Raw genomic sequence first — 141156 nt, 5'->3', positions numbered from 1 at the left:
GCAGCAGCCAGATATAGCGAGCTAGACGGACGCGGAGAAAGGATCGGAGAAACGGCATGAATAGAGAAACAGCATGCGATAAAAAGGAAACCAGAGAAGAGATAGGAACATAAATGTAAGACACGGAGACGGTAAGGAACCAGCAAGAGTAGTGAAGACGGTGAGAAGAGAATGGAAAGGGGAAAGGTAAAGAGACAGAAATGTAGAATCTGACGGCAGATAAGAAACATTCAGCTCAATCTAGTCTGCCCTGATGTAGTGTTAAACTACCCGAGGTGAATAGTTCAGCCATCAAACTATACAGAGTAAGAGTGTTTTTATTTGGAGATCAAGGATGAAAATGCTTGAATGGCAGTAGAACATTTGTCCTAAACATGGGTTCTATCAGAGAGATAAAGCAGGGTTCAGCGGAAAAGGTACGGAGAACGACGGCTTTCATACAGACTCACCCTTCTGTTACGGACGGATACAGCAGCGACCGCGGCTAATCCCGAAACCAGGAGCAGAGACAGCAGGAGGATGACGTACGTCTGCCAAGACGAGAGTTCACCAAAACCTCCTGAATAAGCGGCTGGAAGAGTGCAGAGAAACGTGAGATTATAGGAAAGGTGACCAAATCCTAAACAAGTAGGAAGAGGATGGAACGGAACAAGATACTCGGCTTCAGTAAATATCTAAAGACGCCCCAATACTCCCACCAGCTGCTCTAAAGATCAACAAACAGTCCTGCCATCCACTCTAAAGATTGAGGACCTCTTCCATCTTTGGTTGGTTGCAGATGTTATCTGCTCTGAACATGATTTCCTAAGATCTGTTCTAAGGCTCTGGATCTGTCCCATCATTTGGTCTGCATACCCATGGACTCTTCCCCAGCTGTGTATTTATAAAATGTATAAAGTTTATAAAGCTATTTCCCTGTTATTTCTTAAGGGCTGTAGAACACTGCAAGACCCTCATACCCAACCCTCATATTCCATCCCAGCTCCTAGAAAAGAGGGGCATTAGGGGAAGAAAGAGGGGCATCAGGGGAAGAAAGAGGGGCATAGGGATATGGGGCCCAATAGGATGACCTGCCTTTAGTAAAATGGATCAGGGGCTACGACCACCTTGGACCTGTCTCCTGCAAGATATCCCGCAGCACCCCAAACAGCAACCCTGCTCTAAATACTAAAGAAGTGACATCATCAGCTGCAAATTCCCTCATCTCCTCTAAAAACTCAAGAACGCAAATATTAGGTTGTTTTTTAGTGAATTGTGATTTATATTTAAGAATAATTACCCTGCACGTAGAGCGTATACTCCACTTTCCCCACAATACTATTTTCTCCGTACACAGAGCAGTTCCAAAGTCCAGCATCTTCTGTTCTCAGGTTTGGCAGATCCAACACCGATCCACGCTTTACCTCTCTGCCCTCGATGCGCGTGGAAGGTCCTGTCCATTCATACCGTTCTCCACGGTCCGATCCTAGGACACGACATTTCAGCCTCAGACGAGAGCCTTCCGTAACAAATCCAGGACCAGAAGGTAGCACTAAGGGGGAGAAAGGACAAGATAAACAATAAACAGTTATTCACGGAGCTTTATAAAGCAAAACCTTGTAGTTTTTATCATCAGATAATGTATGAGCTCTGAGAACGTTATGACAAAATGTATCTCCACGTTCTTCTGCTTTGGTCCTAATTAAGCGTATCTACTGTTTAAATCACTTTTCACTCTTTGTGGTCTCATTTCAGAATGGAGGCGGTCATTGAGTTTGTAGAACTTTTGCACTGACCTTGGATGACCTTCAGATCAATATCTCTGCTCATGCGGTGGTTTCCATAGGTGACATCACATCTATATTTTCCAGCATCCCCAGCGCCAACGTGATAGAGGACGTACGCCTGCCCATTGGCATCTAACTTGTTTTGGTCCGTGCTTTTTTGCCAGCGCACGATCAGCGGCCATTCTGTCGGTGTGTGGGTCACGGCACAGGGTAGCTCTGCACGGGAGCCAACGGCAGTGTAGACAGAGAGAGACGGAGGACCTGAGATTGCTGGAGGACAAAGAAATATGTGGTTCAAGAAAAATGTCACCAGCCATGTCAACATCCACTGGGGACAAGTGAGGACTGTGAGTGGGAGGCTGTAGACCTCGCTTACCCAACACTTTCAGAGTCCGAGTGGCTTTCACACCATTCTCCTGGCAGCTCCAGTCACCTTCATCGTCTACACCGACGTCTTTCAGGTGAAGTTCGTCTCCCTGAATCAAATACTTGGCGTTGGAATAGACAGGGACCTCGCGGTGGAACCAGCGGAGAGGATCCGCGGACAGCTTCGGACCGGCCCTGGAACACGTCAGCTTGGCCGAGCCATGCTGAGGAATAAGACCCCGAGGTGACTGAGTCACTGCGAGAGACAGAGGGGAGGTAAGTGGAGGGAGGCGCAGGGCATCCTCGATCAAGAAAAAGGTCAGGAAAGCCCACGAATAAGGGTCTCAATAGGCGGACCGAGTGGTTGTTATCTGACATCATGTTCTATGTTTCAAGGGGATTTTTACGATTCGGGTTGTTTGATGGAAACTGTGAACCAGAAACGCCACCGGAGGGACCCCCCATACCTATATCTCCCCTCTGTGATCTGCTTTGTGAGTCAAAGAAGCCCCCCTACACCCTAGACTGAAAACAGGATGTGTGTAGGGGGCACGAAAACACCCGGGCACTGACACACGCACACTCTACCATCACCATCAAACGCAACGCTTTCCGTTATTTTTCTTTTAAAAAACAGAATTATTATTTAAAAATAACATTCATCACGTAGACGTGTTACGAGGGATTGACTACGCAGATTGTTCTCTTTACGGACACATATCTGCCAATTAAAGCAAATTAATCTGGGGGGGAAAAATTATGTAATTGTTTTAGAAGAGAATATTCTACAAAATTCAAAAAAAAAATAAAAAAATCCGCAGCCTTGGACTACGACATGATGGAAATGCACCCTAAAATCATCAGATTATCGAATAAGCGGAAGGGAAAAAGGTGGAGAAACGCTGTATTTAGACGCGCATTAGTAGGTTTAAGGCGATGATATTAGCAGAAATATAAGATCTTGAAAGAGAATCAGTTGCCATAGTTACAGTGTCCACATGGCAGATACTTAATCAAAGAAGTGTCATTAAAATGTACATTTTTTCCTCATCGCTGCGATCCGTAAAATACGCCTCGCTTCGCGGTAAATTCAGGCATTCAGGCAATTTATTCCATTTAATTACCGTTCCCATCGATGACTTTGTAAGGTTTGTAGTTGCGTTTAATAAATGTTAGAAGGACCAGGCTGGCCCCCGGCACTTTAAGGCCAGCGGACGTCTGATGATGTAACCGTGGGCGACGGCCGGATATGTTTTTATAGAGTTCCCACAATGCCATCAAAAAATAATACTGGCCATGGCATGAGTTGATGGTGGGGGCCACGGAAGGGTGGGGCCACGGAAGGGTGGGGCCACAGAAGGGGCAGGGCCAAGGAAGGGGGCAGGGCCACTGAAGGGGCAGATTCACTGAATGCCACATCCAGCAGCACCGGCCGCCATGTCTGGAGACTGAATCCCGCACCTGGAGATTACAGATCAACCCCCAAATATGTCCGCCCGGCGTCCGGGGCCACAGCTTTTCCGGTTTAGTGGCGCTCAGCACATGTGATTAACCCTCGCCGGTCTCTTAATTTGACATTTAATTTATTAACTCTTTGTTTCCGGTTTGCTTCAGGCCCTCCCTTCTTAGAAAGAACTGTCTTGGACTCCAACCCCGGAACCAGTTTGAAACAAAGCGTTCCCATAGTTACTACTTCCCAGAATCTCTTTATGCTGTCGCCATGCCTGCAGAGCAGTCGCATGCACTGTATATAATGTACAGTTCCCCGTATCCTCCACCCATCGTATACCTTGTATAACAGCCAGGGTCACCGTACAGGTTTGCTTGACATCTCCATATTGCGCTTGGCACTCGTACACCCCGGCATCCCGTTCCCCGACGCGCTTCAGGTGCAGCGAGAAGTCTCCCAAACCGAACAGGGGCTTACGGAGTGAGGTCCGCGCGGCCAGGAACTGCGCGGTGTAGGTGACCCCGCTGGGGCGTGCCACGACCACTGTCCTGCGGTCTCTAAAGGGAAAGGAGATGGAAGAGGCTATCGTGAGAGACAGCCATGCAGTGAGATTTATACAGGTGCGCAGTGACAGGTAGCCATGCAGTGAGATTTATACAGGTGCGCGGTGACAGGTAGCCATGCAGTGAGATTTATACAGGTGCACGGTGACAGGTAGCCATGCAGTGAGATTTATACAGGTGCGCAGTGACAGGTAGCCATGCAGTGAGATTTATACAGGTGCGCGGTGACAGGTAGCCATGCAGTGAGATTTATACAGGTGCGCGGTGACAGGTAGCCATGCAGTGAGATTTATACAGGTGCGCGGTGACAGGTAGCCATGCAGTGAGATTTATACAGGTGCGCGGTGACAGGTAGCCATGCAGTGAGATTTATACAGGTGCGCAGTGACAGGTAGCCATGCAGTGAGATTTATACAGGTGCGCAGTGACAGGTAGCCATGCAGTTAGATTTATACAGGTGCGCAGTGACAGGTAGCCATGCAGTGAGATTTATACAGGTGCGCGGTGACAGGTAGCCATGCAGTGAGATTTATACAGGTGCGCAGTGACAGGTAGCCATGCAGTGAGATTTATACAGGTGCGCAGTGACAGGTAGCCATGCAGTGAGATTTATACAGGTGCGCAGTGACAGGTAGCCATGCAGTGAGATTTATACAGGTGCGCAGTGACAGGTAGCCATGCAGTTAGATTTATACAGGTGCGCAGTGACAGGTAGCCATGCAGTGAGATTTATACAGGTGCGCGGTGACAGGTAGCCATGCAGTGAGATTTATACAGGTGCGCAGTGACAGGTAGCCATGCAGTGAGATTTATACAGGTGCGCAGTGACAGGTAGCCATGCAGTGAGATTTATACAGGTGCGCAGTGACAGGTAGCCATGCAGTGAGATTTATACAGGTGCGCAGTGACAGGTAGCCATGCAGTGAGATTTATACAGGTGCGCGGTGACAGGTAGCCATGCAGTGAGATTTATACAGGTGCGCAGTGACAGGTAGCCATGCAGTGAGATTTATACAGGTGCGCGGTGACAGGTAGCCATGCAGTGAGATTTATACAGGTGCGCAGTGACAGGTAGCCATGCAGTGAGATTTATACAGGTGCGCGGTGACAGGTAGCCATGCAGTGAGTATTGTTTATCTCACCGGTGCCAATGCACAGATGCGGCAGGATATTTTGATCGCCGCACCGTGTCCAGCTGTGTTGTGTTCATGTGACACGGCAGGATAACACCGTTACCAGTGACCCCGGTCACCTCCATCACCGAACCTTAACGGGAAGAAGACACGGGAGACGCGGAAAGCAGGAGAACACGAGAGAAACCTTTTATTTATTATTATTTTCACTTTACGCAAAAACACAAAATGTTAATAAAACACACAGCACTGGCAGAGATATATACACCGCACTGGCAGAGCTATATACACAGCACTGGCAGAGCTATATACACCGCACTGGCAGAGCTATATACACCGCACTGGCAGAGCTATATACACCGCACTGGCAGAGCTATATACACCGCACTGGCAGAGCTATATACACACTGCACTGGCAGAGCTATATACACAGCACTGGCAGAGCTATATACACAGCACTGGCAGAGCTATATACACAGCACTGGCAGAGATATATACACCGCACTGGCAGAGATATATACACAGCACTGGCAGAGCTATATACACAGCACTGGCAGAGCTATATACACAGCACTGGCAGAGCTATATACACACCGCACTGGCAGAGATATATACACCGCACTGGCAGAGCTATATACACCGCACTGGCAGAGATATATACACCGCACTGGCAGAGCTATATACACAGCACTGGCAGAGCTATATACACAGCACTGGCAGAGCTATATACGCAGCACTGGCAGAGATATATATACACAGCACTGGCAGAGATATATATACACAGCACTGGCAGAGATATATATACACTGCACTGGCAGAGATATATACACCGCACTGTCTGAAATATATGCTCTGTAGTTACTCACCTGCGCAGAGAGCTGGGAGGCAGAGGATGTAGAAGAGGTTCAGATGCATTCCTGTTCAAATCCTTCTGTATTACACGCCGGGTCTCTCTCTGTATTACACTTCAGTATTACAGTGTGTCTCCCTCTGTATTACACTTCAGTATTACAGTGTCCCCCTGTATTACACTGTCTCTCCCTCTGTATTACAGTATCTCTCTGTATTACACTCTCTCCCTCTGTATTACAGTCTCCCTCTGTATTACAGTCTCTCTCCCTCTGTATTACAGTGTGTCTCTCTCTGTATTACAGTCTCTCTCCCTCTGTATTACAGTCTCTCTCCCTCTGTATTACAGTGTGTCTCTCTCTGTATTACAGTCTCTCTCCCTCTGTATTACAGTCTCTCTCCCTCTGTATTACAGTGTGTCTCTCTCTGTATTACAGTCTCTCTCCCTCTGTATTACAGTGTGTCTCCCCTATATGTGTGTGTCTGTCATACGTCACCTGCAGAATGTGCTGAGTGTCTTCCCACTTGCGAGAGCTGCAGATGAGAAGTGGCAGTCTCTGTGAGATGCTGGGAAGTGTCTCGAGGGCTCACACTCTGCGTGGAAAAAGTGAACGGTCTGATCTCTGTTTGTGAGCTGTCACCGAGTATTACTCCGAGAGCGCTCGGTGTCAGCCGGGACTGGTACTGGGGTTACTCTAGACATACTTGTTAGGGGCCCTTAAAGTTCCTGTCCCCGTGATACCCGGGAACGCGTGACCTTTCTATATGTTTTAAACATCTATATGGAATCTTGCAGGGATCTGGAGTTTGCAGGAAAGCTGCAGCTTCGTCTCCCTGAGTTCACTTTACATTAAGAGATTCCAACCTCAGTGACCTTCTGCTCAAAGAAGAGCTTGGATGGCCCTGCATCATGCATATTTAAATCAGTGGCATGTCCGGAGAGTCACATCACTGATTGAGCTATACATTATACAGGGCCAGACAAGCCCTCCTTATGGGGAGACTCGCCAGGGACGGTCCTTTCTATTGCCCAGAGAATTCAGGGAGTCAAAACCATAACTTCCCTGCAAACTTCGGCTTTAATGCAGAAAACCCAACGTTTCCTAAAAATATGTATCCAGCAGCATCTTAGTACGCGATGGATGCGTAATTTGTCATAAACCTTTTCCAACTGCCCCAAGGAGCCCCTCCTTCTCACCCCTTCCATACTCTGAACCTATAAATCATTCATGGCTCCATACACCCTCAATATATCTCCAATTAACCCCATCCACTGATCAGCCATAACATTCTATATACCATTATATATTATATATATATAACCTTATATACACACGGATCAGCCATAACATTCTATATATTTATACGCGGATCAGCCGTAACATTCTGACAGGTGACGTGAATAACACGGATAATGTTGTTATCGTGGCGTGTCGGGGGGGGGGTTATATTATTAGGCAGCGAGTGAACATTTCGTCCTCAAAGTTGATGTTAGAAGCAGGAAAACGGGCAGCGAAAGGATCTGAGCGACTCTGATGAGGGGCGAATTGTAAGAGCGCGACAACTGGGTCAGAGCAGCTCCAAAACCGCAGCTCTTGTGTGTGTGTGGGGGGGGGGTCCGGGCTGGAGGGGTCCGTATCAAAAGCGGTCCAAGGAAGGAAAAGCGGGGAACGGGCAACAGGCGCGTCCATGGGGGCCGCACCTCTCAGCTTACAGGACCTGCTGCTAACGTCTCGGTGCCGGATCCCACAGCGCAGCTTCAGGGGCACAGCGGGGTCCGTGCCTCGACAGGTCAGAGGGGGGCCGACGCGATATTACGCAGGAGGTCATAATGTTACGGCTCATCGCTGTATATAACCCTCGCTGTAACTCTTCCGTGTCTCCATACACTTTCTCTTTCCATTCCCTCCTATAACAAATGCAGGAATCCCTCTCATTGCTCCATATATTCTCTCCATATAACTCCTATTATAAACCTCCATTATATATTGTCACTGTACAGCACCATATCATTCCCTCCTATAAGGCACATAGCGCATGCCCTCCGCGTGATTCATACGACCCGAGGTGGGCATTAGAGGTCGGAACATACAGTATATATCGTTTGTTTTGAATGACATCGATGCTGTGAGTCACCATTCTGTAGATCTTATCTGCTGTTTGTGACTCACATGGAGAGGGCTTTGTATGTAATATATACATTTATTATACATTAGATCTGCACGAAATACAAATGACAGATCTGTTTACATATAAACATCAAAACATTATTTCTACAATATGTCATTACAGAAAAAAATGTGCAAAACGTGTCATTTTGTGTTCTGCTAAATCAAGAAACAAGGATAACTGTGTGATATATAAGCACTGCTCCGGAGTTCCTTCATAGGCCTTCATTAGAGTCCGGCTAGGAGATTAAGACTGAGCCATTCTATTGTTTCCCACGGGCAGTAAGATAAGGAGTCGGGGTGCTTGTTTAAGAAATTGGGGCTCAGATAACAGAGCGAGAACCTCATACAAATGGCTGATATGCAGCTGCCTGAAAACATATTTTTAAAACACATTTTAAAGTAATATCTGTAATAAAAAAAATAAATAGCCTCCAAAGGTTTGAGTCTTAATCACCCAGCCGGACTCGCTGACTAATAAAGTCTGTAATGAAGTCTGCGGAGGAACGGACTTCATTACCATTGCCATAAAGCATCAGCTCAGTGTGGTGTTTAAGAAGGGAACAACAGTTCCCAATAGAGAGAGTTTAGGACAAAATTAGATAAAACCAGGTTTTTGTCACCAACCGAAATTACTGTATACAGCGCTGGGGGTTATATTACTGTATACAGCACTGGGGGTTATATTACTGTATACAGCGCTGGGGGTTATTACTGTATACAGCGCTGGGGGGTTATATTACTGTATACAGTGCAGGGGGTTATATTACTGTATACAGCGCTGGGGGGTTATATTACTGTATACAGCGCTGGGGGGTATATTACTGTATACAGCGCTGGGGGTTATATTACTGTGTACAGCGCTGGGGGTTATATTACTGTGTACAGCGCTGGGGGGTTATATTACTGTATACAGCACTGGGGGTTATATTACTGTGTACAGCGCTGGGGGGTATATTACTGTATACAGCGCTGGGGGTTATATTACTGTGTACAGCGCTGGGGGTTATATTACTGTATACAGCGCTGGGGGGTTATATTACTGTATACAGCACTGGGGATTATATTACTGTATACAGCGCTGGGGGTTATATTACTGTATACAGCGCTGGGGGGTATATTACTGTATACAGCGCTGGGGGGTATATTACTGTATACAGCGCTGGGGGGTTATATTACTGTATACAGCGCTAGGGGTTATATTACTGTGTACAGCACTGGGGGTTATATTACTGTATACAGCGCTGGGGGTTATATTACTGTGTACAGCGCTGGGGGTTATATTACTGTATACAGCGCTGGGGGTTATATTACTGTATACAGCGCTGGGGGTTATATTACTGTATACAGAGCTTGGGCTTATGTTTAAGGAGCAAAATATACTTCACCTTGAAAGTGAGAAAGCGTTATATATTAGGCAGATTCCTTGGGGTCTCAGGATGCCCCGGTTGCCTTAGCTTTGGCTACTTGACTCAATAATTTGTTAGCGCTGGTGAATTAATGAGTCTGAAGGTAATTGATGCAGGAAGATATCAGGTCCGTGTATCTGCACTTTAATTATATCAGAAAACCCGCTGTAACCAGACCTGGCAGAATCGATGAATAAGGCAGGTGCTTCTTAACTCTGCGCTGGATACTATGTACATAGAGACGCCCAAACTGGATCCATGAATGTGAATCCACAAAAAGCTGAGTTGTGCCGACCCATCAGACCATAAAGAGCGAGTCTGAGAACGTTAAACAATCTGCACGAAATCTCCATTTGTTTAATTACATTCTGTAACTCTGTTACGAGGGTTTTGCTCTTGTGGGCTTACAATCTATTAGCTCCTGAAGGGGAAGTGAAACAGAGGAAGAGGACTGCCTGGGCGAGGATGAGATGATTGTAGTGACTGATATTGAGAACTCTACGTCGAGGTTGGTTGAGATGGCGCATGGCTTCTTTAGCGTCTCAGTAACGGCTCATACGGCAAATGGCTCCTGAATCTAAGACGAGGCCGACGACTGATTAAGGTTCAGGTCTTTACAGACGTAAAAACGGGCGACTAGACGGGGGCCGGATGGGTCTGATCCGCAGGTACATTCTGTTTCTTTCAGGCGTTCCGGTCTCTTGGCACAAACCTTGGTTTTCTGAATTGGTGTCCCTATACGTATAGCATTGTATGTAAGTTCTTTCCTATACGTGGTTGCGGGTTGCTTCCATCCAGTATATTAGCGGCACCGCTGTCCCCTAGTGTGTGCCACGGACATGCCCCATATGTCTGCAGCATTATTCAAACTGGGGGTCCCCAACATTTATAGCTCTGCGTACATTCAGTGACACCTTCCTATCCCAAAGTATCTCCAGCATCATCTTATTTCTACTATTATCTATCATCCTGACCTCTCAAATGCTACGGCACTCCATCTGGTTTGGGCTTCTGCTCGTGACCCTGACCACCGCTTGTCTTGGTGACCCCTGACCATGCGCAGCTTCAGAGGTGAAATCTTGAGACAACTCTCCTGCAGTTGGAGACCCCGGCAGTGGTGACTACCATATCTGGGCTTATAAAAAGACGTTATTGGCTTTGATCTGGAAATCTGTAATGAAGGTTATAATCATACCTGGAATCTCCGTCTCTGGCTACCTGGAGCCCTCCGTTTTTTAAAGCGATTGGCGTTGTGGGGGCATGGTTAGCCAAAATGTGGGCATGGCTTGCCACAAACACATTCAATCTGCATGGGGGTGGGGAGGGTAATAGGGCAGGGAGAGGGCATAAATGTTGACCGGAAGGGGATCTTCACCCGGACAGTTCCAAGGCATGGTTATAATCCTAATCGGAATGTTCCTCAACTCACAAGCCATCTTAGATGACCATTGACCGGTACCTAAGGCTTGGCTATGCGTTGATGATTTCGGACTCGTTATTTTGATTAGATGTAGAGATATGTTCCATAAGTTATGTTTTGGGTCAGACTCTTCGCTAGCGAGGGGATAAATGACTATTAAGTTTCAGTGCTAAAAAACATCAACCAACAGCCTAGCGATCGCGTCTCCACATCCTTTCAGTTCAATGTTTCCGTGACCACATAAAACAACAAATGTATCGCTGTGGCTTTTCTTTATGTTGCCTGTTCAATAAATGGCCAATTATCACAAAATCAACCAGATTTGTTTTGAACTATTACATTTGTGGTGGCATCAGCAAGTTCAGGGCTGGAGCTTATTCTTTTTTTTTTTTTTATATCATTTTTCAGGTGCTCCTCAGAGTAAAAGATCAATATAAAGGAATCTGATTTAGTACGGAATTCCCAGTCATCGGGTCCGAGTTGAACAATACGAAGGGTACGGTGACAATGTAAAAAAAAAAGACAAAAAGTCCACCAAGTTTAACCCTTCCATTGATCCAGAAGAAGGCAAGAAAACACAAAAACTGATTGTGAATTGTGCCTCAAAAAAGGCGTCCCTGCGTCGCGGGAGCGCCGTTGTGACGCCCCCCATCCATTTTATTTTCCTAAAATGCATATCTTTTGCATTTGTCATTAAATCTCGTCTGCCTCCTAGATGCCCAAGTGGAACTGTGGGGAACCCCAAGAACTAGAAGAGGACTAAGATTGGCCATACCTGGGATCTTCTGAGATCCAGCTACCCGGAGCCTTCCCTTGCCGGTGAACACCCCGCGGGGAACATGTCAAGACCCCGCTCCCACAACCTGGAAGATTCAGGGTGTTGAACCGGAGAACTGGAGAAGCAGCGCTTCACCCGGAGATCTCCAGGTCAAACCCGGAGAGATCCCAGTGGGGATGGCTCTGCGGATTGGTGGGATGGGACCTTGCGGACTCCTGGGGTCCTTAACAGCTTGGGCTTGGTTGCACCCATCTTTAAAAGGACACATGGTTAACCTCTGGAAAAGCTACATCAGCAATGCAAAGTCTGCACGGTACCCAATGAAGATGTAAAGGAAGTTGGGGGTCAGGGAAGGCAGCAGTCAAGTGATTGTAGCAGTCAAAGATCGAGGAAGTAGTTGTAATAATAACGTTAAGAGGATTTATAGAACGGAAACAAGATGGCGGGAGGTACCAGGATGGAGGTTAATCTTGAGCGGTAGAATTTAAAATCATGGATTAGGATGTTAAAAATAAGAAACAAAAGAGGCCATTGTTGCACAGAATTATCCCACAGATAACATCATCATGGCAATGTCCCGAAGATTTGGGCCGTCCCATGAAAAACAGGACACTTGGGAGGTATGAAGAATCTGTCGAAGGTATGGGAGCTTCACAGTTTTCTAGGAGATAAAACTTGAGCCTAACAACTCACCAAAGTGTTCTGTAAACAAATTACCAAATTACCAATTATTAATCCATCCCCATTATTGCCAGGAAGACGAACCCCTTGTTTGAGAAGAAGATTTTGGGCCGGTAGGAATTAGATTGTAAGCTTGTTGGATCAGGCCCCCCCCCCACCTGTTGTTTCTGTAAGTCAATTTGTTATGTGATATACTACTTGTTACGTCCTGTCCACCCATTGTACAGCGCTACAGAATATGATGGCGCTATATAAAATAAATAGAAAGAAGTCATTCCAAGAACGTAGCTGTGAAATAAACCAAATTCTATGCAAATTGGTAATTCTGAGAAACAAAAATCATGTTCTTTCATGTAACCCAATTTTGATGACATTGAGTTTCGCACGTGCCGAGGCGTCCGACAGTAATAACTGGCCTGCCAAGTGACTGCGACCCGCGGTACATTTCCAAAGCGGGTTCCTATTCTTTTTGCTACTTTTTTTTGGGGGGGGGGGCTCAAAGCGTTTATTATATTTGATGGCGCTATATAAAACAATTAATAATAATTTATTATTTACAGAGCAGCGAGAGACGATCTATCTGTCTGTTCCCATCACAGATACACCCCGTTTTCGGAGAATCAGAAATGGAAATAAAATTAGATCAGAGGAAGCCGGGGGTAAAACCTCCCCAATCCTCAACGATGAGCATAATATCTGCACCTATTTTCACCCCATACCTCCCAAGTGTCCATGTTTAGGAAAGCCAGTCTCTCTTTGGGTCCTTTTTTTTTTTTTCCTGATGCCCCTTTTTTTCTAGGCGCTCAGAATGTCGCAGACCTGAAAGCCACAATAATAATGAAATCATCATCATATTCATAGAAACATTAGGAAAATGTTATGCACATTATAAAAATAATAATAATAATAATATATTACATCATTTAATAAATTAGAATAAATTATTCTCCTAAATGTTTCCTAAATTATTATGAAAAGGTGAAATATGAAGCCTTGAGGAGAGCCGCTTCTCCTCGGCCATCTGAAAGATTCGCAGGTTACGCGACCAGCAGACTCTCTACATGGGCGGCCGCCAAGTCGCTTGAAATATTAACCCTTTAATAGCCCATTGTCAATATACCTGGAAACTTTGTGGCGCCGGCTACCCGGAGCCCCCCTTGTGGGATACAGGTAGGTGGTCCTGCAGACCGTGAGCGGTCGCGACGCTGTGGGACCCACGCTATTTTAAATTGATAAGTGGTGGGGAGTGGGGTGTGTTGCAACCCCACTCCTGCATTAACCTGGAGAGTTCCTGGGTATGAATAACGGTACTCATGGAAGCGTTGACTAGATACACTTAACTGAGTCACCTGCTTTCAAGGAGGGATATCAACCATAACATACTAGCACCAGTTGGGAGTCTTATGTATAATTACAACAGCCTCTAAGAAAGGACAAAGTTCCAGACTGTGTGACCCTGAGAATCTGCCCCTTCACCTTGAGATTGAGGCAAAAACCCCAAGAGTTCCTGGCTAACTATGTTGACCCGCAGTGACTGATTGTTATGCACCTGTCTCCATCAAAATGGCTCCTGTAATAGAGACACGGAGATGACGCGGTCGTGACTCGTGCATTTAGAACTCGTAGTCTCAGAGTTCTAAATACGTAGAAAATATGAGCAACACATCCTGACGGGGGCCACGGTCCTGCGCCTCATTCCGGGAACACCACCATCTCTAGTGGTTAGAACTCGGCCGCAATATTTTCCCCTATAGCAAGAGTGATATTAATTCATTTCCGGCGTGACGTTTATACGAAGCAACTCGGGTAAGAGGAGAAAGAGCGCATCCCCCCCCCACAGATAATGGAAGAGACCGTTGCATGACGTCACTTCCTGCGCTGGGTTGTGTTATTGTTATGTTATGATTATTGTGGGAATTAAATAGACGGATTTACTGGTAGAGTGATGTGCGGGAGTAGTTGGGAGGGTACAGAGCCTGGACTGGGGGTCCGGGGATAGCAGGTAGGGTGCAAATCCAGATTGGGGGTGCGGGGGATAGTGGACAGGTGGGGGGGGGATTTATCACTGGGGCAGAATAAACGGAGGATGGTGCAGGAATAGCAGGGAGGGTACAAAGCCTGGTGTAAAGGTGCAGGAAAAGCAATCTAATACCTAACGGGGAAGGGGCAGAATCAGGCCTGAGGTGCAGAAGGAAGAGGTTGTGGCTGGAGCGGTGAGGTGCATGCGCGCCAGCAAAGGTCTAAAGCCGTGTTTGTGTGTAAATGTGTATATGTACGTGTATGTATGTATATGTGTTAACATGCTGCGTAATGCTTATAAACATGTCTTTTTGTCACCTGCAGGCCACAACAGCAAACAAAGTAAAGCGGAGGACCGACAACATCATGTTTCGATTTATGAGAGACACCGAGCCCCAAGATCCGGCCATGTTCATGATGTAAGCAGAGATCGAAGTCCCCCTGTGTTCCTTTCTACCCCGTTTAGTGCGTTGTGTCAGTCGCCGATACTTTCCTCTCTCTCGGCAGGGACCCCTTCGCGTTGCACCGCCACCATATGAGGAGCATGTTTTCGGGTAACTTTGGAATGTCGCCGTTCCTGGGCATCACGGATGGGAGCGTCGCCAGTCTTCCGCGTGCTGCTTCGCACCGTAACGTACAGGTACTTTCCTCATGCTGCGTTCCTTGTGTCCCGTTATTAGGCCTTCTGATCGTCAGACAGAAGCAGATTCCCACACCTCAGATGTTTGTAATCGTATGTATTCTGTATGTCACGATATCTTTATTCTGTTTCCATATCTTCCCGTGATCCTGGCGGTATCAGCCCGGCGCGGTGACGCCTTTTGGCATGATGGGGATGGTGAGTGTTTGGCATTAAATAATTTGTCCTTTAATCTTTAGGCTCATGCTGGAGATCATTTATTGCGGTCCGGCACGGCTCTTAGGTTTTTGTTTTTTCTTTGTGTTTCATGCTCATGATGTCGTTTCGATACCTGTTAGGGAGGAGGCGGCTTCATGGACATGTTTGGAATGATGAACGACCTCATGAGTGGCATAGTGAGTATTTCTCTCTCGCTTAGTATGCAGTTTTTCGCTATCTCCCCCCCATTTTACATATAAAATATAACGTGAAAAAATAGCAATGTCTTGTAACTGATGCTGTGGTGGTCATCTAACCCAGAATATGACAGATGAAGGCATCAATAATGCATGGTCTGTATGCTACGAAAAGGCAAAATAAGTTCACATACTGGGATTCTCATTCTTCTTAGTGGGAATTTACTTGCTTGTAAAGATAAGAGTGTAAAAAAAAAAAAAACAAAAAAAAAAAAAACTTTTCAGTTCCATGAACATTTATCGTCTGCCGTATCTTTGCAGGTTTGCACCCTCTCTTTGTTCTCTGCTTGGTCAGGTCTCCCCCTGTAACCCAAAACCCTTCCGTTTCTCCCCTCCTTAGGATCAGATGTCTTCTGGGTCAAACTGTCAGACGTATTCCTCTTCCACTGTTATCTCCTACTCCAATATGGGCGGAAGCGGCACCCCGAAAGTTTATCAGGAGACTTCACAGACGCGTACAGCACCGGGTGGGGTAGGTATTCTGCGTGTGATTAGTGTTATACGGGTGAGAGACGAGTATGGATGGATCCGACGATGTGTTTAGATTGCATGCTCTGTAGGATATCTGTGCTTTCAGTGCAAGGTGCAGTTTATGGTTTAAAATTCGTTTCTAGAATAACCTCTCACAGTGGAGGGAGGGCTCCGGGTAGCCTGCCTTCAGACGTTCCCGGGTATGGTCGTGAGACCAAAGTCTGTACGTCAGACCAGGTGCCACTTACTTGTTTCCCCCACCAGATTCGCGAGACACGACGCACTATGAGGGATTCAGACAGTGGTGTGGAGCAAATGAGCATCGGGCACCACATACGCGACCGGGCGCACATCATGCAGCGCTGCCACAACCGCCGCACGGGCGACCGAGAAGAGAGACAGGAATTCATCAACATGGATGAAAGTGAGTCGCATGGCTTTCATCCATCCGCTGCCCTTTAATTTCCTCTCGTCCCTCCCCCCCGGGACTTTTTCCGGCGCCCCTGTTTTTTATCCCGAGCTCCTCTCATTCTGCTCTGTAATTGCTTGTCCTTTTCTTTCCACCGTTCGCCTCTCTGTTGACCCGTGACTCTGTCCTGGATTTCAGATGATGCTGCTGGTTTTGATGAAGAGTGGCAGAGAGAGACCTACCGCTACAGAGGGCAGAGAGGAGTTGGGTATCGCAGACGAGGAGAGCCAGAAGAGAGACTCGCCATACAAGCGCCAGAGGACAACACCGCCAGACCGTCCCGCCGCTATGACTGGTGATCAGGTGCGTTAACCACCTAGGGAGAGACATTTGACCTGATTATTTCGGTTAGAAACTAAATTCCCTCAGCCCCCTTGACACAGTGCGGTGTCGTGAAGACTGTGTAGCATTGATGGGTTACCGTTGGGTTGTGAACCTGGGCTGTTTGAGGAGAAGGCATTGGTGATGAAGCTGTCAGGTGGCAGCCGCAGGAAAGCAAACGGTGCTTGCGGTACCCGAGGACAGTGGAGCAAACTGGCTTACTGGTTCTAAAAGGGAGAGCTCAGGGGGGTCTCTTTACTGCTTTACGTCTGCTAAATAGTCGGAATTCAGTGGATCGTTAGACAGATCTGAAAACTGTTGTTTACAGCATCGTAGTCCGTTTGAATGGCTTTTTTTTTAGCAGGATAAAAGATTGGATTCCCAACAGTTTGTAAAGAAAGCATTCAGTAAGCTGCAACTTTATGTAAACCGACGTTGGCAATGATCTGTTAACTAGGTTACTGCGAAACATTTTACCTGGTTCCTGCGTGGCAGAATTGTTGGAAGGAAGAAAAAAAAAAAAACTGAATGCCCCCGAGTCTCTAGGCTGGTGTGTGAGTCAGGAGAGTCTGTAGGACACCAGCGATCGATGCACCAAGGACATCGATTGCTCTCGTTCAGTGTCCTCCTCCGCTGAACCATGTGTAGGTCACGGACGTTTAATAAGTTGAGACTGTGTAACCGCGGAGCTGTATTCACCCACCAGCTGATGGAGACAACATTCATTCATTAATTATAAACCCTCCTCATAAATCATCAACCTTTATTTCCACCCCTCCCCGTCATGATCTTCCATGTCTGCTGTTTCTTTGCAGCTCAGCGGTTGGACCCAACAAGCGGAACAAGGACCCCTGGAACATTGTGAAAATTCTCAAAACGGGACCACCTCATCATATCGCCTGTTCATCCACGGAACCTGACTTTCTCCACCCTCCTGCCCCTCCTTTATTTATCCTCTATTTTGTCATTTAAGTACTCGATGTTTGCATATTTTACCATCATTTTACCTCAAGTTAAATATTCTTAACAAAACTGTATTTCTACAGAGACGGGGAGGCGGTGGAGATTTTGGGGGTGGGGGGGTAAATATTGTGCACTGCATAAAGGGAGGGATAGAAAGGGCCCACAAAGGATATTAGAGTAGCGGGGATAGCTATAATAGATAGATATTTAGGAAGGGGACAGCGAGGGGCAGATTTTAAAGGGGGATGTAGGACAGAGAACGTCTCCGGCAACCGGCTGATGAAGAAAAGTTTTTTTTTTCCCGGGAAAGATCCTGTGTATTCCTATTACTTCGAGGCGTGAGTAAATACCTTGAATTCAGGATAAATATCTTGTTCGGATTGGTATGTAATGTTTGTGCTGGTGGGTTTAGGGATTAGATTAAGTGATGCTTTATCTTGTAGGGATTGTAGTAACTTTTATTTTTTCCCCCACAATGTTAAATTTAATTATACACTTAAATTAATAAAAGGAGAAGGTGTTCATCCAGCGTCTGCCTGGCTGCCTTTTAAATCACTTGATGATAAACTGAGCCGTGTCCCATCTAGATTGTCAGCTCCCTGGGTGAGTAACATTACTTAGGCTTTTACATGGGATACGTGGAGGCTCTTGTGCAGGCTCCACGTGTCCTGGAGCAGCTTTAGAAGTCGTACAGGTGGAAAGAATGGTGTAAGAAAAACAAAAAACTATTCCCAGTTATTGTACCCGGGCCAAAGGCTGCACCGGTGACACTAACCCCACAAGCCTCATTTCTGAACCACCTTGGTGTACACTTTGCAGTCTTGTTGTATAAAGTGGATGTCGCCACACTCCGTAGGACAAGTTGGTGCAACACCAATGAACCCAAATAATAGTAATAATCCTCAAATTCACAAAATATGATGACTTAAATGTTTTGGGGGTGCACAGAGACTCCCGTAACTGGGACATCATCATGTCTGAGGACTCCCAAAACATTGAAATGATCCCATTAAACATTTTGTGTTAAAATCCAGGGACGCTGTGGATTTTTACCTTCAATAGAGACCTGGACTGACAACAACCAGCCCTATTTGGACCTGTATGTGTTGTTGGTACACACACAAGAACCCTACAGAGATACACAATTTATTGTGCAGGAATCCGTGACATGCCGCTTAGTTAATGTGCGCCACGTGTTTTCACTAGTGCAGGTTTGGCGTGAGCACGTTTGAACCCTGCTGACTGCCATCCACGCTGAGCATGCCATCAATGCAAAAGGGTCGGCGGAGCTAGAAGAGTATGTTTTATTTATATAGCGCCAACCATTCCTGCAGCGCATTATACAGTCCCTACATTCAACGGGTCTGACAAAACTTCAGACTAAGAGAACCCGATACATTAGGTAAAGAGGGCTCGGAGCTTACAATCTAGAGAAGAAATCGCATGGCTGTTCCTTTGAAAGTGCTTGAATCTCCGTTCTATGCATAGAAACCGGACGGCTTCTGAATCAGAACTCCAGGAGAGGGTTCTAGACTCCTGTCTTAAATTCGACTGTTTAATTACCTTCGCAATTAGCGATAACAGGATTTCCTTGAATCGTTTGCTATTGATGCTTTAGTGTAAATGGGCACAGGAGCACCGATAACATTTTATACGTATTTTTTATTTTATTTTATGTTTTCTGGATGATAGCCTTTTTCCCACTCCTAACAAAATCATATTTTTATTTAATTGGCAATAGAGGTCTAAAAATTAACCTTGAAAATATCTCTTCCAAGACGTTAAATGCTGCCAAGTTCATCAAATATTTTTATATGCTACACGGTTCCAAGACGTCTGAAAGCCGGGCACATAATTCATGGTGTTCGGAACTTTAAAGGGAAGGAACCAGAGGTGTCTGAAGATGTGAAAGTTATTTCTTAGTAAGTTGTTATTATTGGCATCAATAAAAGATAAAACTCGAAAATCTGTAGGTCTTAAATTGAAATCTAATTTGTATTTTTCGGTTCATTTCACTTTTATACGTTCAAAAACAGATGCTCTGGACTTTTTTTTTAATGACATTATGATTAAAATTCTTTGACGGCACATAAAGTGCTGCTCGCTTTACACCAAATGTTAATTGAGCATTAAACCTGAGCAGATGTCATTTTATTATTTTCGCTGTAGGTTAAATCACTTAAAAACAACACAAGCTTTTTTTTGTTTGTTTCTATGGCAACAACCTATCAGCCATTGCGTACTGGGTAAAAAAATATGAATGACGGTAAATTTTATGTATTTTTGATCATTTTGGGCAGTACTAGAAATGATGCCAGCCAGGAGGAGACGGCGGGGGTGGTAGATAAATTTTTCAATGCATCGTACTGGTGATGACGGGGGCGCTTTAAGGCCAGCGGCCGCCTGACGAAGTAGGTCAGCGGGACCCCCTATCCACGTCCCAGCAGGGGCACCAGGTAGCCGCATACCTGGAAACTCTCCGGGAGAAGTGTTGCTTTTCCGGTTCTTCGGTCCGATACCCGAATCCTCCGATGCCCACCGACGTCTACAGGAAATCCCGGGTGGTCCGGGTAGTCGGACCCTAAAAGCTCCCGGATATGCCCATTGTTTCCCTCAAAAAAAACTATGTTAGACCGCAAACTGTACACGTCACTAAAGTCTCTTTGCCACCCTGATTAAAAATGCATGTAGCATTTGGCCTTTTGTGTGTTCTCCTCTGATAAATAGGTTTAATTATTAACGGTACACGCTGTTCTTTCTTTAATGCGGGATTTTTTTATTTTATTTGTTCACTTGGCCGCAGATAAACAAAATTATATTTCTGTCGAAAAGGGGATTTTTTTTTGATTTTTTTTTTTAGCACAGATGCCGGTCAATATTAACAAAGAAAAATAAGAAAAATATCCAAGAACATTTTAAGCCGCTAATAAAAATGGCTCTTTTTCCAAAAAAAAAAAAAAAAAAAAGTCAAACTTGGCCAAGAAGCTTTATACCCAACCTCTATATTTTATTGCCTCTCCCGGGGGTAAAAATCCACATTGATTTCCGGCTCTCTTTATAATTAAAAAAAGTACATTATCTGGTTTCCATTCAGCCGGTCTCCATAACTTTTCTATGTACGGACGCACTCGGAGGAATTCCTTGTTACTTTGTCAGCTCTTAACTTAAAAATTAATTTCCTTCTTCGGTGCCGGAATACTTTTATTTTTTTTTAAAGTTTTTAGGGGTTTTTTTTCATTATTTTTAAAAGACATTTATGAGCAATAGCTCTGGATTGTGTAATAAAAAAAAAAAAAAAAAAAAAAAGAATACCGACATGATTCAGTTTATCCTGAGGCTGTAAAAAAAAAACACTTCCCTACTAATCAAATTAACCTATTCCGATGCATCATTAATGGTTGTAGAATTGAAGTTCTTTTCATTAAGATACCAGCTTGGGACCACGAATCACATAGATTACGGGAATGACTTTTGATCTGGTATAACTTGTCGTTGGGGAAATAAAACAGCCAGGGACCGTAGTGGTTACCGCTAGAAAATCGCACATTAAATTGATTCCTCTTCAAAAGCGTGTTCTTGCTAATTATCTTGACGAAAAGATATAAGACTTAAAGGGGAAGTATTGCCCCGTCTCCCCCTCTTAGCTTCACGAGGTAGAGGCAGAAGTATAGTCCAGGGCAGGACCTGACTTGCGATGATATGGTGGCACCGGCGCTTTAAGGCCATTGGCCATGTCCAGCCGCAGGTGACATTTTTATGCCTTTGGCATATCCAGCCGGTGGCCACTTGCAGCAGATCGGGTGGGTATGGGACACGTTGGCCAGCTACATTTGCCCAGGGTGCCAGATGGCCAATCTGGGCTTGGCATAGGATAATCCAGACTGGGGGTGTATTCACTAACGGTCAATAAGGGGCAATGCAGTCCCTCTCTTTGTGGAAACTCACCGGGCTCCATTGCTATCTTAGATGCCAGCAACCAATGTGCCCAGCTGGATCACGGAAGGCTTACAGGGGCAGATCAATGATCAGGCCCCTGAGCTCTAGGGGCTCTCTTGACAGGGGTCAGCTTCAGAAGAAGCTAATTGTTATGTCCTGGCTACCCTTTGTACAGCACTGCGGAATCTGATGGCGATAGATAAAACAATAAATAATAATAATGTGTGTATGTGTTAGAATGAGTGTGTATAAGTGCATGTTAAAGAGTGTGTGTTAGCATGAATGTGTATGTGCCTCTATTAAAATGGGGCTGTGTATATAAGTATGTGTTAGCGTGGATATGTATGTGTAAGCGTGTGTTAGAGGAAGTGTGTGCCAGCATTAATGTGTATGTGTAAGTGTGTTAGAGTGGGTGTGTTAGCGTGAGCATGTGAATACGTGTTACATACATGTGCCCAAACTGAGCAAGTGTTCCCAATGTGCGCGGGAAAACTAATGTATGCAGAGAAGGAGGAAATTCAGTGCTTCGGCTGTAAGTATATCATTAATTTATTATCCTATTCATTTTTGTGTTGATTTTAATTACTGTATTATATTATTTGTGATATTATCGTGTTTATTATTTTATTGATGTATTATTTTTATTATATTATCAGATTCCGTATTTTGATGTTATCATTTTGATTATATTTTGGGGTAGAGACATCGTGAGCTGCATGGATAACGCGAAAGGATGTGTTTTGTGTATGTGTAGTATTACTCGCGTGTATGGTGTTGGATAGTGTGTGTATTTGTGTATGTGTAGTATTACTCGCGTGTATGGTGTTGGATAGTGTGTGTATTTGTGTATGTGTAGTATTACTGGGGTGTATGGTGTTGGATAGTGTGTGTATTTGTGTATGTGTAGTATTACTCGTGTGTATGGTGTTGGATAGTGTGTGTATTTGTGTATGTGTAGTATTACTCGTGTGTATGGTATTGGATAGTGTGTGTATTTGTGTATGTGTAGTATTACTCGCGTGTATGGTGTTGGATAGTGTGTGTATTTGTGTATGTGTAGTATTACTCGTGTGTATGGTATTGGATAGTGTGTGTATTTGTGTATGTGTAGTATTACTCGTGTGTATGGTGTTGGATAGTGTGTGTGTATTTGTGTATGTGTAGTATTACTCGTGTGTATGGTGTTGGATAGTGTGTGTATTTGTGTAAGTATATGGAGTTTGAGTGTGTGCATGTTTATTAGGATATGGTATTGTGTGAGTTACTGTATGACGTTAGTGTGTATGTGTGTCAGCATACAGTGTAAGCGTGAGTGTATGCTGTCAGCGTGTGTGAGCATATGATGTATTAGTATGTGAGTCAGCGGATGTGTAAGTCTATGTTAGTGTATGGTGTTAGCATTTGTGTGTGTGTTCGTCAGTATTCGGTGTGAACACGTGGGTGTCAGCCTATGATGTAAGTGTGAGTGTTCGTGTCAGCTTATTGTGTTGAAGTGCCAAGGGTGAGCCTTTGCTTAATTGTGCCTGGGAAAGAGGAAGGGGTGGGGGGGGGGTATATGTGTAAGGGTATTAGAGTGTTTGCATGTGGGTTGGCTACAGGGGGCACTAGCCCTGGGCTCACTGGTGGCTGGAATTAAATGGTGTATTAGATCAGCGCCTCTACTCACTCTCATTCAAGTTTACACTAAGCTTTTGCTAGCGCCTAATAGACTAGAAGGAGCTGGAGAATAGATGGAGCTGGACAGAGAGCGGAGGGACATCCACACCCCCAAAAGATCAAGGATGAAGCATTACATGATAGGCCTGCTGTGTGTTATATTTGCATATCATAGCTGCCAAGAGTCCTGAATTGATGTCCTAATGATGCCGCCCAGTGGGCAGACCAGCACTTACCATCATGGTGTCCCACGCTGAGATATTTTAAAGTCGGTAAGCAGGCCCAGAGTGCCCAGTGGGCCGCTGGCCGACAGCGACGCTCACTCATCCGCGTCATCCATAAAAAGTAGTGCGCAGCCGTGTGTATCCAGCCGTCGGCCGCACTTACATTATCAGACAGCCGCTGGCCTTAAAGTGCCGGAAACGCCCGTCATTGCCAGTCCGGCCCTGTGGGTTAATATGGCATAGGTATACCTGGGAACTCTCTGGGTTTGACCTGAAGTCTTGGGGTCACTTTCCTCTTTTTCCCTACTCCCAACCCCCCTGCCTACCATGCGCCGACAAGACCCCAAGATGCCCGCAGGAGCCCCCGCAGCCGATTACACAATAGAGACACCGACGCCAGGAACAGTTTATTCATGACTTCTTTTAATTTCCTCCAAGTTCATTAATAATAATAATAGTAATAATAATACGTTAGTAATTTAAACAATGGAACAACCTGGTGCTGAAAGCCAGCGTGAAGAGGAACGATTACTTGCGTTGGGTATGAAATTTAATTTGGTCGCTTCACGGCCGGCTGCGCGTTCAGCAGAAGAACAAACTGATGGCGGATTCCGGGCAGCGGCTCCCGACAAGAACACGATACAAGCACCAGATAATTAGAACGAGCTCTGCTTTATTCCTTTAACAAACCATTACTTCTAGAAATGCTTCAGCACCGAACCTGCGCAAGATCCGGCCCGATAGATAATGACTGGAAATCACCTGTAAACTGTATGGATCCGGGATCATCCTGATTGATAACGTGCGCCCCGAGCATGCGCAAAAATTCTATATATATACTGTATATATACACTGCTGCTCAAAGGTTTGGGGTCACTCAGCTGTTTTGGTGGAAAATTCTGGCTGTAAAATAATGACAAAAAGGGTTTCTAACCATTAATTAGCCTTTTAACTTTAACTTCAACTTGGATCAGCGAACACAACGTGCCTTTGGAACCCAGGAGTGATGGGAGTGATAAAGGGCCTTTGGAACCCAGGAGTGATGGGAGTGATAAAGGGCCATTGGAGAACAGGAGTGATGGGAGTGATAAAGGGCCATTGGAACACAGGAGTGATGGGAGTGATAAAGGGCCATTGGAACACAGGAGTGATGAGAGTGATAAAGGGCCATTGGAACACAGAAGTGATGGGAGTGATAAAGGGCCATTAGAGAACAGGAGTGATGGGAGTGATAAAGGGCCATTGGAACACAGGAGTGATGGGAGTGATAAAGGGCCATTGGAACACAGGAGTGATGGGAGTGATAAAGGGCCATTGGAACACAGGAGTGATGGGAGTGATAAAGGGCCATTAGAGAACAGGAGTGATGGGAGTGATAAAGGGCCATTGGAACACAGGAGTGATGGGGGTGATAAAGGGCCATTGGAACACAGGAGTGATGGGAGTGATAAAGGGCCATTGGAACACGGGAGTGATGGGAGTGATAAAGGGCCCCCCAGCAGGGGGACAGAAATGTTACAAATCCCTGATGATCCAATAAAACTTTCGCCTATGTCCCAAAAATAGCAGAAAGGAGCGCTTTCCATCTCAGGGAAACAAAGCTACATCTCTGAGGCCTCTAACGGCACGCGGGTCACCATATCCACTCCACAATTCCTGCATTGTGTGTTTACTACATACTGTGCGTTCCAGAGGAGGAGAAATGTTAGGACAGGAGGCCATCATCTAAAACTAGAGGGTCGGAGGCTTGGATGGAATGTAAGGAAGTTTAACGTTACTGAGAGAGGTAGATAAGTGGGAAAGCCTCCCAGCGGAAGTGGTAGAGGGTAATACAGTGAGGGTATTAAACATGCATAGGATAGACATACGGCTCCTGAATCTAAGACGAGACCAACGACTGATTAAGGTTTGAGTCTTTACAGCAGGAGAAACGAGCAGATTAGACGGGGGCCGAATGGGGCCGATCTTGCGGCGGATTCTATGTTTCTTTTTGTAAACAGCTGACAATTTTGACATAACTCTGGTCTACTGACTACAGAGACAGATAGAGTGCTGATACACAGAGAGAGAGCGAGAGAGAGAGGCATTCAGAGAGGGAGCATCGGACATGTGGGAGTGATGCAGAGACAGCTGGTACCAGTCCCAGGCTCTCCTCTGTTTCCATGGTAACCTCTGGGCATCCTAGAGGATACAGGATGCAGACAGTGTGAGAATCTTAAATGGACCACTTAACCTCTGCCTCACCACAGCCACATAATAACATCCTCGCTGTGTTAACTCCTTAACTGACAGGACAGCGTTAACTCGTTCTTTGCCAGAACACAGAAATGCTCTCTGTTTAGTAACGGCCGGTCAGAAGCCACATTAAGGGAATGTCTGCAGGATATCACTTCCTCAGACCATTATGCTTCCTGCCACTTGTTAGTCCAGTGAGTGGAGAACAGAATGTTATTTGAGTGGAGGGTGGGGGGGCAGTATGCTATGTGAGTGGGAGGTGGGGGGACAGTATGCTATGTGAGTGGGAGATGGAGGGACATAATGCTATGTGAGTGGAGGGTGGGGGGACAGAATGGTATGTGAGTGGGAAGTGGGGGGACAGAATGGTATGTGAGTGGGAAGTGGGGGGACAGAATGTTATGTGAGTGGGAAGTGGGGGGACAGAATGGTATGTGAGTGGGAAGTGGGGGGACAGAATGTTATGTGAGTGGGAGGTGGGGGGACAGGAAGTTGTGAGGGTGGGGGGCAGAATGGTATGTGAGTGGGAGGTGGGGGGCAGCATGTTATGAGCTTGGAGGGTGGGGGGACAGAATGTTATGAGTGTGGAGGGTGGGGAGACAGAATGTTATGTGAGTGGGAGGTGGGGGCAGAATGTTATGTGAGTGGGAGGTAGGGGCAGTGTGAGATAGACAGTATGTTATGTCAGTGGAGAGAGGGGGCATTATATTGTGTATGTGGAATGGAGACAGTTGTTAGGTAAGTGGGGTAGGGAGTAGGGAGGATAACTGTGTTATGGGAGTGGAGAGAGCAGACAGTATGTAGTGTGTGTGGAGGGTGTGTTGTGTATGATGTGAGTGGAGGGTAGGGAACAGTGTGTGTTGTGAGTGTGTGTGTGGGGGGGTGCAGTCCATGATGTGAGTGGATATTATACGATCTGAGTGGAGGGAGAGGGACACTATATAATGCAAGTGGAGACAAAGAGAGGACAGAATGTTATGTGATTGGAGAGAGAAAGGGAGACAGTATATGATATAGGTGGAGAGAGGGAGGGGACAGTACATGACATATGTGGAGAAGAGGGGACAGTATATGATATAGGGGGAGAGGGAGGGGACAGTATATGTATAGGTAGAGAGAGGGGGCGGTATATGGTATAGGTGGAGAGAGGGACAGGACAGTATATGACATATGTGGAGAAGAGGGGACAGTATATAATATAGGTGGAGAGAAGGAGGGGCAGTATATGATATACAGTAAGTGGAGGGGGCACTATATGATGTGAGTGGAGGGAGGGGGAGAGTATATGACTTGAGTGGAGAGAGGGAGGGGGACAGAATGTTATGTGAGTGGAGGAGGGAGGGAGCTCAGTGAACCTGCCAGACAGAGGAAGAGAGAGAGAGGGGAGAATCAGGCTCGCAGCTGCCCTATCATCACTCCAGAAATACCCCGCACCCCTCACTGAGGTTAGCGCTCCTTCTCTTACATGCGCACCAGTTGCTTGTCTGTAAAGCAGTTGGGGCAGATAGGTGTGATGGGTGTCACTGGTGACCCGTGTCCGTCTAACGCTGTGTGTGTGACATGACACTGTGTGTGTGTGTGCGTTCTGTGCTGTGTGTGTTGTGTGTATGTCTGTGCTGTGTGTGTTGTGTGTGTTGTGTGTGTTGTGTGTGTCTCTGTTTAAAGTGCTCAGTTATCACTTGCAGAGAGACAGAGCTCAGGCTGCGCAGACAGAAGGACCAGTTGCTCTGACCGTCTCAGGTATGGGCTGCTCCTTGTGTTAATCTGCCTGCTCCTTGTGTTGTTGTGTTAATCTGTGTGTATCTGTATGTGTGTTGTTGTTGTTCCCCTGTCCGTAAGCAGCAGCTGTTTATCCGTGCTGTGTTTGTGAATGAATGAGCTGCTTGCAGTATTGGAGTAATAATGCCTGTGGATGTGATGCTGCATGAAACGCACTGTGAGTATCAGACAGTCCATGAATGCCACAGGTGCTGGGGCAAAACTGGGCATTGGGGGTGTTTTAATCAGGGATCTGGGGCAGAATGTCAGCCAGGGTTAGGGATGATGAATTAAATGTGCAGTTTAGGTCACCAAAATCTGCTATTAAATACCCCTCTCTCCTGATTTAATGCCCCTTGTGTGGCAAGGGTAGAATTAAAGACCTGGGGCAGTATTCTGTTATTGGGGTGTTGGGCTCAGTTACCAGATAGGCTTTTGTTTTTTTAACCTATTGTTAGGGCGTGGGGGCAAAATTCTAGGGTATTTTGTAATATATGCTGTATTATGGGTAAGTAGAATCTGAGGGGGGCTGATATTGGGGGACAGACACACCATGATGTAATATATGATCCATGCGGATTGTGGAGCAGTATTAGTAGGAGATGGGGGTATTGGGCAAATAATGGGGGATGTGGGGTGCTGGAGCCGTAATGACATTGGGGTATTATTAGGGGCTAGAACAATGCTGGGGTTATTAGGATTTGGGGTGGTAACTGTATACAAGATGTTTAAGGGTTACTCGGTTGTCTTTTAGTAACCGTATGACCGTCCCGCAGGACATGACTATTTCATCGTGCGATTAACCCTGCGCTTCCCAAGATGGAGTGGTACGTAAAATTGCCTTTCAATGATAGCATCACCATCAATCAGGTGTGAAGGAGTAGTGTAAGAGGGGTGGGCCGAGGGCTGGTAAAGGGGGGCAATCAGGTCACTTCTGTGAAGTTGCAGTTGAAAGGACGGGAGTTGAAAGCCCCCATGAAGCCGGATTACCCTTTAGGCACTCCTGGTGGACGGCTAGTAGAGATGGGCAAAAAAGTTGCATCCGTGGTAACCTTGTGTTTTTGCCTCTCGCGGGGCAAAAACGAGTTTAAAAGCTGGCGGAAACAACAATTTTATTTCCAGTGATGTCATGTCACATGAAGCATCATGATGTCATGAGCAGTCACGGAACATAAATTACGCAACAAATTCAGCAACGCAGCCATGAAACATGATTTTTTTCCCCCACTAGGTGGAAAGTGCTATTTTCTGCTGTTTGGATGATATAGGCAAAACTTTTTGTCCAGCTTTACTGCCCATGGGCATAGATGGGGGCCAGAGGAGGGACCACAAAACATCGAGACCCTGAGCAAAGAGATGAGAACAGGAAGAGCGGAGTAAGATAGGTGGGGCAGAAGGGGCAGTTTGGCAGGGTAGAAAGTATATTGGGTGGGATGTGGGGTCTTTGGCAGGTGGACTGTAATTGTAATCTACATATAAAATACCGTATTGGCTCAGATATAGGCCACCCCCGTGTATAGGCCGCACCCTAAAAGTTTGGTGCTTTTTTAAAGAAAAAATGTTTTTAATAGACATGCTGCCACTCTGTCTCCCCACCCCCCGAGATATGCTGCCACTCTCCCCCACCCGAGATATGCTGCCACTCTCCCCCACCCGAGATATGCTGCTACTGTCCTCCCCCCCGAGATATGCTGCCACTGTCCCCCCCCGAGATATGCTGCTACTGTCCTCCCCCCCGAGATATGCTGCCACTCTCCCCCACCCGAGATATGCTGCTACTGTCCTCCCCCCCGAGATATGCTGCCACTGTCCCCCCCCGAGATATGCTGCTACTGTCCTCCCCCCCGAGATATGCTGCCACTATCCTCCTCCTCCTCCTCCCCCCGCAAGACACCCGGGAGTCTGCTCTGGTAAGTCTTGGGGGCAGAGGTAAAACGCATCGTGCGGATGTTCACCGCTGCCGGTGAACGTCTGCACGATGCGCTTAGACAACCTCCTGTACCGGCCCCCCCCCCCCCCCCCGTGGGAAGTGCTGGCAGGGGAGGCTGTCTGAGCGTATCAGAGAGTAGGATGCAGGTCCCCTGCACCGCTGCGGGGGATCTGTATCCTAACCCTGCTGCCTGCCTGGCGCCCGGAACTGCATGTCCCGGGCGTCGGGCGCTAGACCCCGAATATAGGCCGCACCCCCACTTTAAAGACTTAAAGTGGGGGGAAAAAGTGCGGCCTATATTCGAGCCAATACGGTAATTAATGGAGAAATTCTGACTTTATGTTAATGAGACGAATTTGATAGTTCGTCACTAACCACCACCCTTTCTCTCAGGTCGGGCTCTACAACCATCGCCTGGATGTTTTATTGTTGTCTCCTGACCGGATCTTGTTCTTGGCTTCCTTCAGCCGTACAAACCTCCGCCTTGCCCCAGTCCGGTTCCGTTCACCCTCATATGCCGGACACTTACACACGTTCTCAAACAGCCCTCCATTTTGCTCCCTCACATTCTCCATCGCATACCCCCTTCCCAGCCGCACGGTCGCAGGACTTGCCTCCGAGGGTTGCATCCTTCCACCACACGACCACCCAATCTACCCACCACCATTTGGTAGCCACAAGGATCAAGCGTCAGTCCTCCGCTGCTAGTTTGCTGCTTCCGGCTGCCCTTGAAGGTGCAGTTCCTCCTTCTCAACATCCCTGGGTCATTTTGTGGGGGCCCACGGTATCAGATGAAGATGGAGTGGCCCTGAGCTCCGACTCTTCAACCTCTCGCCCTGGCTCTTATCGCGAGGGAGATCCTCAGCTACACGAGGAGCCTGCGAGAGGGCTGGACCTGAGAGGAGCTCCCACAACTCTGAGACCTCCCATGTTCCCACCGACTGATGAAGGTGAGTGGCTGTCTGGATTACCCCTATGCATTTATCTATCTCACCTGTCAATCGCAGCCTCCTCTGATCCTCTTATTTTTGCCAGGGACGGACCCTCAGCTGTACGTGACAATAGTCATCTCTGTGCTCATCGTTTTGGTGGCCACCGGCATAATCATCAAATTCTGGTACGTCCACAATCCATTAAAGTATATGTTTTTTTGCAAACAGGTGGACCTAGTGTATCCTGGATAATAGATGGGGCAGGGTGTTTAGAAGAAGGGAACCTAGTTTAAGGCATGATGGCGCACTGAGTAAAGAAAAGAGACGAGAGTATGCCAAGATGGTGAGGAGACCTGTCCAGAATAATGTGGTGGAGGGACGATGGAGACGGATATTTCAGTTGTGGGAAAGTGGTGTGACGCCCAGGCGCAGCACACCGTCTATTGGCTTTGGGTTAGTAACACTATACCGTAACAGTTGTTCCTGGTCACGTTGTAGTTGCGAGCGGAGGGACAGGAGGCGGCGCCACCGGACAGAAAGATGTCCTCTGCCAGAAGAAGGAAGCCTCCAGCCCCTCACGGACCTCTCACCAGATACAGATATCCCAGCATTTCAGTCTCTGAAACTTGGTGACCTCAAGAGTGTGAGCGACAAGAAAGGAGGTCTTTACAGGACAAGCAAGTGAGGAAACCCCATAGCCCCTGTGCCACTACCTCAAGACGCGTCTTGTCAGCCTCCATGTGGCCGACAGCATCTCTCCATCTGCCTGGCATTGCTCCGCTGTCTGCTTTTCGTTGTTACTTGTGTTCTTGGAGCCCTCACGCCATCTGCCCATTATCACTCTCTGTGCTTGGCATCAATCCCTCTACCCACTGTCGCTTCCCTGCGTGTTCACGGGCACTTTCTGTCTATCACTCCCTGACGTGACTCCATCTGTTACCCTATGTAGAACTCTTCACTGTTCGCATCATCCCTAATCCTACACGTTTCTTGACCATAGGATCCCCGTGGTGACCATGTGATAGGAACGGTAATCCGAAGAGCTCACCTAGGGCGATGAGCGAAGGAACGTACGCTAGCAAATAGGCAAAACCCTGGTCTGAAAAACGTGAAAGCCAGATTTTTTGTGCGTTGAAGCATATATTATGCGGAGCTGGAAGAATAGAAGAGGAGTTTGAGATGGAAGCAGACAAGCCAAGGAGATCCAGAGACCTTTGGGTGAATCCTTCAGAGGAACCCCAATAAATGAATAACTTTATACAGTACTGTGCAAAAGCTTTAGGCCGGTGTGAAAACAATGCTTTAAAGACAAATGCTTTCAAAAATAGACATATTTATAGTTTATTTTTATCATTTAACAAAATGCAAAGTGAGAGAAAAAAATCTAATCAATATTTGGTGTCACCTCCCTTTGCCATCAACAGATGTTCTTCTAAATCTGTGGATTTAGACAGCCTCAGTTGCTTCTCTCTCTTCATGTAACTCGGTGATGTTGAGATCAGGGCTCTATGGAGCCACCATAGGACTCCTTGTTCTTCTTTACGCTGAAGACCTTGGCTGCATGTTTAAGGGCCGCTGCTATGCTGCAGAATAAATCCGATGCCTCCCTGATGGTTTTGCGTGATGGATAAGTATCTGTCTGTACTTCTAAGCAATGAGGAGAACATTAATTCTGACCAAATCCCCAACTCCATTTGCAGAAATGCAGCCCCATCTTGTAAGGAACGTCCGCCATGCTTCACTGTTGCCTCCAAACACTCATTCTTGTCCCGCTCTCCAGCCCTTCGTCAAACGGCCGTCTTTTACAGCCAAATCATTCTCGTTTTGACTCATCAGTCCGGAGCACCAGCTGCCATTTTTCTGCACCCCAGCTTCTGTGTTTTTGCGAATAGTTGAGTCGCTTGGCCATGTTTCCACGTCAATGGCATGGCTTTCTGGCTGCAAGTCTTCAATGAAGACCACCTCCGACCAGACTTCTCCAGACAGTAGACGGATGGACGAGGGCCCTCTATTTTCTGCCAATGCTTGACATATTCTGATTGTGAAGGGAAGTAAGCATGACTTGTCTTTCATCTGCTCCACTAACGTTCCTTGGCCGACCACTGCGTCTACGGTCCTCATTGCCCGTTTCTTTGTCCTTCTTTAAACAAGCTTGAACAGAACATCTGGAAACCCCTGTCTTCCTCACGTTTTGCCTGGGAGGTACCGTCCTGATGCGGTATAGCTACCTTGTGTCTTGTTGCTGTGCTTGGGCATTTAATTACTGTTTCAACTTACATATTAAATTGATGATCAGCAGCACCTGTTTAGTATACTTATTAATTCATAAACCTAACTATATGCCTATAAAATACATTGGTGCGAGTGTACCTAGAAGAACTGATGCTGTTTTGAAGGCAAAGGGCGGTCGCACCACATACTGATTTCATTTAGATTGTTCTTCTGTTCGCTTACTCTGCATTTTGTTAAATGATCATTTTTTCACATATGCCTAAAACTTTTGCACAGCACTGCGTGTGTGTATATAAATATATATATATATATATATATATATATATATATACACACACACACACACACACACACACACACACACACACACACACACACATATACAGAAAGTCTCCGGCTTATGTGAGTGGTTTGTTCGGGAAATCTGTGCAAGTTGAGTTTTACGTAACTCTAAGACATGTTTTATTATATACCGTACTTTATATGACCAGTTTGTTCTGTAAATTCCATATACTGTTTGCATCCAAATTATTTTATGCAAGTCCGGATCTATATCTGTATGAACTATGTACTGTAAGTCGGGGTCTGGCTTTGTGTGTGCATATATGTGCGTGTGTATATATATTATATATATATATATATAGACACACACACACATAACTATATACACACTATGTGAAAGAAAACACATATTGTATATAAATGTACATAACTATACTTGCATATATGTATGCAATGTACTAATGTTCTATATCTCAGTATTACGAGCGTGTGTCTGTGAATACATGAGAAACGTGTGCCACCTGATAAAGGGCTTATGTAAAGAAGTATTGTCTGTCTGTATCAACAGGAATCCTCAGCTCTTTGTGCACGATATACTGATGTTTTAACATTTTTATTTTTAATAAAATAAACTCTGAGTGGTAAATTTAAAGGCGCGACCGGGGATTAATAATCATTACACCAGCACGCACCACTGCCATCTCTGTGCGTCGCTTTGTACATTTACTGGCTCCACGTCCGTCTCCCATAGATCCGAATCTACAAAAGAAAGTCGTGTTACATAGTGTGGGGTCTTTAGGCTTTTTATCTTCTCTATGCTGAACGCTAAACACATTTGGTGGCAGATCAGAGTCATACGGTCCGTCTAACCCACTCCTTGGTCTCGTCTTAGATTCAGGAGCCTTATGTCTATCCCATGCATGTTTAATCCCCTCACTGTATTACCCTCCTCTACCACATCTGCTGGGAGGCTGTGCCACTTATCGACCCTCTCGGGAAAGTAAGCAAAACCCTTGCGGTTTGCATAAAAGCTTAGTGAGGAATCAAAGACATATTTCAAAACGAAGACAGTCAACCAAAGAGTTAATAAATTAAATCTCAAATTAAAAGACGGCAAATTTAATAAACACTGACTCTGCTGACAAAATAAGGTGTGGTGAGACAGGTGAGGGTTAATCTCATGTACTGAGCGCCACTAAACAGAAAAGCTGTGGCCCCAGCCATATTTTGGGGTCGATTTGTAAGTTTTAGGAGCCATATCAGTTTATTTTTATATACAGAACAATACAAGGTGCCGGAGCGCTGGGGCTCTTCAGGCCGTTCCCATTCTCTCTATTAAATTATTGCTTCAATTTAAAATGATGCACTTGGAACATAAACCCCCAAAGGCAGAATACGGTAGTAGAGGTGAGAGCGGCCACCCAGTAAAGGGATTTAGGAGCGACTGACGGCTACTTCAGATCACTGGTCCCGGAGAGGCCCTCTCTAGAAGGGTCCACGTATATATATATATATATATATATATATATATATATATATATATACACAGGGTCTACGTATTCAGGGTAAGCATTATAGAAATATTTATGGGATCTCACCAGACACAGCGTGAAGAAAAATAAAAGACGGAGTGCAGTAGAAGCATTTTAAACAGGTAAAATAAAGTTACAAGATGGCGGTCTACAACTAGGGGGTCAATGGTTGCCCAACTAGTCCATGAGGGCCACAGACAATTTCTGGATATCCCAGCTGGAGGACGGGCATCTCAATTAAAAATCCAGCAAACTACTTGCTTTCAGGCAAAGGATACACAGAATTCCTGGGCTGTAATTTTTCAACGGAGTGGTGGATAGGTGGAACAGTCATCCAGCAGAGCAACTAGAAGTTAATACAGCCCTATCTTGAACAAAATAGGCCACAGTTGGACCATTATTTAGAACATTTTAGAGCAGATTATTCTGCTGGTAGGTACGACTGAATTCTTATAGCAGTAATGATGATGTTTGTGTCTCCGGTTAAAACGGTACAGCGCTGCGGACTATGGTGGTGCTGTATAAATCAATAAATATGTTTTCCCAGTAAATAAAGGATGATATTTGTGGTGGGATTTAGTGACTTCTGACTGTGGGGTCTACAAACAGATGAATGTTTGATGTCCTTGACATGCACACCGTCTACAACTCCCAACACTGACTGCCAAAAATACCGTCCTCAACCACAAAAACAAAGCGATGAACCTGCAGGTTTTTTTGGCAGTTACAGAAACAGATGGGAGTTTTTGAGGATGATTAACAAGAAAAAGAAAAAAAAAATCCTCACCTTCCTCGTCTTCTGATTCAGTTTCTGGAGGCGAACTGAGGAAACCAGAGCAGAACTGAAACCGAACAGCATCCCTGGAGCGAGACACCCCGAAACACAAAGTATATGATTACAGAGACACCATGGAGGGGCCGCAATATATACAAACATACACGGGGCAGATGGAGGGCAAAAGGGCGTTATGATTAAACACTCACCCATCCAGCACCCGCTTCTTTGGCTGTTCCTGCCACAAAAGGAGTTCTTTTCCACCAGTCACCCACAAAGCGAGACCCTCCGGGCCGTGCGAGACGGTGAGACACAGAATCCTCGGAGCATCGGGATGGGAGAGAGTGCCCAGGTAACGGCCTGTCTGAGTGCTGCGAACTGAAACAGCGAGAGAGTGTGAGTGAGTGAGTGAGTGAGCAGTGTGACAGCCTCACCCCCATACCAACGGAGCAAATAGACATCAGGGATAGCAGAGAAATCTCCAGGCAGGCGGACAAAATATAATAAGAACCAGAATGAAATCCACGGCCGCAGCACTCTCACCGTTCAGGAATCCGTGTCCGCGGTCAACGTTAAACCCGGAAGCAACCAGGAGACCGTCTGACGTGACAGCTGTGGCGTCTACAAACCCAGCGCCAGACGTGTGATTGGTCAGACGCGTGAGACGGTCTAGCGGAGATGACACGAGAGAAAAAGATTAAACCATCACACGGAAGCAGCGATACAAAAACATATCTACTGGGATATTATTACATCGAAGACGCGAGATACCGGCTGAATAACAGAAAGAAAATGTACGATTCCAAAGAGACCAATAAAAGTATTCAGAAATTGGGCAGACGAGATGGGCCGAACGGTTCTGATCTGCCGTCATGTTCTATGTTATTTATATTATCACTTATTATTTTATAAAGAGCCATCAGATTCCGCAGCGCCGTTTCTTCAAACCCAACCCTTTAAACCAGTCACTCACCTTGCTTCCAGCAAACAGCCTTTACACACACTCCCTGACAGGCGACGTATACTTGTCCCTCTGTGACACAAAGCGAGCGAAGGCCACACAGCGAGACTGTCAGGGGATCACAGGAGTGCAGGAGTATTAGGGAACCAGGAGAAGACACCCTCCAAACTTTCAGACAGCCATCCGAAGACCCGGAGAACAGCAGCCCGGCGTGAATCTGAAACGAGAGCCAAAGGAGACTGGAGCCTCATCCCTGCCTGGCCATTTTCACCCCCACGCAAGGCTTAGTCCTTTCACTCACCTGCAAGGCGGTCACTCTGTCTTCGTGAACTCTTTTCGACTGCACATTCTCTTTGGTTTCAAGATCCCAAACATCGACTTTGCCCCCATCTAAAAACATGCAAGAGGTGACATTACACACACAAAACATACGCATACACCGAGCACACAAAACACGCGGTATAGAAAAGAGGAGAAAGTACAAAACACAAGTGGTGACGTACGAACTCAAGAAAACCGCGTGTCAAAACATATCATCCACGTGAAAGCGGCACAAGTGCTGACACGGAACAGTTTGGGGATTGCTGTGTGGCAGGAAGACGCCATTATAGAACATGAGTACCAGAGCTCGGTGCTCGATATTCTGCTTTCACCGGGTAATTTGTATATGAGATGTTTTGAGCATTTCTCATGTCGTCGAAGAACCCATTACAAATAAAGTTAGCCACGTGCATCGGCCCGCACCGGCCCGGGTGACATTAGTCTCTTTGCAGCACATCTGTCAGCAGCATGAAGTCCCTTACCTGATCCAGAAACCAAGCGTTTCGAATCGGGGATGTGAACCAGCGAAGACACCTCTGAATAAGTGTAAATGCTGAACGCGGGGCGACCTGTGTGACGTAAACAGCATAGTGAAGAGAATCTGCACTCGGCTTTCATATTAACATCCCTTAAGGTGCTTCCATACCTACCCTGTGGAGTTTAACACTTTTGTAACAAAAAGCAAATTAACATATAGCCATTAAACATATGCAGAGATCTAAGCGAGCCCCCCCCACACCTTAATGTACGGTTCCAGTCCATCTGTGAGATTTCACACATTTATAAAGCATCATTAGAAACATCGTTTCTACAACTACTGAGCGCGCAAACGCTCCCCGGAAATAATTATTTGATCATGTAAAATTCCAATTAATTGTGTTTTAAAGAATAATATAACAGATTTGTTAAGGTTAAAGTTCAACTGATGTTCTGTCTAAAGGGGAAAAGACCTTCATCCTTCATCTATTTCCATGACCGTTAGCTCCATACCCCACATCCACTCAACTCCAGCCACTGCCAACGTCACCCTCTAGTGTCATTTACTGATCAAATCGCTCACACTTCAGCATCCCTGTCACCCGCCACATCTTCATCGCTAGCATCCATATATTCTCACCTATAGCCAAACTCCACACTATGATTCTGCAGTCTGAGGAGCCACTGGCCACAAACTCCTCATTCGGTGAACAGTCCGATAAACCTGGAGAATGATAAAATGACGATATTACAGCCTTTTTTGACCACTCAAAATCAGGAAACGCCAACCCAATTACATCCCACACTCTGGCAGGAATAATTTATCATTTACCTAATGACTCCGCTCCCACAGAGAGAAATGCCAGACAGGTGACCGCTCCAGAGTGACCACACAGCGTCTTCTGCTCAGAGCGCGTGTGGACATCCCAAACACGGACGGTCGTGTCCCAGCTAGCAGAAAAAGAAGGGAGAGACAAGCGGTGAGGGAGAATTTAAACAACAACAAAGGGAGATAATATGGCGTAAGAAACACAGCAAACAGCAGCATGAATCAGTAAAGAGAAATAAGGGAGGCAGACATGGAAGCTGGCGTGGGGAGCGGCTAAAACAAACCCAAAGGGCTTTCTTCGTGGCTAAGGGGTAAATACAGGGAATGCTTTCCTTCAGAAGGTTAAAGAAAGCGAGAGCCCACCACAAAGTGAGAGGAGTAAAAACTCAGTGGGATTTTAATACAGAAGTGACTTACCTCCCGGAGATAACGGATGAGCCGTGGATGAGGACGCACGTCACCAGGTCACTGTGTCCTTCCAAACGGTGAACCAGAAACGCAGAGCTTTGTAATGGGAAGGGGTCTGCGTGGAGGAGAAATTAAACATTCGAGTCGTGGGGTCATGAGGAATACGCAGCAGTTGCATCATGGCGTAAAAAAAGGGAAATTGGGCAAAAAAGAGAGAAAGCATTAGAATGAAGGGGGGACTGTAGTTTGATGGGGATAGGATAGGGTATCAAAACAGATTAGTAAGAAACACAGTCTTTAGTGAATTCAGTTGTAAATCTAGATAAAAATTAATTGGAAATTATTATTATTATTATTGGAAACTCAGACACCAACTGGTGTACCTTTGCACCTTTTAAAAACTAAACGCTAAGAGGTGTGCCCATCACAACCTTCATTTTTTCTTGTGTTGTAATTACAGGATCTTAAAGAATAACAATTATGCCAATAAAACCACAAATTTATCAAATAAAAGGCATTTTGCTTTGAATCATTCAATTTCCATTTCCCTGTACTGTATAACAAGGAATGATAAACTCCTACCTGGAGCTTTCTGTGAGCTCTTTGCAGCAGCTTTCAACGGAGGGGGCTCGGGATTCTGTGATTCCGGGTGTCTGGAAATACATCACAAAGCAAATAAACCCCAATACACAGAAACACACAAAGCGAGAACCATGTTATAGAACATTATGCCTCTCCTGATCTGTCAGATTCTTTCAATTTCTTATTTTCCTGGAAGATTTTACCAAAAACATCTGTTCAAAAACAAATCCAGACACTAATCCTTCACACTGACGTATTCCTGGGACTTACTTGTCATTCATATCACAATTGCAATAAAGAAACCAATATATATATATACACCGCACCACGTTTTTAAAGTGGGAGGGTGGCTTATAATCGGGGTTTAGCACAGGGATTTTTTTTCTGCAGGGGACTTGGATCCTCCTCTATAGCAGCCAGAGGACGTCTGCGAGATGCAGACATCCCCCACTGCTGCTGGCACTTCAGCCCGGGCTTCTATGATGCAGCGCCGGTGTTACATGACCTTCCGGTGCTCCACCATAGAAGCCACAGTGGAAGTACCAGGCAGCAGCAGGGGTTGTCTGAGCACATCGTGCAGACATTCACCGACTGCCAGGGGACCTGGATCCTCCTCTCTGGCAGCCGGTGAACGTCTGTGCGATGCGCGCAGACAACTCTATGACGGACTGCCTGCATTGAAGCCTCGGCGGAAGTGGCGAGCAGTGGCAGAGGTTGCCTTTAAAATAGCACCAAAATATAAGGGTGCAGCCTACAATAGAGCCTATTCCTCTCTCTTTCTTTATCTATCTCTCTCTATATATATATATACACACACACATTATATATATAAACACATTACTCGATCTTGCCATCGTCTTTTGGTTTCACGGCTGCATTTTGCGGATTTGCTGCAACGTTGCTTGATAACAGCCGCTCCAAGAGACTTCGCAGCTCCAACTTCTGCGATACCTGCACACAGACACGTAAAACACAAAGGAGTGCGTCAGAATGCAGCGTCTCTCATCCTTATTACGATAATGAATGAAATCACGTCTGACCTTCGCGACCTCGCTTTGGGTGAGCGCTCTGGGAAGATGCTCGAGGTTCTCGATTTGTCTCAGCTTCTTCCTCAGTTTTCGGAGATGGGCGGCATCCATTATAGAGACACGTGCCCTTAGACATCGAGAGGGGGCGAAAGAAGATGTTAGCAGCGCGTTCGGCTACGTACAGAGGGAACCGGAAAAAAGTGACGCAGATGCGTTATGCGATATACTACTTGTTATGTCCCGTCTACCCATTGTACAGCGCTACGGAATATGATGGTGCTATATAAAACAATCAATAATAATATAACAAGTATATATACAAATTAGTAGCGCCTTATCTTATGAAAAAGCGAACAGCACTCTGGTTTTAATAAATAAAAAATTACCACCCAAAAAATCAGGATTACTATAAAAAGCTTTTATTATACCAAAAAAAAAAAACAACCATTAAATAAATAATTCATATAAAAATACATACAAATATATTGGCAGGAAACTGCACAATCATATAGCAATTTATGACATATACATTAAAAAAGGGGTTTCCTGCCATTTATTTACTGCCAGTATATTTGTATGTATTTTTATATGAATTATTTATTTATGGTTGTTTTTACTGTATTTATTTTTTTGGGTATAATAAAAGATTTTTATATTATTCACGGGTATAAAGCGATATAAAAGGGGGTAGACTGGCAGGGGGTATCGGGATGACGGATGGGTCACCAGGAGAATGGGCAGCAGATGGTAAGGAGGGCAGGCAGAGGAGGCATTTAGAATGAAACAGATATAAGAGGGGGTTAGGAGGCGGGGCGTTGGATAAAACTATTACTTTTTCATAATAAGTGTTAGTTATAAAGCTATAATAAATAACCCTACCAGGTTTTTTTGCTGCGCCCCGGAAGGAAAATAAATCCACTAGCCGGAAGTTTACAAAATTGCCGGCGTGGACACTGCGAAACCGGAAATAGAGGACTCGGAAGGCGCCATTTTGGCTTTATAGCTCTGCGTTTCCGCTCCTGGGGTGTTTGGGTACAGAGGCAGTGACACGGTGGCGGTTATGGGTTCTGTTAGATACCGGTACCTGTTACTATGGTAACGGTTTCAAACAAGAAGTACTGTAATAACAATAGTAAGCCCCCTCTTTTTAGAAGCGTTCAGAGGGGCGCCGTAAAGTGTCTGAGGGCGGCAATAGATGCCCTCTATTAAAATGGCCCATTGAATTTCTCTTTTCTATAACATATTAGGCGCTTCTTTAATGTTTGTTTTTTTACATTTGTAATATATAAGAAATAATCTATGTGTGGGTGACGTTTGAAATGTGTGATCGCCGGGTGTAATCAGCTTTATATACGTGTGCTATTTAAAAGTTCACCGGGAATGAATGGTGAACGTGAGAAAATAATTTAAGGGCTCCTTCATTTCACGACGTGCAACATTCTGCCGGCGTGATTTGTGAACGTGTAGTCCGCGCACGTTGACGCATAGACGTTCGGCCCCATCTAGCCTGCTTTTCCTACTTTAAAGACCCAAACTTTAACCGGTCATGCGTTCTTAAATCCCAATGCTGTGTTAACTTCTACCACTTGTGCTGGGGGGCTGTTACCCTTATCTACCACCAGCGCGCGATCACTTCGGAGGTGATTGGTCAATGATTTTGTCTTATTTTTAAGAATATAATAACACATTTTAAGTGTTACAGCTGGTATTTGTGTAATATGAGCATAATTTACAGGGTGGAGGAATACCCATTCACTAGTGAGTCTTCACGATAGAGAGGATAGGAGGCTGGAGGAGGACAAACTGACAATTATTATTATAATTTATTCTTTTATATATCGGCATCATATTCCGTAGCGCTGTACAATGGGTAGACCGGAATTAACAAGCACTATGTAACATAACAATTTGACTTACAGAAGCTACAGGTGAGAAGGGCCCTGATCCAACGAGCTTACAATCTACAGACTACTGGCATGTAAGCTTGTGCCAAGTAAAGCTCCCTACATTCAGTTCATTTTTCTCCAAATTCCTAGCAACTGGTTATTTGTCATGGCAACACATAATTCGAAAAGGTTATTGCGTTTTCTTTTTTTTCCTAGCGATATTATTACTATGTAGTAATTAGAAGTGGTGTTGAGTCGTAAAAGGGTTAAACACACCTGTCTGTGTATCTAGAAGCAGTGAAGAGCATTGCAGGGGCAACGCGGTGGGCGAGGGTCTAATCTCCTCTACATTTAAGTATCATTTTCTTATTTATTTATTTATTTTTGTTGCTATAAACAATGCATTGTAATGTATTTTATCATTATTTTTTTTTGTTACATAATTTAATTTAGTGAGAATGGATTTATCTTCTACACAGACCCGGAGTCCGTCGTGTCATATTTGTAGAGTCTCTGCTCAAACCCCGCAATGAGCGGATACTTTATGGCAATGCTAATGAAGTCCTCGTGTAATCAAAACCAAAAAAAAAATGTTTTGTATAGACTTGTATTAGTCTGAGGGACCATTTAATGGTGATTAAGATTGAGGCATTCCTTGAGGCAGTATAATAAGGTGTTTGTCTAGAACACGTACACATGACGAACATGCACGTGGAATTGTTTTGGCGCAGAAAACAATATACATTTTTAAAACTTTAATAAAATGCAACACCCCCCTCCCTTATACAAATAGTAGGAACTATACTATGCTGTAAGTAAAAATCACTAAGAGTGGAGCTGGTCTGATAATACTCCAGAGCTCCAAGTCTTCATTCTCTTGAGTGTTTCGAGGGCCTACTCGGCTCTTTCCGCATTAAGTTCATGGTCAGCGGCTCGGCACCCGACAACACCTATTGATCTGCTTTACAAAATTATTGTGCAACTCATATATTTGTTATGTTTGAGTTCAGTCCCTTGTTCTATGTAATATTGGAGGTAATGCCAGGAAGTTTTACTTTACTGAGAGGGGGTTAGATAAGTGGATCAGTCTCCCATCAGAAGTGGTAGAGGGTAATACAGGGAGGGGATTAAACATGCATGGCATAAGCATACGGCTCCTGAATCTAAGACGAGATCGACGAATGATTAAGGTTTGAGTCTTTACAGCAGGCGAAACGGGCGACTAGACGGGGGCCGAATGAATCTGATCTGCCAGCAAATTCTATGTATCTTTGTATAAGTTATGGACAACAACAAGGCAGATGTGACATCGCTCCGTACTCCAGCGTCAGATCAGAAGCCAGCTAACCGTTCGCACGCAGCGTGAGCATAAACACCTGACGAGCGTCTTCTCTCATCCAGTCGTCGGCTGCAGTTACGGCCTTAAAGTGCCAGGGCTGCCTCATCACCCCCAGTCCAACCCTGGTTCTGGGTATCTACGACACTGTAAAAATCCCGTGTAAAGTTAATATTTGACTGCTGGTGTTACCCTCAGACCTGCCTATCTGTCTGTTCAACGGATAAAAGCTCAAGGAGTCCAAGGGCCCTATGTAAGAAACTATTGCAGACTCCACATTGGAGGGACATTGCGGAGCGAGCCTCCAATATTATCAGTCGGAGAATTGGTTAACATCCGAAGTAGTTCTATGTCACTGTATCAACACAGATAAAATAGCTGAAAAATTCTTAAGATTCGTCTTTGTAGTAAATCTGATGCACAATATAATCCTTTTAATAAGGAAAAAAAAAACTGTTTCTGGGTTTTAATAAAAAAGATACCAACTTTTTTTTTCTGTGTTAATGTGTAAAGGAAACATGATGGGCAAAATGCCTAAAAATCACAATTGCGACATATATGTATAAAAAGAACTGCATGCCTTCAACGTGCGGATACAATGCTGCCATTTAGAATTGTGGTTACATAGTTACGTCATTTGGTTGAGAAATGACATAAAGTCCACCAAGTTCAACCATTCCACCAACCCGTATTAGTTCATCCAGAAGTTAAAACCCCACTGAGACATTTATATCATCTCAAAAGAGAAAAAAAAATCAATTTGGGGAAGACCCTTTTCTGTTCCAGCGTGACTGTGGCCCCGGCGCACAAAGCAAGCTCAATAAAGACATGGCTGGATGAGTTTGGGGTGGAAGAACTTGACCGACCGCACAGAGCCCTGACCTCAACCCCATCGAACACCTTTGGGATGAACCGGAATGGAGATTGCAAGCCGGGCGTCTCGTCCAACATCAGCGCCTGACCTCACAAACGCTCTACTGGATGAACGGGCGAAATTTCCCACAGAAACTCCCCAAAATCTTATGGAAATCCTTCCCAGAAGAGCGGAAGCCGTTATAACTGCAAAGGGGGGACCGACATCATATTAATGTATTTAGAATGTGATGTCATCAAAGTCCCTGTTGGTGTAATGGTCAGGTGTCCCAATACTTTTGTCCATTTAGTGTATGTTAAAAGGTTTATCAAATCCCTGTGAAAACGTCTTTTCTCCAGAGAAACCAATCCTATTTTGCGCAGCCTTTCTTCGTAGCTGAATTTTTTCCGTTTAATCCTTTGTGTAGCCTTTCTCTGAACTCTTTCTATTTCCAGTATGTCTTTTTTTGTAGTGGTGCTTATTGTAAATGAGGTATTACCAGTAAAATATTCATCCGAATGATGCGCCAAATATTTTGGAGTGATTTTGCATGTTTTTTATTTACAAATCTATTTTTGGTGTCACTTTTCTAAACTATGACATTTTTCAACAAAACACGTAGTTTGGTGGAATTTCAATTAATCTCTATAGAGTAACATTGATTATTAAATTGTGTGTTGCTAAAATAAGGGAACAAAGGTTTTTCCTTTATCTGGATGGTTTTCCCTTTATTGGGGTGTTTCTACCCAGTATTGAGGTACTTGATAGCACTTCCCACTAGATGCATTGACTGCACTCATAATCCATCACTTTACAATAAACTGTTTGTTTTACTTTGTCAATAAAGATAATTTGCTGTAAAAAAAAAAATGGCGGATAAAAAAACCCGCTCTCATCTAGGAATGACTGGGCGTGGCTTGCGTGCAGGTGAGGACACACAGAAAACATCAATACGCATGAGGGAGTGTCCGCCATGTTGGAAGTTGGCAGCTTGCTGTGTTACAGGGCTAATCCGGGATCGTCACCGTTTCCCGACTCCCGTACTGGCTTTGCATGATGCTAGGAACGTTTAAGGCCACACCGGCCAGCAGATTATAACGCCCGGGGTGGTTAATCACTGCCATTAGTTAAAATGGCGTCGAGAAGGCCGTGGCTCGCGCGGTGACGCGCGAACGGAAGTATCGAGTGCGAGCGAGATGTGAGCGCGCTTCCCCCGCGGGGACCGGAAGCGGAAGCGGCGCGAAGAGCTGGGGGAACCGGAGTCTGTGAGGGAGCGAGGTAATAACGCGTGAGGTGAGTGCACCCTAAATTACACTGTTGTTTTGAGTTTGAGCGGGTGTATGTGTTTTCCTGGTAGAGAAGAAGACGACAAATATTTCCCTCGCCTGTTTTACATTCTATATATTGGGGCTTTATACCCATAAACTCTCTGTAACCGCGATCTCCCCTGAACCCGGTTTACATTATGCATAGGATATCTTTGTACAAAGTAACCTATATGTTCATAAATATTAATGCTATACATATACATTATCCATATTACATATCGCTGATTTGTGTGAGGTATAAACCCATAAACTGCAGCAATATATATGTGTATATTATATATACACGCTCTCATTAGCTTTACCTCCTCCCCCCATCATAATTGGTGTGAATATTGTAGAAATAGTTCATCTTTACATTATATGGAATTATTCTGGTATTATTTATCTCTGCACACAGTGAATTGCAGCTCTGAATCCTACCTATTTATACTGAGGAATGTATCGTAACCTGTGATGTCATCGATGACTCGCAAAGTTTATTCATCAACTTTTGAGATCATTGTAGAAAGATGGATAGTCATCAGAGCTCCTTTAATATCATTAATGTTATGTTTATTACCATTGTATTCCGCAACACTGTACCTAAACATTCTGTAACGTGTTGTCTACTTTAGGAAACGTTTTTATTTAACATTTTTATATAATGTAACGTTTTCTCAACCGCTTGCTATGTTTATGTACATGCAGAAATCACCCTGTATTTACTTCATATCAGCTGCTTTTACTAAAATAGGCCCACCCAGGGGGCAGTAGGGGTATATAGTGGTGTGTGTATATATATATATATATATATAATATGTAATAACTCAGAGATGAGACCTCAACCCTTAGATCTATATCTGTCCGTAAAAACATATTTAATTTTTCTCATATAAATGTATTTTTAATAAAGCTGCATAAATTGTTGGCAGTATATAAATAACTGTGTTTAATCAATACTGTCAAAATCAATTATTACGTTCCTCCCAGTTCTTGCCCCATAAGAGCAAAAAGCTCTTGACTTTTACATTTTTATTTTTATTTTTTAATCCTTGCCTCTGCTAAAAGTTCCAGGAGAAATCTTTGGGGGGCATCACTTCTATTTCGGGCCCCAGATATTAATTCTATGGGTATTGGCAGAGAATCGCATTGTTAAAATGTCCCGGTTCTTAGCATAAGCAGAAGTTGGAGAAGCTGCATTTTCTTGTCTCCCTTGCCGACCTGTGGTTTTGCGCTATACCTCTCCTTCCGCCACTGCTGTGGTATTTATCTAAATCTAGCCGCTAGCTAGACCACTGCTTATGAGCCCTTGTAAAGTACACTTGGTAGAGGGAAGAGCGTTACCGCTAAGAAGGCAGAAGCATACTATTCCTAGAGTAAGAGGCCTTTGCCGGCCCAGATGATGTTCTCCCCAGATGCAGACCGACCGTCTATTCCTCACATGATGAGAGAAGGGACAGAGAATGATAGTGTTAAAAGAAATGCCCTTTGGCATACAAGTTCATCCTGTTTGCCCTGGGTGGGGGAAATATTCAGTACGCTTGATGCCATGTATGAGGTCCTTGCAATTTAGGATTGTCCCCCCCCCCCCCCGTGATAACACATGAACGCCCCGGAGTGCTGCCTTTGGCTGGAAACCTGCAATGTCAACACAGAAGTTGTACGGAATACCGGGAATTATTTTTGTACGATGTGAAATCAGGCAAAGGTTTCGAAGCACTGATTTTGACACGCTTTGTCACCGATGCCACCGATTGCATACATAGCAATACAAACGCATTCATCGGGATCTTATACATCTGGCCACGTAACCTTTCCGGGATCCGTACTGATGAAATAGTTAAGGAACGCAACATTTTAATGGAAATTATGAATAAGCAGCTAATTCATACGTTATTCAGGGTAAAAGCAGCTTAAACCGTGACGTGGAATAATACAAAAGTAAAGTTTTTAAGCAGCTCTGGTGTTAGTTTAGTGCAGTCCGTTTTAGGCTTTGTGTGCGATGTGTAATAAACGGTCACGTTGGGCATGAGATACAATATCTGGTTCTCCCGTATTTTTGTGACATATAGAATAGTTTGATTGGAAGATACCTTCTATCTGTAGCAGACGTTTAACGCTCCGGGAGTCGGGGAGCTCTGGCTCTTGGGGGTCCTCCTTGATGTAGCCGAGGGTTTTATTGCAGTCTTTGGGGATCAGGTTCCTTCTGCTCATCGCTGGGGCCGCAGCACCTTTATTACTTGGTACCTTCATGCAAGTTCACTTTTATTATTAATTTCAGTATGTTTGCCAAACTGAAATTAACCATAAATAATTTTTTCCCTTAACTTATAATGATGACTTCACACCTTATTCATAGTTCATGAAACTGATTGACCTGAAAGAAGAGAGTCCCCTCCATTTTTATCATGTTTTTTTATTTTTCTGTGTATAAATTCCTCCTTTCCATCCAAACCCAGGTTCAGGTGTTTTCTATATAAGCTTGTGGGACCACAAAGGTCTGTTCACATTAAAGAAGGGACCTCTGAGGTCCTACAAGTTTGTGGCTGGTTTTATTTTTCCGTTAGCCCAGTAAGAGGAACCTCCATCTTGTCTTTGGGGACTCTTCCTTCTTTGACCCGTAAGGTTATATTAATTCTCCTTATTAATGTAACCGTTAAATACATACATTTGTTATGAATTAGAAATGCACTTTTAAGTCTCAAACACTGTGTGGTGACAGAATGTAGCCACCAAAAAAAACACAAAACCAAAAGAAGTTAAAGTGGATGCACACGAGAACACAAGATCAACCCTGTGTGATTTAAAGGGACAGTTTATCGTCCCTGACATCCCCATGAAAAGTAATTTATAGTAAAATGCTCCGTGAGCTCATAACACGTTGAAGACATAGACTGTCCCTTGAATGTTCATTGTCTAAAGTCAAACGTTATCCACCTTTCACTCCTTAAGTTTGACGTTGGATGTAAAGTGACAGCTTAGGGTCAATAAGTGTTGACCAGCGTTTCCCCAAACAGTTTGTCGCTGCCTAAACCATTGCAGAATGCGTCCGATCTCTTCTGCTCCATGCTACTGAGGATATTGTGTGTTGCCGCTATATTTTTGAGCTCTGAAAATATCACTGCCTCCCTGGGTACTTCACACAGAACCGCGTTCCAGGCGCAAGTTTGGGTTATTTTGTAGATTGCCATTTATAATACAGCTATATCCACGTGTTTCTTACACTGATAATAAAGGCACTAGCGCATCGGATTCAGAGCTGTAATGAGAGCCTTCTCATTTACTCCTGGAACGTGAGATAACGTGTGAGGTGGGCACTCTGTGACTGGCGGGTTATTTCATTTATTCGCTGTAGTACTTATGTCTGCGCATCTTTGTCACAGATCGTGGAGATAAACCTCATCCATGAATTGACAGACAGATCGTAACCCCGTGAGTGCTGAAACCCCCCCCCCCCAAGTAAGTTAAGTGTTGGAAGAAAAGGGGGCGCAGTTGGGTAAGTGACCAACTCTTTAATAAACACTTACAGAGGCAGGGTATTAATGCTTTCTCCCGTTAATGGATTACATCTCATGCCGGGGCATTAACACTCACATCTCTGATGAAAAATAGTGTATTTGGGTGGATGACATGTTAGACCCCTACACTGTGTGACTAGGCTTCCAGCATGTGTATGGTTAAATTATTTTTGACCCAATGTCTACTATAAAGTACAGCTGTGTTGTTTACAAAACACTTGGGATAGTTACAAAAATAAATAAAAGAAAAAATATTAATAAAAAATATAAATATAAATAATTGAATCAGTATATTCAGTAGCAGAATTATTATGTACATCCCCACCAGTCATTGGGATTTCTGAACAATATGTAGATTTCTCTTCATTTCTGACTTAGATTTGTGTGATTTGAGTCCACGTTAGACCTCCTTCACCCATTAGAAATGATAGATTCAAAGAGACCCAAATTACTAACGCAGGGTATGTTCAGATCTAGCAGCATCGTATCCCAAGGGGTATAAATTGAATCATCTGCGAGTGTCGGGTGTGAGACATGTGGCACGGGGATCTTTCTACGTTTTCTGATCCGTCACTCCATTACACATCGCTTTGTGCTTTAACACCTTCGACTGTTTGCTTTCTTGCTCAGGAGCCATGGAGGAATCCCATTTCAACTCCTCGTACTTCTGGCCTGCGGTCCCCACGGTCTCCGGACAGGTAAGTCTGTTTCCGGCAACCCTTTTCTGTATTGCTGATCTGTGGAACTTCCTGCACGAGGGAGTCTTGTTCCTTTTTTTTTTTTTTTAAACCCTACTGAAGATTTCTTCGTCGTGGAAAGTGTTCTCAATTTCAGGTTCTAAACCTTTATTTTTTTTATAATAACGTATACTGAATGCATGCAAGTTTAGAACCCCTGTCTTTCTATTTCCATAAATTAATTAGTTCATATAATACACTGTGTGGAATATTTCAATAATCCAGCAGATCCAGTATAAACATTGAAACGATTACTAAAAAGCTAAGCTTTGTACCACAGCCTTAAGTGGATCTGCCATAGAAACACGTCTTACACACTGAGATACTACAGGTATTAATGTGATTGTGAAATCACCTGTGTGTTACTTTTATACCTGTAGTTTTTATTTTCACCCCATCAGTAGCAGAAGGCTAAGAGTAGCATTAAGAACCACCAGAAAGATTGCACAAAAAGCATGGTCATTTATTGAGGATGGAGAAGCAAGTCCTCCTTACTGATTAATGCCGGTCTCTTCAGCCATAACTCCAAAATCCTTACCACCAGATTGACAACTCCATGTTCCTGAACAAGGTGAAGGAGCAGTTGATTCAGGACAAAGGCTGCAACCTGGGCTCCCATTATCCGGCCCTACTGACGGTGCCCACCTCGGTGTCTCTGTCTGCTGGAATCAGCATGGATGGAGATAGTAAAATGGAACTTCACGGGATTCCCCATAGCCAAGCGTCCGTCACCCAGAACATCACTGTGCTTCCCGTACCGACCACCGGCCTTATGACAGCCAGTAAGTGAGGCAAACTCTAAAAACTAAATGTATCCGTTAGTATTGTGGTATGCCACCTGTCCCATATTTGGTGTCTTTTCGCCCCACATACCCCAGCTGTCGATGCCCTCGTGGCCTGTACTCTATATCTCTATACTATCTCTATATCTCTATACTGGGGTGCTTGTCAGATTTGTTTTTTGTCCTAATTCATTCTTTCTTTCCTGTATCTCGCAGCAGGTCTGGTGATCACGTCTCCGTCAGGCTCTCTGGTCACCACGCCATCCTCTTCGGGTCAGACGTTCCCCATCTCTGCACCCTCCACCATGATTGTGTCCACTCTTCCTGGCTCGCAGACTCTGCAGGTGGTTTCGGAGCTCACAAAAGCCAAGCTCTCAGAGATGGGGGGACAAGGGGGTCCGAAAAGAGGGCGAAAGAAGAAGCGGCTTCCGGAACCCTCTCTCCCTCATCTCAATGATCCTTATGACCTTTCTAATGAAGATGACGATGATCATCACAAGGATGGGAAGACTTACAGGTATCTGGGGGATTTCAAGTAAGGTTTGACGTTTAATATCTTTGCTGATTTGTATAAACTAATTAACACTTAACTCCTTCTAGCTTTGTTAATAAAATGATGTAATAAAAATCTTTTGGCTTGGCACAGGCCTATAATGTACATGACGTGTCCTTTTAGTATGCAGTATTCTGACGTCACGTGGGCACTAACTGTTTAGAATAATGTGAATTTAATTATTGTATAGTGTATAGGGAAATATGTCCGGTGCCACGGGGTGGCTGCTTTACCTACAGCATGGTTTGCAGCTCTGTTTTGAACACTGGTTTGTTTTATGTATCTCTTGCTTGGGCTGTTGTTTTTAAACATTAATGCATATGTTACTAAGAAGCAAGTAATGTATAGATTTTTGTAAACCCAGCTTATGAGACATACCTATAGAAACATAGAAGACTTAGACCTTAACCAGTCTCTGGCCTCGCCAGGGTGAACATATGCCTATCCCATGCATGTTTAAAATTCCCTCACTGTATTAGCCTCTACCACTCTTGCTGGGAGGCTGTTCCACTTATCTACCACCCTCTCAGTAGAGTAAAATTTTCTTGCATTACATTACTCTTTTCCTCTAGATTTAGATTATGGCTTCTTGTTCTAACATTTCTCTTCCTAAGAAATATCCCTCCTTTGCTTTGTTAAATTTGTGTACTTTAATGTTTATCACATTTCCCCCTCCCTTCTCTCCTTTAAGCTATATTGAGTCTATACGTTTCTCCCAGCACCCTGTGTAATGTGTATACAGTATATTCCTTAGCTGTATGTCGCTATCTGTCTGAGATTGGTAGATGACATTTATCATCCTGATTTCAGACGGGTATATGGTTAATATTTGAAATAAAGCTGCAGCTTCTGATTCTCACCAAAAATAAATGTAAAAGCTTTGCTGTGTCCATTGCTAGTAAATGACGGTTATTGGATATGGAGAAAGCTTTTTTAGTCATTGCTTGGGCGATCTCCTGTCCTTGTGTTAAACATTTTCAGCCCTTCATGTTTAGATTCATATGAAAGCTTTGCTTGTAACGCACATAAAATACATGTATGTACATCCTCCGCCAGCGGGACATGCGTGCAAAAGCTGATCATATTCCCGCTTCTGTGTTTTTAGGTGCCGCATGTGCTCGCTCACCTTCTTCTCCAAGTCTGAGATGCAGATTCACTCCAAGTCTCATACGGAGGCCAAGCCGCACAAGTGCCCGCACTGCTCCAAAACCTTCGCCAACAGTTCCTACTTGGCCCAGCACGTGCGCATCCACTCGGGGGCCAAACCGTACACCTGCAGCTACTGTCAGAAAGCCTTCCGCCAGCTGTCTCACCTCCAGCAGCACACACGGTAAGAGACGGCCTGCGATGCCATCGTAGTGCAAGTCCTTTATTAAAAGCTGTGTACCCGAAGCGATTTGCACCGGAGGGACTAGATATATCGAGCTGGGGATTTCTCTCTAGTTAGAGACCTGTTATTTTATTTTGTGAAGGGATGGAGGGGATCCGGTAGTTGGAGCTGCCATAGGTGCGTAGGGAGTACCTTGGGAGCGGTTTATGAAAGGTGATTCTTGGGGCATTGAAACCATTCATAATCCCATACGGACGGGTTTGTAAAAGGGAAATTTGTCACCATAGACGTTTAAGTTATGTTAGTTCACGATCAGGACATCTTTCCAGCGGAGGTTTGCCGTAGAATATCCGGCAAGCGGATCCATTTAAAGTCACCCTGAGCTGTGACGATGCGACCTCTGGCAACAGAAAACAAGTAGCATCGAGGCGATAACCTTCATTGAGTAGAATTAGAGTGGAAGTTTTCGTGGACGCTTGTTGTTATAGAGGCTCACCTAAAGAAGAGACCCAAGCTGTCTAAAAAACACTCTTTATTAACCTTGTAGAATTAGAGTTTCACTGACTTGTGTCCAGTGTCTCCACGGCCATCAAGCTAGACCTATCCTGCAAGCTGCCTTTGGCAGGGGGGTTGTATGTGATAAACGTGATATAAGCATGTGATGTGTTTTATTTGTAGCCGGTGTGTCAGAGGCACAGGGGGTTCCTGTACTCTTTCCTCCGTATGGTTGGATTCACACCTATGGCCCCTGCAGTTCTCTCATGTCTCCCCTTAAGCAGCTGTTTAAAAAAAGGGGGGAGGGAGCGTTTCCATTCAGACACTGTGTCACGTGTCCTCTCCCCCCTTACGTTCGCATAAACTTGCCCCCCCCCCCATATAGTCTGTCCTGCTGAACACTGTTGTCACTTGCCTTTACTCAACTAGTTTAGCTACCCTTACCGGATACATACGGGATATTGCATCCCTCCCCGTACCTGTGTGTATTATTTTCTCTCCTTATGTACTCCAAATGTAATTCTCCATCCCGCCTGCAGCGTGTTGTTATAAACCTTTGCAGTACCTGCTAAGTGTCACAGTCTCATACAGGCATACAGTTTAATCCTTCACCTGCTTGAAAACAGGTGTCATTTCTAGCGGTCATGCGACAAGCCTATATGATTCTCTCCCTATAAGTCCCAACCCCTGTGTCGTTCTGGCAGGATCCACACGAAGGTGCCTAATGTTGTATCCAAGCCCCTCAAGTGTCCGCACTGCTCCAAAACCTTCGCCAACGGCTCCTACCTGGCCCAGCACGTGCGCATCCACTCGGGGGCCAAGCCGTACAACTGCAGCTACTGTCAGAAGGCCTTCCGCCAGCTCTCTCACCTCCAGCAGCACACACGGTAAGAGGGCAGGAGGAGAGAGCTGGGGGAGCCCCGAGACCAGCATGTGCCCTCTCCCCTCACCCCACTCCTGCTGCATGCACACGTGTCTGAATGGAAACTGGGTCAAGGGAGGGAAGCTGCCCTGTCTGCTCATTTCACCCCATTATCTACCCCACCCTCCCATGCCCATTTCCCTTTTGCCCCTAAAATCGGTATTTGTCTTGGAAAAATAACCCGTTTTCTGTTTTTTTTTTTTCTTTTCTCACTCAGGATTCACACTGGAGACAGGCCATATAAATGCGTGCATCCTGGCTGCGATAAGGCATTCACCCAGCTATCTAATCTACAGGTGCGGACATGTGACATTCTTACTCCGCCAGAAGCTCTTGCATGTTACGCCCCTAGGCGACTCCCCCGCTGAACCCTAGCACTATTAGGCAACCACCTTAAATAGCCATTCCCTGAAAATATTCCTTATTCTTGTATTTAGAATTGTCCCTTTATGTTTGTGTTTCTGCCAGTTTGTGTAAATATGTGCAACTTTGTCCTTCAGTCTCACAGAAGACAGCACAACAAAGACAAACCATTCAAGTGCCACAACTGTCACCGAGCGTACACGGACTCGTCTTCTTTGGAAGTCCACTTGTCTACGCACACGGTCAAGCATGCAAAAGTGTATACGTGTTCCATCTGCAGCCGTGCGTACACTTCGGTGCGTACCCACCTGTTCATGCAGTCTTTCCGGCTTCTGCTTTTATGATGTCTTTCTTCTTCCTTCCTTCCCAGCCTGTTCTCACGCTTCCAATCTCGTTTTTCAGGAGACCTATCTGATGAAGCATATGAGGAAGCACAATGCTCCGGACACTCAGCCCCAGCCACCTTCGCAAGTCTTGACCTCGCAGGGCCATTTTACCCCGGTGTCGCAAGCTTCGGAAGGCCCGCAGTGTTCCTTCGACATGAATCCCTTCAAGACTGACCATCACAAGGACTTGTGTCTGACCGTTTCCACCAGCGCCATCCAAGTGGATCATCTCTCCAACTCCTAGTTCTATTCCACGGGACAGAATATTGAGGCGACGTGGAAATGATGGACCAGATCCATTTGGGGAAGGGTAGAGAAGGGAATTCTGGGCCAGCCTCATCGTGGGGGGTGGGAAGAAAGAACAGTATATGAACTCTGCCATTGAAATGTTGAGTATCTGGGTGTCCCGCAGCATGGCTGAGAAAGTAGACCACACTGTGACAGCCTTCACATATAAAAAATAAACTGTAGCAGTGATCAGCTGGGGCGTCTGAGGACAGACCCCGAAAGTTGCGCATCCCAGCCTGAAACCTTGGGACAGAGGTCTCTTGAAGAATCCATTGAGTGGGAACCAAACTCCATTGGACGCCTAGGGGTGACTTGGCTCAGAGAGTGAAATGAAGAGGCTTTAGTCCACAGCACAGTGTGGGGCGCGGATGTCCACGTTGGACCCGTTGGGCGGGAGGAGAACATTTAAGCTTTTTCGAAACTTTTCATTTTATACCCTGAGTTACATAGGTATTGAGGGGAGGGGGGTTATTAACTGTTATTATGTATTATTTTATCCTTATTTTGTTCCTGCTCTGCCTCCCCCCAGTGAAGCACACTGCAAAGACTACCGGGAGGGTGCTTTTTACGAACGGACGCCGCTGCTCTCAGATCATGGCTATCGGAGTGACGCTCTGCATTAAACCTTATATTAGCTAGTCTTGCTGATGAGCCAGGCAGGGGCCACGGAGCCCGCGCCCTGGATAGAACTATGTATAAATATATACGGAACAAAGTGTATATATCCACTGTAGCCTAATTAGTGGTATTGTTTTATTCCAAAGGGAGGGTTGCATATGGGGGGGGGATCTGATTTATTATTGTTTTTATATCCTAGATGGTGGAAGCTCGGTGTGAGCCTCCTCCAGCCTCTTAGCCAAGTTTCTGTTTTATATATTTCTCCTTCTCTCCCCCCTCCCCACTAAAAGCTGGTCTCTAACCCCATCAGTCTTTTCCTATAACCGATGCTCATCACCTGGCCTCTCATTCAAAACTCTTTCTCCCATCTGTTAAGACTTTCCACCACCTGCGGAGTCTGAAGCATGACACTACTCAGCCTCATGTGTTCTTCGTTCCCCGTGTTCCCTTGCCGTGTTTTGCATAAACCGCGTAACCTGTATGGCTTTTGCCCAATTCTTTTACGTGTTCCCTAATAGCCCGAGCGGCTATGGCCCCCGGCCTTTCTCACATTTCTCTTGCTTCGGGACTCGTTTCTGCCCTGCTTGCCGAATGCCTGTTCCATCCTTCCAACAAAAATGGAAATAACATTTTCTACCATATTTTAAAATGTTGAATTTAAGAAGAAAAAAAAAATTATATATATATCCATTGTTTATAACAGAAACCGGATTCTCCCCTAAACTGATGGCGTACTGGAGGTGATGTTTCTTAATGTCATCTAATAGCCCCCCCCGTCCCGATTTCGAATACATTGCATAGAAATAAACCTCTGTATACAGTGTGTCGGATTCTGTGTAGATGTTGTACTGTTCAACAAACACTTGTGAGACCTGAATGATTGCCTTTTACGTACGTGTAGGCGTAATGTTTCTCATGATACATCTATGTTGATGATGAGACCCAAAGAGTTCCTGAATGTTGGAGCCGACCTCGGCGTGCGTCTCCGGCGAGTTTCTTGAACGCTGCGGTCCGCTGGACCAAATAGAGTTCCTTGCAGGACGTGCTCGCTGGGTCCGGGCTTTTTCTTTTTTTGCGTGTAGGTGAGTGGAAAGACAATGGACGCCCAAACCGATCCCCAGGCCCGTGCATCCAACCTGCGGGGCGGCCAGCTGCCATCGATGTAGAGAGAGAGCGAGAGAGATGCATTGGATCGGGTCAGCTGCCGCTGTGAAGGTTATCGTTGGTTGCTTTAAACTCTTCAGCTGCGTTTTATGCGGCAAAAACTGCTTTTGTCTACACCGGTTGGGTCTCACGAAGAAACGCGTGGGTGATATGAAGCTTTGCGTGTCTCCAGCACTCTCTCCGAGACCCGCACACTGGAAGAGACCCTTCGGGATGTCACAGATACGCATTCAGCCGCGTCGGAGCTGGACTGTTTGTTACAGAGCAAATACGCATTGACCACGCAGAGCGATCGCACGCGGTCTTATGGCGCTGTGAGCGTAGGATGGATGGTTTACCCTAATGTTTATTTTATTATAGTTTTATATATATATATATAGCGCCATCGTATTCCGTAGCGCTGTACAAAAGGTAGACCGTGTGTAACAAGGAGTATATAACATAATTTTAATTACAACAACAGGTGAGGAGGGCCCTGATCCAGCAGGTTTACAGTCCTTGGGGTGTGCTGCGCAAGGCAATTATTAAAGAATCCAATCCCTGCCGTGTTAACAATCCATTGTTCAGGGCCAGCTCAGCCGCTTATGCAGAACTTTTTTTCGCGCTAGTTTATTCACTGGCGAGAAAGTTGTGTTTCAGCCCTTTTGCTTCGCTCTACATGATGAAGGGCCGAAGGGAGCTTCTGCTGGTGGGAGATCTTGGCTGGCTGTTTATAATGGGTAGTTAAATAAGCAGGATTTATTCAGCCTCCTCGTATATTGAATTATACATTATACAGGGCCAGCTCCGTCCTTCGCAGTGGAGACACTGCTAGCATTGGCCCTTCACAATGATTAGTGAAGTGAGGGAGTTCAGACCCGACTCTCCCTTCTCCCAAGACGTTGAAATGCTTTCTTGCAATCTCCTGGGTTAGTGAATCTGCTATTTTGCGTATGGCAGGCGGGGTCACGTGACTTTGCATCTCTTGACCCCGCAGGGGCTCTGCCGCATTGAAGGCAGTGTAAGTGAGTTGCCTGTGTCTGTCTGAGTGTGTGTGTGAATGGGTGTGTATGTGTCTGGGTGTGTTAGTGTTTAAGGTCTTGTTGTGATACTAGTGCAAGTGCCAAAGTATGTAAGTATGTGTACATGTGCGTGTATTATTTCTTTGCACAGTTAGTGTTGAGTGTAATTGCCCCTCCCAAGCCCAGACTCTGGACCCTCTCCTGCACCATCCCAAGCCATGGCGCAGGCAGTCTCACTTTACGGCTGTGTAAACAAGGTCTGCGGCTGGAGTTTTACATATCGTCCACTAGAGGGCCCAAGGAGGCGGGGAAAACGCCTCCTTCCGCCCCAACAATCATGGCGACGAAAACAAAGAAACCATAGAGCTGTAGAGCGGGAATGCAGGTCCCTGTCATGGACCGGAAGTTAATATTTAGGCGTTCAAGATGGCGGCTGGCATGTATCTGGAGCATTATTTGGACAGTGAGTGAAATCTCTGTGTTGTTACAGACGGCCGCTTCTTTACACCAGTCCGTAATAGGCAGCCATAGCCGTGTTTTATATACAGGTCATGGCTTATTTGCCGGCTTACTGTGTGGCACAGACACAGAACCATCTCCCCCTCCCTCTATATAACGCACACCGCAGTGTCTGTCTCCCTGTATAGCACCTGTGACAGTCCGGATATCTCTTCAGGACACACAGGGCTGTCTCGCCCTCGGTGCTTTTGGGAGGCCATAGCTAACTCTGCTCCTGTGATGCCTCATCGATCATCAGGTAGCCATAAAACAACTGAGCATCATGGGAGTTGTAGTTTCAGAGCAGTTCGAGAGCTATCTATTGGCTGCTACTACTTCACGTCACCGAGAGCCTTCCGTGTGTATCTCTGTATATAACCCCCCCCCCCCCCATCCACTACTCTATATAACCCACAGGGAGTGCAATCATATGTTTTGCCTCCTAGCTATATTACGAAAGGCAGATTTCTGGTATATTTAGTAACTTAACCCCTTGCTAACTTGTAATTTAATGGAAATGTGTTTATAGAAGTCCCCCAATGGACTATACGTGAAGGGTTAAAAGGCTCGTGGTAATAAGGGATCCACACTGCTTTCCCCACCCACTTGTAGTGGGGTAGGGGAGTAAATAATAAGGCTGTGGGTATTACCCGGCGCTTCTGCCCTTTCCCCCAGTTTGTATTCTGGTGGATAATCCTTTTAGCCCGCTGGGTGCGCTTCTAAAAACCCTCCTTCCCCTCGGCATCAATGGGGGTTTAAATTATTACGTTTGCCTGGCAGTGGTCTTGAACTGAGATATTTGAAATTTATTTAAATATACAAATTTAAAGAAGGGACTCCATCCAACCATTTATATTCCTCATATCAGATTAAACATCAATTTTCAAAAATATTGCCTTTATTTCTTTTTTTAAATCAGTTTTTGCCCCATAATATGTTTTCAGGCAGCTGCATATCAGCCATTTGTATGATTTCTCGCTCTGTTATCTGAGCCCCAATCTACTACCCCCCCCCCCCCGGACTCCTTATTATATTGCCTGTGGGAAACAATGGAATGGCTCAGTCTTAATCACCCAGCAGGACTCTCTGACTAATAATTATGGAGGGAATGCAATGGCAAGTTTCATCAGCAAGAAGGTCTGACTGGCCATGTATAATGCATAATTCAATGCTTTTAAGTTTCTTGTTGATTTAACTATGCAGCGTACAGGGTCAGCTGCTGTTGTAAATGTCCAGCACTGTGGTTACCTTAATATGCATTTAATAGCATATTTTTTTTTCACTTGCTTGGCAGGTATAGAGAATTTGCCCTTTGAACTTCAGAGAAACTTCCAGCTGATGAGAGACCTTGACCAGAGAACAGAGGGTGGGTTAACCTCACTGGAAGCTGGCGTGTGAGGATTTGCGTGTGCGGGGGTGATGTATGTAGACTTGGGGAGACGCATGCGCCTTCAGACCCCCATGACCTTTTTGCTTTCTTCGTACAGACTTGAAGTGCCATATAGACCGCCTTTCTTGCCAGTACATGAGCAGCGCTCGCACTCTGAGCTCAGACGAAAAGCTGCAGCTCCTGAGACAAGTCCAAGAAGCCTACGGAAAATGCAAGGAGTACGGAGACGACAAAGTGCAGCTGGCGATGCAGACGTACGAGATGGTGAGAAACATGCGCAGAAAATCCCAGCTGAACTGAATAACATGCGGATTTACAGTGCCACTTTCTGTTGGTTAATCCCACGAGCAAGGGATGACTGGCACCTGCTGGCCCAGGGGGCAAGTAAAGCCCATCAGCCCCCCCCCCACATACAAACTGGCATGCACAAGTACACTCACTTACACAAAGGCATGCTTACACACACACACGCTAACACTCGGTCTCAAACGCATATTCATCCACGCTAACGCACAAGCACGCACGCATCCACGCTAACACACAGAAACACACTTATACCTACATTCTCATTCCAACATAAATACCTATCTTGTGTTATATGACCACACTGCCTTCCTGCCTTCCTAGGCCGGTCCAGAATTGTTTACAGAGGGATGGTCCGACCTTAACTGGCCCTGTCTAGGTTGGACCAGTCCTTTGTGAACACTTTTGGGCCACGATGCGCATCCAGCGTCTGATGTAAATTCACGCTCCACGAGGCTTCGGTAGAGAATTTCCCGGTAAGGGATGGTTACCCACTGGAGCCACATCTTCTCTATCACGTCTGATTTATGTACAAAACGGTTTTCACGGCCTATTCTTCTTCATCAACCCATCAGGTGGACAAACATATTCGGAGGCTGGACACGGACCTCGCTCGCTTCGAAGCCGATCTGAAAGAGAAACACATTGAATCCAGCGACTACGACAGCTGCTCTAGCAAAGGCAAAAAGAGTGAGCCCGCAAGCCCAGCGCATCGTGTGTGGCCTATGCCCCCCTACATCTTCTCACTATAGCATTCTCCTTCATAGCCAGCTTACCGCTGGGCAAATCCCTGCATGAAGACTGGACGGCTTAACACTGTAGTGGACGATGTAATCTAGTAGTAAAAATGAATAGATTTTGGGGGTTATGTATAAAAATGCCTGTCTTGTGCCAGCTGTGCCAAAAGAGAAATGTGTCTTTTAACATTAATAATTCTCTTGCAAACTATGTATTAAAAAAAACCCTAGAATCTGAATGATTTTAGATCACTTTATAGCGGTGATCTGTGCTTCCCTGTCCTGGAAATTATTTGTAATGTGGACAGTAGTTGCACTATAAGGAATAAAAGTCACAATTTTGCTGCTTTTTATTCTTTTGTAATTCAGATCATTCCAGAGGCAAAAATAAAAATGGGAACTAGTGCCACGTTTTGTACATAACCCCCCAGCAAATTATCAATGCTTTTTTTTCTTGCCCCCCAGATCTGGTCCCTTACCCCTTTTGTTCCTGCCCCAACCCTGGAATAAATCTTTGATTATCCTCCCTGCAGAGGGCAGAGGTCAGAAGGAGAAAAAGGCAGCGAAAGTCAGGTCAAAGGTGAAGAACTCCGATGACGAAGCATCGAAGAACAACCAGAAGAAAATTAAACTCGTGCAGACGTGAGTGTGGGGCGGAAGAAGAGATTCCCGGAATCGTATTATGGCGTTTGTGTACGGAAACTGAGGATTTGGCAAAATGACATCTGTATCTCTTCTATCAGGGCAGAGTATGGGACCCCAGTGGCAAATTTTGGGAAAGTGACCCCGTCTGATGTCCTGGACATGCCCGTGGACCCAAACGAGCCTACGTACTGTCTGTGCCACCAGGTCTCCTACGGAGAGATGATTGGCTGCGATAATCCAGACGTGAGTTAGAACATACCTGTTTTTTTTTTCCCCATGCGTTGTGATATCCGCTACACGTATGACCCTGATACGCTGATGAATGGGAAGCAATTCCTCTTGCTTCTTTAGTCTTTATACGACAGCGGCGTGGTTATAACGAAGTATCTCTCTATCCCCCTCCCCCACAGTGCTCTATTGAATGGTTTCATTTTGCTTGTGTCGGACTCGCCACTAAACCTCGTGGGAAATGGTGAGTATAAACTGCCCCCTCCGGTGTACTCCCGCACCTCATTCCTTCTGCACCCCTACCCTCCTTTGCTGCTCGACTGGCCCTCTCCCCTCCTGATTTTTCGCCCTCTTTCGCTCACTCAGGTTTTGCCCCCGATGTTCCCAAGAGCGGAAGAAGAAATGAGATTAATCATGATGTCGTGACCTCCGAGGGGAGAGCAGTGTGTGTGGGGGGTGTACCCATGCCCCCCCTTTTCTGGGAAGGGGGTTATTCAGACTTACCTGCATGGTTTGCAGACAGTATTAAGCCCCTCTCTGGCTTTTCCCATGGATTGGTGCTGTTCTATCGCTGTGTGTGGGATACTCTCTCCTCTGCTATGACTCTTATCGTGTCCCTTCATTGTATACCCGATGACCATGTTCCCCGATAGCTTCTCCTCGCTCAGCAACTTCATCTCTGCCGCCGACCACCCATCTTTTGTGAAGACTTCTATTCTTCTAAATCCCAGTATTAAACACTACATGTGACGCCTGGACCCAGGACCTGGTCTCCAACCTTCACCTCAATTTAGCCCTCTGTGCCCTTCTTATATTTACAGACTTGCCCCCCCCCCCCCAAGATGACATTAGACCTCACACAGCTTCCCCATCGGGAAAAAGAAAGCTGTTGCCTCCGCCGTATCTTTTTCAAAGACCCCGACATAAAAATGTCTGCCGCTTAAGGTCGTGTGCTCGGCGACCATCTCAGTTTCACTACATTAGCCCCTAGGCGTTCATATACAATACGGTCACGCTTTACAGCCTTTCCACCGGTAATCCTTTATCTTCCTCCACGTTTTGGTGCTGAACACACTGTCTTCCGATGCTTTTTATTCATCGATTTGTAAAGATATGTTTACAGAACAGAAGGAGGTTACAGGATAAGGAAAACCGATGGAATTCTGCCCTTTTCTGCATTCCAAGAGAAACCCGTGGATGGTTTGCACGTGAGACCGTAGCGAAGAGGCATTGCTTGGGGGCGACTAAAGGAGGCTGAGATCCTAAATGCGTTGGGGAATACAAGAAGCAGGTAGAAAAGCCTACAGTGGGTGGGCATGGTGTACTCTGGGGGGTTGTCTAGCGTCCGTCTTGTGTATGCGGCTAATGGGTGTAATTAGAAACATAGAATTTAATTTCAGATAAAACCCCGTCAGCCCATCCATTCTGCCCCTGTCATCATGGTGCCCCAGGTCCCCCGACGGACCTCTAGCTTTCCAGAGAAGCCCCCGTCACACAGATTAAACGGTCGCTGTGACTTTTAGGTGCTATCAGACCATCCGTTTCTGTTACATTTCGCAGGACAGTTCTGCCATATTGATATTTATGTTCTAATTGTTTACAGAACTTGAGTTCTTATTGTGTTCAGAATTTGAAGTCTGAAAGTTTTTAATGAGAACAAAAAAAAAATGAAACACTATTCTTTCTCAAGGAAACACGTAGGTGTATCTAGCACTGCTTTGCCCATGGCATTCGTTATATCAACAAGCCAGTGAAGCCGCCGTATTGCGGTGGGATTGTTGAAGACTCTTAAGGACATGAATTGCTTGATGTGTTACAGCCCTGAGGCAGAATGGAAGGTAGATTTCTAACTTATTGCATCATCGGAATAACTGTATATTTATTGCGCTTTCTCCTTGACACGGTTAAAACTGCATTACGTTACTTTATCGTCCATGCGCAAGGAGTAGATACTTTCCTTCAATTGACAATGGGAGGTGGAGGTGGCCTGAAAATGTTTCCTGTTACTATCTACCTGGATAAAAAGGGAAAGCAAGAAGACAATGTTTGTACGGTTACCTCCGCCCCCTGGCTCAGATCTTTAGGAGTTGGTGTCCTCGCAGTGTGATTATTACATTATATCTTGGCCTGGAAATCTTCGGCAACTATTTGGATTTAACTGATGCATTTTAGGAATGGAATAAATAAAAAGGATCTTGCGTACGCCTGAGAGTTTTTGTTTCATGTTGTGATTGTCTCTACTGAACCTACTAGTGCAACGGCATAATGTTAACTAATTGTACGTTACAAAAAAATAAATATATATATATACAGAAAGGGGCGCATAACCCTAAAATCATACACATTCTGGGGTGCTGCTAAAGTGACCAACATGTACACAAAGCAAGAGGCCAGCGTACGCCCAGCTAATACTATTTAGAGGCATGAGGGTTGGCAGCTCCAACAAGCGAGTGGACGGGGAGATACTCCGCTGGCAGTGACCCAACCGGAAATGTTTAACATTAATAAAAAAGTAGTTTAAAAAGGGGGGGAGTAAAAGGTCCCAGTCGCATTCCCACAAACATGGATCTGGTGTTTCAGTCAAAACGTACATAAGGTTAGGGGGGCTGGATGCGTAACTACAGGGGTCCTGAGCAACCCCTGCAGCCTGAATCCTCGTGTCGCCTCGCAATTGTTCACGAAGGGCCTTTGCCATGCCTGTACGGAAAGGCCTTAAGTGATGACTTAATACCCGATTCATACTACATTCTGTGTGTCATCTTTTCTGACCTAGTTAGGTTTACTGGCAGCCATAATTGTAGGCAAAAACCATTGCAACGGACGGAATGGCACATTCAGCATCAGCTTCAAAAATAAAAGGGTAGCAGAAATTTTACGCACCCTCCGCATTATTTAATATTCTCTCCCTCTTGGAGTCTCATATATTTCTAAATATTAAGCCTGTATCAAATGGCCCTTGAGCTCCAAAACCTCAATATATAATAAAATGCCGTTAAAAAAGCGTTCTCAAGCTTTAGTGTTTAACGCTCTGGTGGTTCCATTGCCGCGCTCTTCCATTGGCTGAACTTTACCCCCTCATCGCTTGTCTACTATTGGCTGTTCGCTTCACTTCCTGTTGTTGTTTCGCCTCCTCGACTATTCTGGAATCTCTTTGGCTTCTTCGTCTCTTCTAGGTTTTATTGGCTGCCGTATACGGGCTTCTGATTTGTCAAATCCACATCGCGTCTACCATTTCAGCGATTGGTTGATATTGCAGTTACGTATGAGGCTTGCTGCGGCGTGATTGGTCTATTTTTGGCGGGGAGACTGAATTTGACCTCAGGGTTTGCCGCTTCCCTGGTACCATCGAGATATTTTTGGTTTATCTTCGTGAGGCGTAGTTACAGCACCGGGTCTCGTTCACTCAGGCTTACGCGGGCCGAACTCCTCAACACGCGGTAAGTAAGGGATTGTTTTCGCATATTAGTGTCACACCAACTGGTGTAATGCATACATGGACTTGCTACCTGCTAGAGATGGTAGGGACTTTATTCCTTAACAGTGAGAGGAATTGGGGGAGTACGTCATACCAATGGCATGAGTATTTTTGGATTGGGGCGCAGGGAAGGATGTAAGAGATGTGGGGGTATCGGGTAACTAATGTGTTACTGGGTACTGATTTGGGTAGGCTGGTACCAAAATATATGCGGGGGGAGGATACTCGTGATTTATCCAGGTCTACTAGGGGCTCTACCAGGGCAGTGTGTAACAATGTACCAGGGCCGTCTCATGGGGAGAGTGGGCAGAAAGGTTGTGCATGTCCGTCTGTGCCAGAACCAGGGGTGTCTGAGGTGGAGGTTTTGCGTCACAGGGAGGGCAGAGTGAATCTGTGCCAGAACCAGAGATGTCTGAGGTGCTTTCTGAAAGTGTGAGAGGACCACCCGACTATGAAGAAGGGCAGAGGGTGAGTGAGTGTGTTTTTCTGAGCCAGGATTAGTTGGTTCCCAGGGTCCTGTATGTATGCCTCCTTGGAGTGGAACAGGTGGAGTGACAGAGGTTTCAACCATAGCTATGGTAACCTGGCAGCAGTCTTCCAAGAATAAGGGGCAGGGGAGCACGCTGATGGTGAGACCAGGGGACCCTCCCCTCCAGCAGCTCAGGGGCAGGAATCTATTGCAGAGTACTTTGTTGACACTGAGGCACAGAGCCCCGAATTCCAGCAGGCCCAACAGACAGATCCCACATTAGAAATACTCGGGGAACTGGCCTATGCCACTGTAGAAAAGGAGTGTCTTATCGTTTGGGCCTTGCAAAAACTACAACCGTACCTACATGGGCACCAGTTTACTGTGATTACTGATCACAACCCCCTACACTGGTTACACAGGGTGGCTGGGACAAATAGGAAACTTCTCCAATGGAGCCTAGTTCTCCAGAAATGATTTTGCCATACAGCATAAAAAGGAGTACACACGGCAAGGTCGATGGTCTGTTATGCCAAGGGGAGGATCCCACCTAATACGCAAGGTAGAGGCATGTGAGTCTCCTCCTACTGTGTCTCTTATTTGGGGGAGGGGCCACACCAACTGGTGTAATGCATACATGGACTTGCTACCTGGTAGAGATAGTATGGCCAACTTCAGCATGAGAGGGGTTAATTTGACTGTATAGGCATATGGTGCCAAAAGGTAAAGATAAATTGGTCTTTTGAAGCTGGGACTCCAACCAGGGCCCTCTGCAAGGTTTTCTGTAACTCGCGTTACCTGATTAGACCATTTTATTGTAATTTGTAATCACATAATTATTGTGTTAAATATACTGTGTGGGTTTTTAATTAGCTTGGGGTACCAAGACACCATATTTATAAATTGTCTTGGTGGTTGACAGCGTTATATTAGTTATATCATTATAGTTAATTGTGGGTGGTATTAAGGGTGGATATTTTTATCACTATTTCCGGTCTAGGGCAGACAGAGGCTTACAACCCTCCGAGTGTTTATAAGAGCAGATAACTGATTTAATGTCTTCCCACAGTGACCCACCATGAGTTTCAACTTCCACATCCCATTGTCCTTCAGGGACCTGTTGAAGAGTGGAGGCATTGGACAGTATGTGGTGCAAGAAGTCCTACCCCTGCGGCAGCTGGAGTCGCAGCTTAGCGGTGAGTCGTTGTCGTCCTTTGGCTGAAACGTCCCTCTGTGGGAATTAGTGGCGTCTGGAGTTATATGTGTAACTATCTGCCTTTTTATTAACCAGTCTATCTGACTTTTCTGTTTACAGCCTTCCAGAGTTCATTCCGTGCCGAAGGCCCCCTTGCAGTCCTTCAGCACTTTGATGCTTTGTACAGCATAGTACAGTAAGTGTACCTTTTGGATGCTGCTTATGATGACCTTAAATTCTGTTTGCCAAGTGATGAGTCCAAGGCGAATGTGACTCCCTTTACTCTGGGTCCAAACCCTGGCCTTTGCTCTCGGTCTGTAATCTTGGTGGCTGTGCAAGAGTTTCTCACTGCTGCTGTAAGGCCAGACCAACAGCATCTGGTCTTCTCCGTGCATTTCATTTGCCCACTGAAGTATGAGTGTGAGCAGATGTCGGGGGACCTACAGGATGGATAGGTAACATGAGAGCGGGCCAGGGATTGTGGCTCTTAATGGAGGCTAAAGGGTGATGTGAGCACATATCTTTGGTAATCTGATGGCATTTGGTAGTGTGATGCAGAGTGACGGTGCATGTGCCATGGGGGCTGCCATTTTTGTTGGTTCTGCTGTGACTTGTCTATAATTCCATGAAATACTGTATTAGCTAATCGGGTGTTGCAGACATCGGAACCATATAGGTCAATTAATGTAAGCAAGGGATGTTGACAACTTGTTACTACAGAGTTGAGATTGACATGGATTGGACTAGTGCATTATGACTTGCATTGCATCTGTTGCATGTCACTTTTGTGTTGCTCTATAGTGTATAATAAAGGGGCGGAATAGAGAATGCAAGGCCGTTCTGTTCAGATAGGGTTTTATTCCGTTTCTTTAACGACTACTTGTTGTCTTCCAGCCACTTCAGGTCCCTGGACACTGCTCTGAAAGAAGACATTCTTGATGTGATGGTAAAAGGTACGAATGTAAAGAGTAATGCTTCTTTGCTTTTGTGGAAGAAATTAATGTATGCTTGTGATGTAATACATTTTAATAGCCTACTTGTCATGTATACTCGGATCACATTGTGTAATTGATATCTGTCAAGTGATGAGTCCAAGGCAAATGTGACTCCCTTCCTCTTGATTCGACCTCTGACCTCTTGCTCTCGGTCTGTAATCTTGGTGGCAGTATAGAAGCTTCTTGCTGCCGCTGTAAGGCCAGACCCACATCAGCTTCTCAGGCTGGTCTCCACTGTACTTTTTTTCTGTCCACTGGAGTGTGAGTGGTACAGAAATCAGGGGTGACCTACAGTATGTTTCGATACCGCAGAGAGTAGTGGTCAGCGGTTGTGACTCTAATGGAGGCTAAAGGGTGGTATGAGCACGTATCTTTGGTAATCTGATGTCAGACTCTTCTGTTTGGTTGGCAAATGTGTCGGCAGAGCTGAAGGTGGGTGGCATGTCTGCTCCTACCTGCATTTCCCTGTAGAGAAATACCAATTAATATATGCATGTCTAGGTAATGTGCTTTAAACCCAGTCTCGATCTCTGTTCCAATCTTTCTCAGTTACCTCACGGCATGCCAGTGAACTTCCTGCTGTCTTGGAAGATCTTTCTTTGCCTCAACCCCAGCGCAATACCCATCTCAACACTTTGAAGATGACCTGTTTCCTTCTCACACAGCTCACAGAAGCTTTTGAGGCAGAGACATACAAAGCTGCGTTGGGGAACGTGGAACCCACTGGGAAGGTATCTTGGTCTGTGGGTAGGGTTCATGACACCTGTAAGTGTGAGGCACACTTAGCCCAAATATGCTTCTTTTCCAGGGGAAGAAGACAAAGTCCAAAATGGATGGTTTCAACTGGGAGATGGAGAGAGAGAAGGTCCTGCAAACACTTACTCACCTCTTGCAGCTTGATCTCCGCCGACTCTGGAGCATGTCTGTAGTGGAGGAAGAGTTTGTTAGGTATGATGCTGCACTTTGACTTCATATGAAGCTAACTGCGAAAATCAGATATTACAGTGGAAGATGATATATGGATATTATTGCTATAGCTCTTTAGGAACTGTGATACACTGACATCTGCCCTGATCTCTCCAGCATGGTGACCGGCTGCTGCTACAAAATGATGGAGAGCCCCAACATAGGCCTGGCAAAAAACAAGTCTGTACGGGATGCACTGGGACATCTCCTCGGGGTGATGGTGAAACGTTACAATCACATGCTTAGTAAGTTGTATTTGGCATTTGTTTCCTTATTGGAGCTGGCTCTTTAACAGCTGAAGGCATGGAGCCCTCTGGATAAAGCAAAATAAAAAATCCAGCCTCATAAAGGAAACTGATCTCATTCCTGTTTCTAACACCAGTTGGTACCAGAAGTGTTGCCTTTTTTTTTTTTTTTTTTTTTTTTCCCTTTCACCCCCCCCCCCCCCCCCAAGTGACCTCTATACTCTACCTGCAGGTGCCAGTGTGAAAGTGATTCAGCTGTTGCAACACTTTGAACACCTGGCTTCTGTTCTGGTCCAGGCTGTAAGTTTGTGGGCCACAGAATATGGCATGAAGCCAGTGGTGGGGGAGATCATGAGGTAATAATTGGCTAACGATATCCTTAAACATTACATACTTTTAATTGATGGCAAATGGACATAATCTTGTATTCCTTGGCTGCTCTTGCAATTGTGTCTGTGTAAATTATCTTCCCTTGTCATGTCCTAGTCTAAATTGCTCCAAAAATCACCAAACAGTTTCTTCTGCCAAAAACATCAGTGTTCTCCTTTTTGTCTGCTTTTGGACCCCCCCCCCCGTTCCATGATACCACCTGGCAGGCTCTCTGTAAGGTCTTCCTGCTTTCAATGTTAATAGCCCCACTGGTCCAATTTTAGATATATCCTTATGTATACTCGGCTCACATTGTATAATATCTGTCAAGTGATGAGTCCAAGGCAAATGTGACTCCCTTCCTCTTGGTTCGACCTCTGACCTCTTGCTCTCGGTCTGTAATCTTGGTGGCAGTATAGAAGCTTCTTGCTGCCGCTGTAAGGCCAGACCCACATCAGCTTCTCAGGCTGGTCTCCACTGTACTTTTTTCTGTCCACTGGAGTGTGAGTGGTACAGAAATCAGGGGTGACCTACAGTATGTTTCGATACCGCAGAGAGTAGTGGTCAGCGGTTGTGACTCTTAATGGAGGCTAAAGGGTGGTATGAGCACGTATCTTTGGTAATCTGATGTCAGACTCATCTGTTTGGTTGGTTTATGTGTCGGCAGAGCTGAAGGTGGGTGGCATGTCTGCTCCTACCTGCATTTCTTTCTAGAGGCTGTTCGGCACCCAAGGCGTTCATAATCATAATTCATAATGTAGCTTGTGAAATACAACTAGGTCAGGTTTATAGGTTTTTCACCAATAACCCTTTTTCCATCAAGTCAAAATGCACTACTGCCTGGCAGGCTCTGTAAGGTCTTTCCGCTTTCAATGTTAATGGCCACAATGGTCCAACCTTTTCTATGTTTAATCTTTGGCTGTGTCTTTTCAGGGAGATTGGGCAAAAGTGTTCTCAGGATCTGTCTCGGGAGAGTTCGGGAATAAAAGCTATCGCTGCCTTTTTAACAGAACTATCGGAACGTATTCCAGCCATAATGATGCCAAGTATCAGTGTCCTGTTGGATTACCTGGATGGAGATGTAAGGCCTTAGTAGTATGTAAGAATAATGTGGCAAATGCATCTGCTTCAGTTTTCTTCATATCTTGGTGTTTTCTTCATTCACTCTTTAGAATTACATGATGAGAAATGCAGTGTTAACAGTGATGGGAGAAATGGTTATCCATGTGCTCAGTGGAGACCAACTGGAGGAGGCTGAACGGAACACACGAGATCAGTTCCTGGACACCCTGCAGGAACACATACATGATGTGCATACGTTTGTGCGCAGCTGTGTCCTGCAAATATATAACAAAATCGTACAAGAAAAGGTAACGCCTAGCTGAATTAAGACTAACCTTGGTGTATCTTCTCCACCCTCTTAACTGTGCTGATGATGCCAATATCTTCCGCTCTCACCCTTTGCTCTATTAATGAATCTGTTCTCTTTCCAGGCCCTCCCTCTGACCCGCTTCCAGTCGGTGGTCACTCTCGTTGTTGGTCGTCTTTTTGACAAGTCTGTTAATGTTTGTAAGAATGCAATCCAGCTCCTGGCTTCATTTCTAGCAAATAATCCCTTCACGTGCAAGGTGAGAACTTTACTGGCTTTTGTCTGCTCTCCATCACAGAGTGCCTCTTCTGTTTTCATGGTATGACCTCTCTCCTCTCAACAGCTAAGCAGTGCTGATCTGCGTGAGCCACTTGAAAAAGAGGTCAAGAAGCTCAAAGAATTAAGAGAGAAACTCCAAGAAAAGCGCCCAGGTATATAACTGACTCTATGTATACATTTTCTATTCCCTATCACTGCAGCAGGCAACGATATTAACATTAAGACTCCCTGATGTAGAAAGGGACCTCGTGATTCTGAGGTTACAAACTACTGGTAGGTGAAGGAGAAATAAGAATGAGGGACTGCTTGGGTGAGGATGATTTCATTGTAGTGTTATGTGGCTGCTTTTCAGGATCAATGAAAAGGGTAGAGTATAGATAAAATCCAGTGTGAAGAAGTTATAAGTTAAAAGATAACAGAACGGATTTAAAGGGTTAAGCGCTCTGCTGGTAAGGCTCAGAAGATGCCATTAAAACACTTGGTACGACCAGATCTCTGTACTTTATTTCTCTGTGGGTAAATAGGCCTCCAGCTTTTCTGTTGGTTACCTTGCTAGGTCTTTGTCTTATTGAAACGTTTTTTTTTTGTATTTTTTTTCTTCTGCAGTTGTGGTCATTTCGCCTGAGGAAGAGTGGGAAGCCATGTTTCCAGAGGTGCAAGAGACTTTCCATGTTCTAAAGGATGAGGAAGTGGAAGGCGATGTCCAGGATGATGCAGAAACACCTGAAGAGCTGTGTGAACAAATACTACTGCTTTTGCGAAAGACCAGTTACAAGTAGGTTTAGAACATGCTGATAAAGTCACTGGCTGTTTGGTTTGCTGCTTCTAACCTAGTGTGTCCTGTTCATAGGAATGCTATCCTGCTGGTCCAGAGAGGTGCTTCTCATTTCCCGGGACATGCTTTATTTGTAGGATCCACAGAAGATGAAGCAGTGTTGGGCATTCTGGAACAAATCTTTCTAGGTACCAGCTTCTAATTGCTGCCTTTGTTTGTGAAGTCCAATGTAAGACGACTGCCTATATCAAAGTACATAATCTTTTCAGTCCCCGGAGGTCCCTTTCACTGTATTCTGTCCAAATAAAAGTATTGGCTTCAGCTATTTAAGACATGCCTTCATACATTCTCCAGGAACAGTTTGTATGACACATTCATATGTTGTACAGGGAAGTTGCCTGGTTCAGAAAGCACCTCAAATGATGAAGATCACTCGGCCAAGGCAGACCCCTCGGAGGAGTCCTCTGAGCAATCTAATCAAGAAACTCAAAGCGCCGATTTGAAAAAACTGGAGATGCTGGTCCAGTACCTGACCGATGCTTACAACTTTTCAGTGAAGATTGAGGAAGCAATTGATGTGATCAGCAAAATGATGTACGAGACTGCTGTTTCAGGTGAGGACTCTGTCACCCTGCATGAAACGTGCATCTCTTTCCTTGCTCAACATGCAAAAGGCTTTGTAATACTGTTTCTAAAGTTGCTTGTACTTGACATTCTTGCTAAAACTAAACACAAATGTCTACCACATGAAATAAAAAGTCCTTGCAGGGCAAAACTTAAGGTGTTTGGCTTTTTTTCCCTCCCCCCCTCTTCCTTCTACCCGTTTAGTGGTGCAGGAAGTCATTGAGTTCTTTGTCACGGTGTCACAGTTTGGGGTGTCTCAAGCTGTGCTTGGAATTCGACGCATGCTGCCCCTGGTGTGGTCTAAGGAGCCGGGTGTACGAGAGGCTGTGCTCAGTGCTTTCCGGCGGCTATACCTCTGCGCCAATGGGGAATCTGACCGGTAATTATTGGTGCCACAGTTGAAAACATTCTTAAATTACTGCTTTTTTTTTTATGTGGTGCTTTCAACTAAACTATACGGTAAATCATACGGCAGGAGCTCCAGGAAGCATGGGCAGGTTTTGTACTTCTAGAGTGGTAGTGTATTGGTGCCATAGTTGGTAATACGAATATTTTGAGCTTGTCAACACTACCCCATACATGAGCCTAGTGTTCTAGTATACTGGACCAAGGTAATAGACCTTGAAATAATACAATCTTAATTATCTCCCGATTAGTGTTTTTTATTTTTGAGTAACTGAAGCAGACTGATGCCAAACACTGGCTAACAAACATGAGTTTTGTGGCTGAACAGGTGGAAAGTTATGTGAGGCGCAAATATTTTCAATAGGCATAAATGTCTAATTGGTTAAACGTCGGTGTGTAGGGAATATTTTTTACATGTCCAAATCTTGTTTATAAGCCTGCTTCTAATCGGTCTTCAAACTCTCCCTGTTCACAGGGTGAAAGCTCAAGATTTGGTTCGTAATCTCTCACTTCTCATGGTAGATTCTTCTGCTGCAATGATCCAGTGTTTGGAGGAGATAGTAAGTACATAGTCTAGTTTGTGACTTCACTTTGGCTCTTCCGGTTCCTTTAACCACCTTGATGCTTGTGCTTCCAGGTTTCTGAATTCATCACAAAAGGTGAAATCAGTCCCTCTGTGATACAGCTGCTTTGGGAAAAGTTCACCCAGAAGTCTGCTTGTTCACCATTGGAGAGGCAAGCAGCTGTTATGTTACTGGGAATGATGTCTCGGTGAGTCTTTGGAACGCGGCATCCCCTTCTAAAATGTATGAACGCTTGTCCTGACTTTATCCTAACTCTTCTGTTCTCTGCTAGAGGTCAGCCAGAAATTGTGGTCAGTAACTTGGACACTTTGGTGGCGGTGGCACTGGGAGACAATGTGCAGGAAGATTACCAGCTGGCCAGAGATGTTTGTAATAGCATCTTGAAGATAACAGACGGTCAAAAGGTAGCTGTCAGAAAGCATTCATCTTGTACCTTTTTTTGTTAAGCTCTTTCAGAAAGTTGCTATGTATAAATGTTCCTTGTAGCTCATAAAATCAATCAGGAAATACACTGACCGCTGAACACACAAGCGTATCTTGCCAATATGATTGTAATGCACACAATTTCTGTGTTTGGTGACTCGAGCTTGGGTTTTGCTTTGCAGTCATCAATTGGCAAGAGCAGCACACCCTTCCGGCTGCCGAAGGATCACTCTCTCTTTGTGCGTCTAACAGCAGCGGTGGCCGGTGGTTAGTTTCACTTTATTTTAATATATTTATATTATACTCCAATATTTCTACATGTTACTTAAGTAAACCTTGGGTTTCAGGGATTGGACAGCCGGGCCTGTATTGGCTGCCCTTTAAAGAGACCGCAGTGAAATTGGTTTATGAACTTGCTGAAGAGCCAGACGAAATCTGTGCGGAGATTCTTCAGCGCTGCAGTCGTATTGTTCTGGAGCAGCTCGATTCTCAGGATGGTGAGTTGCTTTGAGAGTTTATTATTGCAGCGCTAAGTCATGAGCCTTGATGAGAGTAAGGAAGTAATCTATCAATGCAAGTTAAGCTTGGTAATATCTGATTTGATTATACAGATGCTCACTGTATTGACCATCTCCAGGCTTTGCACTCTATTACTACCCTTCGCCTGTTTGAATATTTCCCTTCAATAGGCTCTACCCTGCCGGCGTTTCACCTTACTCACTTGCTGTCACTGGCTGGAGATATTGCGTTACTCCAGGTTGTCTATCTGGAGCGGGCAGTCAGCTCTGAATTGAGGCGAAGGAGAGTATTCAAGGAAGAACAGGAGGCTGAGAAACTGGGCAGGGGCAAGCAAAGTAAGAGCAAGGTAGGTGTTGGTGAGAGATTCTTTACACGAGGGTTTTGCGTGCCTTGACTATATTAAAGCCTTCCCTGTGTACAGACCCTGGAGGTCTTATATATGGCTGGATGTATACACGAATGGTGGCTTTCAGAGTGCAGTATGTGGGGGTCATGAAGCTCAGACACTGAAGGGACAGGGATTCTCCAGAGGCTTATGATTTGTATCCTTGTCAGGGGAATGAAAGCACCATGGAGGAAGAACTTGGGTTGGCTGGAGCTTCAGCGGATGATATTGAGGCTGATCTGATCCGGAAGATATGTGACAGTGAGCTACTTGGGGGTAAGTAGACTAATATATTTAAGGGGTATTCCAGTCATCTGCACATTTTGCTGCATTGGATATTTCGATGTGATACTCGCTGCCAGCCAGCCCCAGTACCTGGGGATTCCTGTAATATGCTTAAATTATCTTCACCCTATTCCATTTTATAAATGAACATGGGCTGTAATGGACTTGTGCAGGCATTGTCAGGCAACACAGGGGTGTTGTGGCTAACCCATTTAATGTATAAGTGCAGACCGTGGCGCTCCACCCAAGCTTGGTGCTATGTTTTGTTTTTTTCCCCCCTCATACGCTTTCTGTATTTTCACAGGGCAGCAATACCTCTCTGCTTTCCTGCCGCTAGTGCTCCAGATCTGCAGTAATCCTGGGAAATACAGTGATCCCGATCTCTCCACAGTAGCCACACTGACTCTCGCCAAGTATATGATGATCAGGTATGGTCTGTGCAGGCTTTGTCAACTTCAACTGTATTCAGTCACCCGTGCTTGCATGTCCAACTGAAAAAATACGCTGAGAATTACACAACAGTCCCTTGGGTTTGCAGTATCTAATCTTAATGGTTTTGTGGGAGCCATATTTTGCGTGCATTCACACTAGGTTTTTCACCTTTAGGGATTCCTCCCTCACATCTTAACTCTAACTGTTTTCCTCCAGCTCAGATTTTTGTGACAGTCACCTGCGATTACTATTTACTGTACTTGAGAAGTCTCCTTTCCCAAGAGTTCGCTCAAATATTATGATTGCCCTTGGTGACCTTAGTATCCGCTTCCCCAACCTCATTGAGCCATGGACGCCGCATCTCTATGCCAGGTAACAAACCCCAAAAGTTAACAGTCTGCTGCGCTCCAAAGCATGGTTCTATACACTAACGATGTACCCCGCTTGTCTCGTCAGATTGCGGGACCCCTCCCGAGATGTTAGAAAGTCTTCTAGCCTAGTGATGACCCACCTAATCCTGAAAGACATGGTGAAGGTGAAGGGTCAGGTCAGTGAGATGGCTGTACTGCTCATAGATCCAGATCAGGAGATCTCTTCGCTGGCCAGGAATTTCTTCAACGAGCTGGCCAACAAGGTGAGACTTTAGGAATGGGCCAGGTGGTGTAGAAGCTATTGCACCTTTTATTTAGACCTCTCTGAGAATGCTGGTGTTTTGTACTTGCAGGGGAATGCCGTGTACAACCTTCTGCCTGACATAATTAGCCGCCTGTCCGACCCGGACTGTGGGGTTGAGGAGGAGGCTTTTCACACGATCATGAAGTAAGTGAATTAGGCTGAGTGCATGTCTTCCATATTCATTGTATAAAAAGAGGCTGGGTACAGGTAACATGATATAGGTGTTTTCAGCTAACCCTCCTGTGAAAAACAATATTTTGCAACTTTGCATATGTCACTGAGCAAAGTCCATGCGTTGTTTTGTTAACTTGGGTACTATTGCCCAAAAAACACAGCTACATTTTGCATTTCTCTTGCTTTGCGTTGTACTACTGATTACTAGCTTGCATAAATTGTAGCGCTTGGAGAAATTGGTCTTTAGGTATGGAAAACATCCCAGCGGACCCAGAACTTATGGGATGTTATTACAGGCTTGACTCTGTACAAGATGTGGCTCATATCAGAGAAACCCTTTAAAACGGGCAATCTAGTGTGCGTAATGTATCTGACGAGTGCGGGCTTTATATATATATTTTCATTCATATTCCTGAATAATTTAATCCAGCGGTAAATCAACTGTCGGCTTTATCACTTTCCCCCCAACTGCTGTACTCGGGTTCCTTCGTTACGTCCAGGAACTCGCGTATTCTTTAACTTGCAGTGCTGATCGACGGCTCGTTCGTGTTGTGCTGTTATGTATAGTCTGTGACCTTTCTCCGGTAATTGTAATGTTTTGAAGCTATTTTGTTTAAACATTAACTTAATGGAAGCTCGGATCTGTCTACATGACAGCCATGTTTATCTGATCCACTTTCTTTCCCTACAATAAAAAACAAAAAACCTGCCTGAACCAATTTAGCTTAACAAAACTTAAAATAACAATGGAGAAATAATTATGCTAACCTTTCCCCGTGACACATGACACATGAGGTGGATTTTTAATGTCCAACAAACGAGAGGGTAAGGTGACGGGGTTAGTGTGTGTGTGTGTGTGTGGAACTGTTAATGTTATGATGAACTTGGTGTTGGGTGACGGTGTCTGTTCACATGATTTCTAGTCTACTTGCAATGTATGTCGTTTTGGGTGTTTTGTTTGTTTTTTGTTTTTTTTTGTTTGTACATCAGGGTCTGTTTTATTTTTGTTCTGGTTGGGCTTGGATTCTCCAAACACTCCTGCTTGAAACATCCAAGGCAGCAGCAATTGGCATGAGAGTTCAGGGGCAAATGGGTTTTCTGTTGCTTCGTTCAGTGTACAGGCTCCTGGCATGAAAGCTGAGGGTGATCATAATGCCCCCTCTGTTCATGATTCTGAGTCTGAACTATTGACACAAAACCGTTCTTTGTTAGGCAGATCCCACCTTGGGCACAGTGTGTGATTTCTCGCCCCGGTTCAGTTTGCTGGCGCTTGTCTTGATGTTGGGTTGCAGTGCTGGGTATCCAAGTCTATTTTCTCTCCTGGCAGCTGAATGAGTGGCGCCCCTTAAGCTGCTACATGGGTTAACTTGCATGTCTGTGTTTTCTTGTAAATCTCTGAAATAATGGCTAGTGTATCAATTAAAACCCTGTATTTAAATATACAAAGTCAGCTGAAATGCCTATTGTTACACATGTAATGTCTTATGTGTATACTACATGTGATCTATATAAATCACAAATTCTGCCTCTCGCTCTAGCTTGTACAGCCGTAAGCCTATGGTGCCGACTCATTTACCCATAGCTAGGCATTGAAGGCATTATTTTGCTGTAAGAATTAATATCTAAACCCCACGTTCTGCACTTGCCAATATCGTAGATGAAAGCTGATGTTCAGTGGCAAGGAGCCAGTAGATAATGTAACTAGTAAGTGTTTCTAAGGCTGGATCACTGCCTGGGGTAGGTGTTGGTTTAAAAGTAATGGAGACAAACGATTGTCGCTGGGCTGTCTCCAGCCTGCTTACATGCTCTCATTCCACTTATGATACAGAGTCGCCTGTCAAGTGTCCAAACGTGAAAGATATATATGCTCCACAGCGTGTTTGTGTATATAATGTACGTACGTAACATACGAGCCAAGAAGGGACAACTTAAAAGCTAAATGACTTCCACCTGTCAGTGGGGAGGAAAGACTGAGTATTACTTCAGATCTCTACTGTACTTTTCAGCTGCCTTCGTTCCTGAGGGACACTTAATGCTGACTTTCTAAGCCATGGCAACATGCAGAACGCTATATACCTGGCGCTCTGCCCGCGATCACTCCTAAGAACTTTACAAACCTCACTGTGTTTAAAGGTGCTGTTCCCGTTAAGACACAACTTGAGCTCTCTAGCAGGTTAAACAGATATTTGCCGGATCTATCTTATTCTATTCTCAAGGTTTAATTCCATAGAAACACAAATGCAAGCATTTTGTTTCTATGGCAACGACCAGCACTGGCTTATGTCACAACTCTACATGATCCCCAAAATCTTGTCAAGTTTTTTTTTGTTTTTTTTTTTCTTGTCTTGTCAACCAGTACTGGGAATTTTTGTCATGTTAAATATCAAATTCCGCAGAGGTAGAACAGCCAGATTAGATTCCTGCCTCAATCGTCATCAAGCACCTTGCTGCGTAACACTTCATAGTCTGTAGTAAAACTGGAGGTTAGAGGGTTAAATTACAGGCATTGTTGCGTTAGGGCTTGCTTCATCTCAAGATATGGTGGGGAAAGATTGCTCAACTCCCCTGACTTTGTTCAGTCATGTAGGGAACTATTATAGTGTCTGGTGGTTTTAAATATAGGGCATTGTAACTGCACTTTGATATTCCTCTTAACCCTTTAGCTGGTAAAGCATGTAGTCTCTCCTTGGCTGTCCATGTTCGCTACATCAATAATCCTTACAGAAGGTGAAGGTTTAACCCAATTTTCTGTGTCCGCTCCGCAGACAGCTGCTCTCCTACATCACGAAAGACAAGCAGACAGAAAGCCTGGTGGAGAAGATGTGTCACAGGTTCCGTACGGCCAGGTAACCCAACCGCCTGTAATGGACTCTAACAGATGCCGACTCCATTGACTTGTCTGGCCCTCTTTCTCTTAAGCATAGATGGGAAATGCCCGTCCAAACTCCATTCTGCTCCAGTTTTGATTTAAATGTTATCCTGGCGGATGGTGTTTCTCTTGTGTGCCGACACCAAACCTCCTCCTCCATTGAAAGTTACTGGGCGTTCATTGAATTTACTGGGTTCTATCTTCTTTAGAACGGAGCGCCAGTGGAGGGACCTGGCCCACTGCCTGTCTCTTCTGCCCTTCTCGGAGAAAGGTCTGCGGAAGATGCAGGATTGTTTTGACTGTTATGGTGACAAGTTAAGTGACGATGACGTGTACAACTCCTTCCTGAACGCTGTGGGGAAAATGCGCAGAGGAGCAAAACCTGAACTCAAGGTACAAAGCTGTGGAAGGGCTAAGGGTAGCCTGGGTCTGGCAAGCATGAATTGCACGGCTATGAAACTCCAGCATGGTTCCTGCTTCCCGCCTGGAGAGTCTTATTCTTTTTCTCTTGCCCCCACAGACCCTAATTGATGAATTTGAGCAGAAGTTGCGCAAGTGCCACAACAAAGGGCTGGAGAACATGGATGGTCCTGAAGAGCAGATTCGGGAAGAACCGCAGTCTGCTAGAAAAAATCCAACCAGTAAGCTCTATGTGCAGGGTTTATACTTTACACGTGTGGCCCCCATGGGCATGTGTACCGTCACCCCCCCCCCCCTTCCCTGGCATACAGTGCGAAGACCAGTCGGTGTGTGGGGTGCACAGCGGTTCCCTGGGCTCTGGTCCATTTCTGAAATATTTTGGTTTGTCTGCAATCGGTGCGTGGGGTTTTTCCTTCAATCTCTTTCTCTGCACGCAGCAAAGAGACGGCCGATGTCTTCCATCAATGGTACGCAGAAGCCTAAAGATGACTTCCAGACGCCCAAGCCGGCCACTCGCAAGAACCCCCGCAAGCATGTCGTCGTGACGTTCTCAAGTGATGAAGAGTCTGGTAAGTTTTTCAAAAACTTTGAGGCTTTGTCATCCTACTGTGTATATACTGGGTAAGGGATTTGTGGGGTTTGTTTGACTTTTATATATATATATTTTCTTTTTTTTCCTTTCCCAGACTTGGAGGCTGAGCTGAGTGAAGCGGAGACTCCGAAGAACCCAACTCCCATCAGACGCACTTCTACGCGATCGAGAGCCAAGTGAATGCTTTGGGGGTTTTTTTTTGGTTTTTTTAATGTATGTTTTAATTGCGCTTCTACCCACAGGGTGGGTAACTTTTAACTTGTCTATAATATTAAATCTTAACTGTTTTTTTTTTTTTATACCTTCCAGTCTCTTGCTGTCTATCTCTAGTTAAGGGGAATTTGCACACTTGGGTATTTAGGTAGAAATCTCTAGAATGTGTGCAACTGTCATGAGTGAATTATGAAACCTGGATTGAGTGTTGCTTGGGGCAAGCGTGTGTACATCATGATGAATACGGAAGGTGTATCTGGGGGTTTGTTGGGTCTGCATTCACTTTGCAGGTTGATTTGTGCCAAGTGTGCGCTGTTCTTACGATGAGTTTTTTTGAATGTACGCGTGATGTAAAAGCTGGCTGCTGACTTGGTCTGAGTTTGATAACTGATTTGGGTTTTGTGGGGACCGGCTTCTGCTGGCCGGCGGCTGCTTGTCGTTGTGATTCTGTGTACATGTTGGTGTATAGATCCCCAGCAGACTGACCAGCGTGCATCGTTAAGGAACGTTCTGTACCGCATTCTCATGATTTGCACTACTGTGTAAAAGTTTAAGGCAATACTTTAGTTCTATCTTTTTTGCAAAAGGCAAAGCAAGTGAACAGAAGAAGAAAAAAGTAAATAGAATCAATATTTAAGGTGCCCGTCTCTGCCTTCAAAACCTCGATTCTTTTAGGTACGCCTGCGTTTTTTTTTTATCTGCATTGCGAAGATCATTCCTTCTGACCGACTGCCCAACGCCGTTTGCAGAAATAAAGCCCCAAACTTGCAAGGGACCTCTGATGCTTTACTGTTGCCTGCAAACTTTTTCACCCCTGCCTCAAAGCTTTCCGCGGTCCTGTAGCTGTGGCGCTGGAATCCTAGTTCCACGGCCCTGACCCCTCACCTGCTCCTCTTTGCTGGAGGCAGCTTGACTCTTATTCTGTTTTTTTCGTCTTTGTAACTGACTACTTGTTATGGCCGCTGGGGACTCTGACATTCATCCGAACTCCTTAGATTTATCAAAACCAGAGATTAAAGGGACTCTCCGGCTGTATGACGGCTGCTTCTGTGGCCTAAATCGATCAGAGGGTGGCAAATAAAGCCGCTGTCCTGGGCGTATATATTTATATAATTATATTACTAGAAATGTGTTCTATGGACCATCGAAGCAACTGATAAATGTCCCAAATTAACCCTTATCAGTTTCTATATGTAAAGAAATATATATCGTGCATTATTAATGTTCACTTGATGCAGTTTTTTTGTTACTGTAGTTGCTTGTAAGGTGGGACTTTGTGCATCTTCCCTGACAATCAGCTCTGTGGAACTATCGACTTAGAAGCTGAGGGTTGTTAAGCTGTCCGTTCGTGTCTCCAGGGGCCGGCACTGAAGGGCTTGTAAGATGAGACTGACCTCTGTTCTACCCTCGGTATGTCGGGGCTGGGATTAGCTTGCTGCGCGTCTCTGCAGCGGGTGCCACGGAATGGCTTGGTATTCGTTACTAACGATCACAATCGTGGTGGAATCACTATTGCACAGATAGAAATGTGTGGTACTAGCTATGGTTTATACTAACCTAGATCATGACCTCAACCCTATGACATCACTGTCCATTACAAAAGGGCTGTTGTATTATTTTGCCTGTTTTGTGACCCTGTGATGTTGGGAGGCAGCCGTGTGGAATTTCATGCGCGACCCTGCTCTTTCCTCGCGTGGATCAGAGGATGGCGCTTAGTAACTGTTTATCCATTCTGCCTGCTAGTAAAAAACCAAGATCAGTAAAGGTGCTTGAGCCCCTTATTAGATCTGGAGCCGCGAGTCGCCGTGAACCTGCGCAAAGCTTTTATTTGTTGCCTGTGAGTTATTTTTAGGGACCGAGTGCAATAGAAGTGGCTTCTCTGAATTATTAAACGTGACCTTCCACGCGTATTTCTTTATAAACCGGAATCAAACGCCGCGCGGAGAAACGCTCGGGATGTAGGAGGCGATCAGACTGAAGGACCCTCGAGCCATTAACGGGATCAATAACATCGGCTGAGGCCTCTCATGCGGAAGACACAAAATCTATAACCGCTCCTTTACTTTATTACCGTTAAGGACGTAACCGGTTCTCTCTGGAACTACCTTTTTAATGTAGGGATGGCATGAAGAATGAATGGCCCTATATGATCTATACGTTAAGCCCCTGCTACCCTACAGAGGCGGTGGGATTACGGCGCTTTGGTACGATGTTCCAAAACCTCCCGGTAAGGCATGCGCCTGTTACATTAGATACAAATGGCTTCCTCCCTGACTGCGATGGGGAAGGAGGCTTTGTGAGGCTATGCTGCAGACTTTTTCCTCCCCATTGTAAGTAACATATATCGCCAGGGAATACGCTTATAAAACCTGTGCTGTATGAATGCTCGTGTGCAAATACCCCTACATTCTACCCAGCGTGTGCAGACACGATGATGTTACACCCAGACGGAAGCGGACGAGGATTAGACCTACTCCTTCTGAGAACGAAGGTGAAACAAGTCTGTTGTAAAGCAAAGAATTATGTATTCTATAAAACCTGGCTCCTAACAGAGTAATTCACGGGTAGTAGTAGATACCAGGAAAAGACTTTCAGTAGAAGAGCAAGAGGAAAATATCTATGGCTGTTCCGCCAGCAGAACTACGTGCAGGCTGGTGTGACCCATGCCTTCTTAGCACTGACTGACTGATGGTGCTGAGCTATGACATCATACACTACATCCAATCACAGTGAGAATCAGAGCTGCAGAGGCCTTGGGAACCGCCCCATTAACCCCTTCCCAGTTAAAGCTGTCCAATGGGGGGGGGGGGGCGCAGATATCTCTGATCTAGGATCCCCAGAGGCCCCTGTTTTCAGGTGACAGTCCCTGCATAGAGACTTCGGTTCTTGTGTCAGTATGGGCATGATGGGAGTGGGGGCAATCGTTAGCGTGTCCCTGGGTTTGGGATCAGCTACCCACATACAATAATGGGGCGACCAATAAGAGTATTGCCTACACTCTCCATATTACTCCAAAGGGATCGGCACAGACAAACGCTTGCCTTTTGTTAGATTAAACCGGGGGCCACATTCAATACTCCCACTCCCATCATGCCCATTGCTAAACCTTCTTTATATCCAATAACCATGTACTTAATGTCAAAAATAATGGCCATTTACTCCGATGTCTTCTGCTGGGCGACTATGGACAGAGTATAGGGGTATTGGCCCTTGGCAACTCGACCCCCCCCCTCCATGAAACCTATAGGCGAATCCTCATAAGATATTATATATTTCCTATACATTAGTACAGCAAGCAGCCTGCGCGCCCCTCCGGTGGCAGGTTTCCGCTGCGTTAATAAACAGGCCGATCTAGCGAAGCGTTTTAAGCATAAAAGGTTATTTTTGGGACGTGCTGGGGGACCGGGAGATAAGAAGATGCCACGGGCTGCCTATGGGCACTCTGGTTCGTTTAATGTGCACGCGTTATGTAACCCTGCGTCCGAGCGATGGGTCTGTGACCCCTGGACAGTCCCCACCTATCCCCACCTGTCTGACCTTTACATAAAGGTCGTGGCCGCGGTGGGATCTATATTAAGCCCGTGACCTTCAAACACTCGCATTCCTCCGGGACGCCAGGAATAGCGACAGGGACCCGAGGGGAGGTCACATCGGAGAGATCCGCTCTCCCTCCTGCCCAGCCTACAACAAACAAGAAGCACGTTCAGGGGTTAAAACTGCCAACAGATTATAAACGCTCGCCCCATCAAGGGTTAATAACAAGTACGTAGCAACTAATGCACCTTGCGATTAACACTTTGTATACCGGACAGGGATCCCCTACTGCAGCCCATCTCTCTCGCTCTGTATATGTATGTATGTGTATACAGTATATAATATATATAATATATATACAGCGTGCACTTATATACTATGAATAATATAAGTAGTGTATTGTCTCATTAACCCCATCCCAATAGGATCAATACAGTCTGACCTCATTTATGTAACCAGTGAAAAAAACATGGTGCATACTGCCTCCTTAACCCTAAACATGCAGCATACCTCCTCATTAACCCCTAAATATACCGCATACTGCCTCCTTAACCCCTAAAAATTCTGCATACCACCTCCTTAACCCCTAAACATGCAGCATACCTCCTCGTTAACCCCTAAATATGCTGCATACTGCCTCCTTAGCCCCTAAACATGCCGCATACTGCCCCCTTAACTCTAAACATGCCACATACTGCCTCTTTAACCCCTAAACATGCAGAATACTGCCTCCTTAACCCCTAAATATGCCACATACTGCCTTCTTAACCCCTAAATATTCAGCATATTGACTCAGTAGCCTTTGACTGCAATATCTTGTCCCACTTTCTGGAGAGCATTGCTTTATTAACCCCTCCTTTTCCATCTGTGTCCTGGACTGATGATGTGAAATTCAAATCTTGCGAATGTTGAAGATCGGCATGAATGAGAGTGGGCTGCATAAAGACTGGCTTCTTAGGGGTTAATTGATGCTGAGGGCAAGCAATAAAGAGTTAATGTGCTTTATTAACCCTTTCTATAGTAATCCGTGTACAGGAATAAATTGTCAGTATTTCGAGGGTAAAGCTCTGATGCTGGGAACAAAATCCCCAGTGGGTATGTGACTGGCGTGAACAACATCCTGAGTGGGTATAAGACTGAAAGGAATTAAATCCCGAGTGGGTATAGGATTGATATGAATGAAATCCCCAGTGGGTATAAAACTGATATGAAGGAATCCTGAGTGGGTATAGGACTGGTGTGAATTAAATCCTGAGTGGGTATAGGACTGGTGTGAAATATACCCCCAGTGGGTACAGGACTGGTGTGAAATAAATAGCCGGGGGGTAATCCTCGCCTGACGTGTACTGATCGGCGGAGATTGTAATCTATGGTCTGCAGACAGATTTGAAGGTTACCAACCCGGGGTAAATCTATTATTAGTCGGGGGGCCTGGGGCATTAAACGATTCAGAGGGAAGTCCAGTAAAATGACGCACATAGCATGGCAGCAATGAATGTGGGGGGCAGCAAATTATCTGACGGGGTAGTAAAGTACTTGGGGTATCTGGGGCTTATTTGGGGGGCAGCAGGTTATTGGAGCAGGTAGCGCCCGGGGGTACCAGGGATTTATATGGGGGCAGTAAGGAATTATGAGAGGTATGTAGTGAACAGTACAGTATCTAGCAGGGGCGATTAAGATGTGTTCCCAGTTTAAATAAAATCGGCGCTTCTATGTACAGAGTTACGGTAGCACGTAGCCTGTCTTGCAGTGACAGGAGCCGGGGCGGAGCAATGACTAAGTTTTTTTATAACGGGTTGGTAGCTGTTGGTGGGCGGTACCTGTGCTCTCCTGTTATTTGGCGGGTATATAAGGCCGGTGTTCGCTCTTTTCGTCACTCTGCAGCAGGACACGAGTGAGGCACAGGTAAGGGCATGGCTGAGTTGGGTTAGCAGGTGGCACCGAGGGGGTGTGAGGGGGTACTGAGTGTGAGGCTTTGGGGTGGGACGTGCCTTACCTTGGGTTGCGGGGTAGGTTTGGATTTTATGTGGCAATGGGAAGCAGAAGGGGGTGTGGCAGCTTTATTGGTCTGCAGGAGGAGGGGGGGTATTTGCGGGTTACTTTCTAATGGGATGGTGCTATTCCTTCAGGTGCTGAAGGGTTAAAATTTGGTTTGTAGGGGAATGGCTTCGGGCCTGCCTGCTTCCAGCCTTCTTGCATAGTGATTGTTGTGTCGTGGTGGGTGTTAGCTTCCTGGCTGAGGGTGCTGGGAGCGGGCCCTAGATAGGTCTAATGTGGAAATTATTTTTTTTTTTTGGGGGGGGGGGTTGTACTGTGTGTGTAATCGATTTTTTTTTGCTTCCCTTTTTTTTTTTTCTTCAGGACAAAAAACATCTCAGCAAAATGGTGAAGATTGGTATTAACGGGTGAGTGGTCTTTTAAGGGGTTAATAAATTATTGTTATAAGATTTAATTATCTGGGAGGTTAACTGTCTATTTGGGCCATCAGGTTGTGAGGGTTAATAGATACAGCTGAGGGAGCTTGGTGATCAGGGGAAACCTGCTTGGGAATTTAGGGGTTAAGGATGGAGGCTTATTGATTGGGTTTAATGATGCTTTTAACCCCTTAATGACTCCAATCCATAACACAGTATCTACTTATGGGGTGGGATTGGTTGGTAGTATAAAGGGTTTTTGATTGTCTCTGGCTAGCTAAGGGTTAATGGTCCAGACCGTTTTAAGGTGCACGTTTGCAAGATGGCTGCTGTTCCTGAAGCCCCTCCCTTGGCAGAGCTGAGTGGTGTTTCCTCACGTCACCCCATTGACCCCTCCCTCCCCTCAAGTTTCCTCTTATGCCACCCTGCATCTCCCTGGGGGGGGCATCAGGCTCTGGTGATGCTGACTAATACCGCGCTGTAGCATGGAAAGGATGCCTCAAGGACGGTCTGAGGTCACATCAATGGAGCTGTGTTACCTGCTGCACAGCTCCCAGTCCAGGCTCCGCCCTCTCCCAGTTGCAGTAATCCAATGCTTGGCAGTTACTGGGCTGCTGACTCACGTCCTGCTGCACGTATCGCATGTAACCTGCAACGGATCATCCTGGAAGACGCTCTACATGCGTGTGCAGGATCCGCGTATAAAGCCTTTCCACCAATGATATAACTAGTTAAATCTGAGCTGTAATGAGGCTCCATTAACGTGCGGGTGTCTGCATCAATCTGCCCTGCTCTTGGCGCCTGTATTTGCCCCTCTGCCCCACCCCCTGCTGGAGCCAGAGCTAGGCCTCTATTAATAGAGGGGGGGCCAGCTGCTCCCCTGCTAACTGGGGTGTGTAATCTGGCAGCGCTACGGTCTCACACTTTGTGTCTGTGTCCTCATTCCACTACCCTGGTCGGGACTTTGCCCTATAGGTGGCGTTCTGTTTTTCTTGCATGCCTGCAGGCTATTGCACCACTGTAGATTTTGGACCGTAATCACAGCTTCTTGTTATCTTTGGGACCGTGGGAGACGGCTTTCTGAATGCTGACTTGGCAGCTGGGAGGGGGGGTAGTTTGTTTTACACCATTCATAGGGTACATACCAAAGCCGTGGCACTTCTGCTGACCAGCTAGATACCAGTCTAAAGAACAAAGGGTTAAACATGGCCAGTTGCCTAAATCCTTACGGGATTATTGCAGAAAAATCTCTGCCGTATGTGTTGGTCTTTCCATAATGTAGCGCTAGGGCTCTCTAGTGTGGGGTGAAAGTGTTTACTGCCAATATACACATGGTGGCTCGTAATGGGATGCGCTCTAAGCCTCCAACATCTTGTCCCTGCAGTTTTGGTCGCATTGGCCGTCTGGTGACTCGTGCCGCCGTCTTGTCTGGGAAGGTCCAGGTTGTGGCCATCAATGACCCATTCATTGATCTGGAATACATGGTGAGAAAGCTGTTCCAGTTAAAATACCTCCCGAGCTGGCCGTCTCCCCGCGGTGGGAATGGCTCCTCTGACCGCTCGCTGTTCTAACGCGGCTCGCGCTTATTTCGCAGGTTTACATGTTTAAATATGACTCCACACATGGACGCTTCAAGGGCACCGTGAAAGCTGAGAACGGCAAGCTTGTTGTGAATGACCAGGTTATCACCGTCTTCCAAGAGTAAGTAGTGGGTTTGTTGGCTACGGCTTCTGCCTCGGGGTCACTGTGCCAACCTGCTATGGGGTATTAAATTATTATTGTTATCGTGGAACCTTAACATGTCTTCTATTGCTTGTAGGAGAGACCCCAGCAACATTAAATGGGGTGATGCTGGAGCTGATTATGTGGTGGAGTCTACTGGTGTCTTCACAACCATTGAGAAGGCGTCTGTAAGTATCTGCCGTCTTCGTGGCTCGTTTCCCCGGAGCTGCCGTTGACTTCCAACTAAAATGTATTTCTATCCGCAGCTTCACTTGAAAGGTGGCGCCAAACGTGTTATCATCTCGGCTCCATCTGCTGACGCTCCCATGTTTGTCGTTGGTGTGAACCACGAGAAGTACGATAAGTCCTTGAAGGTTGTCAGGTAAGCGCTGTGGGGGATCTTATGCCGCATGGGGTCTTCCAGTAGAACTCAAGGCTTCCAATTGGTCTCTTTGAGACTTGGCTGGGATTAAAGCTTTCTGGCTCTCTTCCAGCAATGCCTCCTGCACCACCAACTGCCTCGCTCCCCTCGCTAAAGTCATCAACGACAACTTCCATATTGTGGAAGCACTGATGGTGAGTGCCGGCAATGCCATTTAATAAAGTAAGAGCCACTTGCACTGAGTGAGCCCAGCTAATGATCTTTGCGTCTTCCCTAGACCACTGTCCATGCTTTCACAGCCACCCAAAAAACCGTTGATGGACCATCTGGCAAACTGTGGCGTGACGGCAGAGGCGCCGGCCAGAACATCATCCCAGCATCTACCGGTGCAGCAAAGGCTGTCGGGAAAGTTATCCCAGAACTGAACGGGTGAGTGCTGGGTGCTGTGCGGATTCGTTGTGTTGAGGGAGGTTCTTTTCCTACAATGATAAAGTTTGGTTTTTCAGGAAACTGACTGGAATGGCTTTCCGTGTCCCTACTCCAAATGTATCTGTGGTGGATCTGACTTGCCGCCTGGAGAAGCCGGTGAGTTGATCTGAACAGGGCGATACCTCCTGGAATGCGGGTCCTCAACATAATTTGGTCTTAACTTGCTTGTCCTCTACCCCCTTACACAGGCCAAGTATGATGACATCAAGGCTGTGGTGAAGGCTGCTTCTGAAGGTCCTCTTAAGGGAATCCTGGGTTACACAGATGAACAGGTAAGTCTTTGTCTCTGGATTGGAAGGTGGGTTTGCCCCCCCCCCCCCCTTTGGCATAGCCCCGGAACTCACAGCTTCTTATCCTGGGCACGTAGGTTGTCTCTAGCGACTTCAACGGAGATACCCGCTCATCCATCTTTGATGCAGGCGCTGGAATCGCTCTGAACGATCACTTTGTGAAACTAGTGGCCTGGTAAGTGTTGGGTTGGGCTGGTAAGTGTTGGGTTGGGCTGGTATGTGCTGAACATGATGGGAGTGGCTGTTGCATTACTAGACCTGCCAGAAGGAGGGGTGGAGGTCTGTCTGGGGTCACACCAGGTTTTAACAGCTTCCTTTCCCACAGGTATGACAACGAATTTGGCTACAGCAGCCGTGTGGTGGATCTCATCGTTCACATGGCATCTAAAGAGTAAACTTGCCTGTTGGTGGTTAACCCTTCTCCTGTCACCTAGTGATCGTCTCACTGTAGGGGCCCAGAGTCGCCCTCACTAGCTGTCTGTGTCCGTTTCTGCGTAATAAAAGTTGAAAGAAACTAAAACTGCCTAATTGTGTTTTATGGGTGGGCTGCTGATGCAGACACTGGGAATCCAGCAGGATTTGGCATTTTGTCACAAATAAGTAACCTTTAGCACCAAAATGACCCCCCCCCCAACACTCTACAGAAATTCTCTAAGATTCTTGTAACTTCTGCACAGAATGCTTAATTCTTGGAACACTGTTTCCATAGAAACAGCACCTGTAAGATTAAGCCTTCAGAAAAAAAACCTAGTTATGGCTTCTCATAATATAATTATCCTCCTCATCTTGGGGTGTTTAATTACGCTTTGGTCCCCAGTACCATACAAAGTGCTATAGTGGCGGCTTGGGCCTACGTGCAACTTTTTTTATCTTTGTATGCGTTTGCCCCAGCCTTTTGGCACGGTGTGCTGTATACATGATAAACAATCACACCAGCCTAAGGGTTGGGGCTTCCATCGGCAACACTTGCATATGTTTTTTTGTTTCTTTGTTTTTTTCCTCCCATCTAGCGGCTTTCAGTGGTCCAAACCCTTGTGGGCAGAGACCAAGAAGGCCCTGCCCTCCTTCCCTCCCTGGCCATAAGGCCTGCAGGAAGAGGCCACATCCTTGTTGCTTTAGGTGGCTTGTGGGCTAGTGTGGGTGGAGCTTAGATGGCCCACACTGCCTACAATCTGTCTTGATCCCATGTGGCTGCAAAGCTGGTCTTGGGCCGCTTTAGTCCTTTTAAGTATGCTAACAATCTATCCTGAGAGCATCTATGGGTTATTTCTGCCATGCGGTGTGCACTGTAATGAAATATTCATGCCCCCAAAAATCCCTGCATAAGCCACCTATTGCAGAACTCCTCAGTATTTGGCAATACTCGGGCTTCATACAGTGTTAAATATTCGTGGTCAAGTAATCTGCTTGGCACATGTTGCTAGGCAACAGGTGATATAAATATGACACCTACAGAAAAAAGGTAGTGTTCCCCTTTAAGAGATCTTTCACCCCGCTAAATCTTACTCGCTGAGGGCATCTAGTGGCCAAACTCCACGGTGTTAATCTGCACTAACCTGTTTTTTTTTTCCAGCATGCATTTCAATATACTTCGCTGGTGACGCTATTAACCTGTTATTGGGTTTGTTAGTATTATTCGCTATATAATTATTATTGCGGTGACCATTCTATTGAACCAAAAAAAAAAATCAAATTTCAAAGAGCAAATTAATACCAGTTCGAGGTCCCGGGGGAGTGTCTAGGCAGTGGCTTATTACCCCGGGCTGTACTTGGCGCTGCTCTCACCTGCATGAAGCCACAGCAGTACCTGGTTATATGTAGAATGAAATCACTGCGACTCTACAAATAGCACATAAACACATCATATCACTCAGTCCTGATCCCTTGGGCCGTCAGTTTGTCCGCTTTCGGAGTGCTCCAAATATGTCCAGGAACCGTCCCAGACCGGTTGGCGCCCAGGCAAGAATACTTTGATGCCTCTCTCCTTGCCATCTTTTTATTTTCTTAAAATTTTGTAAGCAATTTATAACCGTATTCCCTGCTGTTTCTATACACATTATTGGGGCTTTTAGGGTTGTAGAACCCTCTGCTACCCTCATACCCAGCAAACATTCTGAGCTCCTAGAAAAGAGGGGGCGCGGGTATATGGGCCCTATAAGGTCGATGCGCCCCTAGGAAAGCAGGGGCAGCCCCCCCCCACACACACACTTCCCGACACCCCGCCTGATTCGTATGTTAAAGAATACGCAGAAACGAGGCATATTATATAGATTTGTATTTATAGAGCTGTTTATTTACACTGTCATATAAGTGGTGAAATACATAGAATATATGCACATACTTGCCTGTTTTAAATATTATTGGGTCAATGGCTTCGTTGGTAAAAAAAAAGCTATTTAGTGATGGATATACTGTATGTTCTAATGGTTCCTTGTCACCTTCTGATATGTACATGAGATGAATCCCATAAAAAAGACATTCAATTTCTCTATTCTTATACATTTCACCTATATATATATATATGCCAGGTTTTTGGCAGCATCGCACCTAATGTATACCCCACGTCGGCCAGCACCTTACCCTTTATATACACCGGTGTCAGCATTATATTGCACATTTAATCACATCCGGATTCCCCTGTGTATATATATACATATACAGTATATATATTTTTATATATACATACAGCCCACACAGCATCATACCCCTATATGTACAGTATCTGCATATTGTGTACCCTCGGTGCCGATGGCTATATATACAGTATATATATATACACGCATACACATGCACGCTTTGTACTACATTCGTGTACTGCACCCTACTCCATACACCTGGCATCTGAAAGCATAGCGCCCTATATATATATTTTCGGCATATCAGTCACACTGCCGTACGGTTTGGTCTCGGAGGGGCAGGCGCCCCCCCCCCGCTATGCACTCAGTGTGACAGATCCAGAGGCAGTGGTTTGGGGGGCACAGGGGTGCCCTTTATCATCTTGCTGAGCTGTCCGAGGAAGGGGGATCCCGGTCGGAGTCGTCAGGGTCCTCGTTGCAGTTCGATTCGCTGCTGGGAGGAGGAGATCTGAGCAGAAAGCGGGACAGGAAGAATTAAAGCTGCTGTTCCACCTACTCTACTGAATGTAACACTTTCACCTAAATGCAGCAGTTGAAACAATGTTCCCGGTACTGCCGAATGCCCATACGTTTCCCCAAACAGTTCCTTTATCATGTAATTTTGCCTCATTCATATTTATATGGCACAGAAGCAGGCGCTGATAGGCTGTTGGCACAAATTGTTAAAGATAAAGTTTGGATGGACTCTCCTATCTGATGGAAGTCTTTGATTGTTACGCCGTAGCTGCTTCTCTGATTAAATGAGTAGTCCCTGACCATTACTCTGACTGCATGGCTGGTCCTTAAGAGCTATCGTGATTGGTTGAGTAGTTATGTTTCATGTTTCTGATTGGATAGCCAGCCCAGTTGCCATTCATCAATATTCTGATTGGATAACTTGTCCCTGGCCATAATTCTAGTTTCATGGCCGGTTCCTCACCACTGTTCTAATAGAATGAGTAATCTCTGATCATTGTTATGAATGAGGGTCTCCCTTCTACACACGCACATCCCCTCATGGACATCCCTCCATGTGCTGGTCGTTCCATCGCCTTAATCTACCAGTCAAATCCTAAACCTTATTTTTTTTCCAGCTGGTTGATGCGTTACCGATGTTGTATATTATCCAGGTAACCTCTCACCTGTTTTCTGATTGGTTAATTAGTCTCCTGCATGTCTCCATCTGCACATCTAAGCCCCGCTTCATGCTGCACATTTCCATGTACTCGTGGAGGTGGCGCGTCATGTCGTCCTTGGCGGTGGCGAGTTCCAGCTGTGAATGGGGAGAACCGACATTCATGGGTTAACAGCTATTCACAACCAAGACTACTTAATACTTGTATCTATCCGGTAGATTCCACAACTAATATTAGAGCCACCTCAATGCTCTCATGACGGAGCAGTACTGCCAAGGAGCTGCCCACCTTAATGAAAGCCCCCCGACAACTGGAAGCCCATAGTCTTGGACGCCATGTTTACCTCTTGTAAACCACATGCCCGCAAAGAAATGCTGTGTGTTTTTTTGGTGATAAATACCAGGGGAAATTTCAAGATGAGGTTGGTTACAATTCGTGAGGACATGTTGGGTTGGGTTGTCCCCAATCTTGCTTCTTCAGTACGTTGGGCAAAGTTCTACTCATAGAACACACTGAATATGGCGTTAATAATGTATGTACTGGTGGGAAAAGGGAGGCTTATATTAAGGCCAATACGGTATTTCTTTTTTCAGGTTGTAACTTCCGCTTTCTGGCGTCATTTGGTCGATTTTTAGCCAGATATGGACATTTCCCCGTTCAGCTCATAAACGTCACCCATTGTGATTCCACAGCTGGCGGTTCCCTTCCAAAAGCCCCCCGGAGAATTGTGTTAAATATAAGAAAAATGAAATACGATATATATAATGACACAGGTATAAAAAAGCTAACAGCAAAAAAAAAAAAAAAACACAAAAAAGGTTATAAAACAATGTGTGAAATTATAAAAAGGGACAAATGTAATTTTGATCTCACTAATGGAATTTTGAGTCCATAATATTGTCCCCCAAAAGCAGCTGAGGGGTGCAAAACACCCACATCATATCAGTCTCCAAAGTGCTCTTTGGTAGAGTGGTACATTAACTAGATTGTAAGCTCTTTAGAGCAGGGCCCTTGTGACCTTGTTTTTCCAAATTGTTATGTCATGTTTACCTATTATACAGCGCTGTGGAATATGATGGCGCTATATATACATCAATAAATAGGGAGCTTGAAGCAAATAGAAACAAGAGGATAAGGGGTTGGTATTTAGTAATGCGGAACGGGACAAGGCTCTTAAATCTGTTTGCGCCCCCTGCAGGGGGGTATTGTTGAACAAAATTCAGCAGCAGTGATTCATGGTGTGTTAAGGAGCAGGACTGTCCCCTAAGAATCCCAGCCAGACCGGGGCAATCTGTATGCCTCATATCAGTGGCCGGTTCTCATTGGACATCTGACTCACCTCAATTTGGTCGATGGTTTCTTGATATTCTTTCTCTCGGTTTTTGAAAAGAGATTCCGTGTCCTTTATGACCTCTTCCAGACTGTCGTCCTGAGCCTGAAACACCGAAAGACGGAGTACAACCAGATTTGTGGGTTACGTGTGTGGGGGGGGATCACCCACCATTGTTCTGGACAGATGTATAAGGAAGGGGCATTTAGCGGGCAGGCAGCTGCCCCGTTTTATGGCAGGATATGGAGCTTTATGGCAAGATATGGGATTTTATGGCCAGATATGGTTTTTTTTGAGTGGATATGAGGTTTATGTGAGTGGATATGGGGTTTTATGGAAGAATATGGGGTTTTATGATTGATACGGGGGGGACAAACTCTCACCTCTCCTTGAGACTCCACAGCGGACATTGTGTAGCCGGAGAAATCCTCCCACAGTAAAAGGGTCTCTTCAGTCTCTTCCCAAGCAAGACTGTCACAGTCATCCTCAAAATCATACTCCCTCCTGAAAGACGGACCGGGGTCAGCAGGTGAGAGAAGAGAGGGGTCTTATGTGTATGATACAGAGGGGTGCATAACAACAGAGGGGTGCTTTAGAATTGGGGAGATGCATTATTATGGGGGGTGGATAGTAACGGAAGGGTGTATTGGAATTGGGGGAATTCTTTATCACTAAAGGGTGTGTTATAACGAGGGGTGCACATTAATAGAGGGGTGCATTATAACGAGGGGTGCACATTAATAGAGGGGTGCATTATAACGAGGGGTACACATTAATAGAGGGGTGCATTATAATGAGGGGTGCTCATTAATAGAGGGGTGTACATTAATAGAGGGGTGTACAGTAATAGAGGGGTGTACAGTCATAGAGGGGTGCATATTAATAGAGGGGTGCATTTTAATGGGGGGCAGATTGTGAAGCACAGTATATAGACACTCACAGCTGGTTGAGCATTTTCTGCATCTCCTCGTTGATGCTCAGTGCTGTGCTCTCGTCCTCCTCTCCTCCCCGCACACTCTCGCTCTCACACACCGATGAGTCTTCATCAGCTGCCGGTTTGCGCTCCTTCTTCCTGCTCAAAACCTTCATAGGAGAGAGGTGAACTGTCTAAAGAGAGAGAGGCGGAGGGAATGGTGCAAGATGCGTATGAGAGAGACAGAGAAATTAGTGAATGTAAAAGGGAAAAAAAAAAGAGAAAGAGAGAGAGAAAACCAATGAGACTGATATATCACACACACCATACACACTATACACACAAACTACACACAATACACACACTACATACACTACACACAAACTCAGGAGGGACAAAACATTATTAAATGATTCAAATGAATCATAAACCCCAAAATAAATGAAATATATATATAAATCTATATGCTGTATATATATATATATGCCAACTGTCCCTGAAGAGAAGGGGCTTTCCACCCTCACAAGCACTCTACAATCATTCGCACACGCACATTCACACGCACATTCACATGCACGCCTACATACCTGCAGCATGTTGATCACGTCCTCACAGCTCCGTTGCTGAGCTACATCGCACAGCTTGGCCGTGATATCAATCCGCCGGCAGATGTCCATGTCCACTCGCATGGCTTTCTCCTGGATCTTCGTGTCCAGGTCGGACAGGTTCTGGAGGGAAGAGAGCCAATATGAGTGTGGTGGAGAGGGATAAGAGAGAGAAGGAGAGACAGAGAGAGAGAAAGATTGAGGCCGAGAGAAAAAAGCCAAAAGGTGTGAGAGAGAAAACCAAGGGAAGAAAATAGAGAGGGGCGACTTTGGAGAAAGAAATAGACTGAGGGGAAGATGTGAGTGTAGGGGTGGATAGGGCAATAGAGAGCATGTGCGAGGAGTGATTGATGGTTGGAATGGAGGAAACATTTAGGAAGAGAGCGATTAGAGGTAAGAAAGTCTTGAGTCGGGGCGTGAGAGAAGAGGAGATTGGCCTGGAAATCGAGGGAATTAGAGAGCAGGAAAACAAGTTATAAGAAGAGAAAGAGCTAAGAGAATGGAGGAAAGGGGGTTCTTTTCTCATTCTTCTTCCCTTCCATCCTTATTTATTTTCTCGCCCTCTCTTTTCACCCCTATGTTTCTTGTCCTCACACCCCCACTATCCAATACCCACCTCACCTCATTCATACCCTCCTCACCCCCTTTTCTCTCCTTGCTCCTTACCTTCACTCCCACCAAATCCATATCCACTCACATTTTCTCTGCTCTCTCACCCCAGCTCACTTCCACACTCTTCCACCATCACAGCTCCGCTCACTCCTCCTCTCCCTCCTCACTCTGTACACTGAGCCCACGCACCGACACTCTCATATGTGTAACCCTTATAGGTATATCACAATAATAACATGTATACTTACATTGCTCATTAACCCTTTGAAGACAACCAATTCCCCCTTTAGCTGTTTGACTTTCATTGCCAGTTCCTCCTGGTAGAGAGCGGATTCCTGAGCCTCCTGCGGGGACAGAGACATTAACACGCTACACGTATGTATTCATTAAGACATAAAATGTTTCACTTCACAAATGTTTACTCCGCAGCATGACAACAGGGTGACACACAGTATGACTACAGAGGGGCAAACAGTTTGACAACAGGGGGGCAGAAAATACAAGGGGACAATGTGACAGCTTGAAAACGGGGAGGGCAGAGAGACTACAAGGGTGCAAATAGAGTGCGAGAGAGTGACTACAATGATGCAGAATGACTGAGTATGGAGACAGTATGTCTACAGAGTATCACAACGTGAGAGAGGTAGATAAAGAGACAGCGTGACAAGTAGATATGGAGACAGACCATTGGAAGAGACCGCCTCCCAGGTGCGCTCACCTCATCCAGCTCAGTCACCCTCTGCTGCAGCTGGACCCGGGCCGTGTATTCTTCCTCCCATCTGCAGGAAACAAAAGTACATTTCACCAAAATAAACCGGCCACAAAAATCAATACAGATTAGGATTCAGGGGTAATAATAGTGGCGTCACTAGGAGGGTGCGGTGGGAGCGGACGGCACCAAGTGACACTGGAAGCTGCCTTCCTCTAGTGAACCCCTCCCCCGCGGAGCTTGCAGTGCTCCTCCTTACTGTATTTATAACAGCGCTGGGGGGGCTTATATTATTGTATACAGCGCTGGGGGATTATATTACTGTATACAGAGCTGGGGGGTTATATTACTGTATACAGGGCTGGGGGTTATATTACTGTATACAGAGCTGAGGGTTATTACTGTATATAGCGCTGTGAGTTATATTACTGTATACAGCGCTGTGAGTTATATTACTGTATACAGCGCTGGGAGTTATATTGCTGTGTATAGCGCTGGGGGTATATTACTGTATACAGCGTTGGGGGTTATATTACTGTATACAGCGCTGGGGGTTATTACTGTATACAGTGCTGGGGGGTTATATTACTGTATACAGTGCTGGGGGTTATTGCTGTATACAGCGCTGGGGGTTATTACTGTATACAGTGCTGGGGGTTATATTACTGTATACCCCGCTGGGGGGTTATTGCTGTATACAGTGGTGGGGGTTATATTACTGTATACAGCGCTGGGGGGTTATATTAATGTATACAGAGCTGGGGGGTTATATTATTGTATACAGCGCTGGATGGTTATATTACTGTATACAGCGCTGGGGGTTATATTACTTTATAAAGTCCTGGGGGTTATATTACTGTATACAGCGCTGGGGGGTTATTACTGTATACAGAGCTGGGGGGTTATATTACTGTATACAGCGCTGGGGGTTATATTACTGTATACAGCGCTGGGGGATATATTACTGCAGACCTGGGCAAAGCACGGCCCGCGGGCCACATCCGGCCCGCTGAATAGCTCGGACCGGCCCGCAAAGAGTGTCCTGGTGACTCACCAATGAGTCCGGTGTCCCCCCCCCGCCCCGGTCACTTACCTTAAACTCCTGTGTTGGAAGCGTTTGTCTCGGGTGCCGGCGCTTTACGCTGGGCGCCGGCATATGACGTCAGACGCCGGCGATCAGCAGTGAAGCGCCGGCACCCGAGACAAACGCCTCACGCTTCCAACACAGGAGTTTAAGGTAAGTGACCGGGGCGGGGGGGGAGATCCTGAGAAGGGGGGGTTAGGGAGTTAGAGGGGAGATACTGAGAAGGGGGGGTTAGGGAGTTAGAGGGGAGATACTGAGAAGGGGGGTTAGGGAGGGAGGTCTTACTGTGTGTGTGTCTTACTGTGTTTGTGTGTGTGTGTCTTACTGTGTGTGTGTGTATCTTACTGTGTCTGTGTGTGTCTCACTGTGTCTGTGTGTGTCTTACTGTGTCTGTGTGTGTCTCACTGTGTCTGTGTGTGTCTTACTGTGTCTGTGTGTGTCTTACTGTGTCTGTGTGTGTCTTACTGTGTCTGTGTGTGTCTCACTGTGTCTGTGTGTGTCTTACTGTGTCTGTGTGTGTCTTACTGTGTCTGTGTGTGTCTTACTGTGTCTGTGTGTGTCTCACTGTGTCTGTGTGTGTCTCACTGTGTCTGTGTGTGTCTTACTGTGTCTGTGTGTGTCTTACTGTGTCTGTGTGTGTCTCACTGTGTCTGTGTGTGTCTCACTGTGTCTGTGTGTGTCTTACTGCGTGTGTCTTACTGTGTTCATAGCTTATTCAGTTATTGTAATAAATATTTTAGCCCATTTTTTAGCTCAAAATATTTTTTCCTTTTTTTTCTCCTCTAAAATCTAGGTGCGTCTTATCAGCAGGTGCGTCTTATAGAGCGAAAAATACGGTATGCACTCCGAAGCCTTGTTCATTTTGTTCACTTCTGTGCTGTGCTAATAGTTATTCAGGCCTTACTTATTCAAGCACCTCTACCAATGACGTAGGCTTGAATAACTTTATTAAACAGCACATAAGTTAACAAAATGGACAAGGCTTCGGAGTTTGTAGTTTGTAGAGGTCTGGCCCTCTAAAACCATTCCAATTTCTCATGTGGCCCCATGGGAAAATTAATTGCCCACCCCTGTATTACTGTATACAGCGCTGGGGGTTATATTACTGTATACAGTGCTGGGGGTTATTACTGTATACAGTGCTGGGGTTATATTACTGTATACAGTGCTGGAGAGAGATATTTCTTTCGCAGGCCGGACTACACAGTGGAGGATTTTGTCACCTTTTGCCATATAAAGTGACAGACATGATGGGGGGCCGTGCACCCAGAAATATTACAGTGCTTTGGAAACGCGTTGCCCGTATCAGCCCCGTTTAGCCTCCTTTCTCTGATTCTAGCGTGTTGCCAGAGCGGGGTGATCGGTGACACGGACCTCCTGACTATTCAGTGAAGGAATTTGGGTACTTGAGATTCTCACCGATGCTGATACGGCGACATAAATGGTGGAGAGAACAGCTGAAGCCGAGCTGCGATCCCCTCCGGCCGGCCTATTTAAAGCCCGGCCTGATAAAACTCCGCACGCCCTGATCGCAGCCCCCCGCTGGCGTCACCCCCGCCGCTGGGCTTCCTGCCAGCTCAGAGGAACCAACACAATGCCCCAAATATATACGTAACGCCCCATATATCACCGCATCCTGTACGCTTCCTGCCAGCACCGCCGTACAACGCTCTGTATATATATATATATATAATATTATATTGTGCAGCTTTATGGAACATCTTGGAGCAATATATATCACATTGTGCAATGTTACAGAATGTGATGGCGCTATATATATATATATATATATATATATATATATATCACATTGTACAATGCTACAGAATGTGATGGCGCTATATATAAATATATCACATTGTACGATACTACAGAATGTGATGGCGCTATATCTATATATATATATATATATATATATCACATTGCACAATGCCACAGAATATGATGGCGCTATATATATAAATATATCACATTGTACGATACTACAGAATGTGATGGCGCTATATCTATATATATATATATATATATATATATCACATTATACAATGCTACACAATATGATGGCGCTATATAAATCCCATGTACAGCACCGCAGAACAAAAGTGTTTCAAAAATGATACACAGTCGTGATAATAATGTGCGGAATGAGGAATCGGTATTAATAGCCCCAGCGGGCCATGAACAGCTGCTTTATATCTGATGTACGGTGGCGCCCCCCTCTGGCGGGGAGATGGCATTTTCAGCTGTTCCCAAACAGTGAATTCACCATCGTTTGCCTCATTCGGGGATGAAGGTTTAAAGGGAAGCCGGGCACACGGAGACCTGCGTGGGAAATAATCACGTCTGCGTCGCTCTGCTCCCATTGGTCACGCGTGTTCTGGATGCTCTATGTGTGTGTTTATCTCTGCATACATGTAAATACCCCGCGGCTTTGACTTCGTATCACATGAATGAAGACAACTTATTAGCTGTGAATACAGGAAACAATCACGCGTTTGAAAAGGGTTCTTATCACCATAGCAACACAATGGGAAGCCCTGATTGGAAGGACCTTTCCATGAGTTGCTATGGTGATAGGATTGCACCAGAGTCACTTTTTGTACATAACCCCCCCCCATGTTTGTAAACATCTAGTTAAAAAATGTCTATGTGGGCCGTTATATATAGGAGTTAAAGTGAAGCAATTAACATAAACATTCCACCGGTTGCTATGGAGATTGCATCACTCTTTCCACTTTGTTTTAGGACTGTGCTTCATACAAAAACTTGGTGATGTCATAGCACATGTGTGGATAGAAACACTGCATGTATGACTATAAGATCTTGAAATACCTATGCAGTTTGCTGGTGTTGGGACACGTCTGTATGAGTGCATTGTTAGGTTACATTGTATGCACTCGGCTATGTATATCATGAACATACGTGACAATGTATATGTATCATGCTGAGGTAACGTGTGCATGTATGTGCTTGTCATACAGAGTTGTGTATAGAGATATAGCTCACCTTTGCTTGTAGGCGTCTCGTTCCCTCTTCACCTTCCCCAGAACATTGTAGAGCGCGCGGATTTCAGGTGTGATGGTGTCGACCTGAACCCCGACTCCGTCCGCATGACCCCAGTAGGCTCCACTACCGACGCTCACGGATCCAACATCAGGTCGGGTCCCCAACCGGCGCGAGCCGTATACCCATGGCTGGGGAGGTGGCGCAGGGGTGGGTCGGGTGAGCCCCAGTAAAGGTGGAGGTAAGATTGGACCTACGAAGCCAGTCTGGACAGCCTGGTCCCTGGTCAATGGCCTGACGCCCTTTGCCCGCTCCAGCGCCCTCTCCAGCGAGCGGTTCTTCCTCTCCAGCTCGTGGACTTTGGCCAAGAAGCAGCGGAACCGTAGATTGAGAGTCTTAAGAACGCTGATGTTGGAGCCAAAGTCATTGCGTAGCGCCGAAGCCCCCCCGCTCTGCGGATACGGGGTCCCGTGAAACAGAGAGGACTGCGACGGCGACGGGGGGCTGTCCGCCGACTGTAGAGGGGGATCTGAGGAAAACAGGAGAAGGTTAGGAGCCATGAGAGGGTTCATCGCTCTGCCGTCTTCAGCACTGCAGAGAGGAGGGAGCGAGGGAGGACCAGCACCAGATGGTGGGAGGGGGAAGAAAATAAAAGTGACTGCAGGGTGGAGGCAAAAAAATCAGGGGGCAAAAAAAAAAAAACCCAGAAAGAAAGACGGGATGAGAGAGGGATGTGATCAGCCAGGAGGAGGCTCTGGACACATCATCCGTGACGCGTGGATGGGACAGAAACTGCATGGATGGGAGAGAAGGGGGAGTGCATTCCATCCACCATCACCGCAGGCTGCAGAGAGAGAGAGAGAAGGGAGGGAGGGAGAGAGAAGGGAGGGAGGGAGAAGGGCAGTGAGGACACATGGCTAAATACATCAGCGCGGACAATAGAGAGGTCCTAAAGCCGTCTGTCTCATTCACCAAGAGAGAATGTTGATGCCCCTTCATGCCATCATCGTAGACGAATGGGGACAAAAAAAAAAAAGAGGAGAGCCCGATTACTCCAGCCCGCAAGACAATGGGGGCTATTTATATTTATGCATGAATTAAGGGCAATTCTCATGTTAGGGTGGGGGAGGGGGGCTTAATCATGGCTGCCCCGCAGGATAAAAAAACTGCGTTTATGTAAAAGAATCAGTTCCTCAAAATCTGAAAATGCCGAGAAAATAAGGGAGAGAATTTATTTTTTTCTAAAGAACAGTCAGTGAACACGTTACATGTATGTCACAAGTTACATGTGTGTCGATTAGCCCATGAGGACAGAGTTGGCCGATCCAGATGGCATCAAAGCCTTAGTGTGAAGACCCATTCGGCCCCCGTCTAGTCGCCCGTTTCTCCTGCTGTAAAGACTTAAACCTTAATCAGTCGTCGGTTTTGTCTTAGATTCAGGAGCCGTATGTCTATCCCATACGTGTTTAATACCCTCACTGTATTAGCCTCTACCACTTCAGCTGGGAGGCTGTTCCACTTATCTACTACGCTCTCGGTAAAGCAAACAATCAAATAAATATTCCCGTTCACAATATGAGTGAAAATGCATTTATTTAAATTCTAATGTTCACAGAGAACGTGTCATCGCGCTGCGGAAAGTAACATAATAAATAATCTGTAACAAGATATCTGTGTACGCGAGGTGTGCGATGGCTCCCCCAGGCTCAGAACACGAGGTGGCTCGTCCACGAGGGCCGGGGGCGAAACGAGCGAGGAGACCAAACCGCTGCTGCAGGTTTTAAACTTCACTTTGAAAAAGATAGATAGATAGATGATAGACATAGAGATTCATGATAGATAGATAGATAGATAGATAGATGATAGATAGATACATGATAGATAGATAAATGATAAATGATAGATAGACAGATGATGGATAAACTGATAAATTAGGAGATTTTTAGCGATCTGCTTGATTGTGGAATAAGCTTGGGTTTTGTGCCCCTCCATGCTTATGAATGCCAAGTTCGGTTTAATGGATTTGTTTATACATGAGGCAGGTCATATCAGGGCAGGGTTTTCGGTGGTTCTCAAGCAGACATCAAGGGTCCTCATTGGGACCCCACAACGACCCAGCCAGTAGTGTGGGCTTGCGCATGGTGGCTGTGACCCTGTATACCAACAGCGGTCTTTAAGGAGAATGTTAGTTTTTGCATTAAATGTAAGACGTTACGATGTATCTTTATTTATATTTCAGCGTATTCTCCAACCTACTGAAAAAGTCCTTATGGACGCCCAAACCACATACAAAGCAGCTCTCCGCCCATGTTATTTTGGGCTGTTTAGCCTCTTTCATGCACGTCAAATGCCAGCAAAAATGCAGCAAAATAAGATTTTTCTGGAACCCTGGACAGAGGGCCAGCAAGACTCTGAGACAGATAGGGACAGTCGGTAGCCACACGCAAATGGCACAAAGTGGCCCTTGGGACCCAATAGCTCTTTAGTGTGGTCCCTTAAAAAAAAAAAAAAGCCCCTAAAACCTATCATTCGACCCACTTAAATACCAGGACCAGCACTGTGACATTACTTATAGAAACAGAAGTTATTCACATTCACCTGGAGCAAAATAGTGCTATTCCACGAATATCCACTAGAGGGAGACTGCTGCTCAGCCATTAGCAGCAGTTATATACTTCTGGGATTTATCATTATTTATTGAGTCATATGGAGCCATCATATACCGAAGCGCTGTACAATTAGTAACCATCATATACCAAAGTGCTGTACAAACGTTAACCATGATATAGCAAGTAGTGCATCACATGGCAATTTGGAAAAAGTATGGAAGAACTTGCTCAAAGAGCTTGCAATAATTTTCACCAAACCCTTTAACTTGTGGACCGATGCAGGTCTCCGGCTTGTGTAGGTCTTTCGTTCAGAATTTGTTCCATCTTAACACAAACTCAAGGATTGGTGCAATTATCCTCCGCATCTAAAACAAACGGGAGTCACCAAACCCCTTGGTATCACCATTCTTATAAATCGTTTTGGGGGATTTCATACGTTTCCCCTAAATCAGCTACAAACAGCATCCCAAAAACAACTCTTGATGTGTTCTTCCTCCCCGACTGCCCGGGAACCGAGTTGTTCTAGGGATACCCAGCTACCCCCCACATTCTTTTGCATCCTCGTGGAATTGCCAATTTATAAAATAAATGAATGTAAGCCTCTTGGACATTCTCTCACGTCTCTCAGATGGTTCTGGTATTAGGGATTCTCTAAATGACAATTATTATGGATCGGCTTTAACAGAGGTTTACAGAAATGTGAACATCTCCGGCAGAGTCCCATCTGGAAATGTCCACAAAATGCCTTTTCTCTCATTATGGGAGATGTTGGGGACCCCGGCTATGGACGTTCCCGATTACACCCCGGGGTGTGAAGATGTAAGATGAATATGTTTACTCCTTTCCTGATTCCTGATAGTTTTATCTCCCGGACAGACCCATCATGCAGCAAGTTATAAGAAGCCATAATCCTTTTTATATTCATTTTAGCATAAAAAGATCACAAGAACGGTTATTACAGAGAATGGAAGGTGACCCGCAGAACAGTTTCACACCCTACAAGGGATACAACGTAACCGCAGAGCATCACACCCTGCAAAGGAAAACAGCCAGCTCTCTGCGGTGGTCCGCAGTCCCTTCTGCGTGGGGGTCTGCAGAGCGTCGCCGTCTCTTCTATGTGATGGTCTGGAGGGTATCAGAGTCCTGTCTTTACAGGGCATCATAGTCCAGTCCATGTGGTGGTTTGTGGCACCCAGCCCTGTAGATATATGATGAGCACGGGAAAGGGGGTTCTATTTGCTTTTCTTTTTCTTCTGCATTCCTTTTGTTTTTGCGGGGATTTTATTTTTCTTCTGCATTCCTTTTAGTTTTTTTGCGAGGATTTTCTTTTTCTTCTCTTTTTTGGCTGCTTTCTCCCCCTTCCCTTCACTGGGTTTGGCAGGGCTGGGGCTGGGGGTGGAGGTCGGGGTCTCCGTTGGTTGTTCTAGAATAATAATAATAAAAAAAAATTTTGGTAAAAAATGGTAAGTATTATGCGGGATGCATACACAGCTAGCTGTATGCAGGGATGCCACTTAATGCTGGCCTGGCAGGGCATTTACCCCCCCATGGCATGATGGCAGCACCTCATCAGCTCAAACTGGTCTCCGCCAGGGCCCCCCAGCAGACAGTCTGGGTGATGAGCAGTGCGACCTGCCGCATCATATGGAACTTTAATTACACTGGTTGGGGGTCAATCAATAAATGGTGTTGCAAACAGCACACGGTGAGCTCTGGCCAGGAATCGCACCGATGGGATCAGGAGCCCCTAAAACGGTGCGGGTCACGGAGACGGCCTGGGTGATGTGGGGAGCTGCGGAACGTGTGGCCCCGCTGACAGGCCTTCGTCACTCACCTTCGGTCGCTTTGTTTGCGGCTGGGATGGTGTTCGAGAATTTGCGGAGTTTCGCAATAAAGAACCCGTCCATGTTATGGGTGTGCGGATAGAACCGACGGGCCAGACGCAGGGACTGGTGAAACCGGCGCTCCTTAAACCTGGAACAAGACACAGAACCTCTTATAGACACAAAACTCCATCTTTCCACCTCGGCGTATTTAAAACACACATTTATCTATAAACCATCGGCTTCTCGTTACTCGTGGAAAAGCATATTTTAAGAGGCATACGCAGAGGCCACAGCAGTCTCACCTTACAAAGCCCTCTTTTCCGAAGTCCAGGCCGGTGGGCACAAGCTTTACATTTCGTTTCTTTAAGGCATAGTCCACCACGCACTCATTCTCCTCCACCTGCGAAGTTAAAGGAACGACACTCTGAGACAGAACTTAAAGGGCAAACCAGAAACAGTCATAACGTAGGACCGCAAGCCTTAGGAAGAATACCACCCTCTACCACTTCTGCAGGAGGGAGGACCTGGAGGTAGTAGTTTACAGAGACGGTTGGGTATTATGTTAAATGGCAGAACAGGCAGTCATTATTGGGAGCGGGTTACTCACGGTGATCGAGCAGGTGCAGTAGATAAGGAATCCGCCGGAGGCAGACTGGGCGTCCAAGCAATCGATGGCGCTGAGAATGAGCTCCTTTTGTATGTGAGCGCAGCGCTGGACGTCCTGTACGCTCTGTGCAAACAATACAGTCCCAATCAGTCTCACTATACATCCTTTATTTCTGCCGCACATACAGCTTCCCCTTCCTCATGTATAATAAATAAGCCCCTTGGTATTAACGCACCTTGTTAGTTTTCACAGCCGGGTCTTTGCTGATGACTCCGGTGCCGCTGCAGGGAGCATCAAGGAGAACTCTATCAAACCCACCCAGCACCTAAAACATGAGCGCAAAATGAATTATAGAGAGGATAATGGAGCAAAACGAGGAGGGAAGCCAAAATATGATTTAATGATTACCAACGCTGTATGACTGATCCACGGATCCACGACCTATCTGTAAATTCATCTCACACACTTTACCAGTACGAAGCACCGGCAGTCTTGTTCCACGAAATTCAACAAAAGGGATCCAGTTTGTCATTAAATATTGGGACGACCCAAACCAAGAGTATCTTTTTTTTTTGCAACAATTAACCCAGTGGTTACCCCAGCCGAATAAAAAATGACCCACTCACCTTAGGGATCTGCCGTCCATCATAATTGCAGATGACGGAGTTCGTAACCCCCAGTCTGTGCAGATTCCCCACCACGCTCCTGAGGCGCTCTGTGTTGACGTCGTTAGCGACGATCACACCGGTGTTCTTCATTAGCTGGGCTGAAAGCACAACCGTGACATCAGTATATATATAAATAAATATATATAACGCTGTGACATCATACACCACACATTGATTTCCGTGCAAATCCCATCTGGAGAGAGCTTAGCATTTCCGCACTGCTAGCTACGCTATTCTTAGTTATAGGTCTCGCACTGACATATAAAAACCATTAATGGGGTCAAAAGCTTTGTTTTCATTCAAAAAAAGGCAGTGATGTCAGTTTGCGACTGAAGAGCAGCCGACTTGGGAGTGGAAGCAGAGTTCATTGTACTGCGGAACGCGTTGGCTTTGAGAAAGAAACTTCCATGAACTCTTACCAATGTAGCTGGTCTTTCCGCCCGGAGCGCAGCACATATCCAGGACCCTCTCGTTCTCCTGCGGAGCCAGAGCCATGACTGGCAGCAAACTGGACCCCCCCTGTAACATGTAATGTCCAGCCAGGTATTCAGGGGTGGCACCTAGTGTACGGAGAAGAGCCAAATCACATGAGTCAAAGGAAGACCCCCTACAAGACACTTATCGTACCCACCAGAAAGTCCCCAAACTCACCAACGGGAACAGACGAATCATAAATAACAAGCCCGGTTTTGGACCATTTACCCAGCGGATCCAAATTTACTCCTCGGTTGATTAGAGCCTAAGAGGAGAATTTAAATAAAATGGTATTTTAGACAAACATGCGAGAGACATAGGAGGTGAGAGCGTTTGCTGGAGAAAGGACACTCTTGAAGAGACTTTGGTGGGTGAGAGCGTCTCAGGCAAAGTATCAGTAATGTTTTTGGTGCCGAGGAGAGCTCCCTCAAGTTTTTTTTTTTTTTTACCTGCGCTAGGTCTCTCCTGCGGGTCTTTAACGTGTTGGTCCTAATGGTGACCGGACGGTGCACTTCACAGGCCTCCAAAAAATCAACTAGCTGTGGATAGGAGGAAGAGGTGTGAATATGGGAAAGGAGGGAATGCGCAGAAGAGCGTGGTTTCCACGTGCCGATACTCACCTCTGATACCGGGAACAGGTCGCTCAGGGTCTGGAGCATGTAGTCTCCATAACTGTAGTAAGTGCCGAGATCTTTTCTCAGCACAGTGAGATAATCCTGACGCGAATGGGGTCCCCCCCGCTGGCTGAAATCCTGCAGCACTCCCACTACATCCTTAATGCGTTCCTGCACCGCGGTGAGATCCGGCGCGCTGGACACTGCACGCGGCGTTAAGGGACGCAAACATGTATGCAGAGCCTCAACACGAGACAAGAACACGGGGAGATCCCGAGGAAGGCAGGAGGGATGCGGAACGTGCAGAGAATGAGTAGAGGTAGGAATGGAGGAATAATACAAAAAAAAAATACAGTAGGAGTATACTGTCTGTGACAGATGCCAAGGTAAAGGCAGTAATATAGGGGAGGATCTGATTGGGCAATCAAAGGATACATTCTTTCTCCAGCTCCTCGGAGGTTGGCAAGTGAAAGGCTTCCTCCGAGTCAGTGTTTAGCTGAATTTTTGACTCCTCTTTGTCTTTGGCTTTTTCACTGTAAGAAGAAAAATCGGGATGTTGGCGACACGTGGCAGCGTGCGTGCGCACATACAGGGAAATGTGGCCCTGTACAGCAGTGCTTGGCAATCAAGGTATACGTAGCGGATCTGTGTGCAGGCCCAGACGGCGGTGTGCGGACCAGAGTCTACTGATAATGGCCAATGAGCGCATGTGCGTCTGGACAGCATTAAGACCTGTGGATTCACATAAAAAAAAAAATAGAATTTGTGTTCTCACCTTTTCTGCTTCTTTCTCAACCTTGCAGAGTCTCTCTCTATTGGAAGAAGCTGGAGGGGGAAGGGAAACAGTAAGAATTTAGTAAAAAGGAAATGAACGCCATGACGCTGTAAGGAAGCCACCAGCTTTCATGACTTATGGCTCCCTAGGAGTTGGCGCATGGCAGTGCCGTGCAGCATCCAGACTAGCTCAGGTGTCGGAGAGAGGCGACGCTGAACGCCACAAACGATAGGTAAGTAAAAAGCAGGAAAGAGTTTTGGGGTTTAATATCTTACATCTTCTCCTTCCTCTTCGGATGAAGTTCCAAAATCATCCTGTAGATCATCACTATCTGACATAGACAGGAGTCCTGCGGTCGTCTCCTCCTTATCTTCCTCGCTCTGCTCCTTCTCCTCTTCATCGCTCTCCTCTTCTTCCTCACTCTGCTCCTTCTCCGCATTTTCTTCCCTTTGCTCTTTGTCCTCCTCTCCCTCCATCTCCCCCTCGCTCGACATCGCTTCCTCCTTCCTCGGTCGCTTTACTGGTTTCAACCATTCGGAATTCTCATCGGTGAATCCGGGGACATTTTTCTTAGCGATGACCGGGGCCGCACCTTAAAGAGAACACCGGGATTAAGCAAAGGCAGGGAAGGGAGAAGAATAACAGGTTGGAGGCGCAGGGCAGGCTCTTACCATTCTGTTTTGCCTTCCCTTTTACAGTAGCTGTTGTTTCCCCCGACTGCCGCCGTTTAGCTGCTCTGTAACAGAGTCAAGGAGAAAAGGAATGCGTTAATTTTATTGCTAAGCAGAGCGAGCCGAGCGTCTTTATGCACATGCGTGGTCTTACCTCTTCCTACCGCGGCTGGACATGCGCTTCACTTCTGAGTCTGAGGACAGAGGGAAGGGAAATTCAAAAAGGAGTAACAGAGCTCTCATAGTGATGATCTGGATTTACACGATATGAATCTAGATCACTATATTTAAGGTATAAAAGCACTTTTTATTTTGTCTTACCAACATGAAACTTACCCTCCGAAAGGATTTTACTCAATTCATTTTCCGCTCCTGGTTGTTTCTTGGCTTTTCGACCAGGTCCTCGGGGCACCTTTCTCAGGGGGTCCAATTTTCTACCCATGATGCACTAATTTTGTCTAATAAAATAACATGAAATGGATCAGAAATCCAGCGCAGACGGGGTTAATGTTGTAAAAAACTATTGTAGCTGGAAACGGCTGATTTTTAATTGAATCTCTTCATAGGCGTACAAAGGCCCTTTATCACTCCCATCACTCCTGTGTTCCAATGGCCCTTTATCACTCCCATCACTCCTATGTTCCAATGGCCCTTTATCACTCCCATCACTCCTGTGTTCCAATGGCCCTTTATCACTCCCATCACTCCTGTGTTCCAATGGCCCTTTATCACTCCCATCACTCCTGTGTTCCAATGGCCCTTTATCACTCCCATCACGCCTGTGTTCCAATGGCCCTTTATCACTCCCATCACGCCTGTGTTTGCGGATCCAAGTTTAAAAGGCTGATTGATTGTTAGAAAACCCTTTTGCAATTATGTTAGTCAGAAACGTCCTTGTTTTTCATGAATATAGCTCAGTGACGCCAAACCTTTGAACGGTAGCGTAGGAACACAAGATGCACAATAATATCAGAACACCGGCCGTATTGTAAAGCCGGAGACAAGCAGATAGAAGAGGGGGAAACTCCGAAGAGACGGTGGAACCCCTAGCAAAAGACGGTTGGGTATAAAGCCCTGACTAGTAAAGCCTGTGAGTAAAGAACCCATAAATGAGAAGACGGGGGGCCAGCGTCAGTCAAAGAGTAATAAGGGAAAAGAAATGCTAAGGGGACACCAAGCGACTTTGTGCTGCGCTAATCCACAAATGTAGATATCAGAGAAATCTGGGTACGGCATGTACATCTCTTCACACACATATATATATATATATATATAAAATACAGCAAGAGATATACCGATACACACTGCTCTCCGTGCACGTGAGAGACCGTAAGTGTATTAGACAGTAAGAGAGAGACAGCGAATACATGTAACAGACAGAAAGAGACCGCAAATGCATGCAACAGACTGTTTAATGCATCTTAGTGAATGAAAAGCAATAGGATCGTGCAGGGAACCAGCACCGAGTATACATTCCTTACCGGAGCTCGGACTCTTCTCTCACGTGTTACGCAGTAAGCTTCCGGCTAGGCGCACAGTGGTGACGTACTTCCCTTCCACGTTCCAGAGGCAGAGCGAGTCGCACTCGAGTCACGTGGGTGTTAGCGCCGCTTTCCTCTTGTCATAGGGATCTATCGGGTAGATCATCCCTGGGAACGGGGGGAGGGGGTGCAAAATCACACGGCAACCTCTCCCCGCCGGGTCTGGAGCTCACCCAGTATTATCCGCATTTATATAAACCCCTCGCGGCCGGGCAGTTACTGAACGTGGGGGGTGGGGGACAGACTGTCAGCGCCGTCGATCTGGGATGTTAGTTTTGTTTTTGTGTGGCACTATATTGTACAGCGCTACAGAATATGACAGCCCCATACGAGTCAAACACTGATGCACATAATCCCTCTGTGTAAATCGTAGAGAGATACTGTCATAGTAAATGGCCGTATCCATGGTTATAGGAATCCATGATGGGATAAAGATCCATATGTCCTGATGTAACACACATGTGTTTTCCCTTCTCTCACACATTTGCCGCCTCCAGTCTATGTGGAGTATGTTTTCTAGGACACAAACTTATTTCTACTTTAGCAATAAGGATTAGTTACGTTACCAACGATCCGAATGTAGCACATTGTATGTTACTACTAAGGACAAAGACCAACCAATACGGAAATAAATCTATACAGAAGCCTACAGATTGTTCATGGGACGTATGGAATGTTTATGGCGTGTTTGGAAAGAGTCAGCGCTGCCAATTGGCCTTAAGCCTCAATCGGAAAGTAGCCCAGGACTGCGCTTAAATATTTGTTTATTGGCACATTTCACAGATTATATAATTATAATGTACACCATGATTTCAGCAGGATCAGAGTTTGAAGCCAGAGCCTGTGATCGCATTTTGTGATTTGAAGCACCTACAGCCAGACAAATAAGCCGATTATACCCGCAGCTATACATTATGGGGTTTTATACCAAGTTCACACATACTTCACACGTGACAAGAACAGCGACGTATCTGGGGAGCACAGACCGACAGCAGGTTATTGTTTAATGATACGGAAATATACCGCAACCCAAATTCAGTGTTTCAATAACTAAAATGAGACAGGAGCACTTTTGCAGAAAAAAGAAAACAAAAGAAACTTTTTATCACTAGTCTTATTATGATGCCCCCGAAGGTCACCTTTGAATTGTCCTCCACCTCTTCTTTTAGGAAGCTTCTCGCAAATGCACCTTCAAACTCCTAGATTTATTCAAGGAGACCTCTTCTAACAGATTTGGGCACGGGGTAGATATCCAGTGGCTCTGAAACCTGAGATAAATACCTTAAAACCCCATGGGGGCTGTGAGCTCTCGCTTTATGATTACCGTAGACCGTTTTGGTTAACCACATTAAACATTACCGTTTCAGTAAACATGTCAAGTAATACTACTTGGTCTGCCATAAAAACACTAGCATAGGATTGAAACGTCACGTAGCCATGCGAGAAGATTGCTCTTCCCTGCTTGAGACGACAGACTGGGGGTCCAGGCTCACAGCGGCGGGACGGCTCCAGCTGATGAGCTGGGAGGAAGGAGAGAACGCGGGACGGCAGCAGTTTTGGTTTAAGAACTCTGAGGTACGAAACTTCAATGGCTCTTAAAAGCACAAGACAACCCCCCCCCCCGCAAATGTAAGTCATGTTTATCGACCATAACCAAGTTTTTGATGACTGAACATCAACATGAAATGATCTTCCTCCAACACCATAAAAAAACCAAAAGACTAAACAACCTTGATTAAATTCTCTCCATGCACTGCATGTGCTTACAGGCCACCTTAGCATCAATCATCCACACAGAGCATTACCCACCACAAAAAAAAGGCTCAAAGTCTTCATTCAGAATAGTATTTTGTGTTTTATTATTATGCGACAACGCGTTCTGTATTAAAAAGGATGGAGGTAGGGTGCCCTTCCTGGGAGACACCCCTCCTGCGCCCCTCGGGCAGTTTGAGGGGATTGGAGCAAATAAAATTAGAAGACAAAAAAAACAAAAAAACAAAATAAGTATTTCCTTCTGAACTCAGAATGCAGTTTGCCCCTCCACGAAGGGTGAGTTTCTGGCCTTTGGGGAAAGTGATGTGACCCTGAACCCCAAGGGAGGGGTTAAACCCCATGTATGAAGCAGCAGCACCATATGATCTGCCCTCAGGCCTATGCAGTCACAGTTAACGCCTTACAGGTCCAGGACTGCTTAGGGACTGGGAACGTCGCTCATGTTTCCGGGGTAGGGTTCAGCTCTGCTGAGTCGGCTCCCTGGATGTGGTAGCAAGTCCTGCAACCCATGCCTGGGTTTCTGCTTCTAGTAGGGAATGTCTGGGGTGGGTGTATATACTTGGACCTCCTGACCAGAGGAGGGGGTTTGTTATTGCTGAGCCATCTGCTGTAGATAAAAGCCGCAATTAGAACCAAATAAGCAGGAGCAGGCCTGGCGACACTGAGAAAGAGGCTTTCTTTTTTTTTTTTAGGTGGAGGGGATTCTATGTTGCAGATTTACCGGCTGGGGTTGCGGTTCTCCCCCTCTGCTTGCTAATCGGCTCAGGATGTTCCTTTCTGACATCTGCAACCGTACAGCCACTGGAGGGATTCGGGCAATGGTGGCCGGGAGCCTGGTGACATCTGCCTTCATGTCACTCAGCAGTTCTTCCAGCTGCTTGAGCACTGGGGATCCAAAGACACAAAGTGAGTTACACGGTAAGGACAGAGTGTAAGGTTTAAGTCTCGTCTCCATCTCTTTGCAGCGATTTGTATTTTATTGGCCAGCGGTCAGTAGCCGGGAAAGGTTTACCTTTGTGCAGAACAGCGTTTGCTGGCTTGTTTCCCGCCATTGACTCCTTTGAGAGGTGCTGGTGACTTTCCGCTAAGCATTCGACCTCGGCAAACCTGGTATTCAGTGCCATGGAAGGGTGGGAGGGATCCTCAGACATATTGAGATACGCAGCTCGTCTAAGCTGTTCCTCTATTACAAGTGCTTGTTCCAGGAGCTAGAGAAGAAAGACGGCAAATGTTACAAAGCCTGCCTCGCTGCCACAGAAAGATTGCCAAAGCAGGAAGAGAAAAAACAAAACAAAAAAAAGCTCACCTTAAACCGCCGAGCGAGGAACTTGTTCTTGATTTCCAGAAAGTTGCCTCTGTTCACCTCTCCCTTGAAAGGTTCGTTGAGTATGGCGTACCTCACATCGTTCTGAATGTCTTGCCAACGAGCGTAACCATGACTGACCGGCGTATAGGAAAATGGAGCTCACAGTGGTGAAGTTACAACCAAAGAAACAGCGATCCATAGTCTCATACTGACCAGTACACCCCCCCCCCCGGACACCCAACCACCTGATTGTTTCTCTCAGCCCAAAGGTAGACGCACGAGGTGGTGAAACGCCTTAACACGTAGCGTCAGTCACAAAACTTCACAAAAAGGAGCACAGTGCACTGCACAATAAAAGTGAAGACACCTGCTTTACCACAAACTTCACAAATCGACTTATTCTTAGCACAATAAAGGATACTTTATGATGCCGGACAGCAGCCAGTAATCATGTCTACGATGCCAGATTTCATATGTCTTTTTGGTAACAGTTGCTGCTCTTTCTTCGTTTTGCCACAAAGAGTGGAGTTCTGCAGATAGCAAGGAGTGAGTGTTAACACACAAAGAACAATGACGAGTGAAATCAGTCAAGTAATACTGCAGACACACGGGCTTAGAGGAGTTTGAGGTTTTCACATCCAACCCTGTATGTTTTCCATCTTCTGCAAGTTAATCACCCAGAGCCCAAAACACAAAGGGCCACGTTACCAGTAAAGCCGCCGTCCGCGATGTTAAACATGAATCTCTGTTTTGCAGCAGCTGTCGGAGTGCGCTTGGCTTTCTCTTCAGTCGGCTCCTTCGGAGTCTCCCCATTCTGCAGCGTTACTTCTTGTACATCATCTGCAGGGTAGAGCAGAGGAGGATTTGTGAGACAGGTGCACAGTTTCTCATCAACAAAAGGAATAAATAAAAAAGACAAGGTACAAACCTTTCTTATCATCCAGAGTGATGACTTCATCTACTTTCTCTGGCTCTGCTGTAATGGGGAAAATAATAAAGAAAAGTGTATAAAGGGGATAGTTAAAGGAAAGCTTGTAGGGTGTTATTTAGTAATTACGTGATCCTCACGTTTCTGATCTGTCTCCATGGATTCAGATGCTGGAGGCTTCTCCTTGCTCTCTGGCTCCTCCGGCTTCTCCTCTGCAGGAGCGACAGGAGACCGGATCTCTGCTGCAGTCGCTGAACCCTGGGAAGGAAAAAAATTGGGGATTTTAGAATAAGGTCCAGGGGGTGATTAGATAGGAGATCGAGTACTTTGGTTAACACTCACCTCGTTACTTTCTTCAGCAGGCTTCACCTCCTTCTCTGTGTTCTCCTTAGTTGCTCCTTCCTCAGTTTTTGAGCTTTCCTCTGGAAAGAATCAGACATTGATGGGTTAATGACACAACGGAGACATTTCTCCAAAGCCTTGCATCTAATTGTATGTAACTTATGTCCTGTCAAGCCTTTAAGGGAATAGCACTACATCTTTGTGCTGCCCTCCTAAACAGACAGTATTAGTTTGTGTCCAACCGGGATCCCCAGCCACACTAGAGACCGGGGTGTGCAGAAGTCTGCTGGCCGGACAAAATGATGCAGTGTCAAAAATAAGAAAAAAAGGCTTACCGTTTGCAGGAACAGGAGCTGGTGTATTCGGTTGTGTGTCCCCTGGGGTAGATGGCGTGGGTGTTTTGGGTGATGGAGAGTCAACCTGAGCAGCTTTCTTATTCTCCTCAGCCTCTGCAAGCTCTGGCATACTCCAACGTCCATTCACGTGCTCAAACTCTTGGACCTGGAGAAACCGTGCCACGAGGGTTAACGCCAAATCCGTAGCTAAAACTACTAACACTGGCTAATGCATACATCATAGGGGGATTAAATTGTGTAACATGAGAAACTTAATACATATTTCTAAATAGCAAATTTTCAAATGAAACCCTTACATCAACATGACAATCTTACTGGAGGTAGAAGCCCGTTACATACAGCATGGGGGGGAACAAAATGTAGAATCTCACCTTTTTCCGTATGAGAGACATCACTCCGATTCTGGTTAGAACATGCTGGCGAGATAGACCTTCTCTGGGAACACCATCTGCGAAAGTCTCTGCCCCGTCGGCACCAGGTTCACAGAGATGGCGCATAAACAGGGACACGTAGGCTCTGTATACATAAACAAAAGTATATTTATTATTATATTAGATAGAAGCGTGTGAGGACAGGAGCCAGGCATTGCCTCCTATGAAGCTCATTGAGAACAGAAGTAGCTGGGTAAGCAGAAAAAAAAAAAATGTAGAAGCGGGGGCTGACTGTATGAAGGAGAACGGGAAGAAGGTGCAAGTCTTACTTGAACTCTTTCTCTGACTTGCCACGGAGGTCTCGTACCAGCCACTGAGTGGTGAAGGCATCCTGAGGGGGCATTCCATAGCGCATGATGGCATTCAAGAAAGCCTTCCTCTGTCGGGCATTAAATCCAAGAACCTGAGATAAATGAGATAAAGGAGATATAAAAACCACAAAAGACATGAGGCAGCATGTTCAAGTGTTTAAATATATAAGCTGATCACAAGTTCATGAACTAGACCATACACACCCCTTACTTCAAGTACATTAAGGCGATACATAACTTAGTCCAGTTCCATTTTCCACCCTCAAACAGCTATCAGACCCCCAAACCCAAAACAATCCAGGAGTTTGTACCTCAATGTTGCCACCCACACGTGCCAGAAGCGGCGGGAGAGGCTTGTCTTTGTCATTTCGCAAACCTTTTCTGTTTGGCCGACGAGCAGCTGTGGAAAGAAAGGCAAAATGGCCATGTAAGTAACGATTAGCTCCTGAAAGGAGCTCGTTAGACAAGAGTGAGTCTGCATTGTATATACTCGGGTCGCTTACCTTCCGAACGTTCATCGAAATCTTCGTCGCCCTCCTCAGAAGCCACAGAATAATCAGACTGGTTATCAGACTGGTCATCCTGCCAATCTGTGGAGAGAAGAGATTTAAAGTAATCAGGTGCAAGACAGGAGCTAGAGGTAGGTTTATGGCATTCAATATAGAAGGATATATATACCTCGATCTTCCTGGCTCCCATCATTATAGTTGACCTGCTTGCGGATTCTTTTTCCTTTGCCCAGATTTCGAGCAAGGTCTTCCTGCTGCTGTTCATAATGGTGCCTGAGAAGCTTCTCCCAGTAATCTGGATCAACGCTCTCCTCTTGCTTAATGATCTCACGGACCACCTCTTCTTCATCCTTGAGTAGAGACCAACAATGTGAGCAAGCATTCAACCTCAAGTTTAATCATCCCAATCGTTTGACATGCCACGAAAACAACGTGACTCACCGCCATCTCCTCTTCCCGGACCACATACTGCGCCACCTTGAAGGAGCTCAGGTACTCATTCATTCCCTGGATCTCGGTGTCTTCAATTTCATCCTGGTTTCGATCCAGTAAGCGAGCTATGGCCTTGTCATCGTAATGAATAACGCTTCCATCTTCACCCTCCTTGTTCTCACCACCTTAGGAACAGGTAGTTTTAATATCTTGAACAATAAATACCAATAGAGATTGTGGTTCAGGTCATCTTCCTGGATAATCCTTACCTTCTGTAGCCTCGTCTTTGAACAGCTCTTCCGTTCCGAATTTAAGAATATCGTCCAGTTCCTGCTTAGACATAGAGCCAGTCTTGGAGCCCAAGCCGGGGCGTACAACCAAGTGGGTGAGCATCATCTTCTTCTTTGCTACTTGAGTGATCCTCTCCTCCACAGACGCACGAGTCACAAACCGATAGATCATCACCTTCTTGTTTTGCCCAATACGGTGAGCTCTGCTGAAAGCCTGTAGGAAGTTTGCGTCAGAGCCACCACAAGACGGAAATACGGGTCTATTACAGACAGTGATGTGCCTTGTCGCTCACCTGAATGTCATTGTGTGGGTTCCAGTCAGAATCATAAATAATCACAGTATCTGCTGTGGCGAGATTAATCCCCAAACCTCCGGCACGAGTGGACAAAAGGAAACAGAACTGCTGAGCCCCAGGAGCTAGGAAATAAAGCACCCATCATTATCTCGTTCCATGTAATGAACAATTCAGATATTGTGTTAACATTTTTATGAAAAAGAATTTTTACAGCCGTTTATTTCAGGTCATTGCAGACCAGATACCAAAATTGTCCACGTTACCCCCACGTAAAAACAATGCAGAAAAAGCAGAGATTTTATCTTGGATTTTAAACCCCTGCCCACTATCCATATAGACTTCAGACTGACCATTAAATCGATCAATGGCTTCCTGACGCATGTTCCCAGTGATTCCACCATCTATTCTCTCGTATTTATACCCCTCGTGTTCAAGAAAGTCTTCGAGAAGGTCCAGCATCTTTGTCATCTATTTGAGTAAAAAGTATATGTAGGCAACAGAGTCCAAAATCCAAATCAAGTAATCACAGGTTTGCCAACACAGATTATATTATCACCCAATGGCGCACAATTGAGAGATTAGGGAGTGTTACAATGAGTCTAACAGGACACAAACACCGACGTCATGAACACCGGTGAATGAAGATACGTACCTGGGAGAAGATCAGCACCCTGTGTCCATCGTCCTTTAGTTTCCGCAGCATCTTCTGCAGGAGCAACAGTTTTCCAGCTCCTTTGATCAATGCATTCCCATCATACATCCCATTGGGCATCTTTGGAGCTTCCTACAGGAGGAATACAAAGCAACTCATGAGAACTGGTCTCAAAAGAGGACTAAAACCATACGTATTACCAATCCCCATGAAAGAGATGCGGAAAGGTGGCTAAATCGTACAGGCAAATTACTAGCGCAGTATCTAGATATACCCATCCATACACTTACCATAGCAGCCACAGGGAAGAGGTAGGGGTGGTTACAGCATTTCTTAAGATCCATCACCACGTTTAGGAGAGACACCTGGTTGCCACCTCCTCGTGCGTTCAGAGCCTCAAAGTTTCTTGTGAGAATGAACTTGTAATATTTCCTGAAATAAGACACACGGTGTAAACGGATCAGACCCCAGACAGCCCTGCACTAGAGGTATCATAGTGGGCGCCATGGACAGGCAGAGAGCAGAACCTCACTCACTTCTGCATAGGACTAAGCTCCACACGCACAATCAACTCTGTCTTTGATGGCATGTTTTTGAAAACATCTGCCTTGAGCCGACGCAACATGTGAGGTCCCAGCATGTCGTGAAGCTTCTTTATCTGATCTTCCTTTGCGATATCTGCAAATTCTTCCAAGAACCCTTCAAGGTTACTAAAAAGCAGATAGAAAAAAAGTATTCAAAATCAATTTCACCGAGTAAATTAAACTGGTCATCTGACAATGGGTGGGCTGACCAGTATCTGTACATATGGTGCAGAGACGAGCATCTAACAGAACCAACATGAATTACTCAATTGTAATTAATGTTACAAGCTTACTTGAATCGCTCCGGTGTCAGGAAATTGAGCAAGTGAAACAACTCCTCCAGGTTATTCTGTAGAGGGGTTCCTGTGAGGAGAAGCTTGTGCTGGAGGGAGTAACCATTCAAAACCCTGAAAAACTGGGGGGGAAAATACAGAAAAAACAATTAGATAATGAACAGCGAGCCTCCCAGAAACATGGATAATTGTGTCCGTGCGTTTTTACCTTGGACTGGTTGTTCTTCAGACGATGAGCTTCATCCACAACCAGACATGCCCAGTCTATAGAGCCAAGCACGGCCATGTCAATCGTAATTAGCTCATAGGATGTCAGAAGTACGTGGAATTTTACAGACGCTTCTTTCTGTGGGATACAGAACGGTAAAAAGCTCAGCATCACACGTTTGACCGCCAATATCCAGCCAAATCATGAAGAATTAGATCACAAACCTTCATACGTGAAGCTTTCTTGCCACCTCGGATTGCATTATCTTCAAAGGAAAACTCGTTTTCTCTGATGACGGCACGGCTGTCTTTGTCTCCCACATACGTGACAACGTACATGTCAGGGGCCCACATTTCAAATTCACGCTCCCAGTTAATAATGGTGGAGAGTGGAGCACTGACCAGAAACGGACCTTTTGAATGACCCTGGAAATAAAAAACAAAACAAACAAAAAAAAAAAACTTAGTACCATACAGGGGACACAGGTGGGGAGGGTAATGAAAAGTTTGTACACAAGAACTGCGTGCCCTGGGTAAAGGCAGAGTACAGATTATGTGTAATGGATGTTAAGCTGAGGGCATGAGAACTCACCTCTTTATAAAGAGAGTACAGGAATACTGCTGTCTGCACAGTTTTTCCCAATCCCATTTCATCTGCCAGGATGGTATCTGTGCCTTGTGCCCATGAAAAGCGCAACCAGTTCAGACCCTCCAGCTGATACGGATGAAGTGTGCCTCCCGTGATGTCCAGATACTCAGGCTGACGATCATATTTAACTGTAGGCTAAGAGTGAAGATACAGCAAATACAATCAACTCAGTGTTTACATGGTAGGAGAGTTTAAACATGCATGGGGAAGGTATATTTCTATCTTGAATCTAAGACGAGACCAAGGAGTGATTAGGGTTTGGGTCTTTACAGACTAGATGATCCAAATGGTTATCTACAATCAAATTATGTTTCCATGTAAAGAAACTTACATCTACGGTTGGGGTGTCAGGGGGTCGTTCAGGTCTCCTAAGTTTAACTTTCTTGATCTTTTTACCAGGACGTCCTTCATCACCACACATCAGCTCCCTGCAAGTTGAAAGAAAATGTAAGTTGCAGACGAACACACATTTCCGACACGTACGTATGAAGAGTAGGTGTCTGCCGCTCCAGGAACCCACCTGTGATTCCAGTAGCCTTGCTTGTATATGTCATAATCCTGTACATCAGCATCTTCAAGCTCCCAGGATGCCTGGTCATAAGGCAGATCCCTCCACTTGATCAAATAATGAACATTCCCCTTTTTGTCAACACTAGGCATAGAGAAAAGAGGTGCCGTTAGTATCCTATAGCAACAGAATGATCCACAGATGAGACTTTCAGTGCATCCCCGTACCTGTGGTTCAAGACGCGATGAATCATAATCCATTCTGGTTTGATCCCATAACGATAGAATTTCTCCTCCATCTCAAGATATTTAGGATCTTTGTTTTTCCTCTTGCGGCTCTTTTCTTCTTCGTCACCTCCATAATAATCCCCAGCAGGAGGCTCATCCATGTCATTTTTTCTCTGGTAGTTTCGGAACATGACTTGGCAGTGAAGTTCCAGCTGCGGAAGGAAACAGGTTTGGTTACTAAAGCAGTCAGGGGGGTGATACTACAGACACAAGATGTTACTCCACGCTAAATTGTTACCTGGAGCTCTGTGACCCAGGAGCAGTGCAGATAAGACATGCTATGCCACTTAACAAAAAATTCTCGCTCTTGTCTACCCTCTAGAGGCTTGGGTGGAGGGGCACTAGGATCCGATCCTGGTGGACGTGGTACAGGAGTAGGGGGAGGAGGCTGACCCCATTTCCAGATCAATATCTTCTGGATTTTACCCTTCAGGGAAGGGCACTGCGGAGAGAAAGACATGGGTTTCACCAAGAAGCAGCAGAGTCAACATGTAAGAAAATCAGCAAAGTTGATACTCACAGTACACCGTGGACACAGCCATTCTCCGTTGGGAATCTCCGGCAATGGAGGATTTAGGCAATGTATGTGGTAAGAAGAAGGACAGGTGTCGCAACAAAGCAGTTCCCCTCCGTCCTTGCAAACACGGCAAAACTCCATGTGGTGATCCTCCTCCTCTGGATCACCTGCGGCATCCTCCATGTCTTCATCACACTCAGAGTTATCCTCCTTTGCTTCCCACTGCACTCCTTCCTTCTCCTATGAGAAATAAAGCCGCATTAGGCAACAATATAGGCTACATTTCCAACTGCCAAACGCATTCTAGCCAGCCTTAATAGACAGGAGACATGACGTAGCGAGACAATTAGGAGGTACACAACACAAATCATCCATCATTTCATGCAAGGGCATATGAAAATGGCCCCTTCTCTTTCAACTTACAAACAAAATGTGACAGATCACACCCTTGTGACACCCCCCCACAGTAAGTATACACAACTATCTTACTAGAAAGGGGCTCCTGTGTTCAATTGCCCTCTGCTTTCACTTACACAGTGTGGGCAACTCCATTTTCCCTCAGGCGCTTTGTCCATGTCGGGGTCCAGGCAGACCATATGGTAAGCACGGGGACAGGTGTCACACAGGATGATCTCCCCACCTTGCTGGCAAACCTCACAGTAGTCTTGGTGATCTGTTTCATAACCATCCACTCCTCCAGCTGCCTCCTCATCACCTGTTTAAAAAAGGGACACTTTCAGGATGAGACAAGACATTTCCCTACTTGAGTAAAATACCAACGCAATTGTTATGAACCTTTCTTCTTCTTCTTGCTGGCTTTCAGTTTCTTCCGACTTCGGCTACTCTTACTGGTAGATCCATCTGAAACAGACAGGCTGTTCATGCTGCCGTCATCATAGTCAGAATCCCCCTCTAGATCATCCTCTTCACTCTGGCAAAGCAAGCCGTACATTACACCAGGCTGTCACCGGGACACGTTGAACCTATACCTTTAATAGCCTAACTTCTAAAACGCTCAAATATTACACTTACGGAAGAACGCTTGCGTTTAGAACCAAAGCCCCCAAGCTTGATTTTCAAAGGAGCAACTTTCTTGGCTTTGGGTTTCTTAATTTCTGGAGGTTTGACAGTCTTTGGTTTCTTCCTGGCATTAGGCCCTAAGGAAAGGGAGAAAAAAACAAAACCGTTTACACATCAGGGCTGGACAATTCTGTGTAGAAGTTAGGGGGCAAACTCTCATATCATATAATAGCCAGCAACAGCCCCTAGCAGAGGTAGCCTGATGACCACTGACCTTTTCCTTCCTTTGTCTTAGCCTTGCGCAGGGGAACTTCAGGAACTGGTGGTGGTGGTGGGGGGGGAGCAACCACTTCATTAGTTGCCACCATACTTTCTACTACAGCAACAGCAGCAGCAGCGGCGGCAGCCACAGAAGCGCCTGAGCTTCCCTTCAAAGGGTTATTTGTACTAAATTCTCTCCACTTGGCACCCAGGACCATCATCATCTTAGAGACAGCAATCTTTGGGTTCTTGGCTGCAATGAGAGGTCTAAAAAAAGAAAAAAAAAGAAAGGCACAATGTTAATGAACTGAATAAACGTCAAAGGCAGAAATGAATGAAGAGGACAGGATATACCTGACAAATTGACTGAAAGCCTTGTAGTTAGTCAGAGTACGATAATCATCCTCTGTAAACACATGGTCGATATCCTCCATACCCCAGTCCTCCAAAAGCTGACCAGAAGACTTTGGCTCCTATAAAAGACAACAAACACTTGATACCCCTTACTAATACAGCGATACAAGTGAACATGTGCATTGACACAGAAGTGCTTTCTATGCAGTATTAAACAAAAACGTAAGCAATGAGAACATACATATATATATATATATATATATATATATATATATATATATAAAAAACAAAACAAAAAAAAGCCTATGGTGCACTGACCTTGGAGTCATCATCATCGTCCTCTTCTTCCTCACGCTTCACCTTTGTTTTCTTCTCCTTCTTCTGCCCCAGCTTCTTCTTTTTCTTCTTGCCAGGGGTGTAATCACTGCCTTCACTGTCTGAGCGAACATGTCCAACATCGTCCTCCCCAAAATCGTTGCCTTCTCCTGAGCTATCATCCACATCCTAGCAGATAAACAGCAAAAAAGAAGTGTCTTGTTCTGTCTTATTCTACTGTATATTACCCGATACCAAGTATCAGTAGAACCTTTAGCACTACAGGCCCAGTGGCCTCTATATTTTCACCAAGTAACATGTGTACACTGAGGTCACCTACTTTCTGGAACCCCCCCCCCAAAAAACTTTTACACTCTATCCAGAACCCTCTTCACACATTCCAAATATCACCATGGCAACGTGTCATCTCTACTCCTTCTAAACCTCTGGGTCCCAAACTGATACGAATCACTTCTGCATCTAAAGCGCACTCGGCACACAAACAAACCTTATCCTCAGCTTACAGGGAAAAGATACTCGCATTCACACATCCAACAAACCTCTTTTTTCTGTCTCTTTCCTTTGGAGGGCTTTGAATCTTTTGGCTTTTTGGGTTTCTTCTTCTTCTTTATTTTAGGCGTTTCGACTTCCGAGAGATCCTCATCAAGATCGTCATCATCTGGAAGGAAACAGAGATGCCTGTTGTCTGAAAGAGTCCACCTCTAAATATAAGAACTTTGGCTTCTCCAAGACTCCCTTGCCAGAGGAGCAGAGACGTCTCCAGAGACATGACACCTGCCGTCTTCACATTGGTTAATATCTCCCTGGAAGTTTTTCACAGCGTATTTACTTTTCCAGTAGCTGCACAGAAAAGTGCCAGAGGGGCCAAATAAACGCCTTTAATGTTGAGATTAACAGACTAATCCACACACCAGGAGAAGTCAACTGGTAGGGCTACAACTAGTATTCCTGTGATGTTTGGCTCCTCGATTGCCGAGAGTCATGGGAGTTTTGCTTTACAATACACAAACTAATGTCACGCCCTCTACCCGTTAGGCACAGAATATTTGGATTTACCGAAAACTTTAACCTGTGTTAAAAACAAGAGGTACGTGTCCAAGACTCGGCAAGCAGCACTCTTAACCCAGGACTGTGAGACAGGAAGCGGGGAGGGATTAGTGCTCCAAGATGAGGTCCTGCTGTACAGACTTGGGGGGGGGGGGGGGGGGGGGGGAAGATTAAAACCACAGCCAGTTCTGGAGCTGCTTAATACAAGAGGGAAGACCATTTGAAGTTCTACAGAGAGAAATATACATTTGCCATATCATATGGACACCTTACACCGCGCACAAGACGGTGGCAGGACAGACGAGCAATATCTCAGGCCTAGAAGGGTCCAAACATTGCTCGGGCTTTTGTTCTCATACCTAGGAAAAGCAGGGAGGACAGCAGCCCACATGGGGGGGGAGGGGTTAATCACCGAGCAAGAGGGAGGAGACTCCCAGATATACAAATTACTGGAGAGACACAGTGGCGGACAATGACCCCCCCCCCCCCCCCGCCGACATACAAGCAGGGGGCACTGATCCGCCCCCCCCAACATACAAGCAAGGGGCACTGATCTCCCCCCCCGACATACAAGCAAGAGGGGCAATGATCAGCCCCCCCCGACATACAAGCAAGAGGGGCAATGATCAGCCCCCCCCGACATACAAGCAAGAGGTCAATGATCAGCCCCCCCCCGACATACAAGCAAGAGGTGCAATGATCAGCCCCCCCCCGACATACAAGCAAGAGGTGCAATGATCAGCCCCCCCCTGACATACAAGCAAGAGGGGCAATGATCAGCCCCCCCCGACATACAAGCAAGAGGGGCAATGATCAGCCCCCCCCGACATACAAGCAAGAGGGGCAATGATCAGCACCCCACGACATAACAGGCACCAAGGCAATCATCAGCACCCCTGAGATAACAGGCACGGGGCAATAACACACAGGAGCGGATATGATTAGCACCCGACATACAAGCACCAGGCAATGATCAGCACCCATCAGACATACAAACACAGGGCAACGAGCGACACATCAGAGGAGCACACACGGAATACAGCATCGGGCCACAGAGATACACAAAGCACGTGCGCTGAATGTTCCACACGTTGTTTCTTAAATAATTGTACACACATGCATTTAGCAGAACAGCACATAGGCAGACATTGTCGTGGGGTTGTTTTAGGGGAAGGGGCAGCATGGAGGTGGGCTCCCGCAGCATTAGAAGGGATTAGTAGGAGCACGAGGAGGGGGCGTGCGTGTTTGCCCTGCACGCCCACAATGCACACGCACGGCGGAAAGCAGGGGGGGGAGCTTTTGTTTCTTTAGGACAGGACAGTTAATGGCTGCTTTACTTTCTCTCTGACAAGATGGCAGTACCCCAAAGGCACCACATGACCTGCCCTCTCCAGCGTGGCCCCCCGCGGCCAAACGTCACCGGAGGAGATGGGTGAATTTAAAGCACGTGTCACATTCAATCAAATCCAACAAGCCTATTATGTTAAGGAGGCTTCATTGACACCCCAGAAGCAGCGTGACAAAAGAGCAAGTCAACTAGCAAACGGCTGACTGCCACATGGGGGGTTTGCAGACGTTTCGTACGCAACAGGAGACGACTTCTAACGGTTTCCTCAGATATAAAATACCAGCCAATGTAGCAAGAGGTCGTCTGACAAAGTAACATCTTGCAGATTTAACTCCCGTAGATCATGAAATAAGGAGAGTACACATCAACCTTTACAATACCAGAGTTTCTGTATCTCCTCTTCCAAAGAGGAGCGCGGAAAGTATAGTCAACCATCACCGATTCTGTTCCTCTCAACAAGCAAACCACCGCCTTATTTCTGAGCATTCAGTGAGTAGCCGTTGACCGGCACAACCGCGGCCGATGCTCCAAGAGACACGACGGAAGGAAGTAACCCGTAGTCCATCGACTGATGCTTATAGGCCGATGACATAACCAAGTTACCCAAGTGCCCAACATTCACTGCCATAACTCCACGGCACGGAAAGGCCTCAAAAGACAATTTAATGAAAGCACAACCTGATTCCCCGGCTGAAGCTCCGTGACCCGGCTATTTGTACGGTAACAAGCAGATTAGTGGTACCAAGAAACGGACCAAGGGTTCCAACCCCGACATCCAAACCCAAGGAAGCGCGTCGACATCATCCATAACCCAACCATTAAAGATACACTGTATTTGTACAGGACATGACATTGTTGACGAAAGCGAGATATATATAATGCCAAACCTTGAGGGACACAAACTGGACAGGACTGAATCAAACGCCAGCCTGATCACTTTCACCGCTTCATGCCATGCACATCATGTGCAGAAATCTCTGCCTGCTTGAAGACGGTTGCATGCCACCCAACTCATTAAACATTTGGCTCGGACGGGATTATGCTGCAATTCTGACCGAACTGGCACGAGAGGTTGCTGTAGCATTAAAATATCTGCAGACTCACCTAAACCCAAACCAAAACGCAGGCTACCTGCCAACACCAGGCATCACGGCAGCGCTATCAGCCTCCGGATAACACAAGCCGTCACAAAATGCCATTAAAACTAAGTGATCTACTTCATGGGGATATATATATATATATATTATATACATTTAGAATGTTAGACCTATATTTCATGTTATCACACAGGGAATTTCCGGCGATGCGTGGCGTCCGAAAACGCTGGACACTGCCTACTTGAACACAAAAGCCACCCAAGGACGTAATCAGCTGGTAACTCTGTAACCCCAATCCCTTCCGTTATAGAATCCGCGCATTACATACAATAAACCGCTTCCTACCTTGGTGGTGGCTGCTGTTTAACATGACTTCAATCTCTCCTTCGCTACCCGGCGACGAGGGCCCGAGCCCGGAAGCCATGATAAGAAGCTAGATGGCACGAGCGATGAAAGTCTTCAGTCGCTGCGTGGCGCAGGGGGAGGAGTCTGCAATGGGAAAAAACACGTTAATATACTGAGACATATATATATGCTATACAAACGACACCATCGCACACACAAAAAACAGCAGGAGCAGCCTATTGTGTACACAGCTATCCACTACAGGCACTGAGGCCTACCTGAGCTGCAAGCCTTACCCATCCCCCACCCTGTGCATGGGTGACATTTTGATTAAACATATACAGACGTGTGCATGTATATATAGGTTTTAAAGCATAGAGACAAACAATGTGGAACTACAAGCAGATGCAGTCTGTTCATGTGAACTGGGATGTTAAAAAGGAAACATAGCTGCGTACTGAGAACTTATAGGGGTTTTGTGCTAATACAAAGGGTTAATGTCACCCATCCATGCCTTGTACTATATTCCCATATACAGTGTCAACATATAGTAACAATGCATGCCTGCTGGGGATTGAAGTGCCTAGATGTGTAAATATATATATATATATATATATACACACACACACACACGTGTCTGTATATAGGTGTAACATTACTCTGTATAAGGGCTCATATGGAAGTATATAGGCATAGTATTACTCTGCATAAGGGCTCATGTGCCTGTATATAGTCGCAGCATTACTCTGTATAAGGGCTCGTGCGTCTGTATATAGGCGCAGCATTACTCTGTATAAGGGCTCGTGCGTCTGTATATAGGCGCAGCATTACTCTGTATAAGGGCTCGTGCGTCTGTATATAGGCGCAGCATTACTCTGTATAAGGGCTCGTGTGCCTGTATATAGGCGCAGCATTACTCTGTATGAGGGCTCGTGTCCCCGTATATAGGCGTTACATGACTCTGTATAAGGGCTCATGTGCCTGTATATAGGATTATAGGAGCAGATGCCTTTAGGAAGCGCGGGGTGAGGTATACAGCGGCGCAGTTATTCCGTGGGCTGAGGTATAGCGCCATCCGTACAATACCCCTACACAATGGCCGGGCTCAGGCCGCTTCTAACTCGTTGTGACCCGTGACCTCCGGGGGTCCCATCCGCGTACTCTCCCGTCCCCCCGAAGTCGCACTCACCTCAGACCGGTCTCTGACGGTGGGGAGGGAAGCCGCTCTCGCCGTGAATCCTCCCGCTCCTCTCTCCGGGACACCGGCAGTGATGGTGGAGTCCCCGCCCCTTCCTTGGCCCCGCCTTGTTACCGCGGCAACCAGTGCGTTACCCTGGAGACGGGCGGCCAGCCATCCCATAATAACCCCAAAGAACTGGCCATCCCATAATAACCCCCGGTCCGACATCCCATAATAACAAGAGGCAGCCTGACATCCCATAGCAACAGGAGGGAGTCTGACATCCCATAATAACCCTGACATCCCATAATAACCTGAGGGAGATTGGCAGCCCATAATAACTACTGACATCCCATAATAACAGAGCTCTGCCTGATATTCCAGAGCAAGATAAAGGAATCCCCTTTAGCATCCCATAATAACCCAGGTGCTGCCCATTACCTCAGGATTGCGCCTCATATTCTCCCAGCCCCCTCTTAGACCCCTAATACCTGTGTGACAGCTAGTTCTCTACAGACATCTTTAACACCTCCAATACCTCCTGTCTCTCCATCACTTCTCCCAGCATCCCAGGTCTTTAGCCCAGACCCTTTCCTACACCAGGCCTGAGCCCAGACCCTTTCCTACACCAGGCCTGAGCCCAAACCTTTTACCTCACCAGGCCTGAGTCCAGACCCTTTACCTCACCAGGCCTGAGCCCAGACCCTTTACTACACCAGGCCAGTATTTCACCAGTAATGAGGACAGGAACACCAAAGTTTGTTCCAAGCAACCCAGGAAGAAACTGACATATTTGTCAACAGCCCAGTCAGATGTTCTCACACGGTCACCGAGTTCTTCCGGTCCTCACCATGGTGCGGAGGTGATGTAATCCAAACAGTAAGGAACTTTGCGTACTAATCTTCCTCAGGATTCCCAAGGCTCTCCCTATGTATTTATATATATATATATATATATATATATATATATATATATATATATATGTATAATGAAGGGTATGCATAAGCCGTTGGACTCGGCGACTCAGACTCTTCTAGGGCAGGCCAGGGTTAATTTATGTTCCCCAACGCATTTCTCTAGCGATTGTGTCCAATAAACCCAGTAGCACCGGGTGGCTGCCCGTGACAGTATGGGGGTCTAAGAAGACTTAGGCCAACTCCAGTGCTCAAGGGCCACGAAGAGGCCTCAGGTTTTATATTTTAAGCGCAATCACCTCAGTTAAAAGTGAATTAAACTTCCCTGGCCTCTTCGCGGCCCTCAAGGTTTGCACCCCTGATACAGACGATCAAGTGAAAGGAAGAGGCGTAATAATAAACGTATCGTAAACTATCGTTTTATCTATATGTGATATTTCTAACAATTCCATATGGTGCAGAAAAAAAATGGTTCTTGGGGTGGTCCTTGGGTGCAGACCCCCCACTATTCATGTACAGTGACACAGGCCTCATGATGCCACCTCAGGAGATGCTTCAGCATCTCTAAACCTTGTCCCTATATTGGCCAAGAGAACAGGCGATGTGGACCTCGTACTACCCTCTGAAACTGGAGCAAGAGCACAATGCTTTGGCCATATATATATATATATATATATATATATATTATACATTGTATATTTTAGAAGGTGTACAATGCCACGGAATATGAAGGCGCTTTGTAAATCAGCGAGTCTTTATTTAGAATGCTTGGGTAAGCAGTGTTTGTTTATGGTGTCTATTAGCGACATCTAGTGGCCATGTGTAGTTTTACAGGGTCTGTAGTTGAAAGCTGAGTGAATTGGTCGCATTTATAGGCCTTCACCCTGGACTGAGGTCATCAGATTATATTAATTTGTTAAAATATCACTTTTGTCTTTTCGCAGTTTATTATCGTAATTCATTTATCTTAGAACCATCATGGCTTTGTGTAGTAGAACCCACAGGGGGCTACCACCTTTCTGGGGTGGGAAGGTAACTATTATTGATTTATATAGCGCCATCATATTCTGGAGAGCTGTACAGTGGGTTAACGTGACATAGCAAGTAGTGCATGATGTAACGCTGATGAGGTAAGGAGGTCTCTGCTCAAATTAGCTCAAGAGGTGGTGTGTTCTCCCATTATTTTAGAAGAAGTGTACCTTACACTGATGAGTTATCTTTTTTTCTTACCTCTTGGTGCTTTAGAGTTGAACAGCAGAAATCTGGTTTCACAGGAAAGAATAAAGGGACAGTTTGACACCCCCCAATATAGAAGAATAACAAAAACCAGACCAGGACGCCGGATCCCTTTATGGACTGGCAAACACATTTACACACACACTCACCTTTACACAAACTTACACCCTAACACACATACACAAACACACTTATACATTCATGCTCACACACAAACACTTGCATGCTTTCAACACACTTTTACCTCGCTTCTGCCACATTACACAACCTTGTTGCGCTCCTGCCTTCCCGGGCTGGTCCAAAATTGTTCACAAAAAATACCTTGAAATCATATAGCAACTCATATATTTCCATGCTCAAGACACTTAAATGAATGCATTTTGGGGTATTTTGGTCAACACTTTATAGAAATATATGGAAAGAAAAATAATAAAATACTGATCGGGGTTTGCTATAAGCCACCAAATATAATGGAAGCAGCAGAAGATCAATTATTAAAGCAAATAAACAAGGCAGCAAATCACAATGAGGTGGTTATTATGGGTGACTTTAACTATCCCGACATAAACTGGGAAACAGAGACCTATGAATCTCATAAAGGAAACCGGTTTCTGACTATAAGTAAGGATAATTATCTGTCCCAAATGGTACAGGACCCGACCAGAGGGGGCGCCCTACTGGACTTAATATTAACCAACAGACCTGACAGAGTAACTAATGTGCAGGTCAGGGGGCATCTAGGAAATAGTGATCACAATATGATACATTATAACTTGTCCTTCAATAAGGGAACTCTTAGAGGAGCCACAAGAACCATGAACTTTAGGAAGGCAAAGTTTGATCAACTAAGAGAAGCCCTTAACACTGTAAATTGGGAAAATGTCCTCAAAAACAAGAGTACAGACACTCAATGGGAGATTTTTAAGGATATCTTAAATTCTCACTGTGAAAGGTACATACCGTATGGGAATAAAAGAGTCAGGAACAAGAGAAAACCAATGTGGATAAATAAAAATGTAAAGGGGGTAATAAATGGCAAAAAAAAGGCATTTAAGCTACTAAAACAGGAAGGCAGTGAGGAAGCACTAAAAAGCTATCGGGAAAAAAATAAAATATGTAAAAATCAGATAAAAGCAGCAAAATTGGAGACAGAGAGACTCATTGCCAAAGAGAGTAAGACAAACCCCAAAATGTTCTTTAACTATATAAATAGTAAAAAGGTTAAAAATGAAAGCGTTGGCCCCTTAAAAAGTAATGAGGGAGAAGTTATAGACGGGGATCAGGAAAAAGCTAATCTATTAAATACCGTATTTGCTCGATTATAAGACGACCCTGATTATAAGACGACCCCCCAAATCTTAATATTAATTTAGGAAAAAAAGAAAAAGCCTGAATATAAGACGACCCTATAGGAAAAAAGTTTTACCAGTAAATGTTAATTCATTTAAACACTTTTTTTAATAAAAGCTATGCTTGAGAAAAATATTTTGGTTTTATTTCCTTCTATTTTCCAACCTGTCCCCCAGTTATGCACATCTGCCCCAGAAGTGCCTTATACCCCCTATATGCCACTGTGCCCCATGATATGCCTTTTAACCCTCTAAATGCCACAGTGCCCCATAATATGCCTTTTAACCCTATATGCCACTGTGCCCCATGATATGCCTTTTAACCCTATATGCCACTCTGGCACTTAGAGGGTTAAAAGGCATATTATGGGGAAGAGTGGCATATAGGGAGGTTTAAGGCATTTCAGGAGGCAGAGTGGCATTAAAGGGGTTAAAAGGCATTTCACAGAGCACTCTGCCTCCAGAAATGCCTCAAACCCACATTTAACACTCCCCCTCCCTCCTCCAAACTTACCGGTGCTTCTGAGTTGGGGGGGGGCGCATAACACAGGAGGGTCCAGGTCCCCTGCATCTGAGCCCCAGGTGCTTAGTCCGGGCAGCATGTAGAGCTCCACGCGAATCGCGTAGAGCTCTAAGCACCGGGGACTCAGAAGCACCGGTACGTTGGAGGGGGCATAACACAGGAGGATGCAGGTCCCCTGCATCCTCCTGTGTTATGCCCCCCCCCCTCCAACTTACCGGTGCTTCTGAGTCCCCGGTGCTTAGTCCGGGCAGCGTTTAGAGCTCTACGCGATTGTATCGTGTAGAGCGTAGAGCTCTACACGATACAATCGCGTAGAGCTCTACACGCAGCCCGGACTAAGCACCGGGGACTCAGATGCACCGGTAAGTTGGGTCGGGGGTTAACACAGGAGGATCCAGGTCCCCTGCATCTGGGTCCCCAGTGCTTAGTCCGGGAAGCGTGTAGAGCTCTACGCGATTGTATCGCGTAGAGCTCTACACGCAGCCCGGACTAAGCACCGGGGACTCAGAAGCACCGGTAAGTTGGGGGGGGGGGGGTTAACACAGGAGGATCCAGGTCCTCTGCATCGCTGCGGGGGATCTGGATCTTAGTCTCATAATCAGACCTATTTGAGGTCTGATTATAAGACGACCCTGATTATAAGACGAGGGGTATTTTTCAGAGCATTTGCTCTGGAAAAAACCTCGTCTTATAATCGAGCAAATACGGTATATTCTTCTCTGCTGTATTCACAGAGGAAAATGAAATGCCAGGTAATATACAGCAGGATGAGATAACTGCCCCAGTACATGTCGCCTGTCTAACCCAGGAAGAAGTGCAGTGCCGCCTAAAAAAAATCAAAATAGACAAATCACCAGGTCCAGATGGCATTCAACCCCGCGTTCTAAGGGAGTTAAGTAATGTAATAGACAGACCCCTATTTCTAATATTCAAGGACTCTATAGTGACAGGGTCTGTTCCCCAGGACTGGCGCATAGCAAATGTTGTGCCAATATTCAAAAAGGGGACAAAAAGTGACCCGGGGAATTATAGGCCTGTTAGTTTAACTTCTGTTGTGTGTAAACTGTTTGAGGGTTTCCTAAGAGATGCTATTTTGGAGTATCTCAATGACAATAAGTGTATGACTCCATATCAGCATTGGGTTTACAAGGGATCAGTCCTGTCAAACTAACCTGATCAGCTTTTATGAGGAGGTGAGCTCAAGACTGGATCGGGGTGAATCGCTGGATGTCGTATATCTTGATTTTTCCAAAGCATTTGATACGGTGCCACATAAAAGGCTGGTACATAAAATGAGAATGCTTGGGCTGGGGGAGAATGTGTGTATGTGGGTAAGTAACTGGCTCAGTGATAGGAAACAGAGGGTGGTTATTAATGGTACATACTCTGAGTGGGTTACTGTTGCTAGTGGGGTACCACAGGGGTCAGTTTTGGGTCCTATTCTTTTTAATATATTTATTAATGACCTTGTAGAGGGATTGTATAGTAAAGTATCAATCTTTGCAGACGATACTAAACTCTGTAACGTGGTTAACACAATAGAGGACAGTGCACGATTACAAATGGATCTGCATAGGTTGGAGGCTTGGGCTGGGATGTGGCAGATGAGGTTCAACACAGATAAATGTAAGGTTATGCACATGGGGAAGAAAAATCCAGGCTGGGAATATGTATTAAATGGGAAAACACTGGGGACGACTGACATGGAAAAGGACTTAGGAGTTTTAGTTAACAGTAAATTTACCTGTAGTGACCAGTGTCAGGCAGCTGCTGCTAAGGCAAATAAAATCATGGGGTGCATCAAAAGGGGCATAGATGCCCACGACAAGGAAATAATTCTACCCCTGTACAAGTCACTAGTCAGACCACACATGGAATACTGTGTACAGTACTGGGCACCAGTGTACAAGAAAGATATAGTGGAGCTGGAGAGGGTTCAAAGACGGGCAACCAGAGTAATAAGGGGAGGACTACAGTACCCAGAAAGATTATCAGAATTGGGGTTATTTAGTTTGGAAAAAAGACGGCTTAGGGGGGATTTAATAACTATGTATAAATATATAAGGGGACAGTACAGAGATCACTCCCAGGACCTATTTATACCCAGGACTGTATCTATAACAAGGGGACATCCTCTACGGCTGGAGGAAAGAAGGTTTCTACACCAGCACAGACGGGGGTTCTTTACAGTAAGAGCGGTGAGATTATGGAACTCTCTGCCAGAGGAAGTGGTAATGGTAAACTCAATAAAAGAGTTCAAAAGGAGCCTGGACGTGTTTCTTGAAAGCAATAATATTACAAGTTATGGATATTAGATTAATAGGGACAGAACGTTGATCCAGGGATTTATTCTGATTGCCATATTTGGAGTCGGGAAGGAATTTTCCCCCTGGTATGGGGCAATTGGCATCTGCTTCATAAGGGTTTTTTTGCCTTCCTCTGGATCAACACAGTAGGGACACAATATGTATATAGGTTGAACTTGATGGACTTTGGTCTTTTTTCAACCTTATGAACTATGTTACTATGTTACTTTAGTTACAATTATCATAGCAAAATGATACAAAAAGGTGCCACTTTTTTTATTAATTATTCATACTAAATGTTGGGACTATACATCTAAAAGTGGTTTTAAAAGAAATCTCTATCTGTCCTTAAGTGTGGGTTCAGTAAAAATGTAAAAAGGGCAATCGTAGCTAAACCAACATATCGTAAAAACATAAAAAATGCTAGGTTTTTAGGTACAAACTAACCCCAGTAAAGAAGTAATTATTACTGTATATATCCACGTAGTGATTTAGGATTCCTTAATTTATTTACAATGTAATGTGTTGATTGTGTTAAAGACAGGGCCTCCATAAACCATTTAACTTAGAGTCCCTAAAGCTTTAGCTTAGGGGCCCTCCTTGAGCAGTGACAAAAAAACAGGTTTTATCTCAAAATACTCCCTTTATCTGCAAACCTGGGGGCCGCCATTGTTGTCAGTTATGTGATATTTTGAGTAGCTTTCCCAGCTCAAACACCACACTGAGCTGGTGCGTTATGGCAATGCTAATGAAGTCTGTTCCTCCATAGACTTTCATTAGTCAGAGAGTCCGGCTGTTCGTCTAGTAGATTGGGCTCAGATAACAGAGAATAGAGACATGCAGAAATTGTTTTATTCATCTCATCCAAACATGTAATGACCACGAGGTACTCCACTACCTGTAGTTGGCAAGCTTTTTTTGAGGGTCACCATTTATTTCTTTAACCCTTTCCAGGTATAAGAGTTTACCATATATGACAGCAATCATTTTTCAATACATACAGTATAAACGTTTTCCATTTATTTGTGCAAACTTTTCTGGATACAAAGGAACGCCATTAGTAATCATACCCGTTCACACAGAGCGTCCATAATTATTGCCATAACCTTTCCAGATATAAAGAATCACTATTTACTAATGTAAACGCTTTCCTGGTACAAAAAAGATAAATAAATCACCATTTATTGCCATAAAACTTTCCACAAAAAATGAGGATCACCATTTATCACCATGGTGGATAACCAGATTTTTGTTTAAGAAAAGAAGGTTTTCCAAATACATACTTTGACCATTTGTTGCCATAAGACTCTTCAGATAGTTAGGTTTCCATACCAGCGCAGGATGATGATTTTCACATTAAATAATTGAATTTAGCACCGAAAACACTTCTGTTGTTGATACTTTTATTAATATTCTATTATAATATTTGCCATGTGAGACAAAAGCAGGAACTTACAGGCCGTTGCCACAGAAACCGAAAAACCTTTTCAAAATGTTTCTGATCAAACCTTCAAAGGAAAGGAAGACTTAGACCTGCTAAGGTTTATTTTCCCAACATCCTAGAAAGTGCAGTTAATCTTTTGTGAAGCAGCTTTTTTTACCCTCTAAATAGACACCAACCTAGTATCAAAACGCAAACTTCCAAACCTTTGTTCTCAGCTCATTAAACATTTTTTTTGTTCTGTTTTAGAATCCCAGATATCTGCTTATTCCACTACCATTTCCTTCTACTTCTAATTTGTGTCCCACTGCATATTATCAGTCTGTCTAGTCCTCCCTCTCTTCCTTTTCCATATTGTATTATTTACTAACGTGTTTTTAGTTTTTACACCAAGTTTGCTATCTCAGGGCCATGAAAGCTTAGGAGGCAGTCCAGCTGTCCTTTTTACTTGCAATTCCCCGTTTGGCCACAGGGGGTGTATAGAGGAACATATAGCTTTCCATCAGTATCAGATCCTTTCAGTATCCACACTTTATTTCTTAAGTTCCTATTGGTGTTTGGCATAATTGCTTGAAAATGATTGTCCTGTCTGCGCCATGTTTTTTCTCAGACCTCTGAATTACAAGACCATACCCAGGATGAAAGTTGTCAGCGTATCCCGGCTCAGATCTCAGATTCTTCCAGCAGTTTCTTTCCATCTTTACCATTAACCTCTCCAACTCTAACAGATGCCCCTTGCAACCCCTTGTTTTCACCATCATTGTCCCTGAACTCCGTGTTCAACCCAGCTAATATCTCCTTGATGGGTTCCACTTTATCCTTGCTATTGCTGACGGATGACCCCTTTGTATTTGAGCTTTTGGAAATCCTGCTGAGTTTATGCAGCGTCTTTCTAAAACCTTCTGTGCTGAAATAATAAATCATTGGGTCGAGAACACAGTTCGTGCTGGCAAGTAGAACGGTAACAGAAAGAATCTTTTTCAAGACCGGCATTGCGTTCCACACGTCGGGCACCAGTTTTGCTCTCAACAGCCCATAGGCAACAAGCACCGTATTGTACGGAACAAAGCAGAAAATGAAGATTACGAGATTCAGGGTGAGTAGCTTTATAGTCTTCTTGTGACGCTGCTGACCCTCTTGTGCCTTGCATAGCTCCCAAAACACATGGCAAGATCCATACAGCACTCCTCCCAGTGGCAAAAGGAACCCAAGAACCTCAGCCACCAACAACAGGGGTAGGACACGGCCTTGCCACTTGCTCAGTCCTTCAAAACAGCGTGGGACCTCTGAATCTCCATCCCAGCAATTAGTTGAACTGTGCACAAGGGCTGCAGGTACTGACCCGCTCACAATGAGAAGCCAGACAGCCAGACAGGTCAAACGGGCAATTTTACGTCGTCGTAGGTGTCGAAAGCGCAGAGGATGTACTATGGCCAAGTAACGATCCACGTTTATACAGAGTAGGAACAGACAACTGCCATACATGTTGATATGGAAAATGGAGCCGGAGAAACGGCAGAGGAAGGAGCCAAATGGCCAGTGGTGATTGGCATAGTAATAGACCCTGAATGGAAGAGAGAGGGAGAATAGCAAGTCGCTGAGAGCCAGATTGCACAGGAAGATCCCCACCACGCTTAGAGGTCGAAGCCAGCGGAGAAACACAAACAGGGACACTCCATTCAGGAGGACTCCTAGCGGCAGCAGCATGCTATAACCGACCAGGAGCAGCGTGCGGGAGGACAGCGGGGTATGAGCTTCACAGCTATCAATCGAGACATTGGCCACCATGGCAGACACCTACGGAGAAGCATATGGTTAGCACATGGGGCACTGGAAATATACAGAGCCAAGTGGTTGGCACATTTTCTGCACAAAGCAGTATGGAGGGCATTGTGTGTGTATATATATATATATATATAATACGCATTTGCCCGTATAGGTTGTAGCCATTTCCACTTGGACAGAATAATGTATAAATATATAAATGTTTTGTTTTCCCTGAAAGCAAACATGATTTTTCCACCGGTGCCCAAGTCTAGTTTTAACGTCCTCATTCATTATGATGGACCAACACACGCATTTCTCCTGAACAAGGGGTGAGCTGACCCCCTGTATTAATGTATAATTCAATGTGTAAAGAGACTTTGAAGGTTCTTATACATTATCCAGGGCTACCCAAGCTGTTTCTGCAGCAAAAGCTCATTAGGTCTGGGCCTTCACAATTTTAATGCGTAAAATAAAAACACGGTGAGACCATCAACCACCATCCATATCCAATTCGGACAGAACGCCGGTTGGACAGTGTTTGTACTTGGATACAGTATTTCAGACCTCACTGTATTTATATTAAAGGGCAACGTCACTAACACCCCTAAACCGGAAGGCGGATTTATGTCTTCAGCTTCAGGGGAGATGTTTTAAAACAAGAACGTTTACAAAAACATCCTGTTTACAATATCAATCTGTTCGCGCTCATCCTGGCCTGCCGAGTCCTGTGCCCCTGTTTATGTCATAGGCCCACGCGTTGAGGTTTACTGTGGGATGTCGATCCCCTCAGTCACTGTTTCTATTCATGCTATATGTACTTGAGACTCCCCACCACTCAACGAGAGACCTCTGGGCTTGTAAAAAGTTTGTGACATCTTTTTCTGTGTTGACCGAATGAAAGGTAGGACCTTTGACTAAAGACTCCATCCTCCTTGGAGAGAGCACAGAAAGAGAGTTCATAGACGTGAGATAGAGAGAGTACAGGCAGCTGAGGTACAGAGAGAAAGGAGAAATTCATAGAGTACATGGAGAGAGTGCAGAGGGTATAGACACATACATGTAGTGCAGATAGCTTAGACGGAGAGAGTGCAGAGGGTATAGACACATACATGTAGTGCAGATAGCTTAGACGGAGAGAGTGCAGAGGGTATAGACACATACATGTAGTGCAGATAGCTTAGATGGAGAGAGTGCTGAGGGGCACATAGTGCTGAGATACAGGGAGAGTATAGAAAGGTGGTATTCAGAGAGAGTGCATGGAGCAGAGCTGGAGTGAGTGCAGAGAGCTGAGAAACACAGTGTACAGAAAGCCAAGGTGCAGAGTGAATGCAGAGAGCCGGTATCCAGAGAGGGAGCGGAGAGAGAGAGAGCCGGGATCCAGAGAGGTATCGAAGAGATAGCAGGGATCCAGAGAGGTAGCGGAGAGAGAGCAGGGATCCAGAGAGGTAGCGGAGAGAGAGCAGGGATCCAGAGAGGTAGCGGAGAGAGAGCAGGGATCCAGAGAGGAAGCGAAGAGAGAGCAGGGATCCAGAGAGGGAGCGGAGAGAGAGCAGGGATCCAGAGAGGGAGCGGAGAGAGAGCAGGGATCCAGAGAGAGAGAGACGGGATCCAGAGAGGTATCGAAGAGAGAGCAGGGATCCAGAGAGGGAGCGGAGAGAGAGCAGGGATCCAGAGAGGAAGCAAAGAGAGAACCGGGATCCAGAGAGGGAGCGAAGAGAGAGCAGGGATCCAGAGAGGGAGCGAAGAGAGAGCAGGGATCCAGAGAGGAAGCGAAGAGAGAGACGGGATCCAGAGAGGGAGCGAAGAGAGAGCAGGGATCCAGAGAGGAAGCGAAGAGAGAGCAGGGATCCAGAGAGGGAGCGGAGAGAGCCGGGATCCAGAGAGAGAGAGCCGGGATCCAGAGAGGTATCGAAGAGAGAGCAGGGATCCAGAGAGGTATCGAAGAGAGAGCCGGTACCCAGAGAGGGAGCGGAGAGAGAGAGAGCCGGGATCCAGAGAGGCATCGAAGAGAGAGCCGGGATCCAGAGAGGTAGCGGAGAGAGAGCAGGGATCCAGAGAGGAAGCGAAGAGAGAGCCGGGATCCAGAGAGGGAGCGGAGAGAGAGCAGGGATCCAGAGAGGAAGCAAAGAGAGAACCGGGATCCAGAGAGGGAGCGAAGAGAGAGCAGGGATCCAGAGAGGAAGCGAAGAGAGAGCCGGGATCCAGAGAGGGAGCGGAGAGAGAGACGGGATCCAATGAGAGAGTGAAGAGAGCCGAGCTGCAGAAAGGGAGTGGAGAGAGCCGAGACAGAAAGCGCAGAGATTTGCGATAGAGAGAGGGCGTGCAGAGAGCTGATATAGAGTTATAATGACGCTTTACAAATATGAACTAAAAGTGTGGGAGAGAGCAATGTCGGCACTTTCTGGCACGTTGCGCAGGTACAGACAGGTACTCACCTGCTTGTCTGTAGTTGTTAGCATTTTTTTGTCCTGAACTCATAACCTTCTGCAAGTGCGTTTCCCTCCTGTGTGAGACGCTCGGTGCTGTGCGTGGGGGCCAGCTGTTTCCATGTGTGACACCTCCTCCGAGTGCTCGGCTTTCAGTCTATTAAGACTCTCCCTACCCTGTGGCCTTTGTACTGTGGAGCTGCAGATCAGTCTCTCGCAGAGATAGGTGTCTCTCTTTGTAGGGAGTGGTCTCTGACATTGAAAAGGGTGTTTTTTGAATGGACGAGTCTCACGTGTAACTGCCTTTCAATGCCTCTAAACATTTCCACTGGTCAAAGGGATGTTTTTTAGTGACATGGCTGGGGGGCTCCCCCAAGACTGACTTATGTGACTTTTTGATAGGTATTTGGTATAAATTGTATGTATTTTATTTATACCGTTTAATGTATACATCCATTCCCTGCTTTTTCTATACGCATTATTGGGGCTTTTATGGCTGTAAAACCCTGTGATACCCTCATACCCAGCAGACATTCTGCAAAAGAGGGTCATCAGCAGAAGAGGGACATGTGGATCCTCAGAATCTGCATGATTATTCCTCCCCGGTGGTTATCTTACATCCCCCCCGTTTGTTGGGACTACTACTTGACTGTAAGCTCTACGGGATGGGGTCCTTCAACCCTAATGTATTCATATCTATTGTACCCTGATCTTAAAGTCTGTAGACTGCACTTACTGTACCGCTCCTTTGCCATACTGCAAACTGTAGAGCGCCAAGTATAACTATTGCAATTAATAAGCAATAGTAATAAAGTA

The 141156-nt window shown here is 45.6% G+C and overlaps 9 protein-coding genes and 4 non-coding genes across 18 annotated transcripts; 8 read left to right on the top strand and 5 right to left on the bottom strand.

The window, feature by feature from the left end:
* Positions 1 to 14957: 14957 nt before the first annotated feature.
* Positions 14958 to 17798, top strand: LOC149288733 (myeloid leukemia factor 2-like). The gene is made up of 8 exons (XM_089491563.1): positions 14958 to 15021; positions 15110 to 15242; positions 15405 to 15444; positions 15588 to 15637; positions 16038 to 16169; positions 16433 to 16592; positions 16776 to 16940; positions 17774 to 17798. The coding sequence occupies exons 1-7, from the start codon at positions 14969 to 14971 to the stop codon at positions 16934 to 16936; spliced, it is 729 nt and encodes a 242-aa protein (XP_089347689.1). The 5' UTR covers positions 14958 to 14968; the 3' UTR covers positions 16937 to 16940; positions 17774 to 17798.
* Positions 17799 to 49554: 31756 nt separating this feature from the next.
* Positions 49555 to 54731, top strand: LOC149288732 (zinc finger protein 384-like). The gene is made up of 8 exons (XM_089491502.1): positions 49555 to 49617; positions 50201 to 50438; positions 50655 to 50955; positions 52097 to 52321; positions 53521 to 53703; positions 53956 to 54034; positions 54239 to 54397; positions 54504 to 54731. Exons 1-8 carry the CDS (start codon positions 49555 to 49557, stop codon positions 54729 to 54731), a joined length of 1476 nt encoding a protein of 491 aa, XP_089347628.1.
* Positions 54732 to 57984: 3253 nt separating this feature from the next.
* On the top strand, positions 57985 to 61765 carry LOC149288731 (inhibitor of growth protein 4-like). 5 transcript variants are annotated; one of them, XM_089491499.1, is made up of 8 exons: positions 57985 to 58021; positions 59351 to 59422; positions 59544 to 59710; positions 60325 to 60430; positions 61020 to 61128; positions 61230 to 61374; positions 61542 to 61603; positions 61726 to 61765. In XM_089491499.1, exons 1-8 carry the CDS (start codon positions 57985 to 57987, stop codon positions 61763 to 61765), a joined length of 738 nt encoding a protein of 245 aa, XP_089347625.1. The 5 variants fall into 5 exon arrangements, with proteins under 5 accessions (XP_089347625.1, XP_089347623.1, XP_089347621.1 ...); XM_089491497.1 differs by having other exon boundaries at positions 60325 to 60439; positions 61029 to 61128; XM_089491495.1 differs by having other exon boundaries at positions 60325 to 60439.
* Positions 61766 to 66381: 4616 nt separating this feature from the next.
* On the top strand, positions 66382 to 80063 carry LOC149288727 (condensin complex subunit 1-like). Its single transcript, XM_089491547.1, has 31 exons — positions 66382 to 66499; positions 66619 to 66694; positions 67393 to 67451; positions 68043 to 68224; positions 68302 to 68441; positions 68577 to 68704; positions 68937 to 69060; positions 70007 to 70154; positions 70246 to 70443; positions 70567 to 70701; positions 70786 to 70873; positions 71328 to 71496; positions 71572 to 71684; positions 71886 to 72110; positions 72325 to 72499; positions 73001 to 73085; positions 73163 to 73296; positions 73381 to 73513; positions 73715 to 73799; positions 73880 to 74029; positions 74222 to 74397; positions 74607 to 74712; positions 75026 to 75149; positions 75370 to 75525; positions 75610 to 75787; positions 75878 to 75972; positions 78768 to 78848; positions 79081 to 79264; positions 79392 to 79512; positions 79729 to 79860; positions 79978 to 80063. The coding sequence occupies exons 1-31, from the start codon at positions 66382 to 66384 to the stop codon at positions 80061 to 80063; spliced, it is 4104 nt and encodes a 1367-aa protein (XP_089347673.1).
* On the top strand, positions 66743 to 67038 carry LOC149288730 (small nucleolar RNA U85). Its single transcript, XR_016277396.1, has one exon. It is a non-coding gene; the product is annotated as a small nucleolar RNA U85 (small nucleolar RNA).
* LOC149288729 (small nucleolar RNA U85) lies at positions 67576 to 67883 on the top strand. Its single transcript, XR_016277397.1, has one exon. It is a non-coding gene; the product is annotated as a small nucleolar RNA U85 (small nucleolar RNA).
* On the top strand, positions 69399 to 69706 carry LOC149288728 (small nucleolar RNA U85). The gene has a single exon (XR_016277398.1). It is a non-coding gene; the product is annotated as a small nucleolar RNA U85 (small nucleolar RNA).
* A 5937-nt stretch (positions 80064 to 86000) lies between the features above and the next one.
* On the top strand, positions 86001 to 89390 carry LOC149288726 (glyceraldehyde-3-phosphate dehydrogenase-like). 2 transcript variants are annotated; one of them, XM_089491572.1, is made up of 11 exons: positions 86001 to 86035; positions 87429 to 87528; positions 87681 to 87745; positions 87864 to 87954; positions 88033 to 88148; positions 88261 to 88342; positions 88426 to 88577; positions 88655 to 88733; positions 88826 to 88909; positions 89005 to 89102; positions 89253 to 89390. In XM_089491572.1, the coding sequence occupies exons 1-11, from the start codon at positions 86013 to 86015 to the stop codon at positions 89320 to 89322; spliced, it is 960 nt and encodes a 319-aa protein (XP_089347698.1). In that variant the 5' UTR covers positions 86001 to 86012; the 3' UTR covers positions 89323 to 89390. The 2 variants fall into 2 exon arrangements, with proteins under 2 accessions (XP_089347698.1, XP_089347697.1); XM_089491571.1 differs by having other exon boundaries at positions 87639 to 87745.
* A 2530-nt stretch (positions 89391 to 91920) lies between these two features.
* On the bottom strand, positions 91921 to 101506 carry LOC149288725 (non-homologous end joining factor IFFO1-like). The gene is made up of 9 exons (XM_089491433.1): positions 100938 to 101506; positions 96857 to 96917; positions 96387 to 96482; positions 95509 to 95649; positions 94949 to 95091; positions 94392 to 94512; positions 94018 to 94113; positions 92685 to 92815; positions 91921 to 92011 (listed from the first exon to the last, which is right to left on the bottom strand). The coding sequence occupies exons 1-9, from the start codon at positions 101504 to 101506 to the stop codon at positions 91921 to 91923; spliced, it is 1449 nt and encodes a 482-aa protein (XP_089347559.1).
* A 563-nt stretch (positions 101507 to 102069) lies between these two features.
* Positions 102070 to 109620, bottom strand: LOC149288724 (28S rRNA (cytosine-C(5))-methyltransferase-like). The gene is made up of 17 exons (XM_089491432.1): positions 109515 to 109620; positions 109333 to 109372; positions 109179 to 109243; positions 109029 to 109099; positions 108508 to 108557; positions 108168 to 108265; positions 107739 to 107935; positions 107568 to 107657; positions 107296 to 107383; positions 107064 to 107204; positions 106603 to 106742; positions 106212 to 106301; positions 105977 to 106099; positions 105672 to 105769; positions 105378 to 105517; positions 102614 to 102724; positions 102070 to 102134 (listed from the first exon to the last, which is right to left on the bottom strand). The coding sequence occupies exons 1-17, from the start codon at positions 109618 to 109620 to the stop codon at positions 102070 to 102072; spliced, it is 1713 nt and encodes a 570-aa protein (XP_089347558.1).
* Positions 109621 to 113180: 3560 nt separating this feature from the next.
* LOC149288722 (ATP-dependent chromatin remodeler CHD4-like) lies at positions 113181 to 127277 on the bottom strand. The gene is made up of 38 exons (XM_089491431.1): positions 127199 to 127277; positions 123901 to 124019; positions 123344 to 123529; positions 123026 to 123144; positions 122685 to 122938; positions 122423 to 122547; positions 122186 to 122321; positions 121924 to 122105; positions 121394 to 121630; positions 121112 to 121315; positions 120814 to 121025; positions 120599 to 120730; positions 120410 to 120506; positions 120022 to 120213; positions 119655 to 119855; positions 119431 to 119568; positions 119223 to 119344; positions 118882 to 119055; positions 118636 to 118777; positions 118346 to 118477; positions 118044 to 118161; positions 117691 to 117815; positions 117377 to 117611; positions 117117 to 117292; positions 116845 to 117025; positions 116670 to 116756; positions 116478 to 116566; positions 116125 to 116258; positions 115796 to 115940; positions 115404 to 115569; positions 115069 to 115148; positions 114867 to 114984; positions 114727 to 114774; positions 114507 to 114638; positions 114220 to 114328; positions 113799 to 113931; positions 113505 to 113700; positions 113181 to 113377 (listed from the first exon to the last, which is right to left on the bottom strand). Exons 1-38 carry the CDS (start codon positions 127275 to 127277, stop codon positions 113181 to 113183), a joined length of 5652 nt encoding a protein of 1883 aa, XP_089347557.1.
* Positions 115229 to 115366, bottom strand: LOC149288723 (small Cajal body-specific RNA 11). The gene has a single exon (XR_016277400.1).
* Positions 127278 to 136810: 9533 nt separating the features above from the next.
* On the bottom strand, positions 136811 to 137935 carry LOC149288721 (lysophosphatidic acid receptor 5-like). Its single transcript, XM_089491430.1, has one exon. It carries the CDS (start codon positions 137933 to 137935, stop codon positions 136811 to 136813), a length of 1125 nt encoding a protein of 374 aa, XP_089347556.1.
* Between the last annotated feature and the right edge of the window lie 3221 nt (positions 137936 to 141156).

Source organism: Sceloporus occidentalis, unplaced genomic scaffold (genome assembly GCF_023333645.1).
Source record: "Sceloporus occidentalis isolate IW3139 unplaced genomic scaffold, rSceOcc1.0.p SCAF_50, whole genome shotgun sequence".
NCBI classification, from domain to species: Eukaryota; Metazoa; Chordata; class Lepidosauria; order Squamata; family Phrynosomatidae; genus Sceloporus; species Sceloporus occidentalis.
The sequence above is the reverse complement of the archived record's forward strand: the minus strand, read 5'-3'. Positions and strand labels throughout refer to the sequence as shown.

Coding starts and splice junctions, on each gene's coding strand:
- LOC149288721 (XM_089491430.1), bottom strand. CDS start 137,935: ATGGTGGCCAATGTCTCGATTGATAGCTGTGAAGCTCATACCCCGCTG.
- LOC149288726 (XM_089491571.1), top strand. CDS start 86,013: ATGGTGAAGATTGGTATTAACGG. Junction 87,746..87,863: donor GTTATCACCGTCTTCCAAGA/GTAAGTAGTGGG, acceptor TATTGCTTGTAG/GAGAGACCCCAGCAACATTA. Junction 88,910..89,004: donor TGGGTTACACAGATGAACAG/GTAAGTCTTTGT, acceptor CTGGGCACGTAG/GTTGTCTCTAGCGACTTCAA.
- LOC149288731 (XM_089491495.1), top strand. CDS start 57,985: ATGGCGGCTGGCATGTATCTGGAGCATTATTTGGACA. Junction 59,423..59,543: donor CCTTGACCAGAGAACAGAGG/GTGGGTTAACCT, acceptor TTCTTCGTACAG/ACTTGAAGTGCCATATAGAC. Junction 59,711..60,324: donor CGATGCAGACGTACGAGATG/GTGAGAAACATG, acceptor TCAACCCATCAG/GTGGACAAACATATTCGGAG.
- LOC149288732 (XM_089491502.1), top strand. CDS start 49,555: ATGGAGGAATCCCATTTCAACTCCTCGTACTTCTGGCCTGCGGTCCCC. Junction 50,439..50,654: donor CACCGGCCTTATGACAGCCA/GTAAGTGAGGCA, acceptor TGTATCTCGCAG/CAGGTCTGGTGATCACGTCT. Junction 52,322..53,520: donor CACCTCCAGCAGCACACACG/GTAAGAGACGGC, acceptor TCGTTCTGGCAG/GATCCACACGAAGGTGCCTA.
- LOC149288733 (XM_089491563.1), top strand. CDS start 14,969: ATGTTTCGATTTATGAGAGACACCGAGCCCCAAGATCCGGCCATGTTC. Junction 15,022..15,109: donor GATCCGGCCATGTTCATGAT/GTAAGCAGAGAT, acceptor CTCTCTCGGCAG/GGACCCCTTCGCGTTGCACC. Junction 16,170..16,432: donor CGCGTACAGCACCGGGTGGG/GTAGGTATTCTG, acceptor TTCCCCCACCAG/ATTCGCGAGACACGACGCAC.
- LOC149288725 (XM_089491433.1), bottom strand. CDS start 101,506: ATGAACCCTCTCATGGCTCCTAACCTTCTCCTGTTTTCCTCAGATCCC. Junction 94,114..94,391: donor CTGTGGAGTCTCAAGGAGAG/GTGAGAGTTTGT, acceptor TCGGTGTTTCAG/GCTCAGGACGACAGTCTGGA. Junction 92,816..94,017: donor AAACCATCGACCAAATTGAG/GTGAGTCAGATG, acceptor CCCCATTCACAG/CTGGAACTCGCCACCGCCAA.
- LOC149288724 (XM_089491432.1), bottom strand. CDS start 109,620: ATGGGTAGAAAATTGGACCCCCTGAGAAAGGTGCCCCGAGGACCTGGT. Junction 107,936..108,167: donor CGAGGAGCTGGAGAAAGAAT/GTATCCTTTGAT, acceptor CGCCGCGTGCAG/TGTCCAGCGCGCCGGATCTC. Junction 102,725..105,377: donor CGCAAACAAAGCGACCGAAG/GTGAGTGACGAA, acceptor TCTTTTTCAAAG/TGAAGTTTAAAACCTGCAGC.
- LOC149288722 (XM_089491431.1), bottom strand. CDS start 127,277: ATGGCTTCCGGGCTCGGGCCCTCGTCGCCGGGTAGCGAAGGAGAGATT. Junction 117,026..117,116: donor TCCGGGAAGAGGAGATGGCG/GTGAGTCACGTT, acceptor TCTCTACTCAAG/GATGAAGAAGAGGTGGTCCG. Junction 113,932..114,219: donor CTGCTGTCCGGCATCATAAA/GTATCCTTTATT, acceptor TACGCCGGTCAG/TCATGGTTACGCTCGTTGGC.
- LOC149288727 (XM_089491547.1), top strand. CDS start 66,382: ATGAGTTTCAACTTCCACATCCCATTGTCCTTCAGGGACCTGTTGAAG. Junction 70,444..70,566: donor ACAAAATCGTACAAGAAAAG/GTAACGCCTAGC, acceptor TTCTCTTTCCAG/GCCCTCCCTCTGACCCGCTT. Junction 75,973..78,767: donor GCTTTTCACACGATCATGAA/GTAAGTGAATTA, acceptor TCCGCTCCGCAG/ACAGCTGCTCTCCTACATCA.